The 114,494-nt window shown below is 40.7% G+C and overlaps 1 protein-coding gene and 1 long non-coding RNA gene across 2 annotated transcripts; one reads left to right on the forward strand and one right to left on the reverse strand.

Moving 5' to 3' along the window:
* Nucleotides 1-18,476: 18,476 nt before the first annotated feature.
* Nucleotides 18,477-102,413, reverse strand: LOC123357025 (neural cell adhesion molecule 2-like; the record flags this gene model as incomplete). Its single annotated transcript, XM_045000288.1, has 5 exons — nucleotides 18,477-18,650; nucleotides 41,301-41,397; nucleotides 45,521-45,708; nucleotides 74,766-74,916; nucleotides 102,268-102,413. Coding segments are annotated over 5 exons (756 nt in total), but the record flags the coding sequence as incomplete, so codon positions are not given.
* Nucleotides 49,707-69,890, forward strand: LOC123357026. The gene is made up of 3 exons (XR_006575487.1): nucleotides 49,707-49,958; nucleotides 63,504-63,619; nucleotides 69,783-69,890. It is a non-coding gene; the product is annotated as an uncharacterized LOC123357026 (long non-coding RNA).
* Nucleotides 102,414-114,494: the final 12,081 nt, after the last annotated feature.

Genomic DNA, 114,494 nt, shown 5'->3' on the forward strand with positions numbered 1-114,494 from the left:
TAAATATTTATCTATTAACTTAAAAATATTATTAAAACTATCCACTGTAGCTATGAACCAAATGTATTTGTATAAATGTATATAAAATATACTCATATGTCTCTCTATATGGATGTTCTAGAAAAATATAGAATATAAAATGTATTATTATTATTATTATTATTATTATTAATGATCAATTTTATTAGAGCAGTGTGTAAGGACCAACCAAGAATGAGGCCTCATTATGGTAGGCACTGTACAAAAACAGTTGTAGATGGTCTCTCCTCTGAAGAGTTTACAATCTAAATGATAAATTCACAGTATTACAAATTGCACTAGTATAAATAATATCAACTGCCTTACACAGCCAGTATTTTACCTTTAACAGCCCTGAGACCCAATCCATAACCACCATCCACACTTCTCCCCAAACTCCTGAACAAAATTGTTGAGCTTTGCAACATTTCAGAGGTTTAACAGATCAAGGTTTGAGTGGAGCCAATTCCTAAATTGAGGAAACTTTAAGAGAAAGGTCCAGTTAGAGCATAACTGGCAATTTCAGCTGTGACAAAATAGTACAGGATCAGGAAAGCAAAATCCCCAACTGCAGATGACCTTATTCAAAACTAATACCTTGAGCGCCACATGGAAGCCAAGAGGAGCCAGTACAATTCATGGACCACTTGTGTTATTCCACTTAATGCAGAATGCAATTGCTTTCTTGTTTTCTTACAATTCCAGGAGACCTCAAGATGTTACCTCACATTAGGGCTTGATCGAAAGCCCATTGAAGACAATGATTAGCTTTCCATTAGCATCACTGGGCTTTGGATCAGGCTCAAAGAGATCATTGTGGTAATAACTAACTCTGAGGGGACAGAAGCATGAATCACTGTAGTAAATTCAGCATCTGATAAAAATAATTGCACTTGCTCCCCCTTACTAAATTAATCTGGAATAGGGTGACCACATGTCCCGATTTTATAGGGACAGTCCCGATTTTTTAGGCTTTTTCTTGTATAGAAGCCTATTACCCGCTACCCCCATCCCGATTTTTCACACTTGCTGTCTGGTCACCCTAATCTGGAATGATGCACTGTTTGCTGTAGGTGCCATCCAGCTCCCCATTAGTAGTCAGGGGTCAAGCAAGACTCCTAAACAGAGAACTTGTGCCACAAATAAGATCTGCATACTTTCCGGCAAGGCTGTTGAAATTATACTGCCAGTGCTGCTGATGTCCCTCCCATCTAATAATACCTTTGCCTCATCCAGATTAAGTGTGACCTGTCAGATAGCCCTCATCCAAGCTGTAATTTATTCCAATGTTTTAGTAACTGCACAAAAATATCTGCTGTATTCCTCATACTAGAAAGGAGTGAAGGCACTCAAGGGGTTAATGAGTGGACTGCTAGAGGGCCATTGTCAGCTCAACACCACCTTGTAATCAATGGTATCAGAGGCTGCTGACAGATCTAATACAATCAGCATGGATGCAATTTACTGCAAAGAGAGCATGGACCAGTGCTAACAACCCTTCCTTGTCCCATAGCTGAGTCTGAAACCAGAATGACGGGAGTCAAGGAAATCCATAACCCCCAGCTAGAGGTACTATTCACATATTAGTACTGTATATGTGGAATTATTATATGCATGTATATGTATATGAAGATGTATAATTTAAACTCTATTTTCCACATTTTTACATTTTCTGAAGGTCCCCTTTGCCAAATATCCTCCCCACCCCAAAAAAAGTTCAGTTTAAAAACATCAAACTTACTGTAATATGATTTTGTCTCTGCAAAGGACATACTATACATACAGGAGCAAAACCATACTTACTGAGTTTTCTCTCTCAATGATCACAGTAATGATATAAAAAGTGTCATCTAAGTCTTCAAATATACATTTAAGTATTTCCTTCATTATATGGGTGCTGTTATTCTCAGGTCTCACGTACAGTATTTGAGAAGTGCATTTTATTTGTGAAGGGAAATTATTTTCCCTTCAAAGGGGAAAAGAGTCCCCATGATTATCATGAAAATTTACTAGACCTGGCAGATAAAATTATATATATTATTTAAGTATATGTGCAACCAGTATAAAGCTTGTATTAAACAGCTGTTCTGAGAAATGTAGCCTCTGGGAATGGAAAATGAGATTATTTATTCATTACAAAAAATCAGTGAATTCTGAAGCCAAGAAACATTAAAACTCATATTATTAATTTTTTTCATTTCATACAGCCCTTTCAGATATGTAAAATCATTGTATTTTCTTTCTGATACTTCTAATGCTCAAAACCTAACCAGTCGCATGGAATTTGTTTCACTTAATGCTCTTGAATTGTAATGAACAAACACTTTATGACTTACAGCAAATAGTTGCATATAATAACTCTACCCAGATGTACAGACACTTTTCTCAACCTGTGTATTATATAATTTTAACATTAACTTTAATATTTTTTAAATACAGTATGTAACTCACAGTACCATTCAGTCCTGAGGTAATGAAGATGAGTATGCCTTTAGAACTCCTTTTCCCTCACCCATGACCCCTAAAACTACAGATCCCTCTTTCATCCTTCCATCAAATTTATCAAGTCTTTACCCATTCTCAGTCCATCTGTTATGTGCCGGAACACAAAGCTTCCTGCCCTATGGCATTACTGCTAACTGAAGGGTAGGGCACCTGGCTTTTTACCAGTTATTCTTGTGCCCCCAAACTGAACTCCTGATGTGAACTAGCTCCACATTTCTAGTCCCAATCCAAGAGTGTGGTTGAAAATAGATAACATGGTGGGACAGGGATTGGCAATCTTCGGCACGTGGCTCACTGGGGTAAGCCCCTTGGTGGGCTGGGCCAGTTTGTTTACCTGCCGCGTCTGCAGTTTCAGCCGATCGCGGCTCCCACTGGCCATGGTTCACCGTTCCAGGCCAATGGAGGCTGCAGGAAGCAGCGGCCAGCACATCCCTCGGCCTGCGCCGCTTCCCGCAGCCCCCATTGGCCTAGAGCAGCAAACCATGGCCAGTTGGAGCTGCGATCGGCCGAACCTGCAGACACGGCAGGCAAACAAACCAGCCTGGTCCGCCAGGGGGCTTACCCTGGTGAGCCGTGTGCCGAAGATTGCCGATCCCTGTTATATGCTGTGGAAAGGTGACAAAAGAAGAGGGGAGATGTAGTGAGGCTCTTAAGGAAAGGGAGAGTTTTGCCTGACCTAATCTTCCAGCAGACAAAACTGTTATTTCAGGTCTGGATAGGGAGCCTACAATCGTTTCTCCCCAACCCTGCACCCAATCATTTGGAACTAGTCACTTTTGTAAGTGTTACATCAAAAATCTCCCACAGTATCTATCTAAGGCCCCCATGAAGCACCCATTACTACAGCACTTGAACATCTCACAATGTCTCTGTGAGGTAGGGAAGTGCTATTATCACCATTTTACAGGTAGAGAACTGATGCATAGAGAGACAAAGTGACTTTGGTCACACAAGACACCTATAACAAAGCAGAGAATTGAACCCAGTTCTCGCAGGTCCCCAACCCAATACCCTAACCACTGGAACAACTGTCCTTGATGGTTTTCATACTGGAACTTGCGTCTCAACTAAAAAACACTGGCAAAGATGCACTTTTAGCATACCTATCTTTTCTTTTTTGCAAGTCACAATGTGCTACAAGATGCAAGATTACAAATTAGACGATTACTTCACAAGTGATTTTTTTTTCTTTTGAGACCTTACAATGATTTTTGCTCAACAGTCTATACAATTCTATAATTTTCTTATGATGTTACAGGATTGCCACTTTATTAAAGGATACGTCTACACTACCCGCCGGATTGGCGGGTAGCGATCGATCTATCGGGGATCAATTTATCGTGTGTAGTGTAGAAGCAATAAATCGATCCTCGATCGCTCTCCTCTCGACTGCTGAACTCCAGCTTAGTGAGAGGCGGAAGCAAAGTCAAAGGGGGAGCCGCGGCAATTGACCCAGTGCCATGAGGATGTGAGGTAAGTCGAACTAAGGTACGACAACTTCAGCTACGCTATTCTCGTAGCTGAAGTTGCGTATCTTAAGTCGATCCCCCCCCAGTGTAGACCAGGCCAAAGACACAAAACCCCAAATAGGGGAGCCACTTCCTTAATCAGCTAGCCCAGGATTGCCCAAGAAAAATTGTTCTATCACAGCTTCTTCACAACTCCATGATAAACATGTAAAATTTTAAAATTCACAATTTTAAGCCAAAGAAATTGCTGCACGGCACAAAGATATGCAAATTTCCATCACTGTTCAGTGTATTGAAGAATTCAAGACAAATTAATGTATTTTATCAAGTCTGACACCTCCACTGAAACTGCTACTTAAAATTCTGACACATTTCAATTTGGCTAAAACTCTGCATATAGTGGCAGGAATAAACAAAACAATGTATAAAATCCCAATGTATTTTCACCTGTTTTTTTAAAATTATTTTTGGAGAACTAGGTACTATAATGCACAGCTGTATTCACTTTTATCCATGATCCGTGGTTGATTTATTAAATGTGCCCAATCTCCAAAATAGGCACATATTCTTAAACCACACAGTTAATTTGAAAGGCAATAAAAGTCATGAATTTCACTTCCCTGGATTTTGCTTTTCCCATCTTGTTATCAGACTCCTAAATGTGCATCTCTGATTAACGCTACTAGACTAATGATGTCCCTTTTATGAGCCATAGTTGTGCTGCTCCAGGAGCAGCCTAAGAAGCAGATTGTGACTTAGAGTGTCTCTGTCACAATCTGCTTTCCATTTCCTTCCTTCATCCAGGGGAGTACATACCCGATGCCCATCCACGGCCTGGTGCAGCGTACACATCTCTGCATGCTGGCATACTGAAGGGGGTTGAGATGAGAGTGAAGTGAGACTCCACCCATTCTTGACCCCCACACAGGAGAAGGCAGGGATGTAGAAGTCCCCACATGTGGGAATGATGGAGGATGTAGTAATCCCCTAGAAGTTGCTATCCTCCTTCATCCAGCTACCCACAGCATGGGTAACTACCAGAAGGGAGTAAGGGGTTGTTTTGAGCTCTCTTGCTCTCCTGTGCAGATATACAAAATGTGCCATAATCTAGCCAGTAGGATGAAATTCAAGGGACATCAAAGGTAGTAAAAAGAGGTCCTTTAAATACATTAGGAGCAAGAGAAAATTAAAGGAAATTGTAGGTCCTCTACTTAGTGAGGAAAGAGCACTAATAACTGACATCAAGAAAACTGAGGTGTTTAATGCTCATTTTGCTTCAGTCTTCACTTTAAAGGCTAATGGTGACCAGATACTCAATATAATTAATATTAATAACAAGGGGGGAGCAACAGAAGTCAAAAATCAGCAAAGAACAGGTTAAACAATATTTTGATAAGTTAGATATATTCAAGTCAGCAAGGCCTGAAAAAATTCATGCTAGGGAATTTACAGAATTAGCCAAAGCAATCTGGAAACTGTTAGCAATTATCTTTGAGAACTCCTGGAGGATGGGTGAGTTCCAGAAGACTGCAAGGGGGCAAACATAGTTCGTATCTTAAAAAATGGGAAGGGAGAGGGCCCAGGGAATTATAGACCACTCAGCCTAATTTAGATACCCTAGAAAGATATTGGAACAAATTATTGAATGTGTAAGCACCTGAAGGAAAATAGGGTTGTAAGGAATAGCCGGCATGGATTTGTCAAGAACAAATCATGCCAAATTAACCTAATTTCCTTCTTTGACAGGGTTACTGGCCTAGCTGATGTGGAGAAACAGGAAACATGACAAGTCTTGATTTTAGTAAGACTTTTGACACAGTCCCATATGACATTCTCAGAAACAAAGTAGGGAACTGTGGTCTAGATGAAATTATTATAAGGTGGGTACACAACTTTTTGAAAGACTGTATTCAGAGACTAATTATCAATGACTTGTTGTCAAATTGGAGAACTGGTATAAAGAGAACTATGATCAATTGTTCTCCATGTCCAGTAAGAGAAGTAGTAATCAGCTTAATCTTCAGCAAGGGAGATTTAGATTAGATATTAAGAAAAACTTTCTAACTATAAGAGTAGTTAAACTCTACGATAGGCTTCCAAAGTAGGTTGTAGAATCCCCATCTGTGGGTATGGTTTAGGATTATTTGGTCCTGCCTTAGTGCCGGAGGCTGGACTTGACTTCTCATGACCCCCTCGAGCCCTACATTTCTATGATTTTTTGATTATGCAAAGGGCCAGCAGAAGGCCTCTGCAGCACTTAAAACCTCAAAATACAGCTTCAATGGCACTTAAGTGACACAAAGATCTTGTGCTAACCCTTTGCAAAGGGATGAATTCCTTCTACACCCCCACTACATGGCAATGCTGCTATACAAGGTGGTGGTTTGTATAGTTATACTAGGCTCCCATTTCTTACTGCTGCCAGCTGGAAGAAAGAAAGCGGGGGGAGATAACAACTGAGAAAATGTTGGTTTGTGTAATTATGTTGGGAATTGTAATGGAGGAAGGGTTAGACTATCCTCTCCAGTTTGTTTACTGCCCCACGCAGCAGTAAGAAAATCTTGGTAATTCCATGTCAGTTAATCACTTTGAAAAGTATTTGCTTGCACAATATTACACCTGCCAGAAAATATGTTGTTTTATATTAGAAAATACAGCCGAAGTTTATCTAAGCATAAATATTCAATGTGTACTTTACAGTTTATAAACAAAGTGGAAATATAAAATGCAATACTGCTGTGAAAGGCAAAATCTGCAGCTGCACCATGCTTTCCATTTATCAGTTATTCATATCCAATATTGCATTACATGACCCTCTTTCTTAACAAGGTTAATTCATATGAGGCAAATCAGCAAGTCTGTCATAGATGATCAGCATGTACACTGTGAATTTCTAAATATCAGGAGCTTACTTTAGATTATATAATGAAACAGACCTTAAAACAGGTCTAAATGTGCATTACCAAAAGTGTAGTGGGAAAATATGAAAAACACAAGTGGTAATAGTGTACCATATATAGTGAAATTGGTTTTGAATAATCATACTTTGCTTAGTCAAACATATTTGTTACACATATATTTCTTATGAAAAAGGAACTCTTTTGTTTCTAGAGGCTTTCAAATATTTGTATCCCTATTCTTAAAGAGCAGCAAAATATAAATCAGAAAGAATGGCATACATTTTGCAATGTACTTTCACTCTTCTACTGAAGGCAATAAGACACAAAATTACAAGCTACAGAAGAATAAGAACATCAAGAATTGCCAGTGGTTATATCGGCATAACACTGAGTTACTTTTAGGTGTGCACTCAGGCTGTGAAATGGATTCTCTCGGTTTTCTTTAGTTCCCAAGTCATTTTATTCACCTTTGATAGTCAGAAGTATATACACTTCCATGCACTTGAGGATTAGGTTCTGTATAAAAACCTCCTGAAATATTCAGACTTAGCATTCCCTTTATACTCACATATCTTCTGTATAAATGTACCAACTGGCCTTAAATGTCCCTAATCTACACATGTTGTTTATTTTAAAATATTTATTTGCAAATCAGAAACAAAACTAACCTTTCTCTGCCATATAAGACATTTACATTATGAAGATGAACATGGATGCAGACAAAGAATAGGTTATAGGCAGAATTACATGGAGTAATTTGCATATGTGCGTGGACGCGCGCACATACACATAAAAGAACTAATGAATTTGAGGGTTTTGCTTATTTGGAAAGAAGGTTAAAAAAGGAAGTTTCTAACACACACGCGTACACACACACTCTCTCACACACCCTCCCGTTTGGTAATTATTTGCAGTTGTACAAGGTTTTTTAGTGCTTCATGTATTCTATACTGTTATCTGGTTGCTTTTATCCACAGAACTTCAGTTCATGAGAGTGGAGATTATAGTTGTAATTTCTATTCTTAAAGTTGCACATAAAAGATATAATGGTGACGCCAAAACTGGCTGCTGATAATACAAAACTATGTAGGAAACTCAAATGCTCAGACAATGAACTGACGATAATACTGCTAAGCCTGGTATTATGGGTCTACTTTTTCAAAACTGATCACTGATTTTGGGAGACGTGGTGCCCAATTTCAGACACTCAGGGCCGGCTCCAGGCACCAGCGAAGGAAGAAGGTGCCTGGGGCGGCCAATAGAAAGGGGCGGCACTCCATCCATTATTGGGGCGGCACATCCGGGTCTTTGGCAGCAATTCGGTGGCGGGTCCTTCATTCCCTGTCTTTTTCTTCGGTGGCAGTACCTTGGCAGCAACTCAGTCGCTCCGCTTCAGTCTTCGGCGGCACTTCAGCGGCAGCTCAATCCCTACGCTTCGGTCTTCGGTGGCAATTCGGCAGTGGGTCCTTCACTCTCTCTCAATTGGGTTTTTCTTTTTTTTTTCTTTTTTTTTTTCTTTGCCACTTAGGGTGGCAGAAAAGCTGGAGCTGGCCCTGCAGACACGTAAGTGGTCCTGATGTTCAGAAAGTACTATGTACTCACCCTCTGAAATCCTTTAAAACCTCCTCAAGTTGGACACTCAAAACAATGGTACTCCTGTCACCTAATCAGTTTTGAAAATGTATAAGATCTGACCAATATGCCTCCCATAACTAAACTCAGTTAAATACTCTGGCACCAGAGTCATACCAGCGTATTTTAATTCTAAATGTAATATTTTATGGTTGACTGCCTTCTATTTTCTCTATTTCAGTTTTGATTATTATAATCCTTTATTATACAGTTATAACTGAGTAAAAACATTTAACTACTTATTAAAAATCCCACCCCCCAAGATGGATTAAACCCATTAAACCCATTGTGACACTAAGCACACCAGTATTTACGCCCCACATGCTGTTGTAATAATCTTTGTATAAAATATGTGTTGTGAGGTATCATTTGAAAACTAATAACACAATGATCATTAATATTCTTGTGTGATGTATGTGTGTGGTGTGAATTAAGAGTTATGACGTATGTTGGAATGACTACTAAAGCGTGTTTAAATCAGACATGCCGGAAGGTTGGTAAACAGGTCTGCCCCAGACAAAGGAATGTGTTTTCCCCACCTGGGAGTTACTTCCAAGTACTTTGAAAGACATTGAAAATGTATTTACATATCATGTAAACACACCCATCAAGTTAACAACAGGTGGAGGCAAACCTCATATCAATTAGTGGTGGGAGAAGACAGCATGGCATCTGCACCCAGCAGGAGAGAAGAACCTCAAGTGATAAGTACCCAAATCATATGATTGTATACAATATTACTATATTAACAAATGTATAGAGTGAGGTCTTTTATGAAAGCTAATTATACACTGGTGACTGATATCATTGCAAAATGTATGTATTAGCACTATATAAGGAATTATCAATACTCACTGATATTAGGTTCTAAAGTTTGCACAGACAGGAGGGAATGTCACAGCTATCTACCTGTCTCCTATGTAAATTAACCATGGTGGAATCAGAAACAATGGAAGCCCCATTTACATAGAAATCATACAGGATTTTGGGAAGCCCACAGGAATGGAAGAACAGCATGGGGGCATCCTTCCTCTTGAAATGAAGTTACTGAACTTTGGAAGAGATAAGCAAAGACAGAAGCCATCTTTGGTATCCATCAGACAGATGCAAGAGGCTAGAGCTCTTGCAAGCTGAAAAAGGTGGTCCTTCAACTAAGGGCGTGTGTGTGGGGGGGCGGGGGTGGTATTCTAGTATCTGGAGATGAATACAAGTAAGAATCCAACTTAGGTAAAGATTTTTCACCTAAGGTGGCAAAGGAAGCCAGCACCCTGAACTTTTGTGGAATTTCCTGACTGATCTAAAGTCAGCCATGGCTGGGAAGAAGACTGACTGGTGAGAAAAAACTATCTTGAACAAAGCCTATACCTTGCTAGATTTAGTTTTAGACTTTTAGAAGTGTATTTTGTTTTCTTTTACTTGTAACTCTTTCTTTCTTCATTCCTTATACCGGAACTCACATAATCCTGTGTATATTTTGTTAATACATTTATTTCATTTTTGCCATAAACCAACTCAGTGCTGTGTTTAAAGGGAAGGGTGTACTTACCCCCAGTTTACAGGAACAACAAACCGTATTATTTCTCTGAGCTGCCCAGGAGAGGGCTAGACAGTTCAGGCTACACAGTTTTGGGGAAATTTGGCACTGGGAATTTATTGGGATCATTTATTTTTTGTAACCAAGGCTGGTGGAAGCCAGAGAGTGACTGGTGTGTTGCTGACAGGTTGCTAGGGTCAGTCTAACGGACCAGGGCTGCAGTGATATACAATCACATCAGGATGTGACCTGCATGCTGGTAGGCTGCTTGTGAGGGAGCCAGGTTAGGAACTACAGCCACAAAACACCGTGAGGCACCTAGGATTACAGGGCAGGCGGTGACACAACCCCTCACTGGTCTTAATTGCCCCCCAAAGACCATGACATCCTTAAATATCATGGCATTAATGAAACTTCTCTCTTTCCAGCAGACCTACAATGGAGGGGCAGGAAGGTCCCAAAATACTAGTTCTAGTGTCACAATTAAAGTGCACATGTAATGAAAGTTCATCTTGTAACACGTGTAATAGTAAGTTAAAATCAAAGTAACTGTTTTAGTATTAGGATAACAAACCAATTCTGCTTTTACTACATATCCTTAATCAAGTATGAATGTTTTCCTCCCACAATGCAAGTTTATAGTTATAACTTGTGGAACTTTTTATGGCTTGGACTGATAATAACTCATAAACAAGGCAGGTAAGTCTACTGTTTAAGAATTCCTGGATAGCTGGCAGATGCTTTGGCAAGTAGACCAGAGTGCCCATATTGATTAGTGGTAATATCACAGGCTCATTGCCTGCACATGCCAGGGTTTTGTGATCCCAGGTATTAGTGCTACGATGAAGACTGATACTTTCTAAAGCACACATTTATTACTTTAAAGTAAAATATCTATCTGGGATTTTAAAAATAAAGGGTCTGATTCTCCATCACCCTGCATCTTGTGCAGCCATTTACAAAATGCCACCATAGTGATTTGTTAGTATTTGACACACAATTCTGCATTCATTTTGAATTGGTATAAATGACCGCCCAATGGGAGAGTCAAGTCATAAACGTTAGATTCTAAACCCGGATGTGTCTTTTGTGTCGCTTGGAGTATCATTTAAAACGTCAACACAAAAAACACCACCATGATTACTTCCGATCCTTTTAAGTTCCCACAGTTTGTTCATAATATTCTGCAACTGGATACATAGTTTTCACTTAAGGAAAAAAATAAAAATCAAAACTAAACTAAAACAGTGTTATCTTGGAACAGACATCTGGCTATATCAGAGTAACCAAGTTTTCATAGATTTTGGATTGTTCTAAGTGGCTTGTATTTACTTAGGCATTTACCAGGCATTTATTTATAATTTTTGCTCATTGGAATGGGCTGCTGAGTTACACATCTCTTGCCATGAATGTCCCGGCTGGAGATCAATTGTATAGTCTTTTTTCAACATGATTCAGAAACGAAGAAATGGCTAATACAGAACATACAATCTAAGAAGCAATGGGCAATAACTATAAACAATCAGACACTGGATGACCTCACTATGAAAATGCCATGATAATACAAAGATTAGATTTCTGCACAAGAAAGGAGACCTTATCACAGTGTGTTTTTTATATATAGATGTGGATGAGACCTCCATGGAAGATCACATAATATAAATGTATGAAGTCTCTTGAGGGTACATTTATTTGAATTATGAGGCACCTGTCAAATAAGTCTAAGCATTTGTTTGGAGACAGCAAAGCGAAGCTGAATAGTTTTATCCTGAAGCTTGAACTGCACACAAACATTACTACAATTTTACTAGAGGTACTCTTGGAACACCATATATTATGAAAAGTAAAACAGAATAACATCATAATAAATGGACAGACCACCTTTTCTCCTGAAGGATCTCAAAGAGATTTACAAATTATATGCATTCTCTCTCTCTCTGATACAGCCACCTCCAGGGAGGAAAGGCAACACCCACGTCTATAACTTCAGGGGTTCAGCTATCTCATCAGTCGCACACACACAACTCCCATTCACTTTAATAGGATTTGCAAGTAATGGGAGGATCAGCCCCAGGCACAACACATAGAACAATATTTGGGTAAGGGCAAACCCCTACTCTATTAAAATGTGCATAGGAAAGTTCAATAAATGTCCCCAGACCAGACAGGACCTTTACTTTTTAAAATCTCATGAGAAACTGTTATCACAATAAAGGGGACGGAATTCAAGGTACCAATTTAGGAAGGATGCAAGAGGAATTGACCCTACTGGCATTTGAACTTGGGAATTTAGATATTTCAAGCCTGAGATGCATGGCATCAAGAGCCTAAAGAAAGATTGATATTTTTTTAATGCATTCTCAAGATAGATAATAAAGTTACCAGGACCAGCTCTAGGCACTAGCAAACCAAGCACGTGCTTCGGGTTGCACAATCTCACGGGTGGCATTCTGAACACCTTTTTTTGGGGGGGGGGGGGTTTCGGCAGTTGCACTCCCAGAAGTGTTTTTTTGTAATTATTTTTTCGCTTGGGGCAACAAAAAGCCTAGAGCCAGCCCTGAAAGTTAGCCATGGTACTTATAACTTGAGAACTATTTGGGAGAAATCTTTAAAATGTTACATATTTATAAGTGCAATATAACTTTTCCCTTACAAATTGTTCCTAAAGAAAACATGGTTGAAACCTAATTATTAAGTGTTACATTTCTCTATGTGTGTGTCTTTCTGTCTCTGTTTAAAATCACCCTGTTGTACCACTTGTAGCCCACATACTGACAAACAATCCTTTTGTAATAATGAAACATGGAACTAAGCAATTTTATGGAAATAAAGTATTATTCCTCCTATTTTACATTATAATGAAGCACTGCAAAAAAAAGCATAGAAATTAGGAGAATTTACCCTTCCTACAGAGAGTGCTGTTCAATACTGACCCACAGAATATATTAAAATTAATGAAATTTAGTTATGAATGATAATATGTTAATCTGCATTCCCTTTGGGAAAGTGTATATATAGCAATCTATCCTAGCAGAACATGAATAGTATGGTTTACATTTCATAACTAGGGCAGCACCAAGATAGTTGAGGCTTGATTCTCCTCGGCCTTTTGCATTGTGCGGTCATTTATACTTGCGCAGAATGTGTGGGAAGGGATTGTGAAACACTACATTTGAGGGCCTGGTTCACCTTTACTTTGCACCTAATGCTGTCATTTGCATCAGAGGTCAAAAGAGTGTAAAACTCTACCATTCTGCTTTCATAGCATTCAATACTAAGTCTTCACAGATCTAAATGACTGTAGAACGTGGAACGCAATAGAAAATCATGCCATGATGTTTTGACTTTTACCTTCTTATAAATAGTAAGGAAAGTTTACAGACATGTGGTACACACAGACAATGGCATGTAGCCGATCTGTAACTGCTAGCAGCAAATATGTCCTGTCAAGTTTCCTTCCCCACTCTGAACTTTAGGGTACAGATGTGGGGATCTGCATGGACACTTCTAAGCTTAATTACCAGCTTAGATCTGGTATCGCTGCCACCATCGCCCAAGTACTACCTTTTTTTCTTGGGTAGTCTTGAGAGACTTCACCAATTTCCTGGTGAACACAGATCCAAACCCCTTGGATCTTAAAACAAGGAGAAATTAACCATCCCCCCTCCCTTCTCCCACCAACTCCTGGTGGATCCAGATCCAACCCCCTTGGATCTAAAAACAAGGAAAAATCAATCAGGTATTAAGAAAGAGCCTTTTAATTAAATAAAAGAAAGGTAAAAGAAAACCCTCTGGCAGAGATTAGCATACCAGCTACTCTCACAGACAACAGATTCAAAACACAGAGGATGTTCCCCTGGGCACAAATTTAGTTACACAAAAAATACCCCAAATACCCAATTTTGATAATTCCCTTAATGATACCAAGACAAGTTACAAAGAAAATAAACATAAACCTATTTATTCCTTTCTAAAACTTACTACTCTGATAAGAGGCTGGTTCCTTGATCTTTTTCACTCCAGCTGAAACTGAAACTCTAAACAAAGGAAAACTTCCCTCCTTCCTTTTGAAACACCTTGTTCCTCTGGTCAGGTGTCAGCTAGGCTAGGTGAACTTCTTAACCCTTTACAGGTAAAAGAGGCATTAACCCTTAACTATCTGTTTATGACATGTCCAATGGCCCATAATGATGCACTAGATGGGGAGGGCTTTGAGTTACTACAGAGAATTCTTTCTCAGGTGTCTGGCTGGTATGTCTTGCCCACATGGTCAGGGTCCAACTGATTGCCATATTTGAGGACAGGAAGGAATTTCCCCCAGGTAAGGTTGGCAGAGACCCTGTGTTTTTCACCTTCCTCTACAGCATGGAGCACGGGCCACTTGCAGTTTAAACTAGTATAAATGGTGGATTCACTATAACTTGAAGTCTTTAAATCATAATTTATGGACTTCAGTAACTCAGCCAGAGATTAGGCGTCTATTACAAGAGTGGGTGGGTCATGATGGTCCAATCTGATCTTAAAGTCTATAGGTCTATTCTCCATTGAGGAGCAGGCAAGATAGCAGGGGTAAAGGCTTAAAAGAAAACTGGTTATGAATTATCTAAGCACACAGAAACAAACAGTCTTAAGATTTATTACAGTTTTTCTCATTCAAAAAGTCAAAAATGGGGGAAATTATTTTCAATAAGGGAGGGAAAAAAGCAGCAGCAGTTGTAGGCTGAGAAAAGCAGGAGAAACTGCAACCATTCTAAACAACTGAAAATAGGGATTTAATATGGAAGTGCTATCTCAATGTTAACTACAATGACATTGCAAATGGGATAAAAAGTAACAAAGGGGGGTTTAGAAAGACTTTTAGAAAACATGCTGAAGCAGTCTGAAAGTAAGAGCATTGAAGGAACGAGGTGAAGGCCCACATCTTTATACCGGGTCCTGCAACGCTAGTGGCCGCCTGTCATAGAAGATCAAAAAGACTATTTTATGGTAGTTTTGGCTTGGTGAACTTTTTCTCTGTCTCTGTAATGAAGAGATAGTCAATAAAGGGATTTTTGTTTTGTGACTACAATACATCATTAAGAATAGCCGAAACAAAACTGAAATGCAATACACTTCCAATATCTGCACCGTTTTACAATTAAAATAAATCAGGCACATTTTATTGCTCTGTCAGACAGTATAGTATAGGATTACCAATCTGTGTATGTTGTGGGCTGTTAAAAATGAACATTTTCCTCCAGTGGTCTCAGAGATATTGCAGTAGTTTCTTATATTTACAATAGTTTCAAGGACTGCACTGTATCCATAAAATATTTTACAAATCTTTATTAAAGTCATCGGTATACTAGCAGAAACAACAATTTACTATATCATCCTGTGTTAACTATGGATACTTGATGAATTTTTTACTGGAATCAACTGCACACTCAACTCTCAGTCATATGGTCAGACATTCAATCTTTCATCTATTTACAAAGCACAGAGCCTCTCTGAAGTTGAAAAATGATTCCTCAGGTTTTGGAGAGTGGGGCTCCAAACTGTTACTACTAGCAGAAGTAGTCACAAATATTACCTACTTCTGAGACATCTGAGGATAATCTGATTTTTTTCCACCTCTCAGTGTGGCAGTGTGGGGCAGTCGCACAGTGGAATGGAGTGCAAAGTAAGAGACTCAAGGGAAGTGGAGCTGCATAGATGAAAGGAGACAGAGTGTGACAGTAAGGGAAAGAGAGGGGAAATTGTGGAGAAAAGGGAATTAAAAAAAAGGACTACAAAGGAAAAAAGGGGACAGCAAGAAACAATGGGGGGCATTATGAGGTTTAGTGTCCCATATTGCCACTCATTCTGAGGGGCTGTGTATCACATTGCACCAGTTAAGTGGTATGGCTAAGCAGATCCAAGGAGTTTCACAGTCTTGTTCATAGAGGTGCTGATCACAAACAGCAAGTACTTGTGGCTCACCAGGGTACTCTCAGTTTGAAGCAATCCCAGCAATCAATAACCCTTGTTCCCCTAACTCAAAACACATGAATCAGCTACAAAGTGTAATGCCAAAAAAAAAAAATCTTTCAAACTCAGTGGAAAACATGGCAAAAAGACAACTCCAGGAAGTACTGATAATAGGATCAGTTAATGCAATTACTTTTTTATGTAATCAGTTTGTCTCTGTACACTCCCAACATTAAAAACAAAGAATAAAATTCAAAGAGAGTCATCTGGGGAGTTGTCTTAACATACTGTGATACACAGTTAATGATAAGGCATTCTCTTCTTTAGCCTATCTCTCAGCTTAAATTAGGCATCTTGCTAATGTCAAACCCAGATGCCAACTGTATTGTCTATGGTAACAGGGTCCAGATTACATTTCACTAGATCACAACCTGCTACATAGCAATGCAACTTAATTTTTTTCATCATTGAGTGTTTAGTATGTTGTAATTCTCAGTGCAGGCTCCTAGTCTGGGTTCTTGGGATGGAGAGAGAAGGAAGACCATCCACACGCATGCCATGCTACTGGAGGAAATGGATTCTCTTAATACATACTGTTTTCCCTACATCTGCAAAAATTCTGAGTTCTTGAGGCTAAATATTACTGCTGTGGTAAGATGCACTACGGCCAAGACACTATCCAACTTACACAAACTGTTGATAATGTTTTTAGAATATACATACATATCTATATATGAGTGATCAAAAGATTTCATTTAGATATAATTGAAATGTTTTGTTCCAATTTTCCTTTTTTATTTTAGATTATATAACATAAAACTTTGAAACAAATATAATTTTAAAATGGAAAATTGAAAAGGTCAAAATGGAACATTTCAATGACACCAGAACACTTTTTTCCAGTTTTTCTTTTTAATAAGCTATCATCAATATTGACATATTTCTGCAAATATCTCTACTATAGACAAACTGGCATGTTCCAACAGAAAAATATTCCATCAGAAAATTTCCAAACCAGGTCTGTAAATTGTTTCCAGCTGTCAAAATCTCATCCTTAAATCCTTAGTATCTGTTTCGTTTCAAATTCAGAAAGTTTTAATGTTAAGATATTCCATTTTGAAAAAGGTGGATATATATATATATATTACAATGGGAACATATCTGGAAAATTGTCAAAAAGATTGTGTTCAATCTTTCAAAAATTCACCTTCGGGAGAGTAAATTTGGAAAATGTGAGAACCAACAAGTAAAGATTGTATGAAGTGAAGATGTGGGAAAATAGGATGTTTTAATATATGCCTTGTGCACCCTTAACTATAACAGTTACTACTTGTGACTACTAATTGACCAAAATCGTACTAATATATTTCTGGGCAACAAAATAAATAAGCCACATTCTGATTCAATAACTATAATAATACCATACTAAAGATTAAAAGGAGATGATTTGGGGTTGAACCTCTCATCCTGTTCTCTTGATTTGACTGGACTATGCTTAACACAGAACATGTGTGTGAGAGTCAGAGAGATTGGACATATTTGTGTTCCCCTAATCCTGTAGACAATGGAAGTTAGTTCAAGCCCTGTGTAAATTAGGAGTCTCAGGGCTACTCTAACCTATACCAGCTGAGAACAACACCCAAGGGCAGGGCAGGGCCTGACAGGGGTTGCTGAACTGCAACACCTTCTGGCAAACACCCCTCCATCCCCTCTAGGCATTCACCTGACTCACTGAAGCCAGGGGAATCCTCAGGTGACACTATTTAGATGAGGATTATATATTTTGTGTCTTCAGAGTGGTGCAAATTGGCCACAGGGTTGGCCAAGTTCTGGCCCATCCAGCATGTCAACCACTCAATATCTCAAGACATTTATTTTGGCACTAAAGAGACACTAGTTATTAATATTTTATAAATATGTTTTAAAAATACGTAACAAAGATTAACAAGTATATAAAAGGTTATAGAGTAGCTAAAAACCAATAATTCATCATCAGGACTTAAATAGCATACTGTAGCCCTCTTAATATTTCTTAATTAAATGCACAGTGAAGCATATTCAAGACTCTTAATTTAATTCTTCTGTGATTTCCCTTTTTTGTGATTGATCACTTTGCAAACTGTGTTCTTCATACTGCATAACTGGCATAATAAACAAATCTAAATCACTACTTTTTGAATAACTTTGAGTTTGTTTACCAGACTTCTGTAAAACCAAGAAATAATATCAATGAACTTTTAAAAGACTATAAAAGGCCAGATTCTCAGCTTGTGTAAATAGGTTTAGTTCCACTGCGGTCAATAGAACTATCCACTGTAACTGAGGATATGGCCCAAGAAGTAATATTGATAGGAGATACAGACTCAGTTAACAAGAATTTATATTATTACTCCTTGATAGTCTCTCTCTCTCTCTCTCTCTATATATATATATATATACACACATATACACAAATTTTAACAGACTCACTTTGAACTCCATGAGAGCGGACTACTTTCCAAGTTTCTGAAGCAACTTCTTTCACATCCACTTGGTAATGATGAATGGGCACACCTCCATGTGAATCTGGCTTATTGAAAGAGACCTTGGCAATAGTCTGAGACAACTCTATAATTCTTACTCCGTAGGGACTGGATGGCACATCTAAAAAATAACAAACATCAATTTAATTCAACTGTGGTAATCAGATAATCTACAGAAAGCACTTGATAATCCATCTCAAACAGCCTGCTGAGAAAAAAAATAGGTTATAAAATATTTTAATGCATATGACTTCAGGTTCTGTCTTAAACAGTTAAGTCTATGCTATAGGCCATTGATATGAAATCACAAGTAAAAGAAACAAACTTTCTTGTATGGATAATTAAACAGTGTTAAAGTGCGTATAAACGTACTCCATTCCACCAAGGACATGGTTCTCTTCTGTCTTTCTTTCATAGTACAATCCAGCTAATTTAGAGGAAAACAAGAGTTCATTGACTTTTTTTGTTCACTATTAGGGCTGTCGATTAATCACAGTTAACTAACATGATTACTTCAAAAAATTAACCATGATTAAAAAAATTGTGATTAATCACACTTTTAATTGCATTGTTAAAGAATAGAATACCAAGTGAAATTTATTAAATATTTTTGGATGTTTTTCTATATTTTTGAATATATTTATTTTAATTACAACACAGAATACAAAGTGTACAGTGCTCACTTTACATTATTATTTTTATTACAAATATTTGCACTGTCAAAATTATAAACAAAAGAAACAGTATTTTTTAATTCACCTCATACAAGTACTGTAATGAAATCTCTTTATTGTGAAAGTGCAACTTACAAATGTAGTTTTTTTGTTATATAACTGCACTCAAAAACAAAAACAATGTAAAACTTCAGAGCCTAAGAGTCCACTGAGTCCTACTTCTTGTTCAGCCAATTGCTAAGACAAACAAGACATAATGCTGCCCACTTCTTATTTACAATGTCACCTGAAAGTGAGAATGGGCATTTTCATGGCACTTTTGTAGCTGGCATTGCAAGGTATTTACGTGCCAGATATGCTAAACATTCATATGCCTCTTTATGCTTCGGACACCATTCCAGAGGACGTGCTTCCATGCTGATGGCGCTCATTAAAAAAAAAAAGTTAATTAAATTTGAGTCTGAACTCCTTGTGGAAGAATTGTATGCCTCCTGCTCTGTTTTACACACATTCTGCCATAGAGTCCATATTATAGCAATCTCGGATGATGACCCAGCACATGTTCGTTTTAAGAAGACTTTCACTCCAGATTTGCCAAACAATGTGAGATTTCCAAAGATAGCTAAAGCACTCGACCCACGGTTTAAGAATCTGAAATGTCTTCCAAAATCTGAGAGGGATGAGGTGTGGCGCATGCTTTCAGAAGTCTTAAAAGAGCAACACTCCAATGTGGAAACTACAGAACCAAACCACCAAAAAAGAAAATCAACCTTCTGCTGGTGGCATCTGATTCAGACGATGAAAATCAATATGCGTTGGTCCACAATGCTTTGGATCATTATCAAGCAGAATCCATCATCGGCATGGGCGCATGTCCTCTGGAATGGTGGTTGAAGCATGAAGGAACATATGAATCTTTAGCTCATCTGGCATGTAAATATCTTGCGACACCAGCTACTACAACAGTGCCAGGCAAATGCCTGTTCTCACTTTCGGGAGACGTTGTAAACAAGAAGCGGGCAGCGTTATCTCCTGCAAAAATAAACAAACTTGTTTGTCTAAGTGATTGGCTGAACAAGAAATAGGACTGAGTCGACTTGTAGGCTCTAAAGTTTTACATTATTTTATTTTTGAGTGCGGTTAGTTTCTGTACATAATTCTACATTTGTAAGTTAAACTTTCATGATGAAGAGATTGCATTCCATTATTTGCATTAGGTGAATTGAAAAATATTATTTCTTTTGTTTTTACTATGCAAACATTTGTAATCCAAAATAATAATATAAAGTGAGCCCTGTACACTTTATATTCTGTATGGTAACTGAAATCAATATATTTGAAAATGTAGAAAACATCCAAAAATATTTAAATAAATAGTATTATATTATTTTTAACAGTGTGATTAATCGCACAATTAATCATGATTAATTTTTTTTAATCACTTGACAGCCCTATTTACTATATAACTACGTAAAGGAGAATAGCAGCCTTTACATCCAACTTAAATCAGCTGTGCCTTCTACGTAAATGGAGAGTTCAGATTCTGTATTTCTATAAAAAGATTAATTGTCATAATAAAGAAAATATTAAAGGAAAATATAAAGATGTTCATACAAAACTATTTAGCCGTTTTTATAAAATTCGGCAGTGCAGTCAAACATATACACATTTATTTTTGCTGGATTGGACTCCAAAGTATTGTTAAGGATCTTTACGAAAGGTTTCTGTCCTATTTGCATTTTAAGGATTAATTTGCAGTCTAACTTGGAGTTGAAATATTTTCTCTGTAATCAAAAACTAATGCACAGTTTTCAAAGAAGAAAAAAACAATAAAAAGTATTAAAAATATAGGTGTTTCTGTTGAGATTCTAAGACATTAAATAAAAATGAGAAATTTATTTCAGTGTCTACATTTTCAGAAGCAGAAACTTGGCTTTATAAAACATGGCCCAACTAACTAAAGAGTCTTCTTTTTCATTCTTTTTTTTTTTTAACTCTCCTGGTCCTGTAGGTTTTTCACGTGGTTCAGCAGATGAGTACTGTGCATGGGCATTTTATATACATGGTAGTGCATGACAAGTACTGGCAAGCCTTTTTTGTTGTATATGCAGAAGACAAAAAAATTCAGATGTGATTAGGGAGTCTCTTTTTATATATTTGAAACTGGCCTCTATGCAATTTCCTTCTTACTTGCATATTTGACATTCTACTATTCATTATCTTACAATATAAGAAGAAATTATTCCCCTGTTTCAGAGTGGTATGTCAGAGACGTACACAGATGTGCAGATGTCTGAAGATGACTAAAACTTATCCATGTACTAAACTATTCACATAAAATGAAGTTTTATCTATGAATGATCAAACCATCTGTGATGAAGTAAGAATCATACTGAACTTCTGTCAGTACTTAATACAATTTTCAGTTCATTTTGACACAATATTAAAAAAAAAACTGTTTAAAGACACATCCATCTTCTTAACTCTCATTGAAAATGGGGAGATGGAGGAGACCATAAGTGACTGCTGTACCTCTGTGGAGACAAAAGATGACCCAGTGGTGAAGGTACTAGCTTGGCACATGGGTACAATTCCATGCTCCACCACAGAATTCCTGTCAGACCTTGGGCATGTTACTTAGGTCAGTGGTTCTCAAAGCCAGTCTGCTGCTTGTTCAGGGAAAGCCCCTGGCAGCCCAGGCCAATTTGTTTACCTGCCGTGTCCACAGGTTCGGCCGATCGCGGCTCCCACTGGCCGTGGTTTGCCGCTCCAAGCCAATGGGGGCTGTGGGAAGCGGTGGCAAGCAGAAAAACTTTGCCTCAGTACCCCATCTGTAAAACAGTGGGAAAAGCCCTTCCCTACCTCACAGAAGTGCTGTGAAATACAATAAAAAGTCTGTGAGGCGCTCAGGTATTATCATGATAGGGGTCATATACATTTGTAAAATAGGTACCTTCTCTTCCCTTTATCCTCCTGTTGGCTGTAGGAAACCCATAATTCCACTCTTCAAGAGACTTCCTGCATTCCTCTCCTCCAAACTCTGTTAGCCATGCTGTTTTTCCTCTTAAAGAGACTGTTATCCAATAGAGCCTGCTGCTAATTCCCAAAACTATCCAGTGGGGTCCTCTGTCCTTTTAGTTTTGTATATGATTCATTATGATAAACATGGCATATGGGAGGAAACATCATAGGTGCAGAAAGGATTTTTTTTCTTTCTTACTGCAGATCTGAGTATAATTTCTGCCAAATGATTAATATTCAGTTTCTTTTTGTTATTGAGCATCAAGTGAAGCTCTTGTGAAGACCTAGCAAAATATTTTGCATGATAGCTAACAATTGCCAAAATGTTTACTTAAGAAAATGTGAAACACACTCAAACACTTACTGTAGTGAGCCGGCGTGGCTCCCCTCCTGCCCAGAGGAGGGAGAGCCCAGGGAGAGACCAGAGTGGGTGGAGCTACGGAGCTCTGACCCTGCCCCTCAAAGGGTCAGGCGGCGACCCGGAAGTATAAAAGCCTGCCCTCAGAGCTCAGTCAGTCGCCTGCCGCCGAAGAGAACAGACGTACCTCAGCGAGCTCGAGACTGGGAAGCCTCTGCGACCTGGTGCAACCGCCCAGACTGGCCTGAGCTCCCCCGCACCCGCTACCTGGAGGAGCCGCCGGAGCAACCCTGGGCTGACCTTCCCGAGGAGTTACCGGACCTACCACCCAGCCCCGGCCGCGATGAGCCCATGCTCATGGACCCTCCAGAGGCTGACGTCAGGACCCAGGTAGGTCCTGAGCGGGAGTTCGGACGTAGCCCGGGGGCAGCCGACCCCAGTCAGGCTGCGGCCTTACCAGAGCCCATGTCAGTGTGTTGCGGTCAGGATCCCCACTGACTGACCAGCAGAGTAATAGTCGCTGCTAGGGCGCCAGGTTGGGAGGCAGTGGAGTGGGAGGGCCTGCGTCCCTCCCCTGACACCCCACTCTGGGGTGGCAGACTCCCCCTCTCCTTGGCCTGAAGAGGCCACTACCTTAACTGTTACTGTTGCTCAGCCCTGAACCAAAGGCCTGAGCTTTCTGACTCTGTGGTTGCTGCCCCGCCATGACCTAGGGCCGGGCATTAACTGTTACTGTTGCTCAGCCCTGAACCAAAAGCCTGAGCTTTCTGACTCTGTGGTTGCTGCCCCGCCTCTGGAGGGTCCACGAGCATGGGCTCATCGCGGCTGGGGCTGGGTGGTAGGTCCGGCAGTTCCTCGGGAAGGTCGTCCCAGGGTTGCTCCGGCGGCTTCTCCGGCTAGCAGCAGGGGCGGGGAAGCTCCGGCAGCTCCTCCGGGTAGTGGGCGCGGGGAAGCTTCGGCAGCTCCTCCGGGTAGTGGGCGCGGGGGAGCTCCGGCAGCTCCTCCAGGTAGCGGGCGCGGGGGAGCTCCGGCAGCTCCTCCAGGTAGCGGGCGCGGGGGAGCTCCGGCAGCTCCTCCAGGTAGCGGGCGCGGGGGAGCTCCGGCAGCTCCTCCAGGTAGCGGGCGCGGGGGAGCTCCGTCAGCTCCTCCAGGTAGCGGGCGCGGGGGAGCTCCGGCAGCTCCTCCAGGGAGCGGGCGCGGGGGAGCTCCGGCAGCTCCTCCAGGTAGCGGGCGCGGGGGAGCTCAGGCCAGTCTGGGCGGCTGCACCAGGTCGCAGAGGCTTCCCAGTCTCGGGCTTGCTGAGGTACGTCTGTTCTCTTCGGCAGCAGGAGCCTGACTGAGCTCTGAGGGCAGGCTTTTATACTTCCGAGTCGCCGCCTGACCCTTTGAGGGGCGCGGTCAGAGCTCCGTAGCTCCGCCCACTCTGGTCTCTGCCTGGGCTCTCCCTCCTCTGGGCAGGAGGGGAGCCACACCGGCTTACTACAGTAAGCCGGGGATGGCGCTGGGGTGCCATGCTCTGCCGCCCCACTACGACTTACCAAGATGGGTCCCAACGATGACCCCGAGGCATTCTTGGTGACCTTCGAACAGGTGGCCCTCGTCGCTGGGTGGGCCCGAGACCAATGGGCTACACTTCTGGCCCCATACCTGACCGGGACTGCCCAGACGGCTTACAGGGGGCTGGCCACAGAGGAAGCCAGGGATTATAGCTGAGTAAAGGCCGTGATTTTGGATGCCCTGGATGTTAGCCCTGAGACTTTTCGGCTGCGGTTCCGGAGCCATACATACTCCCCGGGCGCCCAACCTCGGCTGGTGGCCCAAGGCCTAAAGGAGGCGTGCCGGCGATGGCTACAGCCAGAAATGAGGACGGCAGGAGGTCACCGAACAAGTCGTCCTGGAGCAGTTTGTCCACACTCTGCTGGCCCAAGGACGAGCCTGGGTGCTTCGCCACCGGCCAGCAACGTTGGCCGCGGCCTTCTCTTTAATGGAGGACTTTCTCGCGGCTGAAGCATCCGTGGGGCCCGCCTTTCGGCCTCCCAACTCCAGACCCGAACGCCCTAACTCGGACAGAAGGGGGGGCGCCCTGACCGGGCCGCGAAAACCTTGTCGCGGGCAGGACACCCATCCGGGGTCTCGGGCCCGACGTCCAGATCCTACCCCTCAGCCTGTCCCCGCGCTCCCTGTGCCGGGGCCCTCGAGGGCCCACCAAAGTCCCCCCAGGAATCTGAGGGGAGCCCCCTCCAGGGGCGGCCGCCCTGAACTCGGACCCTGTTTCCGTTGCGGGAAGTCTGTACACTTGCAGCGGGACTACCCAGAAATGGACTGCAGCTTCGGACAGGTCTGTGCTGGGGACACCCGGGCCCGGTTACCAAAGGCTCCCAAAATCACGGTCCCAGTAGTTGTCGGGGACCAGGCCACCCAGGCGTTGATTGACTCTGGCTGCGGCCAGACGTTAATCCACCAGACCCTGGGACCCCAGGCCGACCCCCACCTGGGGACAATTCACCTGCAATGCATCCATGGGGATGTCCGGCCTTACCCTAGTGCTTGTGTCCCGCTGACAGTCGCTGGCGTCACCCGACGAATTGTGGTCGGCTTAGCTCCTCGATTGGCCTACCTGGTGATCCTGGGGCGGGACTGGCCCACCTTTGAGGAGGTCCTCCAGTCGATCGCGGTGCTGGAGGGAGAGCCCCAGGAGGCCCTGCCAGAAGAGGGGGATGGGACCCCGGGAATGGAACCAGGGACCGAGGAAACTGATAATCCCCGGCTGGAGCCCGTGGTTGAACCCCTGCCCCATACTGATTTTTGCCAGGACCAGAGGACTGACTCTACCCTTAGCCGGGCCTACGAACAGCTCGCGGCAGTTGATGGGACCATCATCGACCCCCAGCGCGCAACCCAGTGGCCCCACTTCGAACTGCGCCGGGACCGTCTCTACTGGATTGACCGTGATGCCCGCACGCAGGAACCCCAAACACAGTTGCTGGTACCGCGTGTCACCAGCGGGCCGTGATGAAGCTGGCACATGACATCCCGGCGGCCGGGCATCTGGGCCATGAAAAGACCCTCACTCGGATCCTGACGCAGTTCTTCTGGCCCGGTATTCACCAGGAGGTGAAGAATTATTGTAACTCCTGCCCCGAGTGCCAGCTAGCCGCTCCACCGCGAGTGCGCAAGGCAACCCTGGTCCCCATACCAATAATGGAGACGCCTTTTGAACGGGTGGCCATGGACCTGGTGGGCCGGCTCCCAAAAAGTGTTCTGGTTTCCAGTATGTCCTGGTCATCGTTGATTATGCCACCCGTTTCCCCCAGGCCATCCCATTGCGGAGTACTATGGCCCGGACCATCGCGGGGAAACTGGTGAAGGTCTTTGCTCGAGTGGGCCTGCCCCAGGAGATCCTAACAGATCAAGGCACCAATTTCACCTCCCAGTTGTTACAGCAGGTCTGCGAGCTCCTGGGGGTTAAACAGTTACGCATCTCCGTGTACCACCCGCAGATGGACAGGCTGGTGGAATGATTCAATTGGACCCTCAAGGAGATGCTGCGGAAGTTCCTCCCGGAGCAGCTACACTGATGGGACCAGTTGCTCCCTCCCCTGCTGCTAGCCATCTGGGAGGTACCCCAGGCATCGAACAAGTTTTCCCCATTTGAGCTATTATATGGGCGCCGTCCGCGGGGCCTGTTGGACTTGATGCGGGAGACCTGGGAGCAGTCCCCCTCCCCGACCCAGGGACTCCTGCAGTATGTCCTCCAGCTGCAGGAGTACTTTGCTCAGGCTGGGGCCCTGGCTCGTGGAAACTTAAAGGCTACACAGGACAGACAGGAGCAGACTTACAACCAGGAGGCTCAGGTGCGTGACTTTGAACCTGGGGATCGGGTCCTGCTCCTCCTGCCCTCTAGTGAATCAAAGCTACTGGCCCGTTGACAGGGACCCTACGACGTAGCTCGAAAGGTTGGGCCCATCACGTATGAGATTCACCAACCTGACAAACGCAAAAAGACCCAGCGATACCATGTGAATCTGTTAAAGCCCTGGCGAGACCGGGAGGGCCTACTAATCAATCCTTACCCATCCGAGCTTGAACTGGGTCCCCGCGCGCCCCAGGCAGAGGATCTCACGGCACCCCTGCTCGGCGACACCCTGACGGAAGAGCAGCGCAAGCAGGCCAACTGTCTCCTGCAGGCTTTCCGGGGAACCTTTACAGCTCTACCTGGATACACGACCCTGGCCTATCATTCGATCCAGACCGAGCCAGGGAAGGTGGTCCGGGAAATGACCAGGCCACTGCCGTACTGGATGCACCAAGAGGTAGAGGAAGAGGTGCAGGCCATGCTGGTCTTAGGGGTCATTGAGCTGTCTCAGAGTGAGTGGCGCAGCCCAGTGGTCTTGGTACCCAAGCCCGATGGCACCTGTCGGTTTTGTATAGACTTCCGGAGGGTGAATGCCATCTCCCGGTTTGATGCTTACCCAATGCCCCACGTGGACGAGCTGCTGGGCTGCCTAGGGGAGGCCCAGTTCATTACCACCCTCGACCTCAGTAAAGGATACTGGCAGATCCTGCTTGATGACACCTCGAAGGAAAAGACGGTGTTCGCCACTCCGACGGGACTCTACCAGTTTATGCGGATGCCTTTTGGCCTCCATGGGGCCCCGGTGATGTTCCAGCGGCTGATGGATCACCTATTACGGCCCCATCGAGACTATGCGGCCGCGTATTTGGACGATGTGGTAATCTATAGCCGCCGCTGGGAAGAACACCTGGATCGGATAGCCGCGGTCCTGCGGTCCCTGCAAAAGGCGGGGCTGACGGCCAACCCAAAGAAGTGCCGCATTGCATGGCAGGAGACCACATATCTCGGCTATACTATTGGGGGAGGACGAGTGAAACCCCTCATTGGGAAAGTGCAAGCCCTGGCAGCCTGCCCAATGCCGACTACAAAACGCCACGTCCAACAGTTCCTGGGCCTTGTCGGGTACTATCGGCGGTTCATCCCCCAGTTTGCCTCCATCGCAGCGCCCTTAACAGGACTATTGACAAAGAACAGCCCCCGGCAGGTAGGGTGGACCCCGGAATGTGAAGAGGCCTTCCGGACGCTCCAGACATGTCTCTGTCAAGAGCCGGTCCTATATAGCCCGGACTTCAACCGGAGGTTCATCCTCCAGACGGATGCCTCAGAGGTAGGGTTGGGGGCTGTCCTGTCCCAAGAGGTGGATGGAAGGGACCACTCGGTGCTATACCTCAGCCGGAAGTTATTTCCCCGGGAGAGGAACTACGCTGTGGTGGAAAAAGAAGCACTGGCCATAAAGTGGGCCTGTGACGCCCTCCGCTTCTACCTCCTTGGGGCTCCAGTCACGTTAGTCATGGACCATGCCCCCCTCCGATGGTTGATGAATATGAAAAACAACAATGCCCGACTCATGCGATGGTATCTGACCTTACAACCCTCTGCGTTTACCATCCAGCATCGGGCTGGCAAAGACCACACGAACGCGGACTTTATGTCTCGCCTCGGAGGGATGGAAGAGCCTGACCCTGGCGAGCGGGAGCCAGACTTGAGTGGGGGGGTATGTAGTAGCCAGTGTGGCTCCCCTCCTGCCCAGAGGAGGGAGAGCCCAGCCAGAGACCAGAGTGGGCGGAGCTACGGAGCTCTGACCCCACCCCTCAAAGGGTCAGGCGGCGACTCGGAAGTATAAAAGCCTGCCCTCAGAGCTCAGTCAGTCGCCTGCCGCCGAAGAGAACAGACGTACCTCAGCGAGCTCGAGACTGGGAAGCCTCTGTGACCTGGTGCAGCTGCCCAGACTGGCCTGAGCTCCCCCGCGCCCGCTACCTGGAGGAGCTGCCGGAGCTCCCCTGCGCCCGTTACCCGGAGGAGCCGCCGGAGTTTCCCCGTGCCTGCTGCTACCCGGAGGAGCCGCCGGAGCTTCCCCGCGCCTGTTACCTGGAGGAGCCGCCGGAGCTTCCCCGCGCCTGCTACTACCCGGAGGAGCCGCCGGAGCAACCCTGGGCCGACTTTCCCGAGGAACTGCCGGACCTGCCACCCAGCCCTGGCCGCGATGAGCCCATGCTCGTGGACCCTCCAGAGGCTGACGTCAGGACCCAGGTAGGCCCCGAGGGGGAGTACGGAGGTAGCCTGGGGGTTGCTGCCCCGCCCTGACCGAGGGCCGGGCCTTAACTATACTGTTGCTCAGCCCTGAACAAAAGGCCTGAGCTTTCTGACTCTGTGTTTGTTGCCCCGCCCTGACCTAGGGCCAGGCTCATAGCTCTTGTTACAGCTCAGCCCTGCTGAAGGGTCTGAGCCTCGCGCCCAACAGGGCAGGTGACTGCTGCAAGGACTGCCGGGGGAGACCCCGGCCGGACTATTTCCCTGGACTCCCCGGTGTGTAGTGAGCCAGTGTGGCTCCCCTCCACCCTGGAGAGGGTCGAGCCCTGGTGAGCACTTGTACACTTACTCATAATGCACATTAAAGGCACATCCTTCAAAGAATGCCATCCATGCATTTCAAAGAGTAGCAAAGTTATATTCCGTTACAGAATATGGAAATATAGAGTGTGTCACCCTATACAAATACAATTTAATACAATTTAATTTAATACAAATTAAAATATTTCCTATCTCCTTCAGAATGAGTAAATATAGCATTTTTTCCCAGTGGAAAGCAAAAAAAAAAAAAAAATTAAATAAAAAAAAATAGAGCATTAGCAGACTAATGAACTGAGTCCAGTTTTGCAGTTAGTTAACAAATATGAACTCAATCCTGAAAAATGCTGAGCATTCTGGCCCTGATCTACCTACACATTTATATGTGTATTAACTTTAAGTATCTGAGTAGTCTTCCAATGGGACTACTCACTTGGGGTCTGATCCTACAGCACTTAAATCAGTGGGAGTTTTGTCATGAACTTCTATGAGAGAAGGATCAAGCCATTGTTCAACATTCAGAATGTGTTTATTAACTGCTTTGTAGGATTGGGGTCACAGTACTCAATGCTTTGCAGGATCAATCTTTGGTGAGAGGCTCTCTCTTTCTCTCTCAAAAAATAGTGAGTGTTGTAACTATAAACAGCAATATTAACCTCCACTATCCATCTCAGGAAAGAGCCTGACTCAGAAATCGCATTTATTTCAGCAGGATTCCTCAGAGGATAAGGAACAACTCACCATGAATAAATGCGGCCAAATCTGGCTCTAACAGTTTTACTGAAGCTTCGTGTAAAAATAGAATGGGGAGTCAGGTATAGGTATTTAGATAGTGACATTCCATTTTTTTCCCCTATAGCTTCATTCTCCCCTCCCTAGTCTTTCCCTAGTAAAACTCCATTTACTTTAATAAATTCACTCTGAATAATAAAAAACATCAAATGGTACAAATTCAAGTTGAATGAAGAGATCTGTTTTCCAACTAAACAGTCCTGCTCTCTCTCTCAAACTGTTTCCCAACACTCCCTAAGGTGGTATAGACAACTGCTTCAAATGCCTACCAACTTCCCTGCAAGAAATATCTTCAACTTTGACCCAAAAAAAGCAGATTTGAAAAGACAATCCTCACCCCCCACCCAACTGATAAGGATCTGTAAGCTGTGAAATTTGATCATGTGATAGGTGTCACTATTGGATGAACCTCACCCTGCTTTGAGCATGACTTGTCTCTGGAACGGGAGTCTTCCCTTTACCTCAGGCCATGACACTCTACCCTTTCTTCTCATTCACTTTTCATCTCATGACCCTTCATCACCTTATTATCATAATGCTTAAAGGCATTTTTGGTGAAATATGGTAGCAGGAGAAGTTTCACTATCCTCTACGCAAATACAGAGTATATTTTAACCTTAATTTTATTTCAGAATCCCTATTCTTGCACATTAACAAAGGGGTTATATAATCAGTCTCTCATTGTTGAAGTAACATACATTACCCCTTCTAAATACTGTTAAATGTTTTGCTGAATATCAGTGTCCTGTAGCATTTTCATGACCAACACAATGTTGTGTGTGGTTTTGCACAATGACAAGAGTTTGGCAAGTCAAGTCTACAATTCACCGGCAGAGCTGTATGAGGTAGCCTAACTTGTAAATTTCCTATGTGCACTATTCACTGCTGTAACTACTGCCATGTTCCTCGTGTCAGGGACAGATTAAAGCATAGGTGCAATAAGCCTATCTGTGGTGCTGCAGCTCCTTGAGTCATGTGATAAGATCAGACTCTCAGCTGCCATTTTTTTTTTTTGAAAAGTTAGCCCTCATGGATGCAAAGAAAAGACTGAAAACATGAAATTAATGTAACTCATGCCTGTCTCAATCTGCAAACAGATTGAACCAACAGCTTCAAGAGGGGTGAACTGACCCATTCATCTGAACTGTGAACCCTGCTGCTACACCAAGAGAACTAGGTCTTGTGTAGGAGTCAAGTATCAGAGGGGTAGCCGTGTTAATCACATGCATCCGACAAAGTGGGTATTCACCCACGAAGGCTCATGCTCCAATATGTCTGTTAGTCTATAAGGTGCCACAGGATTCTTTGTCGCTTTGTGTAGGAGTGTGGCTGGGAAGCCCCAAGTGGTTTTTTCCTGGATTGCCTTAATTCAGTCCCGCATCATGCTGATAAGCACCAAATTCATACTGAGCTTTCTTACAAAATCCTTATGTTTGTCTCTTCCCATCACAAACTTCACATAAACCATGTTTGTTTTAAGTAAAATATTGATTCAAATGATAAATTTCAAGATCACTGTTGGCAATGCAACTTTCTATTCACGTTTCACAACCATTTGAAATACTACTACTAAAATCTCAACAAAAAGGTAGAATATGTGTTTAATAACCAATGTCTTCTTCCTGCACACTAAGGTTTCACATAATATTATGCTTCAACTGAACCTGGGCAAATCCAGGAATGGCTGTGCTCACCTCAGGCTCTGAAAGCCATTGGGACAATCTGCCAAGCTCACCTGGCTTGTCAAGCCTAAGCCTGTCCTAGAAAAAAAACACACAGTTTTAGTAGACTTCTGTATTAAAAGCTGAGGCTATGATGTGAAATAATGTATTCAGAGTGAAAAAAGATGAAAAATAATGTGATTTTTGCATTCTAAAAGTTGTTTGTTCAGCTATTCAAATACTCAGGCAATGAAGAAGGGGAAGATACCAAGGGCCTAGTATTGTCAGTTGAACACCTCCTGGGAGGCACTGGGCAATTCCAAATTAGAGTGATTTAATGGAAATTGAGGCTCCTCAGCACCTTTCAGGATCAAACCCTAAAAATAAGCTAAAACAATCCAGTTTCTATAGCTGTAAATAAAAGTGTCTGGAGTATAGACTGGTTCAACAGCTCTGTATAACTAGGGTTAACCATAAGAAATGGTACAGCTGAAAATTGCATTCCTCTTTAGAAGAGGAACTTTTTGTGTCATCACCGAGTCTCATATTTAAAGTTTGGCACCAGAAAAAAAGACAATGGCATTTTGGCTCAGGAGCACTTTCCAACTTACAGTAAGTACAAAACAAATAAAATAATATTATCTGACTCGCTGGGGGGAAAAAAAAACTGCCCCAGAAAAGCACACAAAGGAGCAAGTGAATCCTGTAGTGCTTTAACAGAAAACAATTCAGTAAAACAATAAGTGTTTAGGACATTTACCATAGGAGGAAACTTTGTTTACTGCTGTCTGCCTAAGGAATTTATATATATATATATACACAGAGAGAGAGAGAGAGAGTACCTCAGGATTAGTGCTTCCAATTAAAAATTAAAACCAGAGAGTGAAATCATGGCTGTACTGAAGTCAATGTTACAGCTCCCATGGAGTTTAAATGGCCAGAATTTCACCTAGAATGAGCATTGTTAAGAGGACTCCCTAATCAATCAAAAGTAAAACTAGCAACCAACCAGCTGTCAATTATCTGAATCCTCTGAGTGCTCTGTTTTCATTATTCTTGGATTTTCCCCTCCTCCTTCTCACCTACTTCTCATCCATATGTTAAGTTGCAAAAGTTCAACATATTTTTTTTAATCAATTTAGTTAAACTGGAGCATGTTGTGTGTGTAGACAGGACCTGAGATTGAAACTGTTTGAGGCAGGGACTGACATTTACTGTATCTTTGTACAGTACTTAGTACACTGGAGCCCTGACTTGGCTAAAGCCTGTAGATACTACTGCAATATGAATGCTAAATAAATAATAATTAATAATAGCACTTTAACTGTAAATAGCTACTGGCAGAAAGTGCGTATCTAATATAATGTGAATTTCACATTTTATCATTTATTTTGCCATTTACAAAGGCCAAATACAGTATATGATTAATAATGTAACTGAATACAATATTTTTCAAAACTAATAATAATTATTTTTTCATATATTATTCCTCACTAAATGTGGCTTGATTTATCTTGATTTGAACAGAACTTTGCTACATATTTTTCAATAAGTGCTGGTCAATGACTGTACAGAAGTGATTGAAACAAATTACAGCCACAGTGGAAAGGTGCTAATCTTAAACATTGACATCAGTCTTATTTGCAATATAAGTGAATAAACAAGTAGAAATAAATTAGTGGTTGTGTAGCGGGGTGAACATCCGCTCCTGCCCTGAAGTGCTTAAAAACAGCCCTGGGAGGGGTGTGTGGCTGGAGAAAGCAGCGTTTAGGCTGGGCTGATTGAGGGAAGGGGCTGGAGTGGGGCCACTCCCCAAACAGACTCAGCTGGCCCTATAAAGGCAGAGAAGCCAGGGACAGACAGACAGTCTCCCTTTGCCCTGTAGAGGGAGAAGGGCTTGGCTGCAGGGAGCTAGAGAGAGGGTACCTGAGTGGAGCAGGGCTGGGGACAGGCTGGGGAGCTCCAGCCTGGAAAGCCCCAGGCTGCGGCCTAGCATTGGGCCAACTAGGTACTGGGAGTTGCAGAGGGCAGCCCGGGGTAGGCCAAGGCAGCAAGTCCAAACCAAACCTTGCCAGTGATGAGTAGGCTGATACTGCATCCTGCCCCAGGGCCTGGGGCTAGATGATGACTGGCGGTAGCCATATACTGAGGTGAGGTGGGACTAGTGGGTGGGGGTTCCCCAGGGAGGGGAGACCCTAAGACTGAGGAGATTACTGCTAGGGAGCAGCACCCCAGGTAAAAGGGCACCGGGGTCCAGGGAGTGACATGGAGGCCAGAGGACAGGTGGATCACCGGCCTGCAGAGGGCGCTCTGGAGCTGGAACAAGCTAATTCCCGGAAGTCACGAGCAGGAGGCGTCACAGGAGTGAGTCCATTCGTCTACAGGTGGGAGTATAGCATTTGTGCAATATTTGCTTTGCAAACATTTTTGCCCTTGACTTGAGTAAGTTTATTATACTGAACTTCCTATGTCTGTCAAGTAAGAATTCACTGCAATAGTACATACTTATAAACGTCAGAATCTTTCTTAACTAATATTTTGAAGCTGATATTAAGGGTCATTCTGCAAAAAATTAATAGTTAATGATAATATAGTCAGCCTTTAGGAGATGATGAGCCATTGTAGCAGCAAGTGAAATTGGAGAGAGAGCCATAAAATAATCACTCACCACGCAATATTCTGTGTTTGTGTTGTGATATTGTTTTGTGACTTTGGGTCAAAACCCTCAGCTGGTCTGAACTAGTGTATCTCCACTGGCTTCCAGTTTACACCAGCTGAAGCTTTGGACCTATGTGTGGTGATAATACAGTGTAATCACATATTGACACAACATTACAAGGAAAACATCACAAAGCAGTTCTATGACATGACATTGATTACGTTGAAACTATTTCTGATTCTGCTAGCTGGAATTTTTCTCTTTCCCTCTTTTTCCCTCCTGGATGCTAGGAAGGAGACTGGAGGTACGTCTTCTCTCCTCTCTTCCTCCTTACCTCCTGGATTCATGGAGTGAAAGAGATTCTAGCAACAAGTCTTTTTCCATATAACAGTAATTGGAAAGTGGTTCTGACAACTTACATACTGCCATTCCAACTGCCCTGCTTTCCCTGTGAAAATACACCTGAGATCAGTGTTCTGCTTAGTCTACCAGAAACACAGGCATAGTCAGTAGGACTGTTGAATCAAAAGCTGCGTATGTGGCCCTAAGATAGACACTCTGAGGAAGAGTCATAGGTTGAGTATCACTGACTTAACATAGGACCTTGGTATGTTGCTTAATGCCGTGAAGAGTCTCATGGACTTCAATGAGACTCTTCAATGTAGAACAGACTTTGCCTAGTAGTGAATGTTCACAAGATTGGGGTCTAGTGTTGGATGAATAAAGAAGAATTTGACTCACATATCAAATAGGGGCAGAAGAAATACGTGGAGGAGTGTACATAGTTTACCTATTATAATCTATGGTGTCTTCCTGGAAGACTTGAAGAGCTTGAAAGCTTGTCTTGCTCACCAAGAGAAGTTGATCCAATAAAAGATATTGCGTCATGCATTTTGTCTCTCTAAGGGACTGACATGGCTACAACAAACCTGCATATCTTCCTGGAAGCATAATTCTTAATATTAGCTTTGTTTGTTTTTTAAATAGAAACAGGTCAGTTTGCAGAGGAACTAGTTATTAAAATTATATCACTTAATGACCAATGCTACAGAGCAAAGCAAACATTCTCTTTAGGAAGATTTTTCAGGATTGGGTCCATATTGTGTATTTTGAAATTAAATAGACATATGTACTGCAGCAGCATTAACTGCAGCAGTGGCAAAGGGAACTGCAATATGTTTTTAATACAAAATACTATACTCTGAAGTATACATGCAATTATTTTGGGGGGCTGCTATAATTTATGTACCATAGGTTTTCATCATTTTTCCTGACCATATGTCTGAGTTATATGTATCGCAAGTATGCCCTATGCGAGATATTAGCCCCTTCTTTATGCCTTCCTTTTGGAGTAATGTACAAAACACTTTAGGAAACACTAATATGAGAGATGACTGCTTCTGCACAAACTGCAGGGAAATGATAAACTGATCTTTGGGAAATGGTATATATGCCATGATTTAAAAAATAATTCTGAGAGAATTTGCATGGCAGAGTATCTCTAACTACATAAGTTGGACAACTAGATGGGGAAACGTCATGAATTTAAGGCTCAGTTTGAGAATTCATATCTTCCACACTTAGCTTTGGAAATGAGAACTGAAGTGGCAAAAAGTCAGTAATTTTCTGTCAACCCTATAACACCACCTTTAACTTTAATTTTTATGAAAAACTGCAGTATTTTACAGTAAAGCTCAAATGACTGCATTACATTATTGTAAGCTGTGGGGATGTGGACTATTACTGTAGGCACTACTATTACTGATTTGGGGAGGGTGCTGACCTGTAAACGAGGAGAATGATTCCCTCCTTTCAAACCTATGTCTTGCCATTGAGGAGGAGGAAATAAGGGTGTTTAACAGCTGGGAGGGTGTAACTGGTTTGTTATTACAATAGAGGAAGTATTAGGAGCCAAGAAGAGAGTTGGACATTAGTGGGGGGGGGGGAGGGCAAAAAGCAATATTCATCTTGTCACATTCACATTTCATTGGTATGCCCATGACCTAACACTGGACAACCAGCATTTCTTTATGCCCTGTCTTGGAGTCACACCCTCTTCACCTGGGAAGTGTTGTTTTTCTCTGTTTCAGAGATTTGGCCCTTGAGTTGGATTTCTCTCTTTTACTATTTTATATCTCTAGAAATGTGAAGATTTTTGGAGAGCTAGTCATTGAAAGAGCTAAAGGAAATAGATTTACTGTGCAAGTATTTTCTAATTTTCAGAGGTACAGAACTTTCTTAGTTATGAACTAAACTTTTAACGTATAAAATGTACTATTTTAACTGAGGATTAGTCTGAAGTCTTGAAACCAAATAAGTGAGGACACTAGAAGATAATCAGATAAGTTGCTAAATGTGTGTTTTTGGCCTAGTTGTGGAAGCTTACTCAAACAAGTAGTCACATTATATGTGACTACATCAATAAATACTCACCAACATAAGTAAAGATTCCACAAGCAGATCTTTTGTTTTATTTATACACAAATAAGGAAAAATATTTTAGTTTCTGGGAGTGGATTCTAAACTGTGGGATTTTCTGAGTTGTGGAGAGGCTGAGTGTGGAGGTAGGGCAAGGAATTCTGTTTAGGGGTAATGCTTGGAGCCTGGGGGTGTTTCTATGCAAAAGGCAGATGAGGAGGTTAAACGAATATTTATTTTGATTCAATGGCAGGGGGCAAAGGCAAACCAAAGAAGGACCAAAAAAATTTTTTTTCTCGAGTGTTTACTAGGCTCACTTAAAGTTGGATAGAAAATCTGCTTGGTTTCTGATAAATAATACTTTCAGCTACCGTTGGCACCACAACTGTTTTGATAATTGTTACAAAGGAGGGATGTACCACAACAAAAAAGATGTTTAAAATCATCTTTTCTTTAGAGGTGATGGGATAAACTTTCAAAGCTGTGCATGGTTTCTACACAATAAATCCCCTTAATAAATACACAATTTGCTTCTGGAACTCTTGAAACTGAAATAAAAGTGTAATCTATTGTGCAATGTGTTATAAAAGTTTAAAAGTAAAGGAAACATCAGACAGTCTCCCTTAAGTCTGAAAATGCATATAGTAGCAATAATACCAAATATGTATTACCACTAGGATTGTAAAGAGTATATCTTATTCTTTAGCCTTACATTTTATTACATTTGCAACAAAGCAGATTGTAGAAAAATATTGTATAAAATTCCTTACACTTCTAAAAGAGAAAACAAAACACCAAGACTTCCTTTATATAACCCTAGTTAGCTAAAGTAGAAAAATGATCTATGGCCAGCTCCTCAGTGGTTGTAAATTGGAATGAGTTCAGCAGAACAATGCTGATTTATACACCTCTACCCCGATATAACGTGATCTGATATAACACGAATTTAGATATAATGCAGTAAAGCAGCGCTCCAGGGGGTCGGACTATGCACTCCATCGGATCAAAGCAAGTTTGATATAACGTGGTAAGATTTTTTTTTTTGGCTCCCAAGGACAGCGTTATATCAAGGAAGCGGTGTAACACCTAAAGAACTGGCCCCTAATGTTTTTTGATCCTGTAAACTTGGTGAAGGTTCACTGCTCTATTTTGGCATTTGACAAATGAAAAAATGCTATGAAACCAACTCTGGTCTATTCTTTTAGTCATTCAACAACAACAAAATCCTTCCATATAATCAGTACTCTGCAAAACCAAGCATTAAATTTCTCATCCTGCCAAAGGGTGAATATAAAATCTTATTTTTAAATTAACCTACAATCCTCTAGATTAGTGGTTCCCAAACTTGTTCTGCCGCTTGTGCAGGGAAAGCCCCTGATGGGCCAGGCCGGTGTGTTTACCTGCCGCGTCCACAGGTTTGGCCGATCGCGGCTCCCAGTGGTTCGCTGCTCCAGGCCAATGGGAGCTGCTGGAAGCAGTGCAGGCAAAAGGACTCACTGGCCACCACTTCCAGCAGCCCCCATTGGCCTGGAGCAGCGAACTGTGGCCACTGGGAGCTGTGATTGGCCGAACCTGCGGACGTGGCAGGTAAACAAACCGGCCCGGCCTGCCAGGGGCTTTCCCCGCATAAGCGGCGGAACAAGTTTGGAAACCAAAGCCTAGATGAACTTCAACAGAACTTTTGAATGTGTTTCAATTAGCACCCAAAAGTCTGACAGCTTGAATGAATTTAATCTTGAATCCTTGGGCCAAATCCTGCTCTAAATTACATCTGTTCAACCTATGGACTTAACCGGACATCTAAAATGAAGGTGAAATTCTGCACTTTTAGTTGGCAAACCTGGACTATACATAGAATCATAGAATATCAGGGTTGGAAGGGATCTCAGGAGGTCATCTAGTCCAACCCCCTGCTCAAAGCAGGATCAATCCCCAACTAAATCGTCCCAGACAGGGCTTTGTCAAGCCAGGCCTTAAAAACCTCTAAGGAAGGAGATTCCACCATTTCCCTAGGTAACCCATTCCAGTGCTTTACCACCCTCATAGTGAAATACTTTTTTCGTAATATCCAACCTAAACCTCCCCCACTGCAACTTGAGACCATTATTCCTTGTTCTGTCATCTGGTACCACTGAGTACAGTCTAGATCAGGGGTCTCAAACATGTGGCCCTCGGAGCTCTTCCCTGCGGCCCGCGGAGCTCCCCCAGTTACTTCCTGTCACCGCCAAACTCCCCTCACCCCCGCCCCCCTCCCCGAGTTATTTTCTGTGCCTAAGCTCCCCGCGCGCTGCTCCCCAATGTTTGGGGCCGGGTCTCTCCCCTGGCCCCACCTGCCGCCCCCACGCGCCTCCCCCCAGTGTCTACCAGCCCCCACTTGCTCCCCCCTCACCGCCCGGTAGCCTGCCCGGGAGCTCACGCTGACTCCACTCCTCCGCTATGCCGGCTTCCGGCATCACCTGCTGCCGCAGGGTCCTAGCGCCCCCCTGCACTAGGGCCAGGGCAGGCTGCCCTTCCCCTAGTCCTGAGACTCTCCAATGCTCCGAGCCTCTCCAATGCCTCAAACCCCTCACTCTCAGCCCCACAGCCCTCACCCCTGCACCCCCTCCTATCCCCAAACTCTGTCCCAAAGCCTGCACCCCCACCCCCTGCCGCAGCCTGGAGCCTGCACCGAGCACAGAGCCTGCACTCCAGACCCCCTCCCCCACCCAAACTCCCTCCCAGAGCCTTAGGCAGTAAATCTAAGTGCGTGTTTTGTCCTTTGAGTGAGGTGCATTACTGAGTGTATATATTTATTAAAACTGCTTGGAAATGACTTCGTCAAAAAAAAGAACACTCATGGAAGAAAAGAGAGTTTTCCAAGACAAATGGGAGAATTTATATTTTTTCACAGAGGTAAAAGATAGAATTCAATGCCTTATTTGTCAGCAAACGATTGCTGTTCCCAAGGAGTATAACGTGCGTCGGCACTATGACACGATGCACCGTGAAAAATATGATGCATTCACCGGAAAAATCCGAGAGGAAAAAGTTCAGCAACTTAAAGCAGCATTTGCCAAGCAAAGAAATTTATTTTCAGGGATTAACAAGTCTAGCGAAGATTCAGTAAGAGCAAGTTTTGTGATAAGCGAAATGATAGCTAAATCATCGCGACCTTTTACAGAAGGCTTATTCATAAAAGAATGTCTTATGAAGGCCAGTGAAATTTTATGTCCTGATAGGAAGAAAGTTTTTGAAGGCATAAGCTTGTCTGCAAATACAGTTGCCTGCAGGATAACGGATTTAGCTGATAATGTGCAAAAACAATTGATTCAAATGGCAAAAGACTTTGAAGTATTTTCAATTGCTCTTGATGAGAGTACAGATGTATCAGATACCGCACAGTGTGCAGTGTTCATTAGAGGTGTGGACTGCAATTTGAATATAACTGAAGAATTGCTAGACTTAATGCCACTGAAGGGTATCACAACGGGACATGACATATTTCAAGGATTGGAAGAGTGCATTGAAAAAGCTGTTGGTGGCGCTTAGCACTTTCCAGGAGGGAGGGGGGAGGAGCGGGGAGCCGCGCGCTTAGGGGAGGAGGTGGAGAAGAGACAGGGCAGGGGCGGGGCCTCATGGAAGGGGTGGATTGGGGGTGGGGCCAGGGGCAGCAAGGGGGCGTGTCAGTGATGCGGCCCTCGGGCCAATGCACTAGTCCTCATGCGGCCCTCGGGATCATTTGAGTTTGAGACCCCTGGTCTAGATCCATTCTCTTTGGAACCCCCTTTCAGGTAGTTGAAAGCAGCTATCAAATCCCACCTCATTCTTCTCTTCTGCAGACTAAACAATCCCAGTTCCCTCAGCCTCTTCTCATAAGTCATGTGCTCCAGCCCTCTAATCGTTTTTGTTGCCCTCCACTGGACTCCTTCCAATTTTTCCACATCCTTCTTGTAGTGTGGGGCCCAAAACTGGACACGGTACTCCAGATGAGCCCTCACCAATGTTGAATAGAGGGGAATGATCGCGTCCCTCGATCTGATAGCAATGCCCCTAGTATACAGCCCAAAATGCTGTTAGCCTTCTTGGCAACAAGGGAACACTGTCGACTCCTATCCAGCTTCTCGTTCACTGTTACCCCAGGTCCTTTTCTGCAGAACTGCTGCCTAGCCACTCGGTCCCTAGTCTGTAGCAGTGCATGGGATTCTTCTGTCCTAAGTGCAGGACCCTGCACTTGTCCTTGTTGAACCTCATCAGGTTTCTTTCGGCCCAATCCTCTAATTTGTCTAGGTCCCTCTGTATCCTATCCCTACCCTCCAGCTTATCTACCACTCCTCCCAGTTTAGTGTCATCTGCAAACATCTCTTTAAAAATAGGCTTTGCTGCAGTATTTCAGCACTTTTGTTTCTGATCCTGGTCCTCAGAAGGAAACACTGGATGCAGAAATGAAAGAGATGGACCTGATTCTCCTTTTCTTACACTGGCATAAAACAAAAATAACCCCATTAAATCATTGTAAGAGAAAGAAGAATCAGGTCCATTGTTTTTAAAAAGTTAACAGCATTGGCTCAAGTTTCAGTAAATGTTTAAAGTTCAGGGTAAAAATTTTGGGGACATCTTATTTTGTGAGAACCAGTTTGTTTTACCTACACTGTCATATTTTCTGAGGGCTAAAAAGACAGTTCTAAAGGCTCCAGTAGAATTAATTGAACAGAAAAGTCCAATTGTACTTCACACTGGTGAAAATACAAGGGTATGGTTATAGTAACTTGGACACAATATACTCACCAGCTTGCCCAAGGGTATATTCCTGATGTCTTGTTCCTATTCTGTTAGTAGCTGTGCAGTTATATCGCCCAAAATCATTGTCAGATGTGGGAGCAATCTTTAAAATAAGCATAAACAAATTTTACATATTTTCTAAAGATTAATTACAAGAATATCATTGACCTTCTCAAAAATTAAATTCATTCTGCTTAAACAGTATTAAGATGTCCCCTTATTTTACCTTGCCAAATACATTGCACAAAATGGTGACATAAATGTGGTAGATCTGTGACAAATTCTCCTTTTTTGCAAAGCTTGTATGGAAAAAATATTCATTAAACAGAAGGATAAGATGAAATATTTCAAATCCAAAGTTTCAAAACGGAATGGAAAATGTCCTCTAGGGAAGTTAGAGGCAACATGACCCCTCCTTCTGTACATAATATGCAAAGGAGGCCACTTTGTCCCAGGAAAGAGCAAGGGACTAGGCTACGAGCCCTCTAGAAACATTTAACCTAACATTAGGGGTAGGTGGTGGCTGAAAGAGAGAGGTGAGCTAGTCTTCCATGATATCTGGGTCCTCACAAATGGACACTGCAAGATTCAGGGTATGCGTAGCCTTATCTGTGATCACTGGAAAGTAGTGTGGCTGTGAAAAATTGGTAAGGGAAACGTGTTCAATGTATTTCCTCAAATGTATTTGAGTAATACTACTTTAATTTAAAACAGCATTTCTCAAATGCGGCTACCGTGACTTTCCTTGCAGCCACAGCCTCTTGGGCTGTGATGAAGGTGTGGGGGGAGGGCAAAGCAGCAGCCCCTCTCCCTCCCTGTTGCTCCTGGATGCACCACCTTGGTATTGGTTGCTATGGAGACACCTGGGGCACAATTAATAGATTCATAGACTCTAGTACTGGAAGGGACCTCCAGTCCCCTGCCCTCATGGCAGGACCAAATACTGTCTAGACCATCCCTGATAGACATTTATCTAACCTACTCTTAAATATCTCCAGAGATGGAGATTCTACAACCTCCCTAGGCAGTTTATTCCAGTGTTTAACTACCGTGACAGCTAGGAACTTTTTTCCTAATGTCCAACCTAAATCTCCCTTGCTGCAGTTTAAGCCCATTGCATCTTGTTCTATCATTAGAGGCTAAGGTGAACAAGTTTTCTCCCTCCTCTTTATGACACCTTTTTAGATACCTGAAAACTGCTATCATGTCCCCTCTCAGTCTTCTCTTTTCCAAACTAAACAAACCCAATTCTTTCAGCCTTCCTTCATAGATCATGTACTCAAGACCTTTAGTCATTCTTGTTGCTCTTCTCTGGACCCTCTCCAATTTCTCCACATCTTTCTTGAAATGCGGTGCCCAGAACTGGACACAATACTCCAGTCAACGCCTAACCAGCGCAGAGTAGAGCGGAAGAATGACTTCTTGTGTCTTGCTCACAACACACCTGTTAATGCATCCCAGAATCACGTTTGCTTTTTTTGCAACAGCATCACACTGTTGACTCATTTAGCTTGTGATCCACTATAAACCCTAGATCCCTTTCTGCCGTACTCCTTCCTAGACAGTCTCTTCCCATTCTGTATGTGTGAAACTGATTGTTCCTTCCTAAGTGGAGCACTTTGTATTTGTCTTTATTAAACTTCATCCGGTTTACCTCAGACCATTTCTCCAGTTTGTCCAGATAATTTCGAATTATGACCCTGTCCTCCAAAGCAGTTGCAATCCCTCCCAGTTTGGTATCATCTGCAAACTTAATAAGCGTACTTTCTATGCCAACATCTAAGTCGTTGATGAAGATATTGAACAGAGCCGGTCCCAAAACAGACCCCTGCGGAACCCCACTTGTTATACCTTTCCAGCAGGATTGGGAACCATTAACTACTCTCTGAGTATGGTTATCCAGCCAGTTATGCACCCACCTTATAGTAGCCCCATCTAAATTGTTTTTGCCTAGTTTATCAATAAGAATATCATGCAAGACCGTAACAAATGCCTTACTAAAGTCTAGGTATACCACATCCATCGCTTCTCCCTTATCCATAAGACTCGTTATCCTATCAAAGAAAGCTATCAGATTGGTTTGACATGATTTGTGCTTTACAAATTCATGCTGGCTATTCCCTTACCACCTTCCAAGTGTCTGCAGATTTCCTTAATTACTTGCCCCATTATTGTCCCTGACACAGAAGTTAAACTAATTGGTCTGTAGTTTCCTGGGTTGTTGTTATTTCCCTTTTTATAGATGGGCACTATATTTGCCCTTTTCCAGTCTTCTGGAATCTCTCCCGTCTCCCATGATTTTCCAAAGATAATAGCTAGAGGCTCAGAAACCTCCTCTATTAGCTCCTTTAGTATTCTAGGATGCATTTCATCAGGCCCTGGTGACTTGCAGGCATCTAACTTTTCTAAGTGATTTTTAACTTGTTCTTTTTTTATTTTATCTTCTAAACCTACCCCCTTCCCATAAGCATTCACTATGTTAGGCATTCCTTCAGACTTCTCGGTGAAGACCGAAACAAAGAAGTTATTAGCATCTCTGCCATTTCCAAGTTTCCTGTTACTGTTTCTCCCTCCTCACTGAGCAGCGGGCCTACCCTGTCCTTGGTCTTCCTCTTCCAATGCGGGAGGACCAGGCAGCCAGTGAGTTCCCCACCTTTCCGGGGGGGCTCAGGCTTTGGGTTCAGCCCTGAGGTAGTGAGGCAGCATCCTTTTTCCCAACAGACTTCTTGGCTAGCACTAAATCAGTTACAATGATTTGGACAATTATTTGTTTTCCCTGTAGCTAATTAAGTATTTAAGAAAAAGTGTGAGAGTGTTCACCAGCAAGAGTTGGTGGCTTCACTGTGAGGCCACCAAATGTGTCCTGAGAACCCCTGATTTAAAGCACTAGGTACTTAGAACTTGTCCATATGGAGAGTTAGTGCATGACAAGCTGGGGTATAAATCTGCAGCATACTAGCAGTCACATCATAAATTGCAGCGTGGACATAGCAAAGGTGCATTAAAAGTTCCACTGAGCACTTTGACCTACTGTTGTTTGAAACATCAATGGGTCAAAGAGCACTATGGAACTTTTAGTGTGTGGTAGCAGTTTCCAAATGGCCAGCTAGCATGTGGCATGCTAGACTCCTGTAGATGTACACCACAGCTTGCTATATACTAACTCTCCATATAGATATGCCCTTAGTGGCCATTCTTTTAACAGAAGTTGTGACATTACAATTTGTATGAATATTGAGGTTTATGATCTCTATCACCTATGTATAATGTAGGGGCCCAATCCTGACCTCCTCTTTTAAGCAAAACTGCCATTGATGTTATGGGATATAACTTTTATTTCCATATTTACTAACTTCAGTGAGGTCAAGTTCCCTGATAAACCAGAACTGGAAATGGACTTAGGGAAAGGTATCCCCTAAAACAGGCGGGAAACAGGACTCTGACTCCTATTGTCTGGTAGAGTGAGGATACAATCCCCTCTTCTCATCTCCTCAACCCTCATATGAGGAGAGGGTGCTGGAGTCCAAGCAGTGGGCTAGGGACCAGCTGTTGAGGGGGGAGGGGCTGTCATCAGCCCTGCCGCAGGTGAAAATGATAAAGGAAGGAATTATGACCTGCACTGTATGAGTTATTGCAAAATAGTTCGCAGATGAAGTAAGTTAATATAGTTGTTGGGGCCTAATTAAATCCCATCCTTGGCATCTTGTTTTTCCTCGTGTGTGCCAGACAACGTAGTTTGTTCCTGACTTATTGGGACTGGCTCTATGAGATAAGAAAGGACGTTAGTCTGTATACAACAGCCTTGTTATGGAGACTGCCAACAAGAAAGCCAATAAATTTTGTACTACATATACATGTCTGCTTTGAGCTGGACTGAAATGGCCAAAATCTTTTCATGCAGGCACTAATTCTTTGATAATATCAATCTACTGAATCAGTTTTACTATTTTTTAAATATTCATGTTTTATTTACTACTTTGCAAACAACTCAGATTATATTAATGTTCACTGAGAAGGCAAGACAATTGATTGGAACCAAGGACTTCTTTCTAGCTGATCACAAGGAATATGGAGATAAATAGCTCATAAGATTTTTTTTTTCTTCATTACATCACAGATCTGATCTGTAAGTGTTTTACACAATCCCAGTAATTCCTGACCGGTGAAGAAATTAAATGACTCTCAACTGATAAATGTAGTTTTCTAATTTACATTTAAAGCCTTACCTCTAATATCAGCTTTCTTCCTGCACTGTAAGTCTTTAAATGGGTAGTATTTTTTGCAGGTAAAACTAATTTTCCTCTTCTCCAGTGAACTGACGCTACAGGATTAGATAGTACTTCACAACTTATATTGATAGGATTGCCTTCCCAAGAATAATACAAGGTTTGATTTGACACAAATGTTGGAGCATCTGCAAAAAAAAGAGAGTATTAAACAAATACGTTATCTCCCTCTGTTTCCATAAAATATGCAACACATTTTTATTCAAGTATATACTACTAAGGTTATCATGGAAATTTGAATTTACAAACGTGTCACTTCATAATATGGACTGCTACAAAGTCAGTTCTCATCTATGAGTTTCTCATGTAGTCATTCTGGATAGTTCTCTGAAACCATCTCATCAATGTGCATTGGCAGTCAAAAAGCTAACAGAATTTTAGGAACCATTAGTAAAGGAATAGATAATAAAACAGAAAATATCATAATGCCATTATACAAATCCATTGTACGCTGAAACCTTGAATTCTGTTGAATACTGTGTGGAGTTGTCCAGCTATACCAAAAGAAGGGCAGGAGACACTTAATATGGATTTAATCAGGCTTCAACTTTATTATTAGATGACTGGGACTACCTGGCAGATAAAAGTGTACAGCGCAGGTAAACCCTGTTTGTTTTATAATTAACCAAGAAGAAGGCTTTCACCAGCTCCCCCTTTTTTCCCATCCAGGTCCCTCCAGCAAATCCATTGTCAGGACCTTACCATCCACCCTCCTCTCCCTTGTAGAAGGGGTAAGATGGGCGATAAGAAAGGAGGTTTGGCTCTATGCCATTCCAACCATTGAAGCCCAAACCCCGCAATGTTCCGTTCATTTAACCAGCACCATCTTTTTAAGTCCTTTACCAGGCGATTTATCTGGTCACTGGATGCCTTCCCAAAGGAGTACCTGCACTGGACATCTACCCCACAGTTACCAAATAAGTGGTGACATATAGCCTACCACACCTTTTGTGCTCACCATAATAGGTCTTCCCTAACACCCACTGTGGGGAAGGTGAAAAAAACCCACTCCACCGAAGCCAATATGGTGGTGAGGGAAAAAATTCCTTCCCAGGCCCCTTAAAAAGGAGTGAATAACACAATGCCCACAGCAGGTTCAAACCCACCTGATAATTGCACCTTAAGGGGGGGAAGGGAGGAGGGGTGCTGCCTTGCCTGCTGCATGGAGAATGGGGTTTCCAATGCCCAGCTTGCACCTTTAAAGACCCCCCACCCTTACATTCCAAGGTGGTGAGTCAGTGCTGCAAAGCTGACCAACACCACCTTTTTGCAGCAGTTTCTGATCTTGTTCTCCCTCCCTGCACCCACTCACCATAAAGCACTACTGTCTTCCTCCAGCAAGCCTGGACAACGCCCCCCACCCCCACTTTCAGTGCAGGGTATTCATTCTGGTTGTCCCATCTCTATGAATCTATCTATATATATATGAACTGGAAAAGTTGAAGAGAATGGGGGGGGGGAGATCAGAGGGCTAGAGCAGCTTCCATATAAGGAGAGATTAAAAGGACTGGGACTAGTCATCTTAGAAAAGAGACAACTAAGAGGGGATGTCATAGATGTCTATAAAATCATGAATGGTGTGGCGAAAGTGAATAAGGAAGTCTTATTTACCCATTCCCACAACATAAGAATCAGGGATCACCCAATGAAATTAATAGGCAGAGGGGTTAAAATAAATATAAGGAAGCAGTTCTTCACGCAGTGCACAGTCAACCTGTGGAACTCATTCCTAGGGAATGCTGTGAAGGCCAAAAGTATCAGTGGCTTCAAAAAAGAATTAGATAAGTTCTTGGAGGATAGGTCCAATGGCTATTAGTGAAGATGTATCCCCATACTCTAGGTGTCCCTGAACTACCGACTGCCAGAAGCTGGGACTAGATGACAGGGGATAGATAAATTGCCTTGTTCTGTTCATTCACTCTGCAGTATCTGGTACTGGCCACTGTTGGAACACAGGATATTAGGCTTGGTGGACCTTTGGTCTCACCCAATATGACCATTCTTATGTTCATGTTGGATTCTGGATCTTATTTTAGAAGAATTCTCATCTGGCAATTAGATGATGCCCTAGTTAATCTCTTTATAAGTATTTGCTGCTCTAAATAACTCTATTCCATATTTGAATCCTTCTGAGCTCTGACTTGACAAACTGCATACTTAATTTAGAGAAAAAATTACTGATATTGGCTGCAGCTTCATTATGGCCAGGAAATGATGAACAATTAATGGCCAGTAACAAGAAGCCCATGAAAGCTAAATCTCACAAATACAATGGAGGGCCTGTCCTAGTCTCCAGACCTACAACCTGAAAGAAACTAAAGCCACACCTGGTATAATAAAGTGCACCAGGGATCAGCAGCCCAAATGTTTATGTATATTATGAAAGCAGCCCAGTTGTTGTACTGAGAGCATAAGCCCTCATCGCACATGGCAAAACTTGCATCAATCCCTTATGGTCAGCTTTTTGGAATCCCTCTCTTACCTGTGGTCTAAAGTGGCTGACAAGGGTAAGTTATGACACAAAGGAAAATCCAAAGCAACACAAGAAAGCATTTGTAAAACCTGAGGTTAGAGACAGTGACATGTATTACCTACTACCCATTCTATCTTGAATCCTGATGATCAGTATCCTGGTATTTAGTTAGGATGATTTTAATCCTAGTCCCTTAAGAAAACCTTAAGGGAAGGGGCAGAACAAAAGAAGGCTGCACTGCTGCTGCATACGTGCCTTTAAAACTGCCACCCTAAGCAGGTGGCCAGCTGGGGAGCGTGCATGCCTATCTAGTTGCCATGTTGACCACCAATAGGGAATTGGCAGATTGTGATATGACCACTACAGTCCTGTATCCTCCCACTTAGGCCATGTGGGAGGAGACAGGATGGAGTTGGGAGTGTGATTCCCAGCTCCCGAAGACATACATGTGCTCACGCTCATAGAGCCAATGCTCTAGAAATAGTATTGTAGGTATAGTAGCATGGGTATTGGCGAGTGATGGCACGGACTAGCCACTCCTGATTAAATATGTACAGGGTCCATGTATGCACAGGGTTTGTTCTTAGACTGCTGTTCGCCACTACCTATGCAGTGATCCAATGGAAGTTGAAGTTAGACAAATTCAGACTGGAAATTAGGTGTACAATTTTAAAAGAAATTAACCATTGCAACAGTTTACTGAGGGTTGTGGTGGCTTCAAAATCACTAACAATTTTGAAATCAAGATTGGATGTTTTTTTAAAAGACATGCTCTAAGAACATTGTGGGGAAGTTCTAGCTTATAGAGAAGGGCAGACTAAATGATCACAATGGTCTCTTCTGGACCTGGAATCTATGTTGCTGTGGCTTCACTACTATTTTTAGCATGCTAGCTGAGAGATAGAGTGAGTGTTGCTTCAATCACACCCCTTTCTCCAAGTATAGACATAATCTTAGTGTTCCTCATGGCAAACCAGGCATCCAATGGTCCCTACCTGAATTAAAGGAAGCTGATGCATCCCTAATCCATCTTCTGCTGCTGTAGGTAATCCCTATCCATCTGAAGGGGTTGGATGAATTTTAATCTCATTGTTGCTAGTAAATATTTTAATCACACTCTTTTTAAATTTTAGGGATATTAAAGAAAATATTCAGTGTGTTAAAATCAAAGTCACAATTAAAACTTTTAGTCATTTTCATTTTGGAAGAAAAGAAGAACATATGTCCACTGAGAACATATTCTAGAAGCTGATCACATAGTAGCATCATTTCTGGAATCTGAATGTCTGAAATATGGCTCTGTTTATATATGTAAATGGTTGTTAACCAGCTTGTAACCCAGTGGGCCAGCTTCCCTCCATTATATTCTGTTTTATTATATTCAGCAGTAAAACAAGGAATCTACAGGCTGGTATCCTGTAAGACATTGGCTACAGCAGTTAGCATGAGGCTTGAGGCCTAGGAACTTTGGGATAGATAAACTTAGGTAATTCAAACTTTGGGGAACAGGAAGTACAGTATAGGGGGAATTTTTTCCATAATGATATAACCACAGAACATAAACTGACACCAGCTTCTGGAAGGTTTTGGATGGAACATCTGACTGCAAAAGTGCCATGGCAACAAACTGACATATATGATAATGGTGGTGAAAACATAGATACACTAACCTCTAGAAGGACACCTTAACATTGGTAAGGGGAAGAAATACAAATAAGAAAAGGGGGAGAAACTCCTATTAAATATGCATTAGACATGGTAACGTCAGTGTAACATATAAAAGTGGCATCCCAGGGCAATAGGGGAGCCCTTAGGAAGGGCCAGAATGGTGCCTACCAGTGAAGATGAGGAAGGTGATAGTGATGAAGAGATTGGCCAACATTTCAGGTTGTTCTGCAAGGGATGGTGAGTATGGTTGTTCAGATGTACTTTCTGTATTATCTCTATTCTACCTTACTGAGTTAGAGTGTGTGTGACTTTGATAAATGTATTAATAACAAAATATTTATTTGTAAATATAAGAGTTCCTACAGTGTGAGTGTTTCACTGTGCACATCAGGGTTACCAACTATATAATTTTTAATAATATTGAGCCTGATCTTGGGACAAAAACCTATCAATCCTCAAAGGGATAATTGGGATTTTTTACTCATAATCTATAGCTCAGGTTACAGCCTCTATAACTGAGTGGGAGAAGATGGTCTTGTGTTTACAACTGAACTGAGACCTATGAGCATTGGGTTCAGTGCCTGTCTCTGTCAAAGACTTCATATGTGACCTTCAGCAAGTCACTTACACTCTTAGTTCCTGGTGTGTAAAATTGGACATTTAATATACCTGTCCCCCATCCTTTTTCTGTTTAGGTTTAGATTTCTGTTTAGATCGTAAGATCATTGGAGCAAGAATAGCCTTTTTCCTATGTATATGTACAGCACCTAGCACAACAGGGCTCCAAACTTGACTGAAGTCTCTAAACACTACAGTAATCCAATAGTGTATTATTGGATCTTCAAATATTACTTGTCACCCTACTGAAAAAGCAGAGATGGTATATCCACATATCTTCAGCATGTGTGCTTGAAGGCTCCTTCACAAGAGTGTAGCTTGACTAAGTGTTGATTTCAGGTAATTTTACCCACATTAACATGTATTACACTATTAGAAAATGGTGGATCAGGAGGGAAAATTGTAAATCCGTGAAAAGACTAAAACAATAAGTTTATATTTGCATCAGAAAATTAAAGGGAGTGTTAGGAGCTTTGAGACCAGAACAAAGCATGAATACTGAAACTAATGCTGAAGTCTAGCCTCAGGAATGGTTTAACTGTTTTTTGAAATGCAAATCTGCAAATTCCTTCCATATTTGCCTTTGTGAACAGAGCCAGCTCTAGGCACCAGCACTCCGCATGTGCTTTCAAAGGGGCGGCACTCTGGCTCCTTTTTGTGTGTGTGTGTGTGTGTGTGTGTGTGGTTCTGCATGTAGGGGGAGGGTTGCAGGAATGGGTGGGTTTGCAGGAAGGGGCGAGGGGTGCCGTCTTTGGATAGGGGTTTACATGACGGCTGTGGGCTGTGGGCTGTGGGTTTGGGCGTTGGAAGGGGTGAGGAGTGTGGGGGAAGGGTGAGGATCAGCTAAACCCTGAACATGTGGGCAAGACTCACCAGCCAGACATCCAGGAAAGAATTCTCTGTAGTAACTCAGATCCCACACCATCTAACATCCCATCACAAGCCATTGGGCATATTTACTGCTAGTAGTCAAAGACCAATTAATTGCCAAAATTAGGCTATCCCATTATACCATCCCCTCCATAAACTTATCAAGCTTAGTCTTGAAGCCAGATATGTTTTTTGCCCCCACTACTCCCCCTGGAAGGCTGTTTCAGAACTTCACTCCTCTGATGGTTAGAAACCTTTGTCTAATTTTGAGTCTGAACTTCTTGATGGCCAGTTTATATCCATTTGTTCTTGTGTCCACATTGGTACTGAGCTTAAATAATTCCTCTCCCTCCCTGGTATTTATCCCTCTGATATATTTATAGAGAGCAATCATATCTCCCCCCAGCCTTCTTTTGGTTAGGCTAAACAAGCCAAGCTCTTTGAGTCTCCTTTCATATGAGAGGTTTTCCATTCCTCGGATCAGCCTAGTAGTCCTTCTCTGAACCTGTTCCACTTAGAATTCATCCTTCCTAAACATGGGAGAGCAGAACTACACACAGTATTCCAGATGAGGTCTCACCAGTGCTTTGTATAACAGTACTAACACCTCCTTATCTTTACTGGAAATAATTTGCCTGATTCATCCCAAGACCACATTAGCTTTTTTCATGGCCATATCACATTTTCGGCTCAGTCATCCTGTGATCAACCAATACTCCGAGGTCCTTCTCCTCCGTTACTTCCAACTGACGCCTCTCCAGCTTATAACAATAGTTCTTGTTAATCCCTAAATGCATGACCTTGCACTTTTCACTATTAAATTTCATCCTATTACTATTACTCCAGTTTACAAGGTCATCCAGATCTTCCTGTATGATATCCCGGTCCTTCTCTGTATTGGCAATACCTCCCAGCTTTGTCATCCGCAAACTTTATTAGCACATTCCCACTTTTTGTGCCAAGGTCAGGAATAAAAAGATTGATCCCAAAACCTGAGGAACTCCACTAGTAACCTCCCTCCAGCCTGACAATTCACCTTTCGGTACGGCCCATTGTAGTCTCCCCTTTAACCAGTTCTTTATCCACCTTTCAATTTTCATATTGATCCTCCATCTTTTCCAATTTAGCTAATAATTCCCCATGTGGAACCGTATCAAACGCCTTACTGAAACTGAGGTAAATTAGATCCACTGCAATTCCTTTGTCTAAAAAATCTGTAACCTTCTCAAAGAAGGAAATCAGGTTGGTTTGACAGGATTTACCTTTTGTAAAACCATGTTGTTTTTTGTCCCAATTACCATTGACCTCAATGTTCTTGACTACTTTTTTCCTTCAAATGTTTTTCCAAGACCTTGCATACTACAGATGTCAAACTGACAGGCCTGTAGTTGTCTGGATCACTTTTTTCCCCTTTCTTAAAGATAGGAACTATGTTAGCAATTCTCCAGTCATACGGTACAACCCCTGAGTTTACCGATTCACTAAAAATTCTTGCTAATGGACTTGCAATTTCATGTGCCAGTTCCTTTAATATTCTTTCATGAAGATTATCTGGGTCCCTGATTTCATCCAATTAAGCTGTTCGAGTTTGGCTTCTACCTCAGATGTGGTAATATCTACCTCCATATCCTCATTCCTATTTGTCATCCTACCATTATCCCAAAGCTCTTCATTAGCCTCAAAATTACTTGATATTCCTGAACTAGTGGACATTAGCATGGATGCAGAAGGTAGCAAGTTGTTCTATCTGGTCAGCAGTAACTTTCCCCCTCAAGATCTGATTTTTTTGATAATGATATAATCCAGGCTGGTGTTGTGTGCTGTTTCTAACTCACTTTTGATCAAATCATATCCCCTGTATGGGAGGTCTTATAAGGCAAATGAGGAGGTTGTGAATTTCTGTAGGTACACACATCATGGAGAACAGAAGACTACCAGAGGAGACATCTATTAACCTCCTAAAAGCAAAGGCAAATCCAGGTTTCTGAGACCTACATTACTCAATTATGTTTTTAAAAATGGACTGAATCTTATGTTCAGGGCACAAACTTATGTTTAAGCTGTTATGGGAATACGGTGCCATAGAGAATAGCAGAAACAAATCAGAAATAGGACCAAATGTCCCTCAAACAATGTTGCTTCTTAAATCAACAGCTCAAAAACTGTTAAGGGTTGCTATAATGAGGACTGTAATCAATTGATGTCTATGGACAAGTGAAGCGGACAGAGGGCTGCAGACAGGGGAGTTTGAGAGGGAGTTTGACAGAGGGAGGCCTACAATGGTTAGGAAGACTCGCAACACCTGTGCCAGCACTGCTTCTGTCTCCTCCACCTGCAACTGTAGCCAGACAGAGCACCTGAGCATGGATGCTTCTACCCAGATCCCGGTGAGGTTTTGCAGAAACTGTGATTTGCAATTCCCACTTACTGATATCCAGGCTGGGAGGACCATCCAATGTGAAAGGTGCCTGCTGGTGAAATCTCTCCTTCAGCAGGTGGGGGAGCTACAGGAGGAGGTGGCTAGGTTGAGGAGCATCCAAATCCACGAACAATTCCTGGACAGTGTCCATGTGGAGACAGCTGAGGTAGCTGTCCCAGCACACAGGACTGCTGATACACCACTGGTGGAGGAGGAGATGGCTCAGGGTGGACACTGGCAGCTGGTTACTTCTGGCAGCAGGCAGTGCACCACCCCTGCCCTGAATCCTCCTGCCGTGGTAATAGGTAACCATTATGCTCTTCTTGATACAGGAGAGAAGGAATCACCCCCTACAGCAGAGAAGGAGAAGCCTCATACCCCTAAGGCTGGGAGGTCTGCTGCCACCACTGCAAATAGGAAACGTAGGGTAGTGGTGGTTGGAGACTCTCTGCTGAGGGGGATGGAGGCACATAATTCTCGCCCTGACATTTCATCTCGTGAGGTCTGCTGCCTGCTGGGGGCCCGTATCCAAGACGTTACGGAGGCATTGTCGACTACTACCTCTGACTACTACCCCATGCTACTCATCCATATGGGCACAAATGATACTGCAAGGTGTGACACTGAGCGGATCAAGAGTGGCTACAGGGCTCTGGGAGTATGGGTGAAGGAGTTTGGAGCACAGGTGGTATTCTCTTCGATTCTTCCTGTCAAAAGTAGGGGCCCGGGCAGAGACAGGTGCATTGTGGAGGTGAATGCCTGGCTGTGAAGATGGTGTCACCAGGAGGGATTTGGCTTCCTCGACCACGGGATGCTATTCCAGGAAGGACTGCTAGGTAGAGATAGCATTCACCTTTCGAGGAGGGGAAAGACCCTATTTGGACACAGACTGGCTAACCTAGTGAGGAGGGCTTTAAATTAGGTTCGATGGGGACAGGTGAGCAAAGCCCACAGGTAAGTAGGAAACATGGAGACCTGGGAGATGGGTCAGAGACAAGTTTTGGTGATGCCATAATGGCAGAGAGAAAGGAGGGTCAGGGCAAAACTGGGAGGCAAGATCAAATCAGTATCTTAGATGCTTATATACAAATGTGAGAAGTATGGATAATAAGCAGGAAGAACTGGAAGTGCTAATAAATAAATACAACTATGACATTGTTGGCATCACCAAAACTTGGTGGGATAATACACATGATTGGAATGTTGGTATGGATGGGTACAGCTTGCTCAGGAAGGATAGACGGGGGGGAAAGAGAGGAGGTGTTGCCTTATATTAAATTTACACACTTGGACAGAGGTGGAAATGGACATAGGAGACGGAAGTGTTGAGAGTCTCTGGGTTAGGCTAAAAGGGGTAAAAACAAGGGTGATATCATGCTAGGAGTCTACTACAGACCACCTAACCAGGTGGAAGAGGTGGATGAGGCTTTTTTAAACAGTTAACAAAATCATCCAAAGCCCAAGATTTGGTGGTGTGGGGGGACTTCAACTATCCAGATATATACTGGGAAAGTAACACAGCAGAGCACAGACTATCCAATAAGTTCTTGGACTGCATTGCAGACAACTTTTTATTTCAGAAGGTTGAAAAAGCTACTGGGGGGAAGCTGTTGTAGACTTGATTTTAACAAATAGGGAGGAACTCGTTGAGAATTTGGAAGTGGAAGGCAGTTTGGGTGAAAGTAATCATGAAATCATAGAGTTCACAATCCTAAGGAAGGGTAGAAGGGAGTACAGCAAAATAGAGACCATGGATTTCAGGAAGGAGGATTTTGGTAAGCTCAGAGAGCTGATAGGCAAGGTCCCATGGGAATCAAGACTGAGGGGATAAACAACTGAGGAGAGTTGGCAGTTTTTCAAAGGGACACTATTAAGGGCCCAAAAGCAAGCTATTCCGCTGGGTAGGAAAGATAGAAAATGTGGCAAAAGACCACCTTGGCTTAACCACAAGATCTTGCATGATCTAAAAAATAAAAAGGAGTCATATTGAAAAATAATGGAAACTAGGACAGATTACAAAGGATGAATATCGGCAAACAACACAGGAATGCAGGGGCAAGCTTAGAAAGGTGAAGGCACAAAATGAGCTCAAACTAACTACAGGGATAAAGGGAAAGAAGACGACTTTTTTTATCAATACATTAGAAGCATGAGGAAGACCAAGGACAGGGTAGGCCCACTGCTCAGTGAGGAGGGAGAAACAGTAACAGGAAACTTGGAAATGCAGAGATGCTTAATGACTACTTTGTTTCGGTCTTGACCGAGAAGTCTGAAGGAATGCTTAACATAGTGAATGCTAATGGGAAGGGGGTAGGTTTAGAAGATAAAATAAAAAAAAAAGATCAAGTTTAAAATCACTTAGGAAAGTTAGATGCCTGCAAGTCACCGGGGCCTGATGAAATGCATCCTAGAATACTCAAGAAGCTAATAGAGGAGGTATCTGAGCCTCTACTTATTATCTTTGGAAAATCAGGGGAGACGGGAGAGTTTCCAGAAAAGTGGAAAAGGGGTAAATATAGTGCCCATCTATAAAAAGGGAAATAACAACAACCCAGGAAACTACAGACCAATTAGTTTAACTTCTGTACCAGGGAAGATAATGGAGCAAGTAATTAAGGAAATCTGCAAACACTTGGAAGGTGATAGGGAATAGCCAGCATGGATTTGTAAAGAATAAATCATGTCAAACAAATCTTTCTTTGATAGGATAACGAGTCTTGTGGATAAGGGAGAAGCAGTGGATGTGGTATACCTAGACTTTAGTAAGGCATTTGATACGGTCTCGCATGATATTCTTATTGATAAACTAGGCAAATACAACTTAGATGGGGCCACTATAAGGTGGGTGCATAACTGGCTGGATAACTGTACTCAGAGTAGTTATTAATGATTCCCAATCCTGCTGGAAAGGTATAACAAGTGGGGTTCCGCAGGGGTCTGTTTTGGGACCGGCTCTGTTCAATATCTTCATCAATGACTTAGATATTGGCACAGAAAGTACGCTTATTAAGTTTGCAGATGATACCAAACTGGGAGGGATTGCAACTGCTTTGGAGGACAGGGTCATAATTCAAAATGATCTGGACAAACTGGAGAAATGGTCTGAGGTAAACAGGATGAAGTTTAACAAAGACAAATGCAAAGTGCTCCACTTAGGAAGGAACACTCAGTTTCACACATACAGAATGCGAAGAGACATCTAGGAAGGCGTACAGCAGAAAGGGAATCAGGGGTTATAGTGGACCACAAGCTAAATGAGTCAACAGTGTGATGCTGTTGCAAAAAAAGCAAACATGAATCTTGGATGCATTCACAGGTGTGTTGTAAGACACAAGAAGTCATTCTTCCGCTCTACTCTGCGCTGGTTAGGCGCTGACTGGAGTATTGTGTCCAGTTCTGGGCACCGCATGTCAAGAAAGACGTGGAGAAACTGGAGAGGGTCTAGGGAAAAGCAACAAGAATGACTAAAGGTCTAGAGAACATGACCTGTGAAGGAAGGCTGAAAGAATTGGGTTTTCTTAGTTTGGAAAAGAGAAGACTGAGAGGGGACATGATAGCAGTTTTCAGGTATCTAAAAGGGTGTCATAAGGAGGAGGGAGAAAACTTGTTCAACTTAGCCTCTAAGGATAGAACAAGAAGCAATGGGCTTAAACTGCAGCAAGGGAGGTTTAGGTTGGACATTAGGAAAAAGTTTCTAACTGTCAGAGTGGTTAAACACTGGAATAAACTGCCTAGGGAGGTTGTGGAATCTCTATCTCTGGAGATATTTAAGAGTAGGTTAGATAAATGTCTATCCGGGATGGTCTAGACAGTATTTGGTCCTGCCATGAGGGCAGGGGACTGGATTCAATGACCTCCCGAGGTTCCTTCCAGTCCTAGAATCTATGAACCTATAAGAAGTAATGGGCTTAAACTGCAGCTAGGGAGATTTAGGTTAGATATTAGGTGTGACATTGCACTCTAGCATATTTTCATAAAATCATATAATGTAACTAGAATATGCTCCAGGCAAAAGGTCTCTTGTAAGGTATCATTACAAAGCTTACAATCTACTGAGTGATCATCCTATTTTTATAAATGTTCCACTCTTGTATCTGAAACTAGAAATATGAAATATAACTCTGAGGGCCTATTGTAATTATGTAAAGTGTGGGCCATTAATGGTGGTTTGGAATCTTGAGGACTCCCATTAACCAGGACAACTGACTGCAGATGGCTCTGTTTTACCTGCAAGTCTTCCTGTATACCTGTGTGCTGGCAAGTGGGTAATGAAGTCTTACAGTGACATGTGATCATGTCACCTGAACTGGAATCCATCTTTAACCTGGTGTCTTTCCATTGAGAAGAGGGGGGTGGGAACCCAGAGAGGGGAAAAAAGATTCCCACCTTATGCAAAGATATAAAAATGGGTGGAACAGAACAAAAAGGAGAGCCATCATGAGGAATCCCCTAGCTACCACCAGAGCTGGAACAAGGGCTGTACCAGGGGAAAGGATCGTGCCCAGACTAGGAAGCCATCCAGTCTGTGAAAGAAACGTATTGAAACATCTTCCAGGGTGAGATATTATCTGTATTCAATTGTATTACTGTATTAGGCTTTGATTTGCATGTTTTATTTTGCTTGGTAATTCACTTTGTTCTGTCTGTTACTACTTGGAACCACTTAAATCCTACTTTCTGTATTTAATAAAAATCACTTTTTACTTATTAATTAACCCAGAGTAAGTGTTAATACCTGGGAGGGCAAACAGCTGTGCATATCTCTCTATCAGTGTTATAGAGGGCAAACAATTTATTACTCTGAATAAAGCTGTATAAGCTTTATTCAGAGTAAAAGGTATTTATTTGAGTTTCGACCCCACTGGGAGTTGGGCATCTGAGTGTTAAAGACAGGAATACTTCTGTAGGCTGCTCTGAGTTAAGTCTGCAGCTTTGGGGCAAGTAATTCAGACCCTGGGTCTTTGTTGGAGCAGATGGGTGTGTCTGACTCAGCAAGACAGAGTGCTGGGGTCCCAAGCTGACAGGGAAAGCAGGGGCAGAAGTAGTTTTGGCACATTAGATGACAGCTCCCAAGCGGGGTTCTGTGATCCAACCCGTCACATTAAGAAACTTTCTAGCTATAAGGGTAGTTAAGCTCTGGAACAGGCTTTGAAGGGAGGTTGTGGAATCCATTATTGAAAGATTTTAACAATAACTTAGACAAACACATGTCAGGGGAGGTCTCAGTTTACTAGGTCCTGCCTTGGCACAGGGGATTAAACTTGATAACTCCTCAAGGTCTCTTCTAGCCCTACATTTCTGTGAGTGTATAATTTGACTAGGGTATGGAATCATGAGAAAAGAGTGGTGGTCTCTGAGATAAGCAGGACCCAATCACTTAGGATCTTAAAAGACTATAACCAACAAATTGCATCAGGAAGCTAATACAAATCTAGTGCAGATTGTAGAGCAGAAGGTGTATTATGCATTTTCTTCATGAAATGTTCCTCAAATGGGCTCCCATATTCTGCAAAAGCTGAAGTTTTCCAGTGGTATTAAGGCTCATCCTAAAGGAGAGGGCATTACAGCAGAAAAGGGTATTACAGCAATCCTGTCTCAAGGTGACAATGGCAGTGACCACTGGCAAAATCCACATTCACAACAAAATAATGTTGACACCCAAGTCAAGCACAGATTCATCTAAGTGGGACTAGATGTCACATGGAGAATATAACCCCTATAAGTTGCTTTGTACAACAAAATTAAGGATCAAATTATAATGGGAAAAGCCCTAGTGTATGTAGGAGTGCTTTTGTATGGCCTGTATTGCTTATTGTATTATGTCCTCATGAAGGTTCAGTAGTTAGCATCTGCCTCACAGAAATATTGTATGTGTTTCATAAAAATAGTAATCATTAAAATAGCATATTTTTTAAATTACTGAGGCTGGAGCATATAAACTGCTGCAAAATCAAATCTGGTAAAAACTACAGTATTCTAGAAAACTGAGGAATAAGTTAAATGCACCAAAACTCTGGTGGCAAAGGAGAATACTCATCAATTGAATAATAAAGCATCTCCAAGTAGAATTGAATAGAAAGGCCTTCTCATATGTAAATATCTCCTTAAGCAAGCACAGAGATGATTAGGAAAGTTCAACTAATTGCTACATTTTCTTTGCTGAATATTTTACCTAAATCTATTATGCAGAATTTACAGAGGATTTGAAATATACTAGTATTTAGAATACCTATTGTCTTGTCATACATAAAGAATAGTTCAGATATATTAGAAAGTTAAAATCTTTGGAATAAAGTTTATGGCTATGCACTTCTTATACAGGTATAGCATGGATGCATTACAAACCGGAGATTAAGCGTATGTGCAACATGGGTTTCATTTGTGCCTTCCAGAAACGAGATCATGAACTGACCTTAAATATATTACACTTTTTCTGCAATATATGCTTCCCTAGACAGATGGTGAACTGGTTGCAAAGCAAGCACTGTCAGTAAAGTAAAAATTGGACTTAGTGTACTTTAAAATACTGATGATCTAGAACCTAAATTCCAGATCTGAATACACTGAGCTTTGGTTAAGCTCAATCAGGGGCCAAGCTTAATGGCTGGTCCATAACACTATCACAGACTGAACCACCAAACCTAGATGCGGTCTCCAAGGTCTCTGGGGAAGGTTGGAAACAGCTTAGCTTTCAATTTTGTGGGTCTCTACTAACAAGAGAGTAGTAGAAAACCTACTATTGATAGTTACTACAGACTAAAAAGCTTATAAATCTGAATGGTAAAATGAGGAGACAATTCAACATACAGAGAACACGAATGTACCGCACAGCATAGCATAGTAAAGACATGTAATTAAGCTAAAGTCATCTATTATACTAGAATCCTTTAATAACCATTTCAATCTTACAGTGATGTTTTAGAAGAGTTCAGAATAGAGTGAAAAGTAAATTCATATTCTTGTTCTTTTCAAATAGGAAAAAAAATAGTCTTAAGTCAGCACTGCAACTAGAAGAAGTTGATCTGCATAAATTATGTAGAGCAGGAAAGCCTTGGCTCAAATCTGTCTCCATACATTTGATTATCCCCATTAGGCTTAATGCCTCAGAAATCACAAGGGGAGCACAGACTAATACATCACTTGTCACATCCAGAAGGTAATTCAATTAATGATTTCATAGATCCAACCCTAGTGTATGTTCAGAGTCATATGCAGAATTGGATATGGCAAATTACCTGATTCAGCATGTGTGCCGAGGGACCTATAACAGCCAAGTGGTACACTGAATCACATTTTTGCTTGTTAATAGAAGACCAGAGGTTTTCAAACTTTTGGCTATTTTTTTCCCAAGGAAAAATATTCAGTACAGCAGGATGACACTATAGATACAGTGGACCAGATTTAGCCTAAGTTGATGCTGGCTTTATGCCCAGGCAGCTACCCTGTGGAGTGGTAGTATTGGATTGCATTAGCTATCCTCCTGATGACTAGAGGATAGCTAATGTGACACCGATTTTTAAAAGAGGCTCCAGAAATGATCCTGGCCATTATGGTATAGTAAGCCTAACTTCAGTACCAAGTAAATTGGTTGAAACTACAGTAAAGAACAGAACTATCTGACACATAGATGAACATGATTTGTTGGGGAAGAGTCAATGTGGTTTTTGTAAAGGCAAATCATGCCTCACCGATCTATCAGAATTCTCTGAGGGGTCAAGAAGTGTGTGGACAAGGGTGGATATAGTGTACCTGGACTTTAAGAAAACCTTTAACGTGGTCCCTCAGCAAAGGCTCTTAAGCAAAGAAAGCAGTCATGGGATAAGAGAAAAGATTCCCTCATGGATCAGTAACTGGTTAAAAAACAGGAAACAAGGATAGGAATAAATGATCAGTTCTCAGAATGGAAAGAGGTAAATAGCGGTGTCTCCCAGGAATCTATAGTGTGATCAGTACTGTTCAACATATTCATAAGTGATGTGGAAAAAGGAGTAAACAGCGAGGTGGCAAAATTTGCAGATGATACAAAATTACTCAAGAAAGTTAAGTCCACAGGAGATTGCGAAGAGCTACAAAGGGATCTCACAAAACTGGATAACATTGGCAACAAAATGGCAGATGAAATTCAATGCTGATAAATGCAATGTAATGCACATTGCAAAATATAATCCCAACCATACATCCCATATGTTGGCACCCAAATTAGCTGTTACCATTAAAGAAAGAGATCTTGGAGTCATTGTGGATAGTTCTCTGAAAACACCCACTCAATGTGCAGCTGCAGTCAAAAAAGCTAACAGAATGTTAGGAATCATTAGGAAAGGGATAGATAATAAGATAAAACATATCATAATGCTCCTATATAAATCCATTGTTACACCCACATCTTTAAAACTGCATGCAGTTCTGGTTGACCCATCTAAAAAGTGTATATTAGATTTGGAAAAGACATAGAGAAGAGCACCAAAACTGATTAAGTTTATGGAACGCCTTCCATATGTGGAAAGAATAAAAAGACTGGGCCTGTTCAGCTCGGAAAAGAGACAACTAAGGGGGGATAACCTAGAGGTCTATAAAATCATGAATGGTGTGGAGAAAATTAATAAGGAAATCTTATTTACTCCACATAACACAAGAATTAGCGTTCATGCAATGAAATTGATGCAGGTTTAAAACAAACAAAAGCAAGTATTTCTTCACACAACACACAGTCAACCTGTGGAAGTCATTGCCAGGGGATGTTGTGAAGGCCAAAACTATAACTGGGTTTAAAAAAGAATTAGGTAAGTTAATGGAGGACAGGTCCATCAATGGGTATTAATCAAGATGGTCAGGGATGTGACCCCATTCTCTGGGCATCCCTAGTCTCTGACTATCAGAAGCTGGGAGTGAACAACACGGGATGTTTCACTCAATAATTGCCCTGTTCTGTTCATTTCCTTTGAAGAACCTGGCATTGGCCACTGTTGGAAGACAGGATAGTGGGCTAGAAGGACCATTGGTCTGACCCAGTAAGGCCGCTTGTATGGTTATAGAGCTCCTGGTCTTCCATAGTTACCAGAGAGGACTAGGATGTGTTGCACTGGGGATCACTAGAACTCAGAGGGGTTGGGTGAGTTCACATACTTTTTCCTACAGACCTTTCCTACCTACCCTGCAGTACTTCTAAACAGCTTCCTCCTATAACAACTCCTCTGTCCTTTCCTGAAAAATGAGAACTGTATAGTACGGGAAGGCTTCATACCACTTGAAATAACAGCCTCTATCTTCTCTACTTTGTTCCCCTTAATACCTATTTTGTAAGATGGAATATTTTGGGATCAACTACTTTTTCTATAAATTTAAGCGGAAAAGCCACTAGTTGACAAACTGACCCTACGACCACCATTTTCCCTTCATCATGAAATAGCATCAGAGATATCTGGATGACAGAGGTAATACCATGAAGTCTGAAACAGTCCTTTAATGCAACCAGAGCCCTCACACAGAAGCAGTGTTGTCAACTCTTGTGTATTTTATCTCCAGTCTAGTGATATTGGTGTGGTTTGGGTTTTGTTTTTTCCTGAAAGCTTCAGCACCAGGAATCAAAGTGAAATAAGCCTGGAAATAAATATAAAACAGAACAAAACAAAAACTAATTTGGCTTGCAACTGTACATTGTGAATAATTTAGTTTGTTTTTTCTTTCAGATCATAGAATAATGTAGGTGTTCAGTCATTCCAAGGTGGGTCTTTTGAAAAATGAAGGAGGGGCTGGAGAGGAGAAAGAAATGACAAAGAACTTGAGCATGTTCAAAAGTTAAAATTCTGAAGGTTATGTGATGAATGTTCCACTTAAACATACTGCATACTGCTATTGCTCATTAGTTCATTCTCTAGGTCACAAAGTCCTCACAAGCCCTCATCCGGTGAGATGCCAAAGCTGGAATCCTGATGGTGATGTCACACATACTATTGAACCCTACTGGATTTTCAAGCCTGCCTATAATATTAAGGTACAGAAAGTTCTACTTTTTCTGAATATAATTCTGTAATTTTTTCTTTGTTTTATTTCCAACAATAATGGGGAGCTGTGTCCCAATCAGTGGGCCATGTGTCAGATATAGATTCTTTGGATGACCACAATATATAATCACAATTCAGTTGTTATGCTGGGCACAAATATAGTATGCAGAGAATGTAGCTATCATTGAGAAATGGCACATCCTCCAGCCTTCTTTGGCAGGGTGCCTCAGACAGATAATGAAGCATCAGGAGCTGAAGACCCAGAAAAGTATTGGTGAGGTACTAAACTAAGACTCTTTTAGTTTATGTTTTAGGATGGTTGATGAAGCCTTTAAAGAGTACAGGGAGGAGTCAGACAGAACTGAATGAAGATGAATGATTTCTCTCTTTACATGTTTAGAGGCATGTGAGAGGAACTAGTGTCAGAGGCATGTGAGAGGAACTAGTGTCAAAAATCACAATTTTGCCCTCACTTACAAGGAGTCTCACTCCTAGTAATCCAGGGCTTTCTCATGGTTCTCCAGCAGAGCATGGCCATGCTGAGTGAGAGCAGTCCCACAGCAACAGACGACATCTCTTATTTGGACCACCATGTGCTTCCATTCAGTGGAATGACCTGATAGTAACTAAGGCCTGGTCTATGGGGGGTAGGGGGGTGAGCTAAGTCAGTCTAAGTTAAGCAACTTCAGCTACGAAAATGGCATAGCTGAAGTCGATATACTTAGAGCTACTTACCGGGGTGTCTTAACTGCGGTAGGTTGACTGCTGCCACACCCCCATTGATTCCGCCTATGCTTCTTACTCCAGTAGACTACTGGAGTCGACAGGAGAGCACTCACTGGTCGATTTATCGCGTCTTCACTAGACACGATAAATCAACCCCCGCTGGATCGATCGCTCCCGAGGTAAGTGTAGACATGCCTTTTAACTCTCTCTTGCAGTTGAGTCAGTGCTCCTTGTGATCTGTCTTGATCAGACCATGAGGTAGGGAATCTGACAAAGAAGATCTGATGCAGATACTTGTGCTGCTTGTGGTAGTAAAATCAGAGAGCAATATGTCCCAGGCTTCTTTTATCATGTATGATTGTGTATATAACACTATTCATTCATGTGTGTCTCTAGTTTGTTTTTTGTTTTCTTATTTGTTTTCTCTCCATGATTCAAATTGCCCAAGATAGCTATCTTGGTATTTTTGTGAAAAAAATTGAAATGTGTAAAATTGTGAAATTATAAACTTCAAGGTAGGAGTAGATTTCTCTATATGATGTGAAATAGCTACCACCACATGAAGTAGCTAAGTACCATGTTCTGGCAATCCATAATATCATGTTAGAAAAAAATCTAAGAATTACGCATAAAAGAGTCAGATACCAAGGTGAAAAATGTGGTCTTAAAATTTGAACAGAACAGAACAAAGTATTTTCAATTGATATTTGTAACCCTGGTATTTTCTGAAATGCAAAGGAAGACATATGTGATGGAAAAATAGCTTTTCCTTTTTTCAAAGATTGTTTTACTGGATATTTTTATTACTTTATTAGCTGCTCTTTTACTGCAGAAAATTTAATATTTCCTAGAAGATTATACTTTAAAGTAGGTTAAATTCTACCTTCAGTTACACCAAGGCAAGCTCAATAAAGTAATTGAGTTTGCACATATATAATAGAAAATAGAATTTGCTTCAATATTATTTAGCATTAGTTTGTCATAGTGAGCATATTTGGAGCTGTGAGGGGAAACCTATCTGAATTAAATGCAATTTATTTTCTGATATTGAGGATATATCTAATGTTCTAGTTTTGGATTTCTAGCTAGTTTAAGCTTAAACATAAACCTAAACTTAAGTCTTAAACTTAAACCTGACACTTTTGAGTATATCCAAAATGCAGATTCATTTCTGAAAGTGTCAATCTTAAATTTAAACTAGCTAGTAATATTATATATGTGTGCAGTTCCATTTAATCCTGAAATCCGCAAACATCTATTCATTGTACAAGATATTTCGGTTATTACTTATAATGACTTTTAGTGTGTATGTTAATTTGATATTTACTTTGGGTAATAAGTATAATTTAATAGGACATACTTTCAAATGGCTCAATGTTTATTCTGGAACATTTTAAAATCTGAATGGCATCTAAAAGCCTTCTAGAATACAAAACTCCAGCTATTTAGTAGAATATAAATCCAAATGAGTTGATCTAAGATTTATTCTTCATAAATTCAAAGAGAACTCAGTCACATGTATTAATTTCTGACTCTTATGAAAAAGATTATATTGTAATATTTTAAAGTATCACTCAGGTCAGCTGCATTAATTTTAATATCGTGAAATGTAAGCACCACACACGCAGTTACAGTGACAAAGGAAATGACCTGCAACATTATTACATCTTTCAAAAAAAAGTATTAGATTATAATGATACCTTTGCACTTCAAATTTAAATTTTGCTATTTAAAGACCACAGGAGTTGGTTTTAGCCCATTAGATGTAACATGAATCCATAGAACAACTTGCAAACTACTGTAAGGAAATAGGTTTTTTTGCTTAGAGAATACTGAATTTAAAACTAGCCTACTACCAGGCAGCATTGTGGAGGCAAACACACAAACAAGTAAATTTCATCTGGAGCAAAACAGAATAGCAATTTAAACAAGCATAGCTACAATTAATGCTTTTTGTTTTGTTTTGTTTTTTTAATCCTGCAAAACTACATTTTTCTTGTAAAAAGAAAAAGTCACCCTGTTATTAAAACTACACTTTAAAAATTACATTATGCTTGCGAGAAAAAGCCATCAAAATCAATCATTAAAGTTCACATTTTAAAGGATTGTCTTAGAATACCCACATGAGCTAGGACAGTGGTTACTGAACTATGGGCTGTGGACAGTGGACTGCAACTCAGTCCCAGATGATCTGCTGGTGCAACTGCATTCTTCAGTCAAGTTCTTAGTACATCTTTAACTCCATGTGACTCTTGTAATCTTGTTCAGTTTTATACAAAACTGTGTTGTCTGTGTTTGAACGCCACATTTTGCTCAAAGTGTAGTTTTTCTAAAACTGTTTGGTTTCAAAAATCTTGAGGCATTTCTTTGAGTGCATATTGCTAGGGATTTCTGACATTAGAATTGTTCACATTACAATGAAAAGGAAACACATATATTGTTCATTTGCAGTTTATATACAGTTTATTTGTATGTAAAAATTAAAACTAGTGTTAATAGTGGGCCACAGTGCCTGATGAGGCTGCACAGGTGGGCCTCAAGGAAAGTTGGTAACCCCTGAGCTACGGAAGAGAGAGCCCCATTTTACAGATGGGGAAATAGAAGAATGGAAAGGTTGAGCCACTTACTTCCCCAAGATAACACAAGGAGTCTGTGGCAGAATCAAGAACACATCTCTTGACACTCAGACCCATGCCTTAACCACAAGACCATCCTTCCTCTCTGCTTAGGTACTAAAGGAGTCTTGGAGTAGTGTTTTTATAGATTCTATGTAATGTGCCTGATCCTTTCCTCATACACCTAAAACTTTTAATTCTCTTTAGGTCTCTTTTGCTCCGCGAGCTGTGCATAATGGTCAAGGTTAAAGTAAAAGTTGCAAGTCTTAATCAATTTCCTGGGCTTTGTTGTCATGTTAAAACCTCAACATTTCTTCAATGTAAACGTTGAAAATATTATACATTAAACAATTATGAACATAATTTGATAAGGATTTGTATAACCAAAGTTGATTTTATTTCAATAGTACAGTAACTCCTCACTTAAAGTCGTCACGGTTAACGTTGTTTTGTTGTTACGTTGCTGATCAATTGCGCAATGCTCCCGTTGTTTGGCAGCTGCCTGCTTTGTTCACTGCTTGCAGGAAGAGAAGCCCATTGGAGCTAGCTGGTGGGGGCTTGGAACCAGGGTGGGCTGGCAGCCCCCCTATCAGCTCCCCTAAGTTCCCTTGCAGCAGCCGCCCAGCGGGCTAGCAATTGCCAGGCAGTTCAGCTGTTCCTCTCCCCACTGCCATGTGCTGCTCCTGCCCTCTGCCTTGGAGCTCCTCCTGGGAGCCTCCTTCTTGGTGTGCGGGGGGAAAGGGGAGACTAATATCAGGGTGTCCCCCTCCCCCCTGCTCCTGCCCCCCACTTATCTCATCTCCACAGAACATGGTGGGGCACGACAGGACTCAGGAAGGAGGAAGATTGCTAGCAGCAGCTGCTGTCTCAACTTGCTGATCTACTTAAAAAGGCAATGTACTTAGAGTGGGGTCAGTGTACTTAAAGGGGAAATGTACATCTCTCTCTCATACACAGGGTGTGTATGTCTGTCTCTGTCTGCCATGCTGTCTCCCCTCCCTCCATTTGTGCTGCCTTATAGAGTGTGAGTTTACAGTAACAACATGTTAACCCTTCAGGGCACAGTCAAGTGCTTGTTCATCATTTAGCAGTAAGGCATTCCCTGGGAAATATCCCACCCTCTTCCAATCTCTGACTTAACCATCTCAACTAAGCTTCACAATCATCATTGCTGTGTATGGTGAAAAAAATTTCCCTGGAACCTAACCCCCCCATTTACATAAATTCTTATGGGGAAATTGGATTTGCTTAACATCGTTTTGCTTAAAGTCACATTTTTCAGGAACATTACAATGTTAAGCGAGGAGTTACTGTACCTGGTTTGATAGGATGCTGTGAAAATATTTTAAAAAGTTTTGATACTTGTGTCCTGTTGGGTGCAGCTGATATCATTTAAATGTCTCCTATGCCATATCACTGGGTTTAACATCCTGTTCTCTAGTCCTGCATGGTTTACACCATTAAGACTAAACTGTGATTAATCCTGACCTTTTCCTTTCTTTTTAATTAAGTAGTTTATTTTATCAACCTCGCCCTAACTCCTAACCTAATCAATGTAATCTCTAATCATAGGATACTTATGTACTCTTCCTCCTCCCCCCCCAGCTCATCCTAGGCATTTTAAATCTCTTGTTCACAAGTGGCTTAGGCTCATAGGGAGAAATCTGTAAAGGCATTTAGATGCCTAAAGATACAGATGGGAGCCACATGGGATTTTAAAAACTGCTTAGGTGTTAGGTGTTTTTCTCCTTAATTTCAATCCCACTTGACTCCTATCTGCATATTTCAATCATATTTCAATTCAATGCCTGAATACCTTTAAAGATCTATCCCAATAGGCTTTTTTCACTGGAAGTTAGGCTCCTAAGTTCCTAAGGCACTTTTGAAAATGGACTGAGACTCCTCCGTCACTTAGGTTCTTTTAAAAATGTTATGCCTTGTCAGAATGAGCATGTTGGCTATTTTGTCTTCATTCAGGTTATTAACAATCTTCATTGCCATGTCAGTGAAGTGACCCAGTTGTATTAAGACTTTGCAAGATTATCATATGATGTATAAGATTAGAATTATTCATGATTGAAAAGAAAGAGGAACACAAGTGAGCCTGGAACATAGTAAATCCTATAATTCAAGGTAATAGTATGTCAATATATAGAAGTTTGTGAGGAAGCTGGTATATGATTGATGTGATGCATAACCATCATTAACATATAAGGAGATAGAGCCAGCCTACCATAACTTTGACTTGGAGACTAATTACTAACAAGAAATTCTTGTGTCAGCGTCTATGAAAAGAAGGTGAATTTGAACAATACATATCTACTCTCATTAGTAATATATAACAGTACAAACATAACTTAAATGGAATATCAATTGGAATCAAACATGGTAGGTCATTTGTTCTTATTACATTAAACCCAGAATGTCTCAGTTTATCTGCACTGCTTTTCAATCAGATCTCTAGGTTGGACCTCATTTGTAGTTCTACTTGCCTTTAAGTAATGCAATGCCTTTGAAAAGCTTTAAAGTGAAATGGCATTGAGCCAGTGAATTTGCATAAACTGCAACAAAATACAGTTCACTAACATAAAAGAAAGTGAAAAGGTCCAAGAGGATAATCTGCTCAGCATCTTAAATTCAGTGCTCTTACATTAATGAAGTTGACTTCAGCTTGCAAACAAAAACAATGATTCTATTGCCAATAAGAAATAAAGAATGTGTTAATGACAAAATCATCATATGCACTGTATACGATTCTTTACAGATAAATTTTGTAGTATGTTGTAATACCATTTCTTTGTTTATTCTGTAGCACTGAACACAATGTCAGCAAGACGAGAGACAAACTATGCAATGATGATGTTTAATGTAATTTGGAAGAAAAGCAGCAGTGCATAATGAAGAAGGTTCTCTTTGTTGCAAAGTAGCATAATGCTTTAATGATGATTTCTTTTTTTCTCTCAACAAAGTAATATTTTGCTACGAAAGCACATATGTCTGGAAATCACTTGTTCAGATCTCATTACTGCATGAAAAATATACCACATTGCATTCAGCACCTTGGTATTAAAGTTTATGGTGCTAGGTAAAACAAACCAAAACAAAAAAACAAAAACCTCAGTTGTGCACAGAGAGTCCTGATTGTTTGGAGATGCCAGCACATCATACATCTGTAATCTCCCTTATCTATGTTATCAGTGCATCATTTTGACTACAATGAGGACAGCGGAAGCTTCAGAGGCATGAATAGACTATTAAAAGGGTCATTTGTGGTTGACCAAATTCTGTGTTGGCTTGGCTTCATTGCTTTCCAAACCACCCCACTGATGAAAACCCAGTACGAAAATGTTACTAATTCTGCTGAACAGTTTGTGACAATCATTTCAAGAAATCAGTGTGTGCCATTACTAGAGCGGGGAAGATTTCCAACTTTTGGTCAGGATTCTGTTATTTTTTTTTTAGGGTTTCTTTATGTTTCCAGACATGGGTGGCAGGTGAACACCCACCATTGGGCAGGCTAGCCTGCCCCTCGCCTCTGCTGCCTGAGGCCCTGCCCTGAGTGCCCCCCCTGGCTGGAGGAGCCCGAGCCCCCCCGACTGCCAGAACAAGCCGCTGGCTCCACCAACAGCTGCCCGCTGGCCCCAGCACCACCCTGGGCCACATCTGGCAGCTGGCGGGCCAGAGCTCAGGGCTGCTGTCTGGAGCTGAGTCCCTGCTGGCTTCAGGTAGATGGAGGGGGGGAGCAGGGACTCAGGATGCAACATGGGCAGGGCCATGAGCTGGTCAGGGGAGGCTTAACCTGCCCTGGCCTATGATACCCACCACCCATGAGAACAAACAGCTCTTAAATAAAGAGATTAAAAATATTAATTAGAAACACGGAAGTGTTAGTTGTGCAGTAATCTTGGAATTTCAAAAGGAGCCTAATGGTGTTAGATGCCCAAATCCCATGGAAATTCAATGGGATTTGCATGCCTAACTCCCTTACTACTCTTTTTGAAACAAGAATCTCTTTCTTATGCTTTTTATATTTTTGTCAAGTTTTCCATGGAATATTTTATTTTATTGGAAACATATTAGTAACCACAAGGGAGACTCTCTTGATGCTTAGTAAGTATTAGACATTGTACAAAGAATAAAATGTTACAGCCAATGAAGTCAATAAATCTTTCTTTTGAATTTTTTTCTTCTATAATCAGTTTATTTTACCTTACTAAATTTACCTCAACCTAAAGTTCCTTGAGGTGCTCTGTTATGAAGGTGACACTTGCAGGAAAGCCTGGGTTTGGAATGGCTCTAGGCTCCACTATGATTTCTGTCTACACAGTGAGCACTTCAGATAAATGGTAGGAGCAGGATTAATCATGCCAGGATCGTATTAGACCTAGTCATCTTTTCTGCTCCTCAAGAGCAATTGCTCTTATCATCAAAAGCAACTCCAACAGAAAGCACGGATAAAATGTAGAATCTCCCACCAATCATGCTAATAGTTAAGTCTCAGATGATGGTCACTGAGAATAAAGTGATGAGATAGAGACACTATGAAATGATGTATTTCCATTACGCCTGAATGTAATATACTGGAAAGATGTGACATGAACATGTTCTTTGTGACTGTACAAACTACTCAAATCAATGAAAAAAGAACATGAGGAAACACTGTTAAGAACATTAATTTATGGAATGGCATTAGGCATGGTTATGAATTAGTATTAGGAACAATACTAGTATTAGTCATGAATTACAGTGTAGTATACATTTATGTCTCTGGCTTTAATGAAAAAAATTGAATGGTGTATGCTATTCTAGTATATAAACCAAGGGATTCAAAACTCTGGGATAATCCCAGTGTGTCACTGGTAGATTAGTACATTGACTCGGGGATTCCTGAGAATCCCTCTTTAGCCTTCAGCAAGTCACTTAACTTCTCTGCATCTGACATTCTTCATATGTAAAATGGGGAATACTATGTTTTCAGTAAAGTGTGCAATACAATAACTATAGTATCTATTTCCAAGAATTGCATGGGGATTAGTAAATTTGTTTTTAAAAATACTTAGAAGGTGTAAAGGACATTGTTGTTATTACTACTGAACTGCCGAAAAAGGCAATCAATTTAAGTAATCTGGAAAATCAAAGATTCTAGAAACAATCGGTTCTATACAGACTTCACAGAATCTCATAAAGAATCATTCCTTTTCACCATTTTGCTGTAGGAGTACAGCATAATTTACTGGTGGAACAGTAGGGTTGTTAGAAGAGATCTCCAGCCCAAATATCATCAAGAAAGTGACTGGAAACAAGAGGCAGCTACTGGATATGTTACATCAGCTACAGAGAAGGAATTTATTTGTGGATGAGAGAACTACATTTCGTTCCTGATGATTTTGACAAGATTGTTGTATGTAAAAAATAGCAAGAGTGTCCTGTGAAGAGATGATTTTGTTAAAAAAAAGTTTTATTATGGGAACTGGATGTCTTGGGAGATTGATGTTATTGCTATAAAGAAGCTTTCATCCCTAGGACACTAATTTAAATATGGTAAGGTCAGTAGAAGTCATCATCATTTGACAAGATCTCTGTGGTTTGGGCAAATTAAGTTGTGGTCTCAGTTCATTTGCTCATGGACAAGTGTTCCCATGATACAAATCTTCACTACAAATGGCAGTCTAATCAGAATGGGCATGAAGACAGAACTATTCTCTCATCACTAGAGGTGTTCCTGTCATGTCTTGAATAAGTTTCACTGTTCAGGCAATGTGGAGAAACTTGCACTCCTGCTAGCAGAGAGCACTTGCTTTGGAAATAAATATTGTACTTCAGATATCCATTTCTTAAGTATTAGAGTCCCTTACAAAGATTCAAAAAGTAATATAAAAAGTGTAAAGAGTCAATAAAACAGTCAACGTGATAGCATTTTCATCGTCTAATCACATAATGCTATGTGAGGTCAAAACAACAAGTCATGCATTATACATTTGAAATGTTGTCATCTTAAATGGTGCTAACATACTAAGTGTCCAATCTCCCCTCCCAGCAAACAAACCAACCAACCCACCAACTACCTGCGGATGGGTTCAAAGATTTTTCAGTTTGAACTGTAGAAAGTTTTCTGGCATTTCAAATTAGTTTGAGCAGATAACCACATCCAGATTTAACAGTAAATGCCAATACATTTTTTATTTTAATACCGTCTGATTAGTTCTATTTAAGTGTTAAAAGTAAATCTACCATACAACTGCCTCGCATTGAGAAGGAAGACGGTACTACAATTCAATTTAGGACATCTGCTATCATACTAAAACTCTTACTTTGACAGAAACCTTTGGCTACCTTCCATTGTATTCATCTAGAAATAATGTTATTGTGCCTTTCAGTATTAATTTTGTGCTTCTTAAGTTTCTGTAGCTCATATGCTTCACATAATGTGGCCCATGAACCACTTCTATAATTGGATAACCCTACACTGGACACAGAATATAAAAGCAGAAGTTGATTTTTTAAAAAAGAGTAGCCACTTTAAAATCTCAATTGAACAATATATTTCATCTCACCTTAGATCTCTATTACAGGAAAACAGACCTTAACTACAGGATTTTAAAGGAACACATCAGAGTATTCATTTTTTGTTTCTTACACCAGCAACACAGCAAAAGCATTTTAAATTAAAATGTACACAGAGGAATATATTTTCTGCGCACTGAGGGGAAACACTGAGATGTTCAAGGAATGCATCTTTTAAAAGAGTACACTCAAAAACATAAGACTATTTCACAAACCTCAGAAGTCTCTAAATGAATATTGTTCATGAACAACTGCATTAAAGCTATTTTTCATAATTCAGTTTAAAAGTGTACACACTATTTGTTTAGTTCTATTTGTGTTGGCAAATCTCTCCATCTCCTTCATCCAGCATAAATTACTTGCTCCAATTCTTCAGTCTGAATATTTTTCATTTGTCTTTTTAGACTCACTTCCTATCAAAAAGGTGGCACATGCAGCCTACTGTGAGATCTCTGTCAATGCTACTTTAGGAGTCACCCAACTGGGATTCAGCAAAAGCAAAACAATCATTACTCGTCTTCCCTTCCTCCCCACTATAGACCCAATCCAACTGCTACTGAAGTCAGTGGAAAGATTCCTATCAAGTTCAGTGGATTTCGGATGAGGCCCAATACACCAATCAGTCTCAGATACTGATGAACAAATATCACTACTGTTGCTTGTGAAGTTTCCACCAAACAAAATTTTGATTGGAAGTGGCAGGATCAGTGGGGGCAGGGGGATTTGTCACATATTTGAACTCCAAGAATGGTTATAACAAAAGTAGAATAGATGGGGGGTGGGGGGGGAAGTAATGGAAAGAGAGGGAGAGAATATTCCAGACATTTTTAGCTTTAGAAACTTCAGTTCAAGACTGAGATGCAGCTCAGATGAGTTATTACTTTATTCCCCAAAACATTTGCACCCACAGCTAGTCTCCACCAGTCTGAAAGTCTGGAAAAAGTTACCAAGTTCAGTCATAAGGTGTGGCTGGCAGTGAGGGAAGCCACCAATATATCATTATGGGTGAAACTCTGACCCTCATGAAGTTATTGGCAAAAATCTCATTGGCTTCACTGGGGCCAGGATTTCATCTTGTGTGTTCAGAATTGCTAACTTTGGAAGGATACTATTTTTTTTTAATTATTCGAGTTTAAGCATGAATTACAAGTAAAACCTGATCTTCCATTAAGAATCTATTTTTTTTTCTTTTAAAACAAATTTAAAGAGAAAACAAAATGTTAGAACTTACATTCAATATCAAGGTACATGCTCTTTTGATGCCCACCAATTCTACTTGCAGCTTCACAGTCATATCTCCCTGAATCTGACAACTTCACATCTTTAATATGCAGTGACGATTTTCCATGCTGCCCTTTGACTTCTATACGGCCATCTGGGCTCTGTTTACATTGATTCAAGAAAGAGAAAGGGTTTTATATATAGATATATATACGTATATGTGTATTTGTTTTATATATAAAACACCATTAATAATTATGACTGAATGTACAGTATTTGTTGTGAAAACATCTCATCATGTATGGTGAAATAAATATTAATGACTAAGCAATTTCAAAATCTGTCAAATATACAGTTGAAAAAAAACTAAAGAAAAGAGACGTTCTGATTCTAGACTCCATGGTCAAGGGAATAAGTACATGCTTAAAGGAACACTGTCAAGTAGTTAATTATAATTTTAAGATTGATATAATCTGTCTGTTCAATTCTAAAGGGCCTAATTCTGATCTCACACTGTTGTAAATCAGGAGTAACTCCGATCAAGTCAATGGAATTATACTGGTTTAAAATCATTGTAAATAAGATTAGTGTCTCTCTCTGTTCGCTTTCATATCAGTGAGAAATTGAAAAATCCAAAAATGAAAAAGCAGCTATTGATAACTTTATTCTTTTTCTTTTTCTGCTAGAAGCACAAATTAACTGAGAAACCACAGTCTGGAAACACTCCTGGAACCACTGGATTTCACTGGTGATACTTATGATAACATAGAAGTATAACATAGAAGAAAACTGTGATAAACAAACACACACACACACACACACTGGCTTCTGCTTTACCAGGAAAAAAAGTTCAATTTTGCCAGCTTGAGGATGGGGGAGGATATACTGATGGTGGGCATAACAGGTAGGAAGAAAAATATAATTTACAAGCCTATAAGAGTATGAAAAATAAAATAGACATTGAAAAAAGTATTTAAGTACTTGAGAGTGTCACTTTAACATGGTCCAGAGGAATGTGCAAAAGGTTAGGAGTTTGGAACTTCTCAATTCTAATCCTCGCTCTGCAGTTTATTTGCTCTACAACCTTCAGCAACTCACTTCACCTCTTTGCCTCAGTTCTTTCATCTGTAAGATGGGGACATGATACCTACCTCTCAGGAATGTTGTCAGGAGTAATTAGTTAATGCTTGTACAATACTTTAAACATCTAAAGCACTCTGAGGTTCTATCCTGTAAAACCTTGCTGTCTGGCTCTACTGCTTGTTACCATGAAGGTTCCTACTGTGGCTGCTAGTGTTTGAAGGATTTTACCTCATGTCTATGTGATTATTTTCTGAATTAATGAAGGAAAATTACATGAAAATCAGTTCACAGAATTGTTCACATCAACACAATATCAGCAATGTATATGCCGGAATCATTATATAAAGAAACCTGTGGTCCTGATCCCACCTCAGAATCTAATAGCACAGACCTCATTTCCCGTGCACAGTCCCATCGAACTCAAGAGGATTCTGTATGGGTGCAGGGGTTTGCAATAGTAGATGCCAGCACAAGAATATGCCCTAAAATCCCTCAAACTGATAGAAATAAAACAAGATCACTAGCTCCTACTATGTCAATCTTAAATGCTGCAAAGTATATTAATCAAATGCATATCCTCAAGTCATCAGGAACATTCATACAAATGTCAGAATTTACAGTCACTAGTGAACAACTGCTAGACTAAAAGATCTTGATACATCATGTTTTGCGTAGATTTTTTTGTTTATTCGTTTGTTGTAACCTTTTTAAAATTTTGCTTTTAAAATAATTTTATTTATTTATTTGCAGGTCTGCCGTGTTTTCCATTTTTGTTTTAATATTTGTTAAAGTTGATGGCTGTTGTTACTTGTTTGGATGCTGCTTAACTGGTTCTACTTTAAAAAGTGAAATAAACAAATGGATAATTCTACATCAAGTTTGTTCCTGTTTAAAAAATAAATTGAAGCAAAAGTGTTTTAGCAGTTTTACAATACATTCAGTGACTCCTCCTTCTGATTTTAACTTGAGAACTGCAATTGGATCATATTGGATAACATTTAAAATTGCTATCAGAGACTTCCTATACCGAAATGAGCTTATGACTAGTGAATGTAACTTTAAGTTAAAAAAGTCAGAGATACAATAGGGAGTAGTTAACAGCACTATCCATTCATTAACAACTATCATCATACAGGAGTAAGGTAGTTCAACAGAAAGGAAAAAATGATCTGATTGATGCACAGGAAGTAAGACCTGATGTTAGGGTTAATACCAGGGTGCAACATTCTCGTTCAGGACCATGCAGCTCCGATTGAAATATAGGTCTCATCATTAAACATGTATCTACTTAGTTCTGATAAACATACAGTAATACATTTGTTCCTTAGAAGAATCTAAATCACTCCTTTCAAATACAGCAATGCAGAGTAATGAGAGATGGCATAAGAAAAATATTGCCTTTGGACGGTTGGTTTACCGAAGCCCTGCAAAAATAACATTTTTTTCTTAAAGTTCCACTTAAACTATGATGAAAGACCTTTCTATTGTACTGTGCAATAAATTCTCCCCAAGAAATTGTAATGTGTTATATTATCTCTATACAAATATATCTGCTGAAATTATTTTACTGTCTAACTTTTACAATCAGATTGGGGCAATGGTTTCCTGTTTCCAAAAATGGCCATTACCACATCTTTTGGGAGAAAGGTGCAAAAAAGCCTAAGTAAACAATTACAGAATTAAAATATTCAGAACAGACGTTCATCCATCAGTTGGTTTATGCCCTGAAGGGATTGTATCCCTTCCAATTCTTGGAGTTTTTATTTTATTTATAATACTATCTAATGGAACTGTGAATGTTTCCATTATTCATATAAATCATAGAATCATAGAAGATTGGGGTTGGAAGAGACCTCAGGAGGTCATCTAGTCCAATCCCCTGCTCAAAGCAGGACCATCACCAACCATATCATCCCAGACAGGGCTTTGTCAAGCAGGGCCTTAAAAACCTCTCAGGATGGAGAATCCACCACCTCAGGTAACCCATGCCAGTGCTTCACCACCCTCCTAGTGAAATAGTGTTTCCTAATATCCAACCTAGACCTCCCGCACTGCAACTTGAGACCACTGCTCCGTGTTCTGTCATCTGCCAACACCAAGAACAGCCAAGCTCCATCCTATTTGGAATCCCCCTTCAGGTAGTTGAAGGCTGCTATCAAATTCCCCCTCACTCTTCTCTTCTGCAGACTAAACAAGCCCGGTTCTCTCAGCCTCTCCTCGTAAGTCATGTGCCCCAGCCAATCCCTTTTGTTTATTTATGATCACATATAAAAGTGAAGATGTTTTTATTAAGTAGCAGTACAATAGCTTTATTAAGTAGTAGTGCTACTCCTTTCAACCTGCCAAAGCTGAAATTAGGGATCGGTGTATAACAAAGAGCCAAAATGAGGGAAAAGAAAAAAAAATAGTCACAGAGGAAACTTAAGATGGTATCTGATTTATTCCTTTAGCATAAATAACTCTTACAGTAACTTTGGTTTCCTGATTCTTTATTTATGAAGTAAATAGATTTTAATAATGTTTCACATTACATATGTCCAATGTAGGTCTGTTTGGGGCTAAAATGAATGATGTTCCTCAAAATGAGAAGTATGACTATCCAATACAGAAAATATTTCTGCAAAGTGTTAGAATAATTCCAATGAATCCAAAGCATATGTTCTTGAAATCAATTGGAATTTTGCCTAAGGACTTCAGGTTTCTCTATGTATTTATGGCATCATGGTATCAGAAAAGGAAAATATATTGCACACACCCACCACACAGATCAGCATTATATCCAATGATAAACATTGTAAAGGAAACATTTAATTTAGCATAAAGTTAGTTTCATTGTAATATTTTTCTGTAATTAGACTGTGATGCCATGGCAGGATATTTTGTGCTCACACATTATAGTGATTATCACCACAGAAGTATATAATAAATAAAGCAAATATTTTCTTTATAAATGTTGACCACCATACCTCATTGTTCTAAGTTTGAGATGAATTTTCAGATCCATTTTTACTTTGTTAGAAGAGTAATAAGTTACGACTATCTCCAAACTACCAGAAATGGTCAGCAAGGCCATATCTCCTTATCAAATTCTAAATAAATGTAATAGTTCAAATTCTTCTCTCTGCTACACCTGTGCAAACCCACTATAGTCAATCGGTTAAACAGGTAAAACTGAGAGCAGAATTTACCCAAATATGGATAACTAATCAAGATATTACAACATTTTGCAATGCTAGGGCTAGCAACAGGGTCATCAAAATTAACTACCTACAAAAGTGAATATTCTACTCTGATACTCTACTGATCTGATATTCAGGCCCTCTACCGTATGCAATGAGAAGCATAAGACCATTTGAATAATAGTGAAATGCCTTTTTTTCACCTCAGTGGGCTTTATCAGGGATTACTTTGTTTACTTTTCCTTTATAAGTCACCAGTATGAGCTTATTAGATTTAAAAACGATATAGGTGGAGGAAATAAAAATGCTATGGGAATATACAGTACTTCATGAATAAACAGATATGTCTTTTTTAAACATTTCTATTTATTAATATTCATTGACATCATTAGATAATTAGAAAATATATATTATAGTGTCTTGTTCATTGCTATTTCAATTCCATTGTGTTTCTCAGGAAATTAACTGCCAACTCTTTAGGCCTAGAATAGTGGTTAAAGATGCTTTTATGTCACTGCTACCAACCAAAATTAGTTTACTCATTTACTCTCAGTTTATTGACGTTTTAAAATACAGTGTCTCCTATTAAAATAGTCAGAATTTGTCCAGAGATACGACATTAATACCACAGCTATCTCCTATACTTAGTATAAAGAAAATCTATGTGGTAGCTGAGATCATTATGCAGTAACTGTTGTCAAATGATAACTTTAATATGACCACTGTACTTTGTATTTCTTAAACAGACGAGGGTGAAAGTCATCCCCATTTGAATTAATACTGTGGCCAACAGCAATCAGTTCTACAATTCAATGCTGTAATAGTAAACTCTTATCTAGAGGATCTTAAAAGCTACGTTGGGGCACACATTATCAAAATCAGCGAGATACTAAACCACAACTTATTAATTAGCCCATAGATGAACATAAACTCAGTCTGGCACTTTCCAGGAAGCAAATGCCAGCTGTAAAATGTTCATAATGATCAGCAATAGATTACGACATAGCAGTAACATTTCCGGTTGCTGAAAATGGTAGGTTCTCTTCTCAGGATAATTATAATTGCTTTTTGTATAGCCTCTTTCATAAAAGTAGCATAACATTTAATTGTTATCCAAAGTTCTTCTCCCATATAAAACCTAGTAATGGGGGTGGGGGAACCCTAATATATGTATTTTTAAAAAACTGCATTCATTCCACTTCTCTGGGATCACCAGAGGAGCATAGAGGGCAAGTGATCCCAGAAAAAGCAGCTCAGACAATCCCATTATCTATCTAGGTTTTTATACAGATGCTCATCACTGTGTTATCTTTCTGGATGGTTTCCAGGGCTTGAACACCTCAGACCCACAGATAATAATGTAGAGGTACTATCCTGCTGGGCTTGTCTGACCCCAATACCCATACACAGCCACAGCAGCATGGCTGGATTAGTCAATACACATGGTGATGCACAAGTGTAGGTTGACAACCCAAATGTGAGCGCTCAGCCTGTTGGAGGATGTCATCAAGAACACACAGGAGAGGAATGCTGATTTAAGCAGCATTAAGTTTATTGTATAACCCCTTTTAATGTGGTGTTCTACAGTTCTTGGATGGGAATGTACTGTCTAGTGTAGTTCTTCCCAGTCTCTTCTCTTCTACTCCAGGCCAGAACCCCTGGCCCATTTTTTCTGGAAGAGAGTGAGGCTATTATACAGATGTCAGAGTGTTATGCATAGCTGCCTTTTCCCTCCATGTGGCCTACTCTGTCTTATTCTGTTTAGGTCATGGACACATAGGAGAGCACTGTGTCATAGAAATTTACAAACTAGTATATTAAGACAATAAAAAATGCCAGAAAAACAAGCTAAATTTGGAACACTGTATATTTAAAAAATACACCAGTTTAACTAAAGTAATTTTAAAATTGATGTAGTAAAAACTGGGATAATTCAGACAAGGGAACCCATTCTGTGGCATTGGCTACATTGGGGTTTCATCCACTTATAGGTGGTCACAGTATGGCCCTATGACCTCATACAATAATTCTGACTATATTTCCAAAATCTTGATCTATGACACTTTCAAAATGTAGTCAAGTAGGACTAGAAGCTAATGATCTGATAAATGAGAGTTCAACGAAGCAATCCATCCCAAGAAATCTGACTGAAACATATTCAGTGAACTGGAAAGTTTAACCTCTCACAGCATGACAGCCCTAGCATTTTGAATAGTGATAGCAATCTAATTCCATCAGCCTTATTTACAAAGACCTAGAGATTAAATATTCAAGGTACAATAAACTGTCAAGAACAAAATGAGATTGTTCTTTATAGATGCTGCAGTGAGCTCAAAGTTAATAACTGTGTAGAGCCATGATAAAAAATAAAAATCTTTCCAAACAGAAATCAAGTTGAGAGATTCTCTACATAAATACAATACCCCTGCCTCAAAATTCAGTTCACCCCTAGTGAATTCTATCAAATACTTTAAAATGATGACATCAGTGTGGTTACCTGCTTATCTGTGGACTCTGCAATTTATTTATTACTTATATTGCTTTATATATCATCTGTTACCTGAATTTTCCTTTTGTGATCCCTGGAATTTCCTCCTGATATTTGATGTTCCATGTATGCAATTATTGGCAGGCTGCTGGGTGGAAAACATCTTCCAAGGGTCCCAAGAGAGCAGTGGGGTTGATGAGAGCCTCATATCTAAGGGTTCCAGAGAAGACATGCCTCTTTCAGAAGTCTCGAGGAAATTGCTAAGAGAACAATATCCACGGAGAGAAAATAGCAGCTTGTGGTGTAAACCAACTTTTAGGACTAATCATGTGCTCTGATACAGAGAATGTCTCCAGGAGCATGATTCCAGTGATGTTACAGATTCAAGTGTATAATTTTTCAGTTGTTTTGTGTTGGTGAATAGTGCACAATGAGATGATGGTTGAAAACATTTTTCTTTTCTTCTTGCTTCACAATTGTAACAGGCTGCAACTGGTATGAATTGGGGGCATAGTTGTTGGTTGAGTTTGATTGATCAAACCCTTCTCTGACTCCCAACTGTGGAACTACTGGACCAAATGAGATGGCATTGTACATTTGCCAGAATGTGCATTTTGAGTTGGCTGGGAGTAGTGTGGCAGGTGAGAACAGCTGCATGAAATGGTGACTGGATTGTGGCTGGACTTTGATAGTATCATTTGTCTGGTGAGAGCAGCTGTGACATTTTGTTGATTATCTTCTCTCCTACAGAGCTCAATGATTGTGCATTTGGCTGTGAAGGGATCTATTTTATATTACTGAAGGACAAGTACAAGATCTCTAATAAAATCCTCACATTTAACATCTAGACAGGTTGAAATTACTTTATTTGTTCTCATATCAGAGTTTAAAACTTGTTTTTATGACTAAAGTATCATGACTCCCCATATCACTGTATTAGATTTCAGTGCCTGTCACTGTATAGAGACATCAGGCATTTCTCACTGACAACCTGCACCTTCTGTGAAATGCTTCAGTGTTTTTTGGATACAAAGTATGCCAGATTTCAGCTACCAAAATGATAAGGGAACATGGGTCTAGTATTTAAACTTTTTTTTTTCTTAAATACATTTCCATAATTGTCCTGAAAACACACAAAAACCTCTGCAGCACTTGCAATATATCTGGTCTGTATTCTTCCAAAGTAGCGGTCACAGATGTCAACAGTAGCAGAGCCCAAACAAGAAGACACTTTAACTTTATGCTTAGTTCTTCATTCTTTCATTTTCTGCATGCAGTCAGATGGTTCCTAATTATAAAAGCAAGGACGCATTATTATATAGTCTACTGATATTTTGAACACATGATATTGAATTTTCAAGAAGAGGCACAGTAATTGAAGTTGATGAACAGAATTATCTTTGGAATGTCATGAAACACAACCATTGTAAGGAAACTTGCTGCTATCAGTTGCTGTTGAATTGTCATCCATGAAAGAGCAAAAACTTCAAACCAGACACTTGTGAGTCATTCAGTCTGAAGCATTTCAACCAGCAAATATAGTATGGCCCAGTAAGCTGGTCCTTGAAGTAACAAGGTAGAAGAGAAGAGTTGCCAACTGAGTTGAAAGTACTGGATTAGGATAAAATTCCAGAAGTCCAACAAAAATAGATGATGAACAATTCCTATTCTGAGAATCTACCTTTGATGATGAGAAAGGGCTGTCATTCACAACAGCCATCAGCATGCAGAAGCTGATGGAAGCTCCCTTCTGGATGGTATATTCACAACATTTCCCATACTCTTCAGGTAAATGTATTCTATCCATGCACCTGTTGAAAACAGCAGAAAATTCCAGAGTATTGCTACGTGTTTATGCCTTAATGTCCAGTGAATCAGAATAATGCTACAGCAGAGTCTTGGACTTGAATGATTTTTATGGAAGACCTTGGGAGTCATCTAGAACAGCAGTTGGTTTTTTACAGATTTCAAGCAGGTAGCAATCATTGCCGCGTGCTACAAATTTCTGAAGGGATTGAAATCTGCTTATTCCACATGGGAGAACTTATTCAGACTAAGCCATTAACTAGTCTTGAAGTAAAGGCATTTTGTTGCTTTGACTTTCTTTCCATCTCCAGACATTGCGGCTACTTTCAATGAACTCAAAGTGGAAATGCAAGCAGGTACTATGCAGATTTTTATAATTCAGGAAAATGATATTCTTGAGAGCTCCAGATGGCATTTAAGAAATAACAACACTATACAAACTATATAAACCTTTATTGCTTCGTGCTGGTGCTTACTTGCAACATTTTAGCTGGTGAGTAGTCAGGTGACACATCACGCTCCACATACCAAAATCAAACACTACAGCATAAAACAGAAGGTTGGGTTGCTGTTCTTGGAAGAGCTCACTTTGGTTTGCTTGTAATCATGAAGGCATATGAAAGGGAAATGATGAAGGAAGAACATTGTATCTGGTCATTCAAAATCATCTCCTATACAGGTGAAAATCACTAAGGAGAAATGGTTGATGACTAATAATGATGAGTATATTATCAGCATGCAACAAAATCTTACAGAGAAGCTGGGCAAAACATGCCTCTGTGGTAATAAAAAGGGAAAAATAAAAACAAAGAATTAAATAAAATTTTTCAATCATCTGCACTTCGTTATTAAAGGCTCCATTCCTGAAATAAACAATTTTATTCAGATAGATGTCAGTTCTACAGAGCAGGATGAGCACAATTTACAGGAATAAGATCATAAAACATAAGTCTTATCTAATACAGACCTTATTTAGTACAGTCATCAAAAATAATAGTTTGACCACAGAACCACATCTAATCTTAAAGGCAGTTACTGAGATAAGATACTCCGGCTACAAGATCAGCCACAGGTGGCTATATTACACCTTTGTGCTCCCTTTGGAACTGCCGCAGTTCAGACTCCAGTATAAATTGGAGTAGCCAGAGAATCCATTATGCTAGTGGGAGACTGCCAGAGCACACACAGTCCCAAAGCATGTGCAGATATGGGGTCTGATCCTGTTTAGAGTCTAATACCTTCACTCACCAGAATCTAGCTACTAATGATCAGTCAAACCCTATGCATGTGAACAAGAATCACCAGTGCGAACTATCCATGGCAGCGGTTGTGGTAAGTAGGATCACTCTGCTCAAGAACTTTGACCAGATGACGTTTTTACTCAAGTCAATAGCAAAACTGTCAAGATCAAACCTCCACATGTTTTGTAACTGGCTACAGGAAACTATTCATTCAAACAAATCACTTTTAAAAAAACATAATATGTGGATACAGTTCTGTATGTTGACTCACAGAAAGTGGTGATAACATGGCTCTAGATAAGTTTTCTGCTTGCTACAGTTATATTACCGAAAGTCTATATAGGTATTTCATCATTTTACTTATCTATGGGATCTTTTTTTTCTTTTTTTAACTCATTAAAACATTTTGGAGATGACACATATGCTGATGATCGCCACACAGGATTTCTGAAGGCTGTCATAATGCACTCAAAACTCAACAATAGATGTCATCAGTCTTCCACACTGAGGAAGAATATGAATGGGCCAACAGATTGTGGATCCTGGATCTGTGGTAAGACCCAGCAGAAAAAAGGTCAAAATGCCATATGAGCTTATTTATTTGATTTTATTTATTTTTAATGTCCTACACTTTGGGAAATTGTAAGGTGGACTGAGAAGTGGAGAGCCATGGGAAAAAATCTCCTTCTCTCGGGGAAGATAACTCTGAGTTCACTTAAATTTTAACATCTTCCTCATCATTCACAGAGGCACTGTACATTTATAACTGTATATTGTAAAGGCTCCCAAAGCAGCTTCACTCATTCTGGCAACTCTCCTAGGCACAATTCTACAAAGCACTGAGCACTCCCATGAGGTGCTGAGTTCCCTCAATTCCCATTCAAGTCACTAGTAGATGAGAACACACACTACCTCACAGGAGTGCAAAGCGTCCTGCAGGATTGAGACAACAGAACGGGGATGGAGATGGTCTAGGCAGGCCATCTTCTGCAAGGCACTTAGCCCTCACACCACAGATAAGCTAATAAAATACTTGGAAATGCTGCGAGCTGTGGAACATTGGTACAATTATAGGTGGGTAAAGGGGCAAATCCCTCTCCATCTTTCAGCCTGCGGGGACCAAGAATGTTTTTCTCCTCTGAACTTACAACTGGCAGACAGACAAAACAGAAACAGGACCTATTGCTGCTGAGTGCTGCAGCCTCAGCAAACTCTTCCTCCACTCCTCTTTCCTCTTGCCACAGAGTTGGAGGGGCACAAACCAGCTATGTCATGGTATCTATAGAGGAGTATTTATATCATGTTTTTTTACCACCAAGGGAAAAACTAGTTAATTTTCTATTTTTAAAACTGTTTTGTTAATGCACACCACATCACACTTAGTTTTAATTACATATTCAAATTGTGGTCCTGTGTCCTATCTGACAGTGGCAAGCAACAGAGGCTTCAGAGATAGGTGCATGCAACTCCGCAGTGGACAAATGTGGGATAATCTGTCTCCAGGAAAATTTTATCCTAATCCCTAATTGTTAGAGATGAGTTTGAACTCTGAAACCTGATGTTTTATACCCCTTCAAAAATTGCAAGCATTAACAATTGTAACTCTGAATATTTTTATCCATATAAGTGTCCAATTCCTCTTTGAATCTTGCAAAATTCTTGGCCTCAACACATCCTGTGGCAAGAATGCATTGTGTGAAGAAATAAAAGCACATTCAGTGCATCTCTTGGCAATCTCATGGATTTGATGACTTTCTCTTACTATATATATATATAGTGTTGAGGTATATATATGAGAGAGAGAGAGAGAGAGAGAGAGACAAGGAGGCGGGACTAGCTCAGTGAGAACAGGAGTTTAAAAAGACAGGTCCTAAACAACCAGATGAGCTAGTCTTCATGGGAGATTTGCAAGGGAGTTTAGAGAGGATGTGTGAAAGACAAACTCATCTAGCAAACATACTTTAAGCTTTGTCCAATAACCCCTCCCCAAAACACCAACCAAACAGCTAAAAACACCGACAAGAATAAAAATAATGCAGGCAGAACTCCAGCAGCAGAATAGGGGCATACACTCATTGATGTATGATTACCTGCCTTGTGGGCAGGTGGCATATGTGTGTACTTGGTGCAAGCAGCTCATGGCCCTCAGAGACCAAATATTGGCACTATAGACCAGAGTGGTTGAACTGGAGGAACTAAGGGAAACAGAAAGGCACATAGAGGAGACTTTCAGGGACATGGTAGAGTGGCCCCACACCCATTCTGTCAGTCTCTGTGCTGTTGAGGACAACAAAGGTCTTGGGGAATGAGAACATCAACCTGGAGCACAGGGAAACAATCCCATAATTGGGACTCCCCTTCCAGATGATGTCATGGTATCCTCTCACACTGGGGGACCCCAACTTTAGGAAGGGCCAGGTAATAGTAATGGGGGATTTAATTATTAGACATAAGGATAGTTGGTTTTGTGATGACCAGGAGAACTGCATGGTGAATTGCCTGCTGGGTGAGAAGTTGCAGACCTCATGAGACATCTACACAGACTTATCTACAGTGTTGAAGAGGAGCCAGTGGTGACAGTACATATAAATACCAGTGACATAAGGAAACATAGGATAAAATTCCTGGAGGCCAAATGTAGGCTGCTAGCAAATACATTAAATTCCAGGACCTCCATGTCATCATTTTCTGAAATGCTTCCATGCGCAGGACCAGTTAGAAAGGCAGACGTGCAGGGTCTCAATAAGTAGATGGGACAATGGTGTTGGAAGGAGGGAGTTAGGTTTACTAGGAACCGGAAACCTTTTGGGAAATGAGGAGCCTATAACGGAACCAGATTGCTGGCATGTAAAATAAAAAAGGTCATAGATGAGCTTATCCACTAAGAGATTGAGGAAAGGTGATGGATCTGGAGGAACACACAGTTTGAACAAAGACATATCCCCAGTTTGTGTCTGTGTGTGTGTCAATTACCATGTTACCAAATTTTGCAATTTTACTGTGAGCAGTGAGATTTTGCCTCCTGCCAGGAGTGGCGCCAGGCTTTCTGGTGCCCTAGGCAGAATTCCGGGGGGGGAGGTATTTTGCGTGCTCCCCATGGGGCGCGCGGGAGCATCCGGTTCTGCTCCTGTCGCACCGCTGAAGAAGGACCCTCCGCCAAAATGCCGCAGGCGACAGCGGCAGTCATTGCCGAAACGTCGGCGGTAGCACAATTGCCTGCCGCTGTTTTCAGCGGCACGACGGAAGCAGAACCCAAAGCTCCTGCGCGTGTCGTGGGGAGCACACAAAATGCCGCCCCCCAAATCCTGGCACTCTAGGCGATCGCCTAGGGTCGCCTAATGGAAGCACCGGCCCTGCCTCCTGCTATACGAGGTTTCACTCTAGAGACCAAACAAGATCTTGTCCCCATTGCACTAGGCATTGGACAGCCACATAGTAAGGGACACCCCACCCTGAGCAGTTTACAATCTAATGCAAAGAAAAGTGCTAAGTTTGTGATGAGAGAGCTGGAACTGGACCCACCAAACTCATCCCATATAAAGCCATCGAACATTCATTGGATTGGAACAGTTTTTAATCTCTGTTGATTCTAACTGCTGGCCTACAGTCAAAGGCTCTGCTGTGCATGAGCAATGCCCTGAGACATCCAGTCATTTATAAATGCTAAAGCTAGACCGTCAAGAATGAATATGTTTATTAAATCAAGTTCAGACCTTTGAAGTTTATGCAGACAAGATCTTTCACTTTCTGGACACACAAGAAAAATCTCTTACACCTGGCACTCAGTCCCAAAGATACCTTACATTAAAGCACCTCACCCTCTTCTTGAACAAACACCTCCTATTAACCAAAATGCATACACTGAAAATAAATTAAGACAAATATTAACAAAATTTCCAAGGTCACTTCTAAACACAGTATTTTGCAATATAAAATCACCCCAACATTTCAATTATTCCAGGGTTTTTAGTCTGATTCTTATACATTCCATATACATAAATTTTAAAGTTATGGGTTCAAAATTATATATATACAAGTTTGAAATCATAACTTTCAGATTTACTTCAGCTGTAGTGTGATGAGGTGTCCACCCCATACAAGGCTTGAATGGGTTAAGGTGGCCCAGTGGGCCAATTACCTCCCCAGACTGCACCTGGAGGAGAAGCCAGGGAGCAGGAATTGATTAAATGAGGCTCAGCTGGGGAGGAACAGAAGGGGCCTGTATAAAGCCCAAGAGCTCAGAGCAGAAGGGTGCTACTTTGTAGTCACTCCATGAGAGAAGGGAGGTGTGTTTGGGTCTAGGATAGGTAGCCCACAGTTACTCCCTGGGAGGAGGAGGAAGTTGGGAGTCTGGAAAACCCAGAGAAGGAGGATAACCAGAAAGGCTCAGGGGAAAGGTAGCAAGGTATGGGACAAGGCAGATTCTTGGCTGCTGAGGAGAGGGCCCCTGAGCTGGAACCTGGAGCAGAGTGGTCTCCCATCCACTGGGGAAGTGGTGCAGACCAGATAATGGAGAGCAGACTGCCTGGACCAGTTACCCTGAAAGAATCTGATGCCCTAGAAGGGGAAAACATACAGTGACCTGGCTGGAGGGCCAAGTCACAAAATGGATCAAGAGGCCGCCAGAGGAGGGCACAGCACCTGGAAAGAGCTAATCCCCAGAGTGACAAGGACTCAGGTTCTACCAGTTATGTGTTGACCCCGTGACATGTAGGAATAACTTGTGTGGGGGGGAAAACATACTGTTATCTGCTATGTGGATCAGTTCATGTTGGGAGACCCATCAATCTCCTTTGCTTGTGGGTTACAAAATTATCTCTAGTCAGCAATGACATGTTGGACATCAGGATTCCTGGTGTCTATTTCTGACTCTGGGAACAAAGTGTGTTCCAGTGATAATTGACAGCAGCCACATACAATCTCACTCCTGTTTGGATCATTTCCAGGGTTTGAACTCAAGACCTCTGGATGTAAAAGCTTGAGCTGATACCACTTCAGGTAAAGACCTACATGTGCTAGCTTGGAGACAATAATAGTCATAAACCTCTTAAAGTCATCTGGCCATTAGAACATAACACAGTACCAAACTGTGTTAGTGCATTTGTCATGATTCTTCTAAAGGGCAATGAGGCAAAGCAGATGAGACTTGGCTCTTTTATGTTAAAAGCTTGGGTTCTATTCACAGATCTATCTTTAGCTTCCCAGTGAAAACTCTGAATTATCTTACCTGTAAAATGGGTGAATTAAAATTACTCAAAGGTAGCAGTATGAGGTTTTAGTTAATAGAAGTGTTGTGAAGAGCACATCAGTGTTAACAAAATGTCAAAAAAAGTACTGGGACTAGAACTCTCAGTTTTCCATTTTATAGTTCAGTGCACCATTTCTCTAAGTTTCCCCTAAATCATATATAGAAAGGACCTTAACATGTTGTCATGAGATCTCCTGCAGCAGGGGCAGAACGCACATTACTCATAAGGTATTTGTGAGTTGCAGCACTCTGCCTCCTGGCTGACAACAGGAAAGGGCCCATCACAGACAAGTTATAACCCACGTAAGAACACTGAGATTTCCTGAACATGCTCAAATCAGTATCGTTAACATCACTGTAAAGACCCTATGTGCTATATATGATAATCAGATTGGGTCGAGTTGTTGCCCTAGATTTGAGGAGTGTATATACCCCGGAATGTGATAAAGCTAATTGCAACCATATTATGTGCACTCAGCCACTATGAATTAATGAAATAGAACTTCATATAGTTAAGGGTTAATTTGGAGACAGGGTTTCAGAAGCAAGGTTGTAATTACTGGCAGTTTTAATCAGTATGGGAGGAGGGGAGGAAAAAGTAAATAACTGAGAGTGAAAGAAGATATGTGGATGGACATCCTTGACTCTAGACATCTTTGACAGGAAAAGTTTATTGAAAGTTAGGAAAAGTGATGATTTATTAGGGGTCATTCTGACCTATGTGTTTAGTAGAAGTTAGTTATAAAAAGGTTCAGATAATAGAGTGTATTTGGGAGCAGTCCTCAGGAGCTATCTTGTGAGAGACATTTTCCTGAGATATTTACTCCCCGGCAGGGAAGCATTTGGTCAGCACTGACCTTTTGTCGATTACTCAATACCGTCTTAGAATATATGTATATATCTGGGATGTTCTAAACCTATTGCTCATGTCTGTGTGTGCTTAAATCTAATAACCTGCAGTGTTAGGCAAGAGCATCCTTATTTGCATTAATCCTTGATCAGACAGAATTGCTGAGTTCCTGTTGATTTCTTCCTTACACCTCCTGGAGTGAAATACTTAAGTTGCTCCTGTTGCGAGTTCTGATAACCCCAGGTAACGGAGTCCATGGGCAAGATTCAACGTTAGTATAAATGGATGCACCTCCCACTCATATAAACAGAAGTCAGCTCTGCTTATACCACGAGTGAATTTTATCCCATGTTGAAAGGGGGAGGTTGCAGCCTAGAAGCACAGAAAACTGAGGTGGAATTCTGCTGCTGTAAATAAACAAACATCTTTACAATTTTCTCTGATCGACCTGATTAAAGCACCAGAACCCATGAGATGCATGGACGCTTTTTATTATTGAATTGAGTTCAAAGAAGCAATCATCATGTATTCAGCCTAAACTAGAAAAACAACAAGTGAACTGAAGAGAGTGTTTGCATGTGTCCTTCTCTATGTGAAGCTGCCAAGTTTCATAATTCTGAAATTAATTTCAGTGGCAGATAATATTGCTATGGTTAAGGTTATGTAGTGTTTCCATTATATTCTTTGTGGTTTGCGTCTTAAAATAAAGCTTCTTTTGGACTTCAGCATCCCAAAGTCCAGAAACAAAGTAACTCAAACAACTCTCAAAAGAGTGTGTTTGTTCAAATATAAATTACATGCGTGTTGTTTAAAAAAAAAAGTTTAAGAAGCTCTTTTGCCCCCCACTTTGGTAAATGACTCATCTGCAATACAGTTTGATTGCTTTGGGTATTTTAACAAACAAAATAGCCAAAAATAGTGGCAATTAACAAATTATTAATGTTCAGTATATATGCGGTAATTTTTTAAAAAATCATAGAAATTTTTACAATGTGAGCAGAGTATTTTCGTTGAATAAATTGGCCTATCAGTTCAGTAATTCTTGAACACAGAATTTCCATGAGTCTCAGAGTCATTTCAATTGAGCATATCAAACATCTACAATAATTTTAAGGACCAGATTCTGCTATAACTCACATTGAGTAGACACTTACAATATGCAAAGTCTTATTGAAGTTAGTCGGAACCTGTAAGATACTACTCAGAATAACAGTTGGAACATCTGGACCTAAGTAACTGGATATATTTCATACTGAAAATATGTTTTCAGAATCAACACACATACTAAACTACTGTTTACTTGCTATAGTATAAAAGCTCATAAACAGAGTCATTATAGTTTCTGCTTATGCATTTGCATGTTTCCAAAATTAACAGACATTACAAATATGTATTTGATCAACAGACCATAACTCCAAATGGGGTTACTGAAATGCATTGGTTAAACACAACCACAACACTTGGAAAGTTGTTAATTACCTTCACTGTTAAAAAAAAGTACATCTTATTTACAGTTTGAATTTGTCTAGCTTCAATTTCTATCTACTGAATTTTGTACCTTTGTCTGCCAGATTGAAGAGTCCTCTATTATCAAATTTCTGTTTCCTGTATAAGTACTTATTGACTGTGATCAAGTCACCCCTTCACTTTCTCTTTGTTAAGCTAAATAGATTGAGTTCTTGAATCTGTCACTACAAAGCATATTTTCCAGTCCTTTAATTGTTCTTGGGGCTCTTCTCTGAATCTTCTCCAGTTTATCAAAATCCTTCTTGAACTGTGAACACCAGAAATGTACCCTGAAATAAGACTGAATCTCTGTCTGTAGATTGTAATTCCATCCTTAACTCATCCTGTTTTGCCTGAGTATTACAGTCCTTTCTGTGTGGGTCTTAACACAATAAATTATATCAGGTGCCTGTAATGTACAGTGAGGTAGGTTAAAGCTCTAGCAGCAATAAATTAAAGACTACTCCATAGTATTAATTCCCTCACCTTTGACATGTGTGTCACATCCTTGCACGTACTTGCACTTGGTTTGTAGAACCAGAGAATTACCTAAATTGAAGATGAAATTTAAAAAAAAAGCCTGTTCGGTCACTTGCCCCACCTTCCAGCCAGTGCAAGATAATTCCTCACAGTACATGTTCTAGTTCTTTGCCTAATTTAATTTTAAATGTTTTAAGGAATGAGGCTTCAAATATTTTCCTTCAAATAATGTTCTAGAATGTAACCAGTCTCTGTTTCAGGGAGTTTTTCTTCAAATTTAAGTTAATTTACCTATGTTTTAAAATGTCACTTCATTACTCCTACACCCTCTTGTATCATAAGTCACTCCTCACATGTGTATATGTACACACCTGTGCTAGGTTTGTGGAATGTAGCAATAAGCATATGTGGGAAGGGAATTCTAAATCCAAAGACCACTGAAATAAAAACTTGGTCATAGAATGACCCAAACCACGAAGCTGGGACCGCTAAAACATTGATGGTATCAGAGCGCAGATTCCCCTTATAGGATGAGGTTCAACAAGGAGGTCTCAAACAAAGACAGATTCTTCCCCATTATACTGTGTTTTTTTTAAACAACAGAACAAGCTTTATAAGTAGTCAGTATACTAAGCAAAGATAATACTTAATAAGGGACCACTCATCTCTTATCAAGCACTATTTTATGTCTACATTTCAAACTGTTTCACAAAGGTTAAGTAACAATTATTGATATGTTATTAACAAGGTAACTGATGCACAAAATGTTTAAGTGACTTACTAAGGGACACATGGCAAAACAATGGCAGAGTCAGGAATATAACCAAGTTCCCTCACTCCCAGTGCTGCTCTCGGTCCACTATATCACAGCTCCCATGGTGAAAGCAGATTTTGGAAAAGGGACTCCTACAGTAGATAGAACTCTGAAAGGCTACATATTTCAGAAATTTCTGGGTGATACCTTACAGTACACTACTTCATGTCTTCTATCCTATGCTCATTGTATGACTGTAACAACTGAATGCATTTTCAGAACCAATAGCCATTCTTAGTTAAAGAAACAATAGCTATTGAAAAACTATATGAAAATCACTGAAACATAAAATAGCTGCTGTTTACCCACATCCACAAACCAATACTTTGTGTCACTGTGTTTTTTGCTGTAGCAGCAGTTAACTAACATTCATTTCCAAGCTTTACCGATATGACAGGAGATGCAGGTGCATTAAAAAAAGCTTAAAAATTAAAACCTGTTAATTTCATTTTCTGTCAGTGTAACAGGGAAAATCATCAGTGGGGAAAAAAACATATATTTGTAGGGAAAGAAATTAAAGGTGGGTAAGGTAATATCTTTTATTGGAGCAACTTCTGCTGGTGAGAGAGACAAGCTCTGATGCTTACACAGAGCTCTTCTTCAGGTCTGGAAAATGTACTCGGAGGGTATGTCTACATTTCAATTAAAAATCCATGGCAGCCTATTCCAGCTGATTCCAGCGAGGTGGGGGGGTCCCTGAGCTTGTGCTGCAGACTGAGCCCAAATATCTACACTGCAGTTAAACAGCCCCTTAGCCTTAGCCTGGTGAGTTGGAGTGAGCTGGTGTGGGCCAGCCGTAGGAGTCTAATTGCAGTGCAGACATACACAGAGTAAATACAAGGTGGAACAGATGGTTAGCATAAGCAGTTAAAACATATTCAAGGCAAAATGGCCAGTTAACACCTCTCTAGTCATGGCGGGGGGGAGGGGGGGAGGGAAAGCTGGTGGGGGTGTTTATTGTGTAGACCAGGGCTTTGGAGCTATGCTCAGGCTCCACTCCAGCTCTAGGCAAAAACCTGCAGCTCCACTGCTCCGGAGCTGCTCCGCACTCCAGCTCCGGGCTCCGCTCCAAAGCCCTGGGTAGACTGAATACACACACTGGATTTATGGTTTATTACAACAATCTATAATCCACTAGCCCCTACCTCCCCCAACTATGTTTTGTTCTTTAGCCTTCCATGTCTCCATATATTTAACTGTTACACCACAAGGCAGCTTACGTCAACCTAACTCTGTAAGCATCTACACTAAAATGTCACTCCCACTGATGCAACTCACCTGCTATGCCGACTTAATAATTCCATCTTTTCGAGAGGCATAGTGTTTCGGTCGACGTAGTTAGGTTGACATAATGTCAGTGTAGACACTGCATTGCTTACATCGACTGTTGCTGCCTTTCAGAAGGTGTCCTACAATGCCCCATGCTGATAGTTAAATCATTGCAAGTGCTCCTGGTGCTGACATGCACTGCTGACACATGGAGCATACTGTGGACATGGCAAAAGCAATCTAATTACTCTGGTGGCTGTATGGCAACATAATTAGGTCTACATAATTTTGTAGTGTAGACATACCCTAAGGAAGAGTTTTGTGTAAATCTGAAAGCTTGTTTCTCTCAGCAACAGAAGCTGGTCCAATAAAAGACATTACTTTACCCACCTTGTCTCTCCAATATCCTGGGACCAATATGAACACAGAAAAACTGCATATAACACAGAGAAAGAAATGTCATTTATAAGCTTCTAGAACTTTATTGAAAACATTACAGGACATATTACAACCCATAAAGTACTTGACAGCATCCATTTCATGTGTATTTAGCACATTAGCAGAAGGATTAAATGGCTGACATTTCTAAACTTGAAATTCAACTAGACAGGATATAGCCATTCATTTGCATAATGTATGAACAAAATGTAAACTTAGTATTTAAGTAAGTTTAGAGATCAGGCCAAACAATAAATTAAATTAGGGCTTGGTCCAAACAAATAACTTTTTATGAAAAGAGAGAGACCCAGAAACCAGCCCAGCTCCCTGGAGATATGGGAGCCTCAGATTCAAGTACCTGCTCTGTCTGATCTAGTCTGTCTCAATGGCTCCTGCTGGAGCTATTCCTATGTGTAAATATTCATTGGGACACAGAGACACACATTAACTCTACAGCTTTGTGGTCAGCACAGTCACCTGGGCTGTGAGAGACCCAGAATCACATCTCTGCACCAAATTGGACAGCACAGGACTTAAACTTGGGTTTCCCAGAGTTCAGGTGAGTGCCCTAACCATAGGACTGGATGGTCTTTTTCTCTCTCTCTCTAAATTCCATCTTGGACCTTACAATCCTTTCCTGACAAAATTTTTGTGGAAACTTGTATTTCCAGAAAAAAGTTGGTTTCAACAAATCAGTATTTTACAATGAAAAATGTTCAGTCCAAAAATTCTCAACCAGCTCTACTTGCTGTAAAAAAAAAGCTGAGGGGGAGGGCTTATTTCAAGTCTGAATTTGTCTAACTTCAACTTCCAGTCACTGGATCTTATTATACCTTTGTCTGCAAGATTGAAGAGCCTTCTCTTACCAAATATCTATTCCCCACGTTAGCACTTATAAATAGTGATGAAACAGTCCTTAACGTTCCCTCAATAAGCTAAACAGATTGAGCTCTATGAGTCTTTCACCTCAAGGCATGCTTTCCTTGCTAGGGGGAGGGAGAGCTCAGTGGTTTGAACATTGGCCTCCTAAACCCAGGGTTGTGAGTTCAATCTTTGAGGGGGCCACCTAAGGATCTGGGGCAAAATCAATACTTGGTCCTGCTAGTGAAGGCAGGTGGCTGGACTCCATGACCTTTCAAGGTCTCTTCTAAGAGTAGGGTATCTCCATTAACTCAATAAAAAATATATTTTTTTTAATTTCCAATCATTTAATCTTCTCCAAACTGTCTAATTTTTCAACATCCTTCTTGAATGATGGACACCATATTCCATAATGGTCACACCAATGCCAAATTCATAGGTAATATAACCTCTCTGCTCCTGTTTATTCCTATTTATTCATCCAATGATCACATTAGCCTTTTTGGCCACAGTGAGCTGATGTTCAGCTGAATATCTACCATGACCCCCAAGTCTTTTTCAGAGCCACTGCTTCCCTGGATAAAGTCCCATATCCTGTAAGTATGGCCAGGGCCGGTGCAACCATTTAGGCGACCTAGGGATTTGGGGGGCACCATTTTCTTCAACAGCGACCGCGGCGGCCGGATCTTCAGCCGCCCCGGTCACCGCCAGCATTTAGGCGGAGGGAGCTGGGGCAGGGGAGCGCAGAGAAGGCCGCCTGCAGCAAATAAGTGTGGGGGGGGCAACACGCAGGGGAACTCCCTGCCCCAGCTCAACCCTACCCAGCCTCCTCCCGGAGCACGCCGTGGCTGCTTCACTTCTCCTGCCTCCCAGGCTTGCGGCGCCAATCAGCTTAGGCACCGCAAGCCTGGGAGATGGGAGAAGTGAAGCAGCCACGGCATGCTCGGGGTGTTCGTGCGCGGAGCAGGGGTGAGCTGGGGTGAGGGGGTGCCTCAGGACGGAGGGTGGGGGGGTGGGGAGCTGCCGCGGGGGAGCGCCTCAGGGTGGAGGTGGGGAGCTGCCCTGGGGGGGGGCGCCTCAGAGTGGGGGCACGGGCGGGGGGGTGCAAGGTGGAAGTTTCGCCTAGGGCACGAAACATCCTTGCACCCGCCCTGAGTATGGCCTATATTCATTGTTCCTAAATGCATACGTTTATATCTATCTATATTAAGATGCATATTGTTTGGTTGCACCCACTTTACTAAGCAGTCTTTATCAGTAACCTATTATTAACACTTCCCAAATCTTTGTGTTGTCTGCAGACTTTATCAGTAATTATTTTATTTCCTTCCAAGTGATTGATAAAAATGTTAAATAGCATACGGTCTACATCCAATCCTTACATTACACTATTATCTTTATCTACCAAACCACTTTTTTCCTGGGCAGGCTTGAGAATAATCCCCCAAACCCCTACATCCCCTTTCCTGGGGAGGCTTGAGAATATATCCTCACCAATTGATACAGGTGAACACAGATCCAAACTCTTGGATCTTAAAACAATGAAAAAATCAATCAGGTTCTTAAAAGAAGAATTTTAATTAAAGAAAAAGTAACAGAATTACCTCTGTAAAATCGGGATGGTAAGTATTTTACAGAATAACAGAAGACTCAAGAACACAGAGGATCTCCCTTCTAGGCAAAACCTTAAAGTTACAAAACCAGGTATAAACCTGCCTCTTAGATAAAGGAAATCACAAGCCAAAATAAAAGTAAGCTAACACATTCCTTCACTAGTACTTACTAATACTAATGGAGTTGGCTTGCTTGCTTTATTGATCTGTCTCCGGCAAGCACACAGAACAGACAAAGAACAGACAAAACAAAGCCTTGACCCCTGTCCCAGATTTGAAAGTATTTTGTCCCCTTATTGGTCCTTTTGGTCATGTCCCAGCCATGTTACCTGAGCTTCTTAACCCTTTACAGGTAAAAGGAGTTTGTGCCTCTGGCGAGGAGAGATTGTATAGTACTGTATACAGGAAGGTTGTTACCCTTCCCTTTATATTTATGATACCACCTATAATGAAGGTACAGTTTTGGTTGGTTTGTTTATATAGAATATATCCATTATATTTCCTTGTCATGACTGGATTCTGTCCTGGCTACCCTTCCACCATGGCTGTAGTGCACCAATGGGGTGACACCTTGGATAGGTGGAAAACCACAGGCCTTGTGGGCATCACAGGGCACTCTACTGCTTCTCCACACATACCTTCAAGGGGCTTCTTGAATGGCTAGTCAGCTATACAAGCTGAGGAGTTAAAAAGGGACCACACTTGGTTTCTCAGTATATTTTAATTGTACTGTATAACATACACATTTTGTTTAATAGTAATTGTAGTGGTCTATTTATATACTTTGAAAAAAAATCAGTTAAACATTTTAATGTAAAATAAAAAAAGTTATCACAAGAGTAAGCTGTTTACTTGATAAGGCTTTTACACTGTAATTACAAAACTGGACTGAGTAAAAGGGGCAGCAAAAGCTTCCAGTAACGGCCGAGGAACTAGATATTACGCTCTTAACAGCATTTGCAGCTTAAGAATCTATTTATGAAGACCAAATTCATTGTGAACTCTAACATTTTAAAGAACTACTTTCAATAGTTTGAACACAAATATGTTTAATGACATACATTTGTAATAATATAGCCTTATCTACTTAAACAAGAGCTTTCTCCAAAGCCCATTTAACTCAATATGAGTTCTTTACGTTAACTTCCATCAGCTTTGGATTAGGTCCTAAGTGTCTGTGTCGTGTGTTAAATAATTGTTTGTTTGTTTGTTTGTTTTTTTAAATGCATATCTATATCTATACAGCACTCGTGCTATTGGCAATTTTAATATTAATATGTTTCACAATTTAAAACATTTTTATACTCTAGGTTCTAAATATTACTGATGGAATCTACAGTTCTAAATTTCCCCATGAAACTTTTAGGACCTAGATTTGATTTGCAAATGCTGAACAAGAAATTTTAATATTTATTTTCAAATAGATGATTCAGCTAAATAAAAAATGCAGAGCAACCTTCATATTTTTAATTTATTCTTGGTTATTCATTCTCAATTAGAGATAATTCAATCAGATTGGGAAAATAATCTACTGCACAGCAGTCAAAACTCTATCCATGGCAGAATAGTGGATCAAATTAAAAAAAACCAAACCCTCCACTTAGTAACTTTTTTTTTTTAAAGATTACATTCTGCCAAAGAGGAGGGTACCAGATACAGAAATAACCAAAAATATATGGCCTTCACCAGTATTCTTCTTCTTACTATTATTGAGAAGAATTAGTATAAGAGTCATTACTGAAAAGCTTTATTTTCTCATTCAGGTTTAGCTCATCTAATAGCATGAAGTGGAACAAGCAGAACAAGTTAAGAACTACTGCTCAAGAGTCACATTCTAGCATATATTGGGTTGATTTTGTAGCCCAGAAGCCCTGTAATCTCACTCATTATACATGTTTGTTGACAAATATACTTGGTGAAAAAAATGCTAAAAATGGTGGCATCTTTCCATTCTTTTTTTAATGAGAAACAAATAACTAGTATGACAAATATTACCAATGGAAAAATGACATTGTCTATTGAGAGACTTTAATATGTAGCGAAATGTACTTCTTTTCTAGTACAGGCTAAACTGGCTTGTGATATAATACTTCTATCATTTCCAAAGGAAGGAAATAGCTAACTTTAAATAAATAAAGCAAATGGCCACAATGTCCTACTTGCTAGCAGTACGAGACAATTGAGACAATTTAGCTACAGTCTTTCAATGAGAGAGAAATCTAACTGGGATACATACTTGTGCCCATAGTTTGTGAATGTGGAGCTTATGTGCTTAAAGCTAAGCTAGTGAGTATACCACAGCAATCTAGGCCAAAAAAAATGGCTACATTTAAAACTAGTGACAATCACATAAGTGTCCTCTATTTATTTATATGTGCTAATATTTTTCAAAGGAATTAGAACTTCAGAAGTCAAGTCATAATATACATTGTTGCAATGTATTCCAATATTAGTTTTTAGCCGGTAGAGATCAGTGACAGAGAAGGCTCACCTCACTTACAGTGCAGGTAGCTCCCTGAACAGACTAAATAAATACTACTCACAAAGCTGAACAATAAATTATTGGGCTCAGTGCAGGAATTATTGGAGACATTTTATAGTCTGTGCTATGTAGGTCAGAATTGTTGATCTAATGTTTCATTTGGGTGTTAAAAGTAACGTATCTATAAAAGCTCTTTTTTAAAAATAAACTCCTTTTTCAGGATACAATCTAAATGTAAATGTAAACAGATACAGAGAGGACACACCACTGGTTATGAAATTTCCACCATGCAACTGTAATAAGGTTCAGATACAAGTGAGTTGGGTAAGGTATAAGTAAACTTCAAACTGAATAGCCAAGTTTCGAAGCCGGTGATTTAATCTCTGCCCCATCAAATATTGCCCGGACGAGCAATGAATGAAGTAAGAGGGATATTCAATGGTAAAAGCAAAAGGCAATTGTACAACCCTCTCGATTCCCATTTCTTTTGACTTTTTATGTGCAGCGTGTCAAGCATACAAAAGGTAGCTGAACTGAGTTTGTTCATCACTACCTTTTTAGGTTGATGCACAATCTAAAAAGAAAGAGGTGCAACAAGGATTAATACTGACACACAGAGAGTTTTAACCTTCCACACAATGTATGGAAAGCATAATACTGTATGAAATATAGGGAAATACTTAGGTCCACATTGCACAAAAAGTTATCAAGCTATTAATGGAATTTATTTGAGTTCACTGGTTGATATGGCAAAGCTATCCTAAGGTACATTCCAACACCAGAAATTTTGCCCTTTGTACATGCAATAGAAGGATGCTACCACTGGAAAAATTTAATCCAAAATATTTCAGTTGGAATTTTGCTTCTGTTTTAATTTATATTTCTTGCAAAGACTGTGATATAAAATTATATGTCTGAGTGCATATGGTTTTATTGAAATGGGAATATCTCATCCAATCAGAGTGCAGGGAGTAAAGGGTCTCAAGCAAAGCCCACTTGAAGTCAATGAAGGTAATTCCATTAATTTCTTTTCACTTTAGATCAGACCCTTGTGGAGGCAAAAATATGTATTTTTCTTCCATTCACTAATTCCCTGTACTCTGTTTGGCTCTGGGAGAATCTGACTGGCAGAATCACTGTACAGTTATTTTTCAGTAATGGTACTATGGATATGGAAATATCTCTAACCTAAGTGGCTACTACAATCAATCTGCTCTGCTTCCTGTACTCAATAGTCTCATTTTTGCCACCAGTCAAGATGCCATGTCACTCCCTTCAAATGAAGCAGAGAAACTCCAAAATGTACATGAAAAAAGAAAAAAAATACCAGCAAGCAAATAGCATTGTGAAACCACTGAAAGGGAATTGTTAAATAGTTGACTGTGGCCCTGCTCCTGCTCCTATTGCAATTAGCTGGAGTCTTGCGGTTGATGTGATTAGGGGTAAAATTATGCCTTTTTTCTAATACCTCTCTGCCCTTCATCACTCCTCTCCTGCACAGTTCTTGTTCCCACAATAACTGCCATCTACTTATGTTTTTGTTTATACTGGAAGAATCTTATCCTTTCCCATCCCATTCAGTTATGAAAGAAAACATTGTAGAAACAAATGTATTGCAGTTATGGTGGGGTGAAGAGTCTCTCTGAGCTGTATGAAGGAAAGTTGGGAGCAAAAGACAAAAATGAGGAGAGAAGAATAGATAAGAGGAGTAAAGAAAAGGTGCAAAATGTTCAGGACGAAGTTTTCAAAAATGTTCTTCATTTTGGCTGCCTCAATTTTTGGGTCCCCAAATTTGGACACCTGCAGATTGATTTTCAGAAGTGCTGGGCACCTAAAGCTCCACATGTCTCAAGATGGGCACCAAGAAATTAAAGAACCCAAAATAAGAGGACACCTTTAAAAGTTTAGCTCCAATTTTTGACAGTTCAACTTTTAGTAATTTGACAGCATATTTTGTTTTATATTTTCATTTAAAATGTTAGGATTTTTATACCACAGTGCTATGACCTTGTAAACATAAAACATCCCCCAGTTCTAATAGAAGCCTATCAATTGTTTTCTACATTAGTTTTCTACTTATTAAAAAAAAAGACAATACACATTTAGACTTTTTATCTCTAATCCTATAGAAACATACATGAAAGGCTGCTTTACCTTGTCACCTTCAGAAAAAGTTATTCCATCGATGGCTCTTTTCCAAGTAATTTCTGGGACAGGTTCTCCTTCTGCCTCACATATCAGTGTTGTTTGACCATTTTCAAATGTGGTTTCATTTTTAAGATGTATTATCTGAGGCTGTACTGTTAAAAGTATAAATTATATTACTCACTGTGCATCAGAAACATTACATAGCAGTCTATCTTTAAATGTCCTTTTTGTTTTAAAAGTTCATTCATGTTTATTCCATTGGGATTATCAGCAGCACTATTTCAAAATCCATGGGACAACACAGCAAAATGAACTGCAGAGTGGGACTTATTTTTTAAAACATTGTAGGTCAAAATTGAATACACACCTTGCATTATTATCAAGTTAAATACATCCTATGAAAAAACAAACAAACAGCATGAACATAATATTAAGGCAAAGAAATCAAGCACTCAGGTGTGCAGACATGAAATGTTCAAGTTGAAATCTCAACATTACTTCTGCTCCTTTGTACTTATGCCTTAAAACATTGATATTGAAATGATCCTGAGTTTGAGGCCTGCTCTACACTTAAAATGTAAATTGAACTAGCAGTGTATCTTAGGAGGTGTTAAAAATTCACATGCTTGAGTGCCACAGTTAAGCCAACTTAGCCCCCGGGATAGACGTGGCTAGGTCAATGGAATGATTATTTCACTGACCTAGTTACTGCAATTTAGGGAGATGAATTACCTTTATTGACAGAAAAAGCAATTTTATTGCTATAGACTGCAGCTGTGACATGGTAGTACCTGTAGTGTAGCCATGCCCTGAGATCACTCAGATATTAAGACAGACCAATGCCCTATACTACGTTAACTATGAATCAGTCTAAACCTTTTTAGCCTGCTGAATTTAACCTTTCATAACTGCAAAACTATTAAAACAATTTTCTCCAAACTGAGGCCCTGATCCTGAAGAGATCCATGCAGGTGGACTCTTGACAACTGGAAATCCACATGGATGCAAGGGTCCATATGCATGGACAACATTACAGGACCAGAGCCTTTACTAATGCTAAATTATTGTGTGCTAAAGCCTCAGTCAGAATACAAGTTCCATTGTGCTTGGTGCTTTAAAAACACAGTTCCTGTCCCAAAGAACACATTTTAAAAAAGATAAAAAACAAACATACAAAAATAGACAAAGGTTGGGGGAAAGGGATACAACATATAAGCAAAGTGATTAAGATAAAGATGGTCACACATCTTATTTCCATTTTTTCTATATAGTTATACTATTAGGATTTTGCTCAGTCTTCCACCCACACAAATCATTTTGAAGTAAAGAGTAAAGCATGAAAAATTTTAGCCTGATAGTTGAATAGTTTAGAAAGTAATGTGTGAGAAAACAAAATTGTTTCCAAAAATATTTCCATGATTTCCCCTAACTATAGTGGTCACTGTTGTCTATTGCTACCATCCCATACAGCCTCTTTTAAGGCAAACACAAGTGGTTACAGTGGTGACCGCTGTGTCAAGTATATTTGACAAAGCTAACAAATTTCAATACTCTAAACATTTGCTGCTTATTTTGAGACAAACTCTATAGTCTTACCCTTGGTGTAACCCCAATGACGTAAATGTGATTTCATGCAGAACAAATCGGTGAAGAATTTCACCCATTATCTCTCTTTCCTGTTTATTAAATTCAGTGACCACTGGAACAATACAAGACTGTTTCATGTTAAAATTTTAGATATGGAACTATCCATAAATAAATGAATAAATAAATAAATTCTGTTTCTACTAAGGATGTTTGCATCCATGCAGGAAGAAGATAAGACATGGTCAAAAGTTTAGGGGCATAAAATAGAGGCAGGTCACTAATATTACTTCATTTTTAACCAGATTTTCCCAATTTGGTTCTCAATGCAAAATGTGGTATCTATGTGAGAACCATTGACCTGCATGTCATACATTCTACAGTATTAGTAGTTGCTCTAAAGTCAGGGCTTAAGACAGTTTCCCATAATAAAATCCTGATTTCTAACTCACACATGCATGCACACACCAAATTTCCCCCAAAAGAAACAAATTCCCCCAACATTTTACATGGTACGTCTCATCCCCAGAACAGGGATTATTTTTAAATTAAGAAAATAATTAAAATGAGTTGTAAAATTACAATGTTTAAAAACTTTCTATGCCAGTAAAAAATTGAAGATCCCCCTAACTTTTCTGTCTCATCATAGCTCCAGAAAGGCTTACACTGCAAACTTCAGTTCTGTTTAATTTAGTTTCCCTTGCTGAGAAGTACCTTTTAGTGTCTCTGCAGGAAGTTAGTGGGAGAGTTATAAAAATGTTTCATATTAAAAAAAAGTATATAAGAACATTGTTTACATAGCTGAGCACACTAAGCTAGAAAATGCCAAATTTAAGGTTGCCTGTTTAACCTTAATTCACCTCAGTTTTTCAAATGCATTATAATAATTCAATTATGTGATCACATACTACTTGTTCACAGGATTTCTGGCTACATCAGCACATAGAATCATAAAATATCAGGGTTGGAAGGGTCCTCAGGAGTTTAATCTAGTCCAACCCCCTGTTTAAAGCAGAACCAATCCCCCAGACCCACCCATACATTAGTAACTGCACACTAATTAAGCCTTACACTGCATATGGAATTATTAATTTCATCATGGACTTTTCTATGGTGTTCAGAAGTGCTTCAGTGTATCAAACATTAGTTAATTTACTTTCACAACTTGCCTGAGAGATAGGAGAGTATTAATATTCCCATTTACAGATGGGAAAACTAAAACAGAGTATTTTATCTAATGCCAGTAAGTAAATATGTGACAAAGCCAGGGTAAGAACTCAGGATGAACTCTGATTTTAAGCTTGTGCTCATTCCTTCAGACCACACAGCCTAAGGTACTGAACCACCACAGCTCCCATTAACTTTGGTTGCAATTGTGATTCTGCTTTAGGCAACTTGCCTGTATTGCATCATAAAGGAGTTCTGCTGCAGATCTAGGGACCAAAGGAAGTTCTCTTGGATGGCAATCAACTACCTTAATTACAAGACTATCCTTTCTCTTCTTACAGTCCTTTGATTCATTCTCTTCCCACATTCCAACTTCCAAAGTAAATGAGACAGGGGTCCTCTAGCCTTATTCACTAAACAATCCTGGTTCATTCTCACAACACCATCAATCTTGTATATTGAATAAGGCAGGAGTTCTGTTGGAAAAAATAGTGTGTGATCATATAACTAAAGGTTGTACCTTTATGCATATGCAACAGCTGGCAAATTTATGGTTGTCCTAGTCACCTTAATTTTGGCCTCTTTTATGTTTGAAATTGGACTTTGCAACTTTAACATTCTTTTAAGAGATTGTAGTATTTTGCATGCAGTGTATTCCTAGATTAAAAAACAAAAAACAAACAAACAAACCAAAAAAACCCTCAAACTGCATCCTGTAGAACCATACTGACCCTCTCATCGGTCCACAGCACAGGCCTTTACAAATTGAGATAAAGCAATAACCAATAGCAGCAATATGCTGTTATCTTCAGTGTAAACCAGTCACTATGTGACACATTTTACTATTGGTTTGCACAAGTATTTGTTAGACAGGAGAAAAATATTAGATTGTATTACTGGCTTAGGAGGGGATTGCTGTCCAATGGTTACAAATAGCTAAGCCAAGTACCCAGAACTACTTCAGCAAAGCAGTGTCACTAAGTGGGTGGATAATACTTGCCTGCTTCTTAAAGTATGTGCTAGGAGGCCTTGCTCAATAACAAGAACCATGAAGTGCCCAGAAGTAACACCAGTCAGTGGAAGAACTGAGACTGGGACTCATAATTTTCTCTTGGCCACCGACACAGTGCATCTTGAGCTAGCCCAATACTGCCAGTCATAAGAGTTCAAAACTTGAGTCAAAGCCAAAAATGGGAGATTGTAAAAAATTATAAACTGCAGTGGGGGACTTTTTTCCACTCTTCTCTTTGGACTTTTTACTTTTTTGGGGAAGTTCCCACTGCCAATATCTATATTTCCTTACTGGTTGAAAATTCAACCTTAAATATATACACAAATATGCCCTCCTGCCCCACAATACTACTCAGAGGGTCAGGAGTTACTCTCTTCTAACTTCTATGGCAGGAGACATGCCATGCTATTGCTCTCAAAATTCAGGCTCTGTTAGCCTCCTGCCTCCTTCCCCACCCACCAATCCCTTCCCTTCACAATCTCTTATTCTCCCACATTTTCCAAACATGCTCTCTTGGTCTCTTTACACCTAAAAGTATCTGTGGCCGATAACGGGTGCACCTGATCAAGTGCTAATCATGGTCTAGCTGCCAGGCATGTCCACTATCATTTCAGAAAACTGGGTTCAAACAAGGCTTCATTTTCTTGCATCCAACAGACTCTCTCTATCACCCCACCACATCCCCCTGTCCCTATTTATTCCCCAGTCTCCATTCCTGATCCCTCCACATTCCCTATCACTATCTCTACTTACATTCCTTATACCTTCCACATCCTTCACCCCTGCTGTCACTCATCTTCCAGATCCCCACCTCAGTTTCATGTCCTGCATTTGAACATTCCCCTTTCGTCCACCTGGATCACATGAATAGTGACTAAAGGGCCATGCTCTTTCCGAATGGCAGGATGGCTTTTGCCTCATTGGAAACAAGGGGACGTGGTGGCCACCTTTACTAAGGGAATCCTCACTTTTATCAGCTAACACTGTAGGGAAATGGTGGCCATCTTGCCTGAGGGCAGCCTGTGGCTTCAGTCCCATTGACAAGAATGAGAGATGTTGTTCATTTTGGTTAAGGGCAAAACTACGTTTTGGAAGCTAGAAGAAAATCATGTTAAATCTCAAAATAATCCCCATCTACCACTCTCCTATTCCTTTTCTATAAGAAAGATATAAAGCTTGATGTTCATTAACCACAGAGCTTGCCTTACAAATTGTGTGTGCCCTCCTTTTGTAGAAGTTATTCGTATTAGCATATCAATATTTTCCAAAATTTATGCATGACAAACAATTCAATTTTCCCAAAAGAATGCATGCTCTAAGCCAGTGGTCCCCAACCTTTTTGTGGCCAGTAGCACATTCATGTTTTCAGAAGAGTGTGACGGGCACCAGCAATTTTTCAAGGCTTATTTTGTATTTGTACATTAAATAATATGAAAAACATCATATTTAATATTACCTAATATATGAATCGCTAAGATAAAAAGTGTAATTTTACATGTAAAAGGTATTAAATTAAATTATTCGGCAATTACTCTTTCACCTTACCATGTGAATTTGCTCTTTTTTATCTACCTGTAAGAAAAATTAAGGCGTTTTTACAAAATAAATACCATAAACAGTTTTCATCTTATTAATTTAAAAAAAGTAAAACATTGTTGAAACTGCTGGTCCAAATATATTTATTATTCTTACTTTAACATAGAATGAAGCCTGCAGCCCCGGAGTTCTCTGTCCCCGGCAGGTGCAGGGTCACGGCTTCTTTCCGGCTTAAGCCACGGCCCCGCATCTGCCAGGGACTGAGAACACCGGTGCCTGCAGCCCCGGAGTTCTCTGTCCCCGGCAGGGGCGGAGCCACATCTTCTCTCCAGCTTCGAAGCCAGAGAGAAGGGCTCGGTGCCTGCCGTGGTCTGAGAACACCGGCGCCTACAGCCTGCAGCCCCAGAGAAGCCAGAGAGAAGCCGCAGCCCCGCGCCTGCCAGGGACAGAGAAAGCTGGTGCCTGCAGCCTGCAGCCCTGGAGTACTCTGTCCGCAGCAGGCTTGGGACCCCAGCTTCTCTCCCCTGCTGGGCACTAGGCGGGCACACATAAATGCCCCGGCAGGCGCCATGGCGCCCACGGACACCGCGTTGGGGACCACTGCTCTAAACCTTACATGTAAAAAGCCTTGATCTTTACAGGTTCTACTATTCTTAAAGACCTTTTTCCAGTGGGTCACTATAAGAGGAAAACATTCAGCTTGACATTTTAGACACAAGGAGCTGACATTTAACAGACTAACTACTGATTAATCATGGAATATTCCTAGCTGACAATTATTGCTAAGAGGAAGGAGAAAAGCTTGAAAGGGAAAAAAGGATACTATATCATTGCCCTGTTTTTATAGGCCATAAGATCATAATTCACTATTGACCTAAAGGTCTGCAATGTATTATGGTAGTTGGTTAACTTTTAATTATACAGATAGGATAATAAGATAGTATTTTTAAAAAATGAGAGCTATGCATCTATGCAACAGTGAGGTACCAGGACTTATGTGGATAGGAAAACTAGAACAGACTTTTAAATCTGTAAATGTTCTTCCTCTGATTGGATACAGCCATTCTCAAATTAAATTGATACTTGCTTACAGTACTATTGACCAGACAAGCAACCAATGGAATTATGGAATCTTGGGATGCCAATCCAGAAAGGTTGAAGGTTTATGTTAACATAAACATAAGTGCTTTTATTGTAAGTAAAGCACTTACAATAAAATGTACTAACAAGCAGTGATCTTGCTGAGATATCTGTCTGGAATGAAAGAAGATTCAGGAAAGAAAGGACTTGCATGCAAGCTTAGTTAAAGTGAAAATTGTTATGCAGAAAACAAAATGGACAGTCCCCTATAAAAAAAAATATTTCACAAATGAGACACTAACAAAGAGACTAAACATCCATCAGAGAAACAACATTTAAAGGTAAGAAAGAATGTCTGTTGTCTGAGCAGTCAAGTCAGTCACTAGATAAGATCTATGTAGTATTTTATCTATACATAAAGGTTACATTATTCCTCCAGAACATAAAGTTTAATCTAAAGAACGATAAGTGTCCATCTGAAGTATTAATGGAAGATTATACGGAACCTTTTCTAGTCTGTGACACTAGTTTCCATATCTACCCACTTAAAATTAAATGTTGGGTTTGTTTTTGTTTGCTTTGTTTTTTTCAGCTTTTAGGAGTCAGGTTTTCAAGCTTTTCTCTGCAAAAGAATGAGGGTTAAAAACTTTATTTTTAATATGAGATTCTCACATAATCCAATAACTCTAGGAGGTGGCACTTTAAGAAAAATACCAAATATTGCAAGACTCATAATAAAAATCACAAGACTTGGCAATACCGTAATGTTGTTGATTGTCCTTTTCCTTACTGTCTTCAAAAGAGCCCCCAGTTTTATCCAGGGTCAGAAAGTTCCTGGAGGATCTTCGGACAAGGGGTTAATACAGGGCTGCCCAGAGGATTCAGGGGGCCTGGGGCAAAGCAATTTCAGGGGCCCCTTCCATAAAAAAAAGTTGCAATACAATAGAATACTATATTCTCGGGGGGGCCCCTGCGTGGCCCAGGGCCTGGGGCAAATTGCCCCACTTTCCCCACTCCCCCCCTCCTCTCGGCGGCCCTGGGTTAATAAGACTCAGGACTAGGAAAATGTTTAAGATCAGAGACATTGCTGTTTCTGGAAAGAACTACCTCAAGCCAGCTAATCATAAAGATATAGCGAAACTGCAACCCCCTCTGCTTCCAGAATGGACTGTGAGTTTGGTAAATATACTGCAGGCCAATGAGAAGCCAAAGAAGAGACAGAGCTACTTGAGATGCAAGTTCCTGAGACAGCATTGTAGGTTCCGAGGTAATCAGGACTTACAGATACACTTTTAAGGAAGGACTGACTTGGACAAATCTATCTTGAATCCATGGGCCATGAGGGAGCAGTCTCCTTCTGAACAAATTCTTCAATATCAAATTAATGCAGTAGGAATCTAAGACTTCCTTTTCTGAGAGCACTGATATCACTGTCTCTATAGCAAGGCATACTGGACTGTAACATTTTTTCTCTCTTTTCTAGGACAACGAGAGAGAGAGAGAGGGAGGCAGATAGGGTGACCAGACAGGATGGGGAGGTGGGGGGTAATAGGAGCTTATAAAAGAAAAAGAAAACAAAAATGGGGACTGTCCCTATAAAATCGGGACATCTGGTCACCCTAGAGGCAGAGGAGTAATAGGGAAGGCAAGAGGTAAATTTGGAAAATGTAATAAACTATGGTTGACAAAAGATCTTAGCCAGCTCATGTAGGTTGTATTGCAGGTGGCACTTGATGCTGAGTGCAATGAACTGGGTCAGTGGTAGTTAGAAAGATGCTTCTTACAGCACGCACAGGCCTAGCCACTAGTCACCCTGCCTCTGGTACAGAACACTTTTGCTTTGTGGGAATGATAACTACCTCACACTAGATTTAAGATATTGATAACTCCTTGGTGTGCAGAGTTCACTTTTCTCCTCTGTAGAATGCATGGAATTCCTCCTCTGGGTAGATTTGTAGTGTTTAATCAGGGAACTTCCACTGGGTATTGATAGGCCTCTTTTTCTGAAGTTTTATTAACCAATTTAATACATACAGAGAAAAGATTACCCATTTGTATCCACTATAAAGGCTTAAATCAGCATGGATGGTAAGTCTGGAGATAATGAAGGAAGTTGGGGGAAGAATCATGTCCCAAAGGGCACATCCCATTTTAGAGCTACTGCAGCGTATCTATTTAGTCCTGAACTCCATGGGTAGTTGAGGCTCCTTCTTGCAAAATGCCTTCAGTGCAATGGGTTTTGGAATATGTTTGGGTTATGTCTAACTAACGTAGAATAGGAGATGGTAGTTGCATCCTCTCACTTGCCTGAAGAAATGGGGAGAAAGCAATAGCAGTAATATATGCTCTCCAACACTGCCATGCGTCTCTTCTGCTTAAGGGCAATTGCCAGGAACTGTGTAATGGCAATGAAAGCTCTGCTAAGTCTCTTGCACATTTGAATTGATAAACACTGGTTATTCTATCTTCCTTTCAGGTATAACTTTTAAGCAGCACTTTGTTAAAAAATGATAGCGTTGGCAAAAAAAAGTTCTATCTTAAAAAGTTTTGAAATGAACGGAACCAATCGTTGAAAACAGAACTCCTTTGGATTCTAGTGTCTGTTTTTATTGGAGAACAGGAATTGAAGTCTATAATCAACTCTCTTTCTTTCCCAAGACTTTGGTGTAAATGGAATTCTGATAAAATCTGTTGACAATAGCAAAAATGGAGGGAGCTGCAAACATGCAGAATGGCAGAGTCAAACTGCCAAGTGACCTAGTCAGGTAACAGCAGGGATGTCCGTGAGCAACAAAAGAAGAAATAATAGAAACAAAATTTAAGTCCTTGTACCCAGAGAGGAAATAAACATCACTGATACAAAGCATGGGGATATGTGTAATTAGAGTTAGTATTTTTTTTAATCTGGTCCCATTAATACACTTACTTTAGGTAAGCAAATATTGCAGTCCCCAAATTTGAGAATTAATGATTCAGAGAAGGGGCCTAGGCCTATATGAGAGGATGGAGAGTTTAGTGGGAGTCTCTAGGGCTGACACAGGGATTAGCAGGTAATTAGTTTCTTGTGCTCTTGTAATATGTCAAGGCACCTACTACTTTTGGGCAGTTCACCTCCGTATATACACAGCGCACAGAGACAGAGATAATGGCCTAGACAAATAAAAAAGTAGAACTGTAAGGTAAGATTGAAAAGAATGAGGCCTAGCTTATGACAAGAAAGGAGATAAACAGAAACATAAAATATTTTAAATCAGTATGTAACTAGGAATGTCCAGATAGCAGAAATAGTGGACATGACAAAAACAGGAAAAAAAAAAACCAGTTAACACCAATGTTTCCCTGCAGGTGTGGAAGGATCAAATAGAAATAAATTTATAGCAAAAACCTTGACACAAGTCTTAAACATTAATTTGGACGAGACCTCCTGGATGGCAATTGAATATCAATATAGAGCGACACCTATGGAAGGAAAACAGAATGACAGAGAGAGATTACCAAGACTGGCTCATGATCAGATTCCTCTATGAGGGAAATAGCATGTTTCTGATATTTTTCCTGATATAAGCCTCATCACAGAGAACAGATTTAAAATCCTAGCAAAGATAAATAAAATATTGTATTCCAGAATGTAGAGGTAGAAGTTCTGTAATCTTCCAACATTAGATTTTAATATAAGGAGAAAACCTCTTTTGGGAGACTGGAAAACAGCAAATCTTAATTGTTGAATTAAAATAAAAACTGTAGCCCCATATAACAAATCCATTGCTATTGATAAGCACCAGACATAGGCATATTAATTCAGAAAACACAGCATTCCTAAAACCTTTACTACCCTCATCAGCTACATCATCTGGAGTTTTTAAAAAGTGTGGAGGTTGTAACTTATTAATATTACTATTTAACCTTGTATATTGCAGTAAATGACAGATTCAGTGGCTTCAATGTATTGCATATCCTACAAACATATATGAACAGTCCCCTGCCCCAAAGATCTTGCAATTCTAAAGAAAAAAATAAAATAACAGGTGGATGAACAGAGACAAGTAGGCAGTATGTTTCAAGGACAAATAAAAAAAACCTGAATAGGATGTTTTCACACAGATTGCCTGTGTGCAACAATTCTAAGCAGTAATCAGACCGTTATCTTCCCTAATCACAGTATCAGGGCTGGCAGTATTTTCCCTGAATGAACTATGTCTATTTAAGGAGGGTATTTGAAGGAGAATAGGTGTTGTCCTTACAGATTATGAACCTAGGAGTTTTTCTCGTTTGTGTAAGGGAACCAAAATGGAAGGAAAAGAGTCTTGGGGGAGAAGAGGAATATCATTGCAATCGAAGCTGGTCATTGTTAGAGTGAATGCAAGGTATTGTGAAAAAGGTAGTATGATAAAGGATCGTGCAGATATATGTAGGATTATGATAAGGAATTTGTGTTGGATGCAATTAATTCTCTCTTATTTCGCTCATTTCTTGGAAAACAGTAGAAGGATGATTAATAATTGAAATATACCCCGTAGATCATAAGAGCTATTGTGTAAGCCCATGTCATACCATGGACCATCCGTACACCTTCCCATCATATATCAATCCCTACCTCTTCGTGAGGTGCTCGCTGCTTTCTGGTGGCTTGGCCACTGGGGACCTTAATTCTCTACTCCTCACCCCCTCCCGCCTTGTCTGTCCCATGCTACTCTCACACCTTTCTTGATCCCATTCTTGGGGGATGACCCTCAGGAGGTGGTATTTTGTATACCCCTTCCTTGCTCCACTGTGTGCTGCTGTGCTCCCTTCTGCACACTTACACTTCCCATGCAGTGCCTAATGCAGTGCACCTGGTGCTGGCACCATCGTTCTGCTACCATTGATGGAGGACTGCTCATGCCCGCTGCCCACGAGCTGCAGGACTACTGGTGGTGCCCAGCCGGAGCAATGACTGGGATCCTGTGGGGCTCATTTGAGTCTGCAGAGCTCTCAGATACTACCAAGGTCTGGGACAAAGCTGCACCTGTTGTTGGCAGACACCACCCTGGCTCCATTGTGAAGGTGCAGCCTCACTCTCCAGCAGTGGAGTGAATTTTAATCTTTTACTCCATGCTGTGAGAGCTGTGAATGAGGGAAGGCACAAAGGACCAGGAAACAGGATGCTGCAAGCCGTACCAGTGGGATTGCATCTTCTGCAATTCCTCTTGATAGCATTTGGGGATCAATCACAGGTGGCTGCGTGGCTCCGCAAGGGTGTGGAAGGCAGCTGGAAGGGTGAGTTCCTCACACAAGTGCCAGGTACTCACCTTCCTTTGAACAGGGGGGTTCTCTTTTATGTTTCTGGAGGAGACTTGCACTGATTCAGTTGCCAAAGGGGACAAGGAGTACTTCCAGCAACTTCACCAAGCTTTCAGGTTGGGTAGCAACCCCAATTTTTCCCCACACCTATAGTCCAAGATACTGGGGGTTGCCAAGGTCATTAAGCAGGGACACCTTCTGCACCTCCAGGTCTGTGTGATGAGGGGCTGATTCACAAGCTGGTTAATATCTATGCCCTGATACTGGGCCCGGCAATGCAGCAGGCATGAATTCCTGGTCCTAGGTGGGGATTTAATCACTCACTACACGACCCAACCCGGGACCACAGGACCACCTGGGGAGACAGAAATGGACATTCTCAGGAAAACCACTGACTATCACTCTCTGGTGGAAATCTGGTGCAACCTCCACCTGGATGACTCCACCACCTTCGCTTATGTCCCAGGTGGAGGACGAACGCATTGGGTCATGTACCCCTCAGAGTTGGACCTCATTTATATTTTCCTGCTTTAACATCTAGCAGGAGCACTGACCATCCTCCAGCATTAGGCTA

The sequence above is a fragment of the Mauremys mutica genome, unplaced genomic scaffold (genome assembly GCF_020497125.1).
Source record: "Mauremys mutica isolate MM-2020 ecotype Southern unplaced genomic scaffold, ASM2049712v1 000239F_np12_subseq_1343009:1457502_obj, whole genome shotgun sequence".
Lineage (NCBI taxonomy): Eukaryota > Metazoa > Chordata > Testudines > Geoemydidae > Mauremys > Mauremys mutica.